At 39.3% G+C, this 144179-nt stretch overlaps 2 protein-coding genes and 1 non-coding gene across 3 annotated transcripts; 1 reads left to right on the top strand and 2 right to left on the bottom strand.

The window, feature by feature from the left end:
* Positions 1–40755: 40755 nt before the first annotated feature.
* Positions 40756–40919, bottom strand: LOC130038259 (U1 spliceosomal RNA). Its single transcript, XR_008794637.1, has one exon. It is a non-coding gene; the product is annotated as a U1 spliceosomal RNA (small nuclear RNA).
* A 6734-nt stretch (positions 40920–47653) lies between these two features.
* CHIC1 (cysteine rich hydrophobic domain 1) lies at positions 47654–111387 on the top strand. The gene is made up of 6 exons (XM_056130037.1): positions 47654–47988; positions 62556–62610; positions 75318–75473; positions 101439–101495; positions 107432–107491; positions 109102–111387. Exons 1-6 carry the CDS (start codon positions 47678–47680, stop codon positions 109150–109152), a joined length of 690 nt encoding a protein of 229 aa, XP_055986012.1. The 5' UTR covers positions 47654–47677; the 3' UTR covers positions 109153–111387.
* Positions 88764–89142, bottom strand: LOC130038111 (transcription and mRNA export factor ENY2-like). The gene has a single exon (XM_056130038.1). It carries the CDS (start codon positions 89097–89099, stop codon positions 88812–88814), a length of 288 nt encoding a protein of 95 aa, XP_055986013.1. The 5' UTR covers positions 89100–89142; the 3' UTR covers positions 88764–88811.
* Positions 111388–144179: the final 32792 nt, after the last annotated feature.

Genomic DNA, 144179 nt, shown 5'->3' with positions numbered 1-144179 from the left:
TAGTGAGACATCATGAGGTACAGTTACAGACTTACACATTTTTGTGCTTGGGTTTCAATTATACAATGATCAAATACCCATCCCTCCACCAGTGCCCATTTCCCACCACCACAGATACCAGTATCCCTCCCACCCCGCATCCCCATCCCACCCTGCCTCTGTGGCAGGGCATTCCCTTTTGTTTTCTCTCTCTTATTGGGTCTTGTGGTTTGCAAAAGAGGCAATGGGTTACAATCATGTTTGGTCTATAGTCTACTTTCAGCATGCTTCTCCCATCCTGGGAGGATCCTCCCAACACTTTATTTGATGTTCCCTTCTCTATCTGAGCTCCCTTTTCCCCTAGCATGTGTGATTGGCCTCCAAGCCATGGAGTAAAATTCCTGGTACTAATCTCGGCCATTCTTCTGTGTTAGTCTCGTATTTTGCACACTTTTAAATATATTTTTGGACATGTTATATCTATCAGTCTTCTTTGAGGAAGTGTCTGTTCAACTATCATCCCCCCTTTTTTGATGGGGTTGTGTAGGATAACTCTGGGTTTGTCCTTTCATCCTTGCCACAAAGAATTTAGGGTTATCTAATTACACCCATCCAGTGCTCCCAAGTCACTCCCATTCCTTTGTTTATCTGTAAACTCTTCTCTGTGCCCTCCTCCCCAACCAGTTAATCACATTTCCCTAATCAGATTCTATTAGCTTGTAAGATCAGATCCTTCTAAGGACACTGAACTTGTATTGTAAATTACGTCTTTTACATAGTTTACCTTAAAGCAATGTCCTATCTGTATGGACACAGGAAGACAGATAATATTATGCTTTGTAACTTAGGAGTTGATTGACTCAGAATAATATCCTAGTGCCCCAAAAGCAGGGTTCGACAAGGGACTGAATGGACTCAGGGCAAGCTGTGAGCTACCCTGCATTGAAATGGACCAGGCCAAAATGCCACAATACTCGGCTATAAGTTGAGAGCATGGTCCTGGACAAATGCTGTCATGATCCAAAACTAACAACAAGATTAGGATGCTGCTGGGGTTAGGAAAACTAACCTGGTCTGAGGACTGTAGTCTGGAATATATAGTGAGATGTCCTCAGGAAGAACCAAACTTTAAGTTTGATATATCTCTTACTGTGCTCATACACAATGCTGGCTGACTTCGACCATGAGTGTGGATAAGTCAGACTCCAGCTGAATCTCACGAAGACAATGTTTATGAGAAACGGTCTCATTCCTGACATTCCATTCACTCTCAACGGAATGACCATCTTCAAATGCAACAGTTATGTGTACCTAGATCAGAAGTCAACAGGAGGAATGACCTGGCACCTGTGTTGCGCAGGAGGAAGAAAGCGGCTTGGAACGCCTTCAAGAGCATCAATGAAATAGCTAAGAGGACAAAGAACCCCCAGCTCCGGGCACATCTCTTCGATTTCACTGTTCTTCCTGCATTAACATATGCCTCAGAGACCTGGGCCCTACGAAAACAGGATGAGAATGCTCTCCAGGTCTCCCAAAGAGGACTTGAAAGAGCTATGCTTGGAGTATCATGTTTCACTCAAATGAGAGAAAGAATCTGGAGTTCCGACCTCCGTCAATGATCAAAATTCAAGAATGCTGTCTCGTTTGCCAAGGCGTCGAAAATCAGATGGGCTGGACACATAATGAGATTTGGAGACAATCGCTGGACTAAAGCCATTACCAACTGGATTCCACAGGACGTCAAAAGACCGTGTGGCCGCCCACCTATCAGATGGTCAGACTTCTTTGTCAAGACTCTGAATGATTGGTTTGAGGCTCTTCGTGTTCCTAGAATGAACAGACGCCATTGGGCTACACTAGCACGCGACAGGGACAAATGGAGACGTTACTGGCACCCGCTCAAGCAAATTGATGATTATGGGGAAGTCAAGTGATCAAGTGTCTGTGCTCATACAGAATGGCATTGCTAGAAATATTAGTAGATTAAAGATAAAGTATATTTACTACAACTATTTCAGTGGATTATTAGCCAAGGAAAGAATAAAGCAACACACCCTGGATAGGATCCCGCCCTTAAACAGATCCCCTAGTAATCTGGAGTATTTTCCTTAGATGAGATTTTATCCTTGAGTTAATCTCCTAGAGGAGTGGTCTTACCTCTCTTTGTTGATTTGTTAATGCTCAACCCCACCTTTGTATCACCACCCTATGTGATTGTTATATAAACTAAGACTGTAAGAGTGAAGAGGAGACAGAAAAAGAGTCAGGGAGTTGTTGGAGCAAGAAGCAGACAGAGGCAGAAAAAGAGGGTGAGTCAGAATCTGGAGAGTCAGAGTCAGAGTCAGAATCCAGGGATCTGGGATCTAGGAACAAGGGGCTAGGAAGGAAGAGTATGTGAGAAGGGAGAGACGAGAGATTGAATAAATGGCAACTAATCAGCAACCAGCTTGGTCCGCGTTCTTCCTTCGCCTGCCCATCGCCAATAGCCGTCCAGACCCAGTCCATACACAGCGGCTCGAAAGCACCGAACATCATCCTTCCACGCATGTGTATTTTTACAGGATTGTTTGCTTTTTCTTGTTTGTTAAGTTTTCTGAGTGTTTTATTAATCTTGGATATTAACACTTTGTCAGATGTACAGTTAGTGATTATTTGCTCCCAAACAATGAAGTGTCTATTATAATCACTATTTCTTTCTTCCACACAGTCTAAATTACTTTTAGTTTGATATTGAATCATTCGGTTATTTTTCCCACTATATTTAAACACTGTCATTTACAAAATTGTTCATAATGATTTGTTACAGGCATTCAATATTCCAACACCAATCTCACCAACACTGTGACCTTCCCTCCATCATAGTTTCCACTTTCTCAACCACCCCTTAGGCCTGCCCCCATAGCAGACTGACAATAATGTACTTCATATTGCTTGTTACCTCTAAATGACTAATAAAATGATAAAAAAATTTTCAGTAAAAGAAACTTTGTGAAAATATTTGTATCTCACCAGGGGACATTAATTCCTTGTCTGAGGGTTTACTAGGCTGTGTTGCAAGTTAAGCCTTCTGTGTTAATGTTCTTGCTAGTCAGAATTGGTTGCCTTCTACATTCCCATGCAATCTGTTGTAATCCCAATATTAGTATTATAAAGTTTGGAGATGTTCAGAAAATCCAGAATATTTCACTGGGCAGTCCAGCTGTGGCCACGGTAGTGACTTTGGGGTGTGGGAGCAACTGCCGGAGCTGGCCCAGTCCCCCTCCTAAGGTCATCCCAGAGATCTCAGCCGGGATCAGATATGCAAGGAATTTTTGAAGCTAGTTGGTCTCTTTTGAGATTTATTTATGAGTCTCTGGAACAAGGCAGGTAGATGAGCTTACATGGTGGTGGCAGTGGGATGTGGGTGTGGCTCCATTTGGTTGTCTTTGCTTCTGTTTTCTTAGCCAGTGACATGGAGCCATTAAATGCTTCTATTATCTTCTTTTTCTGAAGATAATATCATGAAGAGTTCTACCTGTTTTCCTCAATGTATTTTATGGATTTGGGTATAATATCGAGGTCTTTAATCCATTTTGAATTAATTTTTGTGTGATATAAGAATAGAATCAGGACTTTTTTTGGTGATGCTCAGGGACTACCCATGGCTCTGTGTTCAGGGACTACCCATGGTTCTGTGTTCAGGGATTATTCATGGTATCATATGAAGTGATAGGGATTGAACCTGTGTCTGCTGAATGCAAAGCAAGCATTCTGCCTGCTGTACTCACTCCAGGTCCCTCAAGATTCATTTTTTTTCACTTAGAGCTATCCATCTTCCCCAACACCACTTGCTGAAAGGGCTTTGCTTATTCTTCCTCGTGAAATATGTTCTATTGTCAAAGATTAGCTGCCCACATACCTTTTTTAAATGTTTTTTATGTTTTTTAATGTTTTTTATTTTTTAATTTTTTTAAATTTTTTTGTGTTTGAGGAATAGATCCTAAGAAGTGCTATCACTGGTTCATATGGGACTTCTGTTACTACTTTTTTTGGAGAGAACTCCATATTACTTTCCATATAACTTGAACCAGATGACAGGAGGGAGAGGTATTTGGGTTTATGAAAGAGTAAAATGGGCTCACTAAGAGTCAGTTTGCTGTTGAAATTGTGTGCATGAGAAATGACTAATAATATTGTTGCAAACAAAATTTACTTCATACTGTTTGTTAAAATACAAAAGAGTTGGAATCCTCAAATCTTAGATCAATTAGTCAATTTGTGATAATTGCTATATTTCACAATGATGTTACTAAAGTCATGATCTGTGTATCTACTGTGCTGGTTAGTGCTAGTTGAATATATGTGTTATTGTTTAGACTCATTGAACTTGGTGTCTTCTATGCAACTTTCCGACCAGATTTGCTACAATACTACTGGGTTTTAGAGTACTATGAAAATTTGAAGTGTCCACATGCTATAGATCTGAGACAATATGATGACTTGGCAGTTTGATGAGGCTCAGTTGTACTGCTGGATCATTTCTAAGTTGGAGGGTGTCTAGTATGACTGCAGATTGCTGTGCCTTCAAGCATAAGGGGAATCTATGGTCCCATTCCAAGAATACTCCAGAGTTCTCAACCCAGACTAGTCCACCTGGAAAGATTTGGTCACATCACATTATTTTGGATATGTTCAGAATGATAAAGTTTTGGGGCTGGAGAGATAGCACAGCGAGTAGGGCATTTGCCTTGCACCCGGCCAACCCGGGTTTGATTCCCAGCATCCCATATGGTCCCCTGAGCACCGCCAGGAGTAACTCCTGAGTTAAGAGCCAGGAGTAACCCCTGTGCATCGCCAGGTGTGACCCAAAAAAGCAAAAAAAGAGAATGATAAAGTTTTAAATACCAAAAATGATTAGCTGTCAATATATCTGAGGATTTGTCTCTGGGTCAATTCTATTTGGTCAATTATATGTCAGTTTTATTAAATTGGCTTGAGAGTATATCTTTATTGCAATACCACACAATTCTGATTGCTGTAACTTTATAGTATAATTTAAAGTTTGAGCGAGAAAAGCTGTCTTTTTTTAACCTGACTTATTTTTGCTATTTAAGAAGTTTTATTACAGCATATAAATTTTAGCCCTATTTAGTCCATATTCTTTAAAAATACCATGGAGAGATGAAAGAGAGATCACTAGGATTAAGGTAGATGACTTTGACTTTATTTAGGAAAGATCCTTCAACTGCAATTTTGTTGAGTTTTTACCATAAATGAGTGCGGGATCTTGTTGAATGCTTTCTCTGCATCTATCAATATGATAATATGTTTTTTATTGTTTTCTTCTACTGATATGGTATATTATGTTGATTGACCTTGAATGTTAAATTTATCCCTGGGATGAATCCTACTTGGTCATGGTGTATGATCATTTTTTATAATTTTAAAATTTTGTTTTCATAAAGTTGTTCACTGGATTTTATAGTCTCTGAGTCTTGGCCGCTGATGGGATTACACGGAAAAAAAATCCAGATCCCGGACGAGAACAGTGCAGTCTTCTGCCCCCACGCCTGGGTGTTCCTTCCCGGAGCCCCTTGGAGCGGAGCGGGTTGAGCTTTCCTCCCCGCCCCGACCAGGGCTCCGGCAGCCAAAGACCTCCAGGACCAGCCACCACCATGTTGAGACCACTCTCCGCACACAGGAAGGTACTGGCAGAGGGACAAAGCCACGCGGGTTCCGGGGCCGAGACCTCCAAGCCTACTCGAATTGGAGTCGAGCATCTTCCACCCAGATCCTCCAAATTCCAGTAGGCGGGGGTCACACCCACCACCTGGCCCCCTGGCGCCGTGTAATCCCATCAGTGGCCAAGACTCAGAGACTATAAAATCCAGATCCCGGAACCTTATCAGGACATCTTTTTATGACATTTTATTATCTCATTCCTACTTTGGACAAACTGGCAGGCTACCGAATGTAGCCTGCCCACAGGGCAGAGTCTGGCAAACTCCCCGTGGCGTACCAAATATGCCAAATACCAGTAACAATGATGGGTCTCATTCTCCTAAATAGCCTTGAATATAATCTCAGGGCTAGGATGAAAGAGACGTTACTGGGGCCCGCTCGAGGCAATCGACGAATAACAGGATGATGAAATGAAATGAAAGTTGTTCACAATAATTTCTTACATTCAATATTTAAACATCAATCCCACTACCATTACATCTTCCCAACACCATTATTTCAAATTTTCCCACCACCACCCAAGCCTGCCCCACGGGCAGATGCTAAATAATTTATTTTGTATTGCTTACTATAAATAATTGACTAAAATGATACAAAAGGGTTTCCTTAAAGGAAAGTGTTTGAAAATTGTTGTATCTCATCTTGGAGCCATTAATCCCCTGTATATAAGAGATCATTTTATTAGATCATATATTATGTTATTAGATTTTGAGACATTTGTGTGTTAAGATAGATAGATAGATAGATAGATAGATAGATAGATAGATAGATAGATCAAGAGCGGTTGTCATCTACCTTATACTCCATCAAATGTGGTGTGATACTCTTGGTATATCAGTGGAATAAAGTATGAGATGTCACATGGCTGTTTATATGGCTGCATGTTCTTGCTTGGAATTCTAAAAATTTAAATAGGCTGCTAGTGCTAGAGTTAATTTTTTAACTGGATGATAATTTGGGGATCTGGAAGCATCTCTGTGGCATGGTGCTCTCTTCCAAGATTCATTTGTGAATCTCTGGATCATGACTGATAAAGCACTTAAATACTGCCCAGAGGCAGTTCATGGGCATTACTGCCAGGAAACCGGAAGGGTGGGGAGATGGGAGAAGGACACCATTCCTGACACTGTGCAAGCCTTGAAGTTTCAGTCACAAGTCCTATATGCCTGGGTTTTTAGAGGATTCATACTCATGGGGGAAAGGGGTTGGCAGTGGGGGAAGTGGGGCTCAGGACAAGCATGGTGGTCATTAGATTCTGGAGGTTTGTGGCTGCCAGGGTTTGTTTGTGGCAAGTGGAGGGACACACCTGCCCTCTCCCCCTACCGTTGAGGTGCCCAGATGAAATCAGCATCAGCCTGGTGCAGGGTGTGGAGACATCTCTGCAGTGTGCTGTGCTCTTTCAAGATTCATTTGCGAGTCTGGTGTATGATCTTTTTGATGAGTTGTTAGATTTTGTTTGCTAGTATTTTGGTGAGGATTTTTGCATCTGTGCTCATCAGAGATATCGGCCTATAATTTTTTTTCTGTGGTGTCTTCATCTTCTTTTGGTGTCAGGGTGATATTTGCCTCATATAAATGTTTGGGGGTGTTTATGTTTCAATTTCCTGGAAAATCTTGAAAAGGATTGACAGAAGGTCCTCCTTAAAGGTTTAGCCAGGATTGATACCCGAGTGCAGAGCCAGGAGTAAACCCTGAGCATCACTTGGTATGCCCCCAAACAAACAAAACAAACCAGCATTGGTGTGGATGCGGGGAAAATTGAATCCTCATTCACTGCTGGTGGAACGTCACCTGGTTCAACTCTTTTGGGAAGCAGTATGACTTGATCACTTGACATCCCTTTACTCATCGATTTGCTCGAGCGGGCACCAGTAACGTTTCCATTCATCTGTGTCGCGTGCTAGTGAGCCCAAATGGCGTATGCTCGTTCTAGGAACACGAAGAGCCTCAAACGGATCGTTCAGGGTCTTGACGAAGAAGTCTGACCATCTCGTAGTTGGGCGGCCACGTGGTCTTTTAACGTCCTGTGGAATCCAGTTGGTAACGGCTCTTGTCTAGCAGTCATCTCCAAATCTCACTATGTGTCCAACCCATCTGATTTTCGACGCCTTGACAAATGAGACAGCGTCCCTGAATTTTGATCATCAACGGAGGTCGGAACTCCAGGTTTTTTCTCTCATTTAAGTGAAATGTGATACTCCAAGCATAGTTCTTTCAATTCCTCTCTGGGAGACCCGAATAGCGTTCTCATCCTGTTTCTGTAGGGTCCAGGTCTCTGAGACATATGTTAATGCAGGAAGAACAGTGGAATCAAAGAGATGTGCCTGGAGCTAGAGGTTCTTTGTCCTCTTAGCTATTTCTTCGACCCTTTTGAAGGCGTTCCAAGCCATTCTCTTCCTCCTGCGCAACTCAGGTGCCAGGTAATTCCTCATGTTGACTTCTCGATCTAGGTACACATAACTGTTGCATTCGGAGATGGTCGTTCCATTGAGAGCAAATGGAACGTCAGGAATGAGACTGTTTCTCATAAATATTGTCTTCGTGAGATTCAGCTGGAGTGCGACCTTTCCACACTCACAGTCGAAGTCGGCCAGAATTTGTGCCGCTTGGCTAATGTTTGGTGTTTTTAGAACGATGTCATCAGCAAAGTGGAGGTGGTGTAGTTGCCCACCGTCTATCTTCACTCCCATTCCTTCCCATTCCAGCCGTGGCATGATGTTCTCAAGGGAGGCACTGAAGAGTTTCGGTGAAATGGTATCACCCTGCCCAACCCCTCTCTTGACATCGATGATCACTTCTTTGTAGAATGGTGAGAACCTGATAGTGAATCTGTAATACAGCTCACGAAGGATCCTGATGTATTGAGTTTGAATGTCCTGATTGGCTAGGGCTTCGATGATCGCTTCCATCTCAACAGGATCAAAGGCCTTCTTTAAATCAATGAACGTTAGACAGAGCAGCATCTTGAACTCCTGAGAAACCTCAATGAGCTTGGTTTTCGTGTGCATATGGTCGATCGTGCTGAATCCTTTGTGGAACCCAGCTTGCTCGCATGGTTGTCCTTCATCTAGTATTTGGCCAATCCTATTCAGGATGGCTAGAGTGAACAGCTTGTAGATGACAGACAACAGGCCGATCGGGCAATAGTTGCCAATGTCGTGGATGTCTCCCTTCTTGTACAGTAGTACTGTCCTGCTGGTTTTCCACTAGGATGGAACCTTGCATTCAGACAGGTAGCATGTGAAGAGCCGAGCCAGTGTACTGATGAGTACTGATGACAGGTTATTTAGGTGTTCAGGTATTACCTTGTCTGGGCCAGGTGCTGTTTGTTTCTTTACCGACAAAATGGCATGTCGGATTTCAGAAGGGAGAACACTGGGAACGACATATCCATCTTGAGGAATTTGGTATGTGAGCAGGTGGACGTGGCTATCAAAGAGATCTGAGTAGAATTCATGGATAATCTTTTCCATTGCCCTTCTGGAAGATGTAATAGATCCATCAGGACTTCGGAAGGCAGTCATCTTCGTCTTATAGTTGGCAAAGGATGGGCGGGGTTGAGAATGCTTTTCCCATCTTCTGCCGCATCTACCAGCACTGTTGCTCTTCTCTCTTTGAGGTCTTCCTTTATCGCTTCTCTGCACTGCTTTGCGAGCTTGGATGTTTGCTTGCAGTTGCCTAAGGCATGACTGGCTCAGCACCTGCATGATTGTGGGAGAAACGCCAAGAGATTGATAGACACAAAAAAAACGCCTGTCTTAGAAAACTCTTGAGCTTATTTACCAACAGTATGACACTTCTCAAAATATAGACACTTCTCAAAAAATCTTAGAATATGACCCAGCAACTCCACCTTATAGGCATCTATCCCAAGGGCCCAAAATGTCTATTCAGAAAAAAAAAACATTAGTACTCCTTTGTTTAATGTGGCACTGTTCATAGTAGCCCTAATGTGGAAATAACCCAAGTTTTCAAGAACAAATGATTGGATAAAGAAACTATGGTATATACCCCCATTAGGTTACTAATAGTTTTATCACCAAAACTCCACAGACCAGGAGAGAATGATACAACATCTTCAAAGTGATGAAATATTTTAAACTCTAGCAAAGTTTACTAACACCATGCACAAAAGTCAGATCAAAATGGATTAAAGTCCTCAACATCAGAACAGAATCCATCAGGTACACTGAAGACAAAGTTGGAAAAACCCTCCACGACATTGAAACTAAAGGTATCTTCAAAGATGACATGCTACTGACTAAGCAAGTGGAAACAGAGATAAACAAATGGGACTATCTTAAACTAAGAAGCTTCTGTGCCTCAAAAGAAACAGTGACCAGAACACCAGAACACAAAACACATTCTACAGAATGGGAAAACACATACGCACATACACTTCTAGAGAAGCGACCACGAAGTAAAGGATGCTTAGAGTGCTCACTAGGTATGGGAGATGTATGTTGAAAGTAGGTTTTAGTTCAAACATGATGGCCACTTAATACCTGTATGGCAAACCATATCACCCAAAAGGAGAGAGAGAGAGAGTATAAGGAAATGTGCCTGTCACATAGACGAGGAGGATAATGGAGTGGTGATGGGAGAGATACTGGGAACATTGATGGTGGAGAATGGGCACTGGTGCAGGGATGGGTACTCAATCATTGTATGACTGAAACATAAGCACAAAAGCCTATAAGTCTGTAACTGTACCTCACAGTGATTCATTAGAAAAAAAATAGAAAAAAAATTTTAAAAAGGAAAAATAAAATAAAAATAAAATATTTTTAAAAAGAAATGAAATAACTTTGGATCAATCTTGTTCAACCAAATTCAAGTTACTTTTTCATTGTGGTTTGTAATTTTCTATATTTCTTTACAGTTTTTCAAGCACAATATATTAAATATTAGTTTTCCACTGAATTGACTCTATAATTTGCTTAAAAGTTAACATATATTTTCAAAGTTAACATATATCTATATGTCTATGCTTTATTCAACTCTCCTGATTATAATGAATATTAAAGTTAAAGAGTAACTCTTCAGGGTGCCATAGAGATAGCACAGTGGGTAAGATGACTCCTTTGCATGTAGCTGACACAGCTTTAATTTCTATCATCGCTTGTGGTACCTGGAGCAGTGCCAAAAATCATATCTGAGTGCAGAGCCAGGAATAACCCCAGATCATTGCCAAGTGTGGCATCAAAACAAACAAAAATATCATTACAAGGAAAAAAAGAGGTCGTTCTACTATATCATACTTCCAGAATGTTTTGGCTTCAATGTCATAAATCTTAATTTCCTGATTCTTTAGATGTCTAATTATTTTTAATTAGATATTAGATATTGTAATTTTTAGTTGATTAAGTACCACAATTTTGCTTTAATTCTATTTATAGTGTCAAATTTTTTTAATTTATTTATTTATTGAATCACTGTGGGAAAGGTTACAAAGCTTTCAGGTTTAGGTCTCAGTCATGCAAATATCAAACACATTTCCCTTTACCAACACTTATTCTTTACCATGAAGAACCCCAATAAAACCCTACCTCCCACCCCTCCCAGTCCCTGTGAGGCAGATGAATTCTAGTCAACACTCTATCTGCTTTGATCAGATTCATTGTTTCAATAAAAGATTCACCATATAGTGTCAAATTTTGAATCAGAATTTTTTTTCTAAGTCAACTTGATCCTTTCAATAATTATTTTATGCTTTTCTAGATAAGTGTTAACTTTTCCCCTACTGTAATTGCTCTTAATTTTAGGCAATTAAGTATGGTAATCTCTACTGAAGTCCAAATTAAATTTCTTATCCTAACTAAAAAAAGAAAAAAATATTAAGGTCTCACATCTTACAATAATATTGATATTACTGTTTTATACTTGCAGCATTGCTACACTATGCCCATCACCAAATAGTCAAGATTATTCCAGCTTTATCCCAAGGTCCTGTCCTTTTACTTTTATCATTCTCAGTTCACAATTCTACTGTAATCCTTAAATGTACACAATGTCCATATCTCAAAAATGTAACAGGTGGAATACATGATCCAAACAGTAACAACTAAGAGCTAAAGTGAGTAATAATTTAAAATTAGAAGCCAATATTATTACTTGAGATAAAAATGTTTATTTTAGACTCAGAACATCCTGCCCCTGTACCAGGCTGTCTTCATGGGGACAACTAGGAGGGGGGTGGATTGAGCTTCCCTCCCCGCCTGGGCAGCCCAAAACCTCCAGAGCCCAACAATATAGCCATACTCAAGGCCACTCTCCACAGGTTCAGACTAACCTCATCTACGGGGGAAACTGCAGAAAAACCCAGGTATGTGGGACCCATGACTGGGATCTCCAAGCTAGCTTAGAACGGGCTGGGCCTCCTTCCCCCACCTCCTCAGTTTCCCAGTAGCTTGGCAGTCACACCCACAAACTGCCTCCGGCACCATATAATCTCATTAATGGCCAAGATCCAGAGACTGAAATAAATCTTCCAGAAGAGAGTAACATAGAATGTCATGGGGCGTCTGGCTACATTTGTGGCCATGAGACCTCTTATACTCTAGCACTCTGATATACCAAAAGTAGCACACATTTGTTTGGGTTTAACATATATATATTTGTAATCTCTTATACAAGGGCTTAAATGGCTCCAGGATAAAACAAAGCAATCTTCACACACTTTCCTCTTATGGTGGTGGGAAGGTGCATGGTGGTGGGATTGGTGTTTGAATATTATCTGTAATGAACTATTGTAAACAACTTTATAAAAATAAAATAAAATTAAAAACCATTAAAATGTTTATTTTATAATGATTAAGGATCAACCAGTTGTCGGGGGTACAGTGTCACCTAGCAGTCAACCTGTACCTACAGGGAGAGGACATCAGCAGCTTGATGGTGCCTTCAGGCTTCCTGATACCCAAAAATTGCCTCTGTGCCTCTAGCTGGATCCCAACAACTTGGGACCAAGTTTCCTGAAAAATTAAATGGCCAAAAGTTAGGTGTGTAGGAATCACACCCACGAACTACCTCCAGCTCAGTTATACAAGCTCATTTATCAGTAAACAAATCTCAAAAAGATATCAAAAGCAGGCCACTTAAGCTCATTAATGGCCATTATTCGGAGACTCACAAATGAATGTTGGAGCAGAGCAGCATGCTGCAGAGATGTCTCCCCACCCTACACCAGGCTGATTTCACCGGGGCACCTCAGAGGAGCACAGATGTGTCCCTCCACCTGCCCCAAATGAACCCTTGCAACCACAAACCTTCAGAACCCAAACATCACCACACTCACCGCCAACATTCACAGGCTTGTGCCAGCCCCCCATGCATGACAATGAATCCTCTGATTCACACAGGAACCTGGGACCAGTGACTGAAAATTCCAGGCTTCACAGAGTTGGGAATGGGTGATCTTCCCCCATCTCTTCACCCTTCCAGTTTCCTGACAGTCATGCCCAAGAACTACTTTTGGGCTCCATTTAAGTGCATTAGCAGCCATGTATCAGAGTCTCACAAATGAATCTCGGAAGAGAGCAGCATGACGCAGAGATGCCTCTGAACCCCAAATATTAAAAAATTTCAGAATTCCAGGAGTGCGCAGGCACTTTCACGGCCGTGTGACACCTCGTACTATTCATGGCAAGTAGCACTGTAGCACTGTAGCACTGTCCTCCTCTTGTTCATCGATTAGTGCGAGCAGGCACCAAAACGTCTCCATTGTGAGACTTGTTGTTACTGTTTTTGTCATATTGAATACGTCATGGGGAGCTTGCTAGACCCTGCCGTGTGAGCGGGATACTCTCGGTAGCTTGCCAGGCTCTCCGAGAGGGATGGAGGAATCGAACTCGGGTCAGCCACATGCAAGGCAAACACCCTACCCACTGTGCTATCACTCCAGCAAGTAATATAAATAAATTATTTAGCATCTGCCTAAGGAGCAGACTAGGGTCGTGGTGGGAAGATTCAAAGTAATGGTGGTAGGAATGTGCAATGGTGGTGGGATTGGTGTTAAAATATTGAATATAAACAATTATTGTGAACAACTTTATAAAAAAATTTAATTTTTTTAATTTTTTTAAAAAGTGTTAAGCGGAGTTCATGCCTGCTTCAATCAGCTTAATCAGTGGCTGAATAAATTGCAGTGATTCCTACATAAAAAAGGATCAACCAATTAGGAAAATACAGTAATTATAAACACCTAACAAAGGAGCCCCATACACTAATGAAAATAAATAAGAAATGGAAATTTCAACAATAAGAATCGGAATCTATAGTAACCCAATCTATGTAATAAACAGGAAATAAGACTAAAAATCAATAATTATACTGAAGACATGAACAATATTAAACAGTATATTTAAGTGACATTTTAATTTTTTGTTTGTTTGTTTTTGAATGGGTTTTTTTTTGGAGGGGCTTGGGGAGGCCGGAGCACTCCTGGTGGTGCTCAGGGCATATGCCTGGATCTGCAGGAATCACTCCTCGTGGGGCTCAGGGAACAACAGTGGAGTGTGGGAGATCAAACCTGGGTCAGCTACATGCAAGGCAAGTGCCTTATCTATTATACTATCTATTTGACCCTTAGCTGACATTTTAGAACAATATAATCAATAACAGAAGAATATACATACTTCTCAAATGCACATGAAACTTTCTCAAAAATAAGTGATATGGCAAGTTTGTAAATTAAAGAATTTACAAATCACACAATTTATGTTCCCAAACCACACTGGAATTAAATTAGAAGCTGATATGAAATCATATATCTTATGTTAAACAATATACTTCATAATATATGCATAATATGTACATACTGTACTATGGTATGCCTTTGTGCAGATATTTCTTTTATATCAATATGTAGCTACATTATAAATAAGGGGTCAAAGGAATACCAGGAAAATAAGAAATTTTAACATGGATACAAACAAAATTACAACAGGAAATTTATCAGATGCAGCTAACACAGTCCTTAAAACAAAACACATAGGTGGAAATGTCTATAAAGTAGATGAGACTCAAGTCCCTAACCTATGTTTCTACCTGAATAATCTAGAAAGAAAAGAGAAAACTCAGTTTAAAGCAGTCAGAAAAAAAGAATACTGAGCAAATCAGTAGAAAGGGCAACAAAGTTATAGTTAAAATAAATGAAATCAGTGGCTGGTTGTGTGAAAAGATAAAGGAGAGTGAAAACTTGACTGATCAAAAAACTATAGCAATAACTAAAAAAAATAAGAATAAAGGGTCAGAGAGGTAGTCCAGCAGTTAAGGCAATTGCCTTGCACATAGTAGACCCTAGATTTAATTCCCAGAACCGCATATTGTCACAACAAGGAGTAAGCCTTAAGCACTGACCAGTATAGCCTAATCCAACCCATAAATTAAATTTTTAAAATTAATTTTTTTTTACATTTGCTTTTTTTTTTATTTTATTTATTTTAAAGTTGTAGATTTACAATTTTTTGTGCTTTGGTTTCAATTATACAATGATCAGATACCCATCCCTCCACCAGTGCCCATTTTCCACCACCATGGATAATATCCCTCCCACCCCCATCCCCCCATCCCCCCTGTCTCTGTGGCAGGGCAATCCCCTGTGTTCTCTCTCTCCTTTTGGGTGTTGTGGTCTGCAAAAGAGGCATTGAGTGGCAAACATGTTCAGTCCATAGTCTACTTTCCACATGCATCTCCCCTCCTGGGAGGATCCTCCAAACATCCTTTATTTGGTGCTCCCTTCTCTATCTGAACAGCCCTTTCCTCTAGGATACCCGGCTGGCCTCTAAGTTATGGAGTAATCCTCCTGGTGCTGATCTCAGCTATTCTTGGGTATTAATCTCATACTTTGTTACTTTATATCCCCCAGATGAATGCAATCTTTCTATGTCTATCCCTCTCTTTCTGACTCATTTCGCTTAGCATGATACTTTCCATATTGTACCACTTGTATGTAAAGTTCATGACTTCATCTTTTCTAAGAGCTACATAGTACTCCATTGTGTAGATGTACCAAAGTTTCTTTAACCAATCATCTGTTCTTGGGCATTCAGGTTTCTTCCAGTTTCTGGCTATTGTAAAGAGTGCTGCAATGAACAAACAAGTGCAGATGTCACTTCGACTATACATTTTTGCCTCTCTGGGATATATTCCCAGGAGTGGTATTGCTGGGTCAAATGGGAGCTCAATTTCTAATTTTTTGAGCATCGTCCATACTGTTTTCCAGAAGGGCTGAACCAGTGGACATTCCCACCAACAGTGAAGGAGTGTCCCTTTCTCGCCACATCCACGCCAGCATCGGTTGCTTTTGTTCTTTTGAATGTGGGCCAGTCTCTGAGGTGTGAGATGGTATCTCATTGTGGTTTTGATCTGCATCTCCCTGATGATTAATGATGTAGAGCATTTTCTCATGTGCTTTTTTGCCATTCGAATTTCTTCTTTGAGAAAGTTTCTGTTCATTTCATTGCCCCATTTTTGGATGGGGTTGGATGTTTTCTTCTTGTGGAGTTTAACCAGTATAAAATTAATTTTAAAACACTATACAAGAAGGTAAGACACTTGCCTTGAATGCAACCAAGCCAGGTTCAATCCCTGGCACACCATAATGTCCCAGAGCCCCACTGTCCCAGATTCCCACCAGGAAAGATCCCTGAGCATGGAGCCAGAATTAAGACCTGAGAACAGCCTCATGTGGGCAAAAATTTTTAAATAATTTGATATCAAATTTATTAGAAACCTGACCCACATCCCATTGTCACTGCCATATAAACTTATTTACCAGCTTTGTTCTAACAATTCATAAATAAATCTCGAACAAGATCAAGTAGACGCAGTTTTTTTTCTGAGACTTCTGGAGCCATCTTGGGAAGGAGGTAGGTCAGCTCTCACCTCACCAAAGCCCCAGCAGCTGGACCCACCATGAACTCCAGCTGGACTCTACTGCCTCAGGACTGAGTTCCACAGAGAACCTAATCTGCAAAATATTACAGACACATGGAGTTTTATTGGTTGAAAACTCCAAGCTTTCTCAGAGTTGGGGTGGGTGACCTCATACAACCTCCCCATACTTCTGGAAGTCATGCCAAGTTAATTCTGCCCAGTTAAATAGTCTGGCTTTTCTGGAGCACTTGACAACAACACTGACATCCCAGTAACAGCGCACCAGATTGGATAGGGTGTAAAGCAGAAACCATCCTATCTCAACTAACAAAAACATAAACACAGAAAGCCAAACCTGTAACAACAGTTTAGCAAACCCTCAAACAAGGACTTAATGCCCCCATGGTGAGATAAAACAGTTTTCAAAAATTTTCTTCTATATAAATATTTTTGATCATTCTGTTATTCATTTAATGGTAACAACAAATATAAAATAAATTATTTTGGGCCTTCTGGGAGGGCAGGCTTGAGGAATGGTTGGGAAAATGGTGAAGAGAAAGTGACAATAGTGGTGGAATTTGTTTTGGGATATTGAATGCCTGCAACAAAACATCATGAACAATTTTGCAAACCATGGTGTTTAAATAAAGTGGGAAAACAATTAGAAACCTTTTCTGGGCATGTGAGATATCTTCAGGTAGCTAAGGACATATCTAGCATATGCAGGGTCCCCAGTTTAGTCCCAGGCATTGCATGACCCCTGAGCAGCTTTTGGTGCAGCCCTGGTGGCCCTCTGCCAGCATGGATTTGGCCCCTCTACCAAAAATAACTTTTTAAGTTCAAAAGACATTGAGCAGAGGGACAGTATTGCCAAACATGTAGAACCTGTTTTTATATCCTCCAAAAATCACAGCAAATCTACACAAAAATCCTTCTATTAATCTATACAAAAACGACCCAAAACACTAATTTACAAAGCTATCACAAAGGAAAAAAGAACACCCAAGTGAATTGATAAAGAGCTCATTGCTACTAAAGAAACTACAGTGGGGCAACAAACTTCAATTTGAAAGTGATTTCTAAAGTGCAGAACTTTACCCTCTGGAGTAAGGTAGGGTGTGTGTTGTGTGGTTGTGTGTATGTGCACAGAACACCAACACCTACAATCCTATGGTTTACAACACTGGGAAAGGAGGTAAGAAAATTTATATAACTAGATATAAACAGGGGTCAAAGTCAATGGCAGGCACTATCTTGGCAACCTCTTATGATGTTGCTGGTAGTAGTGGTGGATACCATGGGCTCTCAACCTCCACAGTAACCTCAAGGAGCACTCCATTTATCCTTATCAAGATAGTGAACTAGTTAGGCTGAAAAACATTTATAAAAAGTTTTTACTTCTGGTAGACAAGTAGACCTTAACCCTGCCAATCCTTATGTGACTGTTAGCAAGCTAACCACATACCTATAGACACCTTGTAGACTTTCCAGAGCATATCCAGTTAGCAATGGTGACCCCAATGCACGTGATTGTCCCACGGACAAGTAGATTAACAGCCCTGGATTGAGGTTAAAGTCTTCTTTTAAACCCACACTGGCACAAACTCCCCCAGTCACCAATTAGATTTGTGTGATAATAGCAGCCTGTTTTCTGCTGAGTCTTGCAAACTTGAAACCTTGGTTGCCATCCAGACATGTTCAATTTCAGCCCACAGGTGTCACCAGGAAAATATGACCTCAATTCTCTGGTCGCCACCCAAGCTTTCTTGAACTCTGATAACTGCTGTCCTACAGCACTTGTGCCTGTACATTCCTGGTCACTATCCAGAGTCACTTAAATTTGGCACTTAGTGTTCCCAGGGAAAATCGTTTGTCCCCCACGACAACTATAAATAAGGGTACAGAACTGGCCAGGCACTAGCAATTGTGAATCGCCTGGTTTTTATTAAGCTGACTCAATTTTGGTGCTATAGCTGGTGTCAGACACTTGTGTCAACAAATAACTTATCTGTGCCTCAACCTGGTGGAGCTCAGAGTATCAGGCATCTATGACTATGAATTCTCCAACTGCCACCCAGGTCTGTTCAAACACAGACCTCTGTTCCTTGCCCAGGCCCTTTTAGAACGCCAAACATAGTGGGGATATGGAGGAATTCATCCACATTAATAGATTAAGACAATAGCCTGGAAAGAATACGGAATGAAACACAGCGATACAAGCTACCTAAAAAAATTGGAACTTCAAAGAAATAGTTCTAGTGATGACCAATTAAATGAGGATAGTGGTAGAAAATGTCAATAAAGCAAAATATGAAAAAAGTTTGAGAAAAAATAAAAACAAACAATCATAAAGAATACAGTGCCTTGACTAAGAAATACATTATAAATACTCTATAAGCTGCTCAACAGCTAGTGGAAGAAGCTGAAAATTATATTAGTGATTGTGAAATAAAGTTATTGAAAACAAAAATGAAAACTGAAAATAATTTAATTAAAAATAATGAGTGGTCAGAGAGATAACTAAAAGGAGAGAATTACATGCCTTGCATGTTCAAGGTTCCAAGTCCATTTGCCAGCACCTCATGTGTTCCCAGCTCTCAGTACCATTGGGTGTAGACCTGTAACTTCAACAGCAAAAAATGTTAGAAATAATCAACCAATACAATCAAGTACCAGGCTACAAATCTGCACACAAAGACCAGATTCATTTTCTGTACACAAACAACTAAAAGAAAAAGAAATAAAGAAAAGTGCCATTTAAAGGTGCCCAAAATACCAAATATCTAGAAATGAGCTTAACAAAGAATGTGGAAGACTTACATGTCAAAATATGTGTAATTATTAAGGAAATAAAAGTTGACATGGAAAAATGTTTTATATTTGTAGTTTTCAAGAATTAATATTGACAAAATTACAGTGCTATCAAAGCAATATAGAGATTGCAATATAGAGATTCAACGAAATCCCCATCAAAGTTCAAATGTTTTTAATGAACCTAGAATAAACACTTTAAAAGTTTTATGGGATCAAAAAACTACCCCCTAAAATTATGATTTTAAAAATAAATATGGGAGATATTGCACCCCATAAATGCATTTATACTGTAAAGCTATAGTAACCAAAGTGGTCTGGTACTGGAATAAAGCAGACTTTCAAAACCACGCAATAGAATTGAGAGTATAGAAATAAACTCTCAGAAATATAAACAGTTAATCTATGAAAAAGAAGCTGGGTACATGTAGTAGAGCAAGACAAGCCTCTTCAACAACTAATGCAGGGGAACTTGATAGTCACATGTAAAAATCAAAAACAAAAACAAAAAAATTGGACCCCTATCTCAAATAGTACATAAAAGTTTATTCAAAGTCATTAAATATATAAAGATTATAATAGATTCCGTGAAACACATTAAAGAAAATATGGTTAGAACTCTCCAGAATATGGATCTCAGAGTATCTTTAATGATTTGAATCCATGAGAAAAATAAATAAATGGAGCTATTAAAAAGGTTTTGCAAGGTGAAAGAAACTCAGGCTAAATTTAAAAGACACTTCTTTGGAACCAGAAAGATAGTACATCAGGAAAAGGTGCTTGCCTTACAAGCTACCTACCCAAGTTTACTGCCTTCCCTGGCACCCCATATGGTTCTCCAAGCCCCACCAGGAGTGAATCCTGAGCACAAAGCCAAGAGTAAACCCTAAGCATCACTAGTTGTGGTCCAAAATAACAAGAAGACACCTTACTAAATGGGAGAAAATGTGAACACACCAAACATCAGATAAAGATTTAATACTAAAGATATGTAAACACTCACAAAACTCATTAACAACAAAACAAATAACCCCTTTAAGTAATTGGAAGAGTAGATTAACAGGAACTTTCCCCCCAAAAAGAGACATATAGATGACTAGTAGGCATTTTTAAAAGCATCCATCATCACTCATTATGAGTGAAATGTAAATCAAAACAAAAATGAGATATCTCATAGCAATAAGAATGGGATACAGCAAAAAGTCCAGAAACAACCAGTGTTGGTGGGGATGACATAAGAAAGAAACACTAATTCACTATTTGTGGTAATGGCATTTGGTTTCGTCTCTACAAAAAGTAGTATGGAGACTTCTCAAAATATTAAAAATAGAACTACCACATAACTCCATGATTCCAATCATTGTTATCTATCCAAGAACATAAAAATATTGACATGAAATGATATTCATGATATTCATTCATGGTATTCATTCATGGCTGGAGAGATAGCAAGCAGGTAGGGCATTTGCCTTGCACGCAGCCACCGTGGCTGACCCGAGTTCGATTCCTCCCCCCTCTCGGAGAGCCCGGCAAGCTACCAAGAGTATCTCGCCCACACGGCAGAGCCTGGCAAGCTACCCGTGACGTATTCGATATGCCAAACACAGTAACAATAAGTCTCACGATGGAGATGTTACTGGGCCCGCTCGAGCAAATCGATGAACAACGGGAGGACCGTGACCGTGTTTTTTTATTACAGTAATAAGTACAATAATTAAGATCAGGAAACAATTCAAATGTCCAAGACAGAGGGAGAAAGAGTTTGTGATCAATAATGCAATGGAATACTATGCTACTGTAAAAAATGAAGTCATGAAACTTGGGCGGAACTGCTGAGCATCTTGCTGAGTGAAATAATATGAAGGGAGGGCAAGCACTAGGTAATGATAATCTCACTGATCTGTGGTATAGAGGAAAGTAAGACAAGGACATAGGTAATATCAATTGGGTGGAACTGGTGGGTATCATAATGAGTGAAATAATCTGAAGCAAGAAGGACAAGAACTAGATAATCTCACTGATCTGTGGCATATAGGAAAATAAGACAAGAGTATGGATAACATTAATTGATAACACACTCTGGGTATTGTAGTTCAAACTTAGAACACTAGATTAGGGGGGAGTAAGTGAAATTGGAGGTGTCACAGGAGCATTCGAAGGGGTTCGGCACTTTGGTGATGCTGAGGTTAGGTAATTGTGTATATAAAGATTGGGAATGTTGAAACTACTGTAAATATGTTATCTAAACTATAAACACTGTCCTCCCATTGTTCATCGATTTGCTCGAGTGGGCCCAGTAATGTCTCCATTTTAAGACTTACTGTTACTGTGTTTGGCATATCGAATACGTCACGGGTAGCTTGCCAGGCTTTGCAGTGCGGGCGAGATACTCTCAGTAGCTTGCCGGGCTCTCCAAGAAGGGTGGAGGAAACAAACCCGGCTCTGCCGGGCTGGCTACACCCAAGGCAAATGCCCTACCGCTGTGCTATTGCTCCAGCCCATTGTGTTTGCAATGGTCTTGACCTTTACTATCTAAACTACAATAATAGTAAAAGTCAAGATCATTGCAAACACAAAAATAAAACCACTACACAGCTATATGAAAAATGGATTTTTGCCTTTTGCTACAATGGAGCTAGAAGGTATCTTGTTAAGCAAAATAAGTAGGAAGAAAGACAAATACCAAATGAGTCCACTCATTTGATAATCCTTGGACTTTGCCAATAGACCTGAGATTAACAAGCAGTGCAGGAAGTCATAATGTAGAGGGGGGCAGAGGAAAAGAAGAAGTGTCACAAGAACAATGGTGGAGGATCTGTGACAGTACAGTGGAGGGGAAGGTGCTGCAACTTTGCATAGTAAAACCATAAACTTTGGGGCCAGAGAGATAGTGGCAAAGGTACTTACTTTGCATTGGGCTGATGTGGGTTTGATCTAATTCTGGCACCCACATATGGTTTCTCGAGCACCACAAGGAGTGAAACCTGAGCACAGAGCCAGGAGTAAGAGCTGAACATCGCTTGGTGTGGCCCCAACACAAATATAACAATTTAAAAATGTTTAAAACATAAATGCTAGCACTATAACCATGTGAGGTAACTATGTAACCTCAAATACAATAAAAATATCTAATTTTTAAAATAATTTTTTATTTTACCAAAAATTGCTTTTCAAAATTCTAGGTTTGGTGAGGGCCAGGAGGACTAGTCCATGGTTGGAAGCGTACCACAAGTGACAGTAGGGGAGAGCAGTTAGGACAGAAAAGGGACACTATGACAATGATAGCTGAAAAAGATCACTCTGGACAAAAACTGAGTGCTAAAAGGAGGAAAAGTAATATACATGATAACCTTTCAGTACCTGTATTGGAAACCATAATGGCTAAAAGGAAAGAGAGAGAAAATGAGAGAGACAGATTGAGAAACAGACAGACAGACACAGAGAGACAGACAGAGACAGAGACAGAGACAGAGACAGAGACAGAGACAGAGACAGAGACAGAGGCAGGAATATCTGCCATAGACCAGGATTGGGGCAGAGATGTGGCGGGAAGGGAACTGGAGACATTTATGATGGGAAGTGTAGATTCATGAAGGGACAGGTGTTGGAACATTGTATGACTGAAACCCAATGATGAACAGCTTTGTAATTCTGCCTCTAATGGTGATTCAATTAAATTTTTTTCATATTTTAATTATTTATTTATTTATTTATTCTAAATTTTTATTATTGAAACACCGTGAGGTACAGTTGTAGACTTACAATTTTTTCTGCTTGGGTTTCAGTTATACAATGATCAACTACCCATCCCTCCACCAGTGCCCATTTTCCACCACCAATGATCCCAGTATCCCTCCCATCCACCCCCATTCCCCCCATCTCACCCGAACTCTGTGGCAGGGAATTCCCTTTTGTTCTCTCTCTCCTTTTGTGTGCTGTTGTTTGCAAAAGAGGCTTTAAGTGGCAATCATGTTCGGTCTAGAGTCTAATTTCAGAATGCATCTCCCATCCTGGGAGGATCCTCCCAACACCCTTTATGTGGTGCTCCCTTCTCTATCTGAGCTGCCTTTTCCCCTATCATGTGCAACTGGCCTCCAAGCCATGGAGTAAACCTCCTGGTACTTATCTTGGGTGTTCTTGGGTGTTAGTCTCCTATTTTGTTACTTTATGTTCCCCAGATGAATGCAATCTTTCTATGTCTATCCCTCTCTTTCTGAATCATTTCACTTAGCATGATACTTTCCATGTAATACCACTTGTATGTAAATTTCACGACTTCATATTTTCTTTTTTTATTTTATCTGTGTTTTACTTTTTTAAAATTTTATTGAATCACCATGAGATTGTTATAAACTTTCATGTTTGGGTTACAATCACACAATGATCAAACACCCATCCCTCCACCAGTGCACATTCCCCACCACCAATATCCCCGGTATACCCCCCCTTTGCAACCTCCCCCTGCCTCCATGGCAGACATGATTCCCCATAATCTCTCTCTACTTTGGGGCATTATGGTTTGCAATACAGACACTGAGAAGTTATCATGTTTGGTCCTTTATCCTCTTTCTGCACACATCTCCCATCACGACCTATTCTTACAGCCATCTTTTTCTTAGCGACTCCTTCTCTATTCCAGCTGTCTCCTCCCCTTTGCTCATGAGGCAGGCTTCCAGCTATGGAGCATTGTATCTGTACTGTGTATCTACTATTCTTAGGTGTCAGCCTCATGTTATGTTGCTTTATACTCCACAAATGAGTGCAATCCTTCTTTGTCTGTCCCTCTCTTTCTGACTCGTTTCACTTAGCATGTTGCTCTCCATGTCTATCCATTTATAAGCAAAGTTCATGACTTCCATGACTTCATCTCTCCTGACAGCTGCATAGTATTCCATTGTATAGATATGCCAAAGGTTCTTTAACCAGTCATCTGTTCTAGGGCACTTGGGTTGTTTCCAGATTTTGGCTATTGTGAACAGTGATGCAATGAACATGTAGGTACAGATGTCATTTCTACTGTACTTTTTTGCATCCTTTGGATATATTCCCAGAAGTTGTATTGCAGGGTCATATGGAAGCTCAATTTCTAGTTTTTGAAGGACTGTCCATATGTTTTCCAGAAAGACCAGACCTAGTGGGCATTCCCACCAACAGTGAAAGAGTATCCCTTTTTCCCCATATCCACACCAGCACTGGTTGCTTTTGTTCTTTTGAATGTGTGCTAGTATCTGTGGTGTGAGATGATATCTCATTGTTGTTTTGATATGCATCTCCCTGATGGCTAGCAATGTGGAGCATTTTTTTCATATGCCTTTTGGCCATTTGTATTTCTTTTTTGAGGAAACTTCTGTTCATTTCTTCTCCCCATTTTTTGATGAGGATGGAGGTTTTTTCTTGTACAATTCTACTAGTGTCTTGTATATCCTTGATATAAATCCCTTATCAGATGGGTAATAGGTAAATATTCTTTCCCATTCTGTGGGCTCTCTCTTTACTTTGATCACTGTTTCTTTTGAAGTGCAGAAGCTTCTTAGTTTGATGTATTCCAATTCGTTTATGTTTGTTTCCACTTGCTTGGTCAGTGAAGTTTCATCCTTAAAGATGCTTTTAGCTTCAATATCATGGAGAGTTATGCCGAAATTTTCCTCTATGTACCTTATGGATTCATGTCTGATATTGAGGTCTTTAATCCACTTTATATAACTTTTGTGCCTGGCATTAGACAGAGGTCAGCGTTCATTTTTTTTTTTTTTGCTGGTAGCTATCCAGTTTTCCCAGCACCACTTGTTGAAGAGGTTTTCCTTGTTCCACTTCACATTTCTTGCTTCTTTGTCAAAGATTTAGTGGTCATATATTTGGGGGTCTGTGACAGAATATTCAACTCTGTTCCAATGGTCTTCAGGTCTGTTTCTAGCCCAGTACCATGCTGTCTTAATTACTACTGCTTTGCAGTACAGTTTGAAGTTGGGGAGGGTGATGCCACCCATGTTATTGTTTCCAAGGATTGTTTTAGCTATTCGTGGGGGTTTATTGCTCCATATGAATTTCAGGAGTGTTTTGTTTATTTCTTTGAAAAAGGCCATGGGTATCCAGATAGGAACCGCATTGAATTTGTATAGTGCTTTGGATAGTATTGCCATTTTGATAATATCCATGAGCTGGGCATGTGTCTCCATTTCCTAGTGTCCTCTTTTATTTCTTGAAATAGTGTTTATAATTTTCCTTGTATATGTCCTTCACCTCTTTGATTAAGCTGATTCCAAGGTACTTAATTTTCTGAGGTACTATTGTGAATGGGATTTTTTTAATGTTTATTTCTTCTCTTTCGTTATTTTTAGATAAGAAAGCCATGGACTTTTGGATGTTGATTTTGTAGCCTGCCACTTTACTAAACTGACCTATTGTTTCTAGGAGCTTTTCTGTAGAATCTTTAGGGTTTTCTAAATATAGTATCATATCATCTGAAAATAGTGATAGTTTGACCTCTTCCTTTCCTATCTGTGTTCCCTTGATACCTTTCTCTTGCCTAACTGCCATGGCCAGGACCTCCAGTACTATATTGAAGAGGAGTGGCGAAAGTGGGCAACCTTGTCTTGTGCCCGATCTTAGGGGGAAGGCTTTTTTTTTAAGTTTTTCCCCATTGAGAATGATACTTGCCATAGGCTTGTGGTAGATGGTATTGACTATATTGAGAAAAGTTCCTTCAATGGCTATTTTACTGAGATTTTTCATCATAAACAGGTGCTTAGGGCTGGAGCGATAGCACAGTGGGTAGGGCGTTTGCCTTGCACGCGGCCAACCCAGGTTCGAATCCCGGAATCCCATATGGTCCCCTGAGCATCGCCAGGAGTAATTCCTGAGTGCAGAGCCAAGAATAACCCCAGAGCATCACCGGGTCTGACCCAAAAAACATAAACAGGTGCTGAATCTTGTCAAATGCTTTCTCTGCGTCTATTGATATGATCATATGGTTTTTATCTTTTCTTTTGTTGATATATGGATTATGTTGATCAATTTCCAAATGTTAAACAATCCTTGCATCCCTGGGATGAATCCTACTTGGTCATGGTGTATGATCTTTTTGATGAGTCGTTGGATTCTATTTCCTAATAGTTTGTTGAGGATATTTGTGTCTGTGTTCATCAGGGATATCGACCTGTAATTCTCTTTCTTTTGTGGTATCTCTGTCTGCTTTTGGTATCAGGGTGATATTTGCTTCATAGAAACTGTTCGGAAGTGTTTTTTGATACTCCAATTTTGTGGAAAAGCTTAAAGAGGATTGGGAGTAAGTCCTCTTTAAAGATTTGGAAGAATTCACTAGTGAATTCGTTTGGGCCAGGACTTTTGTGCTTGGGGAGATTTTTATTACCATTTCAATTTCCTTGATGGTGATAGGTCTGTTCAGGTATTCCAGGTTTTTTTGGTTCAGCCTTGGGAGGCTATAGGAATTTATCCATTTCCCCAAGGTTTTAGTGTTCCATGGCATAAAGCTTCTCAAAGTACTCCCTGAGGATCCTTTGAATTTCTGTAGTTTCTGTTGTAATTACCCCCTTTTAATTTCTGATTTGGTTTATTAGGATTTTCTCTCTTCCTTTCTTTGTGAGTTTTGCTAGAGGCTTATCAATCTTGTTTATTTTCTCGAAGAACCAGCTCTTGGTTTCATTGATCTTTTGGTTTGCTTTTTGGGTTTCCATCTCATTAATCTCTGCTCTGAGTTTTATTATTTCCTTCCTCCTCTTAGGATTGAGCTCCTTTTGTTGGTCATTCTTCAAGATCTTAGACTGTGAGATTAGGTTGCTTATGTGGGCTCGCTCCTCCTTCCTGGGGAATGCTTGTAGAGCTATAAACTTTCCTCTTAACACAGCTTTTGCTGTGTCCCATAAGTTTTGGTAACTCGTGTCCTCATTTTCGTTTGTTTCCAGGAATGTTTTGATTTCCTCTTTGATTTCCTTTCTAAGCCACTCGTTGTCCAATAGTGAGCTGTTTAATTTCCAGGTATTTGATTTAATTTTCTGTTTCTGTGTGTGATTTACTTCTAATTTTAGCGCATTATGGTCTGAGAAGATTGTTGATACAATCTCTATCTTCTTAATTTTATGAAGGTACGTTTTGTGGCTCAGCATGTGGTCTATCTTGGAGAATGTTCCATGCACAATTGAGAAGAATGTATATTCAGCTTTTTGAGGATGAAGTGTTTACCTTTACTAAGTCCCTTTCTTCAATTTTTTCCCTCAGATGAAGTATGTCCTTGCTAAGTTTGAGTCTGGTTGATCTATCAAGAGGTGATAAAGTGGTATTGAAGCAACAGTAGTATTGTGTTGCTATCGATGTCTTTCTCCAAGTTTATGAGTAGTTGTTTTAAGTACTTTGCTGGTCCCTCATTAGGTGCATATACATTTAGTATTGCAAGCTCTTCCTGTTTTACAGATCCCTTGATCAATAAGAAATGGCCTTGACTGTCTCTTGTGACCTTCTTCAGTTTGAAGTCAATGTGGTCTGATACTAGGATGGCTACTCCAGGTTTTTTATGGGAGTTGTTTGCCTGTAGGATTATTTTCCAGCCTTTGACTTTGAGCCTGTGTTTGCACTGACTATTGAGATTTGTTTCTTGCAGGCAGCAGAATGTTGGGTTCAATTTTCTAATCCATCCTGTCACTCTGTGTCTTTTGATTGGTACGTTTAGTCCATTGACGTTGAGAGAGATGGGGTTTTGTTACATTTTTCTGTTGAAATTTGGTGCATTTGAGGGGCCTGTCTTGTCTTAAAGTAGCCCATTTAGTTGTTCTTGTAACCATGGTTTTGAGTCTATGAAGTTTCTGAGTTGGTGTTTGTCTGTGGGACTGTGTGTTGTTCCTTCTATTATGAATGAGAGTCTTGCTGGGTAAAGTATATTTGGTGAGGCATTTATTTCATTGAGTTTTTTCACTATATCCCAGCACTGTTTTCGGGCCGATTTGTGTCAGACAAATCAGCTGTGAATCTAAAGGATGCTCCTTTATAGGAAATTTCTTTCTTTGATCTTGTTGCTTTCAGAATTTTGTCTCTATCTAAGGTTTTGGTCATTTTGATCAGAATGTGTCTTGGGGTATTTTTATTTGAATTTCTTCTAGCTGGTACCCTTCGGGCCTCCTGAATGTGGTCGCATGTTTTCTTCAGCTCTGGAAACATCGTAGCAATGATGTCTTTGACAGTTTCTTCTTCATCAGGGTTTTCTTCCTGTCCCTCTGGGACTCCAGTAATTCTTATGTTACTCCTCTTGGCTTCATCGCGATCTTCTCTTGCCATCTGTTCCCAGATTGTGAGTCTCTTTTCCATTTTCTGCTCTTTTCTGGAGAGTCTTTGGACTTCATCTTCGAGCTCAGTGATTCTGTCCTTAGCAGCTGTTACTCTGCTGCTAAGGCCTTCCACTGAGTTTTTCAATTCGCCCACCAGGTTTTTAAGTCTGATATTTCCGTTTGTAATTTTGTTTGCATTTTCCTCATTTCTACCTTCAAATCCTCTTGTCTTTTATTGGCATTGTTTTCTATTGTTTCTTTTAGTTCCCTAAGCATCCTTAGTAGCTCCTTTCTAAATTCCTTGTCAGAGAGGTTGTCCAGGACTTCATTACTTTTGGGGTTCTTCTGGGCTAGCCTACTCAATATGTAAGCTTGGTGGACTTCTGCATTGCTTTACCATTGTGACCGGTGTGGTTTAGACCTTCACGCTCACTGTTACTACTCTTCTTATGATGCAGAATTAATTGAGATGGGCTTAATGAATTATTAGCTAATGTATTTCTGGTTAGCATGCCAGAGTCTCTTTCGTTATCGGAATTAACCAGACAAATCGCTCCACCAACTAAGAACAGCCATGTACCACCACCCACGGAATCAAGAAAGGGCTATCAATCTGTGTCTGTGTCCCAGCCAGGTGAGGTTTCCTGTGTTGAATCAAATTAAGCCACAGGTTCCACTCCTGGTGGTGCCCTTCCATCAATTCCTTTAAGTTTCAGCTTTGCAACCACACTCCCCCCGGAACCCAAAGATTTTGGTTTCCCAGAAGCTGCCCGGAGGGTAATGGGAATAATGCCGCCGCATCACCAGTCAGCATTGTTTATGGTCTGAACTACAACGGTATCTGATTGTCTTCGAACTTCCGACTTTCGTTCTTGATTAATTAAAGCATTTTTGCAAATGCTTTCGCTCTGGTCCATCTTGTGCCGGTTCAAGAATTGCACCTCTAGCGGCGCAACACGAATGCCCCCGGCCATCCCTCTTAATCATGGCCTTAGTTCCAAAAACCAACAAAATAGAACTGCGGTCCTATTCCATTATTCCTAGCTGTGGTATCCAGGTGGCTCGGGCCTGCTTTGAACACTCTAATTTTTTGAAAGTAAACACTTCGGTGCCAGAACTGACTGAAATTGGCTACATGCAAGATACCTTATCTCCTGTACTATATATCGGGTCCAGAAGTAAGACATTGGAATAACAGAGTAGTGCACAATAAAATGAGCAAGTGAAGTCAGAGCAAAAGTATAGCGGGTAAGGCAATTACACCTTTCCCTGCCTACCTAAGTTCACCTACTCAATTTCAATCCACAGTGCTCTGCATGTCCCTGAGCCTGCCAGGAGTGACCCTTTGAGTGCAGGGCAAGACTAAATCATGAGCACTGCCAGATGTGTCCTACCTTTCTTCACCCTAAAGCAAAAGTTTTACACAGGGAACTTAGGGATTGTGAAAGGGTAACTACCTTGGACTCTTTTATTTGTTTTTAAGCCATACCTGCTGGTGCACAAGGATTACTCCTGACCCTTCACTTACTGGCCACTCCTAGTCAGCTCCCGGAACTTTATGAATGCTGGGAATTAAATATAGGTCAGCTGAGTGCAAGGGAAGGGCCTGACCTATCGTACTATCTCTCTGGACTCAAACCTTGGACTCTGAATCCTTTTATATTTTTATTAGGACATTTAGATTTCCCTATAGACTGTCCTTTTCTGAGAAGGCCCACCCTCAGTTTCTACATCTCCACCAAACTCGTGGCCACGCGATATCTTATCAGGACATCTTTTTATGACATCTTATTATCTCATTCCTACTTTGGACAAACTTGCAGGCTATCAAATGTAGCCTGCCCACAGGGCAGAGTCTGGCAAACTCCCCGTGGCGTACCAAATATGCCAAATACCGGTAACAATGATGGGTCTCATTCTCCTAAAGAGCCTTGAATATAATCTCAGGGTTAGGATGAAAGAGACGTTACTGGGGCCTGCTCGAGGCAATCGACGAATAACCAAACTCAGTATTTGCATCTCAAACGGGGTTATCCCTCATACCTTTGAGCTACTTCAGGGCTAGGCAATTTCTTCTTAGTTTTATAATTATTATTATTTTTGCTTTTGGGGTCACACCGGCAATGCTCAGGGGTTACTCCTGGCTTTGCACTCAGGAATCACTCCTGGAAGAGCTCAGGGGACCATATGGGATGCTGGGAATTGAACCTGAGTCGGCCGTGTGAAACGCCCTACCTGCTGTGCTATTGTTCCAGTTTATTTTCTAAAACACTCATTAGCAGGGTCTCCTTATCTCCCGGCAAGCTACCGAGAGTATCTCTCCCGCACGGCAGAGCCTGGCAAGCCACCCGTGATGTATTCAATATGCCAAACACAGTAACAACAAAATCTCCAATGGAGACATTACTGGGCCCGCTCGAGCAAATCGATGAACAACGGGAGGGCCTTTACCTTAATATATCCTGGAAATATTTTTCCCCCTTGCCAGTGTAGATAGCACAGTGGGTAGGGCGTTTGTCTTGCACATGGCCAATGCGGCCGACCCGAGGTCAATTCCTCTGTCACTCTCAGAGAGCTCGGCAAGCTACCGAGAGTATCTCGCCCACACGACAAAGCCTGGCAAGCTACCCGTGACATATTCGATATGTCAAACACAGTAACAAGTCTCACAATGGAGACCTTAATGGGCATGCTCGAGCAAATCGATGAACAGAGGAGAGTGCTACAGTGCTACAGTGTTTCTGGTGGTTCCTATGAGATATGTATGGGAGAATGACTCATGGCAGGTTAGCGACTGTGGCTCCAGGAAGGGGCCCTGCCACCGGGCGGGTAACTGGATGAGTTAGCAGAGGCTCCTCGGAACGGTTCAGATTTGGGTGCGTGCTGTTTGCCTCAATTCCTATCCAGGCAGACCGAGGATGTAAACTGGCAATTCTCGGGGTGGGGGGGGGGGGTCTAGTTAGATGCGTAGCGCCAGGAAGGGGCCCTGCCACCGGGCGGATACCTGGATGGACTTCATCTTTTCTAACAGCTACATAGTACTCCATTGTGTAGATGTACCAAAGTTTCTTTAACCAGTCATCTGTTCTCGGACACTCAGGGTTTTTCCAGATTCTGGCTATTGTAAAGAGTGCTGCAATGAACAAACAAGTGCAGATATCACTTCGACTATACATTTTTGCCTCTCTGAGATACATTCCCAGGAGTGGTATTGCTGGGTCAAATGGGAGCTCAATTTCTAATTTTTTGAGAATCTTCCATACTGTTTTCCAAAAGGGCTGAACCAGTTGGCATTCCCACCAGCATTGAAGGAGGGTCCCTTTCTTGCCACATCCGTGCCAACACCGGTTGCTTTTGTTCTTGTGGATGTGGACCACTCTCTGTGGTGTGAGATGATATCTCATTGTTGTTTTGATCTGCATCTCCCTGATGATTAATGATGTAAAGCATTTTCTCATATGCCTTTTTGCCATTCGGATTTCTTCTTTGAGAAAATTTCTGTTCATTTCGTCGCTCCATTTTTTTTAATGGGTTTGGATGTTTTCTTCTTGTGGAGTTCAACCAGTACTTTGTATATCCTTGATATCAACCCTTTGTCGGATGGGTATTGGGTGAATAAATTTCCCATGCTGTAGACTGTCTTTGTATTTTGGTCACTGTTTCTTTTGACGTGCAGAAGCTTCTAAGTTTAAGATAGTCCCATTTGTCTATCTCTATTTTCACTTGCTTGGTCAGTGGCATATCATCTTTGAAGATACCTTTCGCTTTAATGTTGTGGAGGGTTTTGCCAACCATGTCTTAAATGTGCCTTATGGATTCCGGTCTGATGTTGAGGTCTTTAATACATTTTGATCTTATTTTTGTACATGGTGTTAGGTAGAGATCTGAGCCCATTTTTTGCATGTAGCTTTCCAGTTTTGATAGCACAATTTGTTAAAGAGGATTTCCTTGCTCCACTTCATATTTCTTATTCCCTTATCAAAGATTAGATGATCATTTGTTTGGGAGGAGATGTCAGTATATTCAACCGTGTTCCATTGGTCTGCAGCTCTGCCTTTGTTCCAGTACCATGTTGTTTTAATTATTACTGCTTTGTAGTGGAGCTTGAGGTTAGAGAGGTTTATTCCTCACATTTTCTTTTGCCCAAGAATTGCTTTAGCTATTCATGGGTGCTTATTGTTCCATATGAATTTCAGGAGTGTTTCCTCCATTTCTTTGAAGAATGTCATGGGTATCGTTATAGGGATTACATGAATTTGTACAGTGCTTTTAGGAGTATTGTCATTTTGACTATTTTAATTCTCCCAATCCATGAGCTGGGCATATCTTTCCATTTTCTTGTATCCTCTTTTATTTCCTGAAGTAGTGTTTTGTAGTTTTCTTTGTACAGGTCTTTTATTTCCTTAGTTAAGTTAATTCCTAGGTACTTGATTTTCTGGAGCACAATTGTGAACCGGATCTTTTTTCATGTCACTTTCTTCTCTCTCATTATTTTGTATAGGAAAGTCATGGACTTTTGGGTATTGATTTTATAGCTTCCAACCTTACTATACAAGTGTATTGTTTCTAGGAGTTTCTTGGTAGAGGTTTTAGGATTCTCTAAGTATAGTATCATATCATCTGCGAATAGTGAGAGCTTCATTTCCTCTTTCCTACCTGAATGCCCTTAATATCTTCTTCTTGCCTAACTGCTATTGTGAGTACTGCCAGTAATATTTTGAAAAACAGTTGTGTGGGCATCCTTGTCTCGTCCCTGATCTTAGAGGGAAGGCTCTCAATTTTTCCCCATTGAGGATGATGCTTGCTGTAGGCTTGCGGTAGATGGCTTTAACTATATTGAGGAAAGTCCCTTCTATACCCATTTTGGCAAGGGTTTTCATCATAAACTGGTGCTGGATCTTGTCAAAAGGTTTTTCTCCTCTATTGATGTGATCATATGGTTTTTATCTTTGCTTTTGTTGATATGATGGATCATGTTGATTAATTTCCGAATGGTAAACCATCCTTGCTTCCCCAGGATGAATCCCACTTGGTCATAGTGTATGATCTTTTTGATGAGTAGTTGAATACTATTTGCTAGTATTTTGTTGAGAATCTTTGCATCCATGTTCATCAGGGATATCGGCCTGTAGTTTTCTATTCTTGTGGTGTCTTTGTTTCCTTTTGGTATTAGAGAGATATGGGCTTCATAGAAACTGGGAGAGTTTCTGTTTCTTCAATTTCCTGGAAAAGCTTGAGAAGAACTGACAATTGGTCCTCTATGAATGTTTGGAAAAATTTGCTAGTGAATATATCTGGATCTGGGCTTTTGTTTTTGGGAAGACTTTTTATTACAGTTTCAATCTCATTGATGCTAATAGCACTATTCAGGTACTCTAGATTTTTTGATTCAGCCTTGGAAGATTATAGGAATCCAGGAACTTATCCATTCGTTCTAGGTTCTCTTGTTTTGTGTCATACAGACTTTCAAAGTAGTCGCTGATGATCTTTTGAATTTCTTTGGTTTATGTTGTATATGCTGGAGCGATAGCACAGCGGGTAGGGCGTCTGCCTTGCACGCAGCCAACATGGCCGACCCGAGTTCGATTCCTCTGCCCCTCTCGGAGAGCCCGGCAAGCTACCAAGAGTATTCGATATGCCAGACACAGTAACAACAAAGTTTCCAATGGAGACGTTACTGGGCCCGCTCGAGCAAATCGATGATCAACGGGAGGGCCTTTACTTTTTTATCCCCCTTCTCATTTCTGATTCGGTTTATTAGGTTTCTCTCTTTCTCTTTCTTTGTGAGTCTTGCTAGTGGTTTATCTGTCTTGTTTATTTTCTCGAAGAACCAGCTCTTGCTTTCATTGATCTTTTGGATTTTTGTTTGTTTGTTTGTTTCCATGTCGTTGATTTCTGCTCTAAGTTTTATGATTTCTTTCCATCTGTCTGGTTTGGGCTCCTTTTATTGGTCCTTTTCTAAGATCTTGAGCTGTGAATTCAAGTTGTTTATGTGGGCACTTTCTTCCTTCCTTCCTGAGAAATGCTTGCAGAACTATAAATTTTCCCCTTAACATGGCTTTAGCTGTGTCCCACAGGTTCTAGTAGCTCCTATCTTCATTCTCATTTGTTTCCAGGTATCTTTTGATTTTGTCCTTGACTTCCTTCCTGACCCACTCATTGTTCAGCATTGAGTTGTTTAATTTCCAGGTGTTTGATTTGGTTCTCCGTGTCTATGTGTGATTCACTTCTATTCTCAGTGCATTGTGGTTAAAAAGATTCTTGGTACTATTTCTATCTTTTTTATTCTATTGAGGTATGTTTTGTGGCCTAGCACATGGTGTATTTTGGTAAATGTTCCGTGCGCAAAGGAGAAGAATGTGTATTCTTTCCTTTTGGGGTATAAAGCCCTGAATAGGTCTGTAAGCACTTTTTCTTCTATTTATCTGTCAAAGCCAATATTTCCTTGCTGAGTTTTGTTCTTGTTGATCTATCCAGAGGTGATAAGGCTATCTCTGGATACTATTGGATTGCTAGTAATTTCCTTCTTAAAATCTGTTAACAGTTGTTTTAAATATTTCACTCTTCCCTCATTAGGTGTATATACATTTAAGAGTGTGATTTCTTCCTGTTGTATGTATCCCTTGATGAATAAAAAATGGCCTTCCCTGTTCCTTCTAATCTTTTTCAGCCTGAAATTAATGTTGTCGGATACTAGTATGGCCACCCCTGTTTTATGAGGGAGCTGTTTGCTTGCAGGATTGTTTCCCATCCTTTAACTTTGAGTCTGTGTTTGCTCTGACTGTTCAATTGAGTTTCTTGTAGGCAGCACAATGTTGGATTCTGTCTCTGAATCCATTTTGCCACTCTGTGTCTTGTAATTGGTGAATTTAGACCATTGCTGTTCAGAGAGATTATTATTACGAGGTTTTGTGTCATCTTTCTGTAGGGGTCTGTTGTGCTTGTAGGGTTTTTCTTGTCTTATAGTAGCCCCTTTAGCCCTTGTTTTAGGTTTGGTTTTGAGTCTATGAAGTTCCTAAGCTGCTGTTTATCCAGAAAATAGTGTACTGTTCCTTCGATTTTGAGTGAGAGTTTAGCCGGATCAAATATTTTTGGTGAAGTGTTCATTTCAGTGAGTTTTTTCACTATATCCCACCATTGCCTTTGGGCTTGCAGAGCTTCCTCTGATAGGTCTGCTGTGAATCTAAGGGATGCTCCTTTGTATGTGATTTCCTTCTTGACCTTACTGCTTGCGGTATTGTGTCTCTATGCGCAGCATCAATGATTCTAACTATGATATGTCTTGGAGTGTTTTTGTTAGTGTCTCTTTTAGCTAGCACCCTTCGGGCTCCTTGAACCTGAATGGCTACATTGTTTTGTCCTGTGAATTTTTCAGCAATGATTTGTTTGACCATGACTTTTTCATTGGAATTGTTTCTCTGACCTTCTGGTACTCCAATGATTCTAATGTTGTTCCTCTTGGAATCATATCCTAGGACTCTGATTCGCTCTCTAGCTATTTTGAAGTCTCTTGTCATTGTTGTTGCCTATTGGCTTTGTGCAGCTGATCTTCCAGCTCACTGATTCTGTCTTCAGCTGTGGCCATTCTACTGTTGAGGGCACAGACTGAGTTTTTTATTTCATCTACAGAATCTTTTATTCATGACATTTCTGTGCGTAGCTTTCCAATTTCTGCTCTCATTTCTTCCCGTATTTTCTCAATTGTTTCTTTCATGTCCTACTTTAATTTACTGGATATCTGTCTCACTGTTTCATTGAGTTCATTAAACATCTTCATTACTTCATATCTGAATTCTTTCTCTGAGAGATCCCTTAGGTGAGTAGCACCTACTTAGGCTTCTGGACTCTTTTCGTTTTCCTCCCTTCGTGGTGGGGTTTGCGTTGTTTCTACATGTTGGTGTGAAGGTATAGAGACTGAGATCGTAGGTCACAGTCCTCCCGTTGTTCATCGATTTGCTCGAGCGGGCCCAGTAACGTCTCCATCATGAGACTTGTTGTTTGAAATTGTGTGGCTGCAGGCCCAAAATTAGGCCATGCCCACTTCTACAGAAGTCATGCCCACTTCTGAAGAGGCCACGCCCCCTGTGGGTACCTGGTGTGTGTGGGGTACAACCTGGGGGAAGAAGAAGACTGGCACATCCTTGAGGTCGAGCTGGAAGAGGCTCAGGAATCGTGAGAGTCCCATAGTCCTAGAGGACGCCTTGGGCTCGTATGCAGAAAAAGCCAAGTCCCAGGTTCAAATACTGACGGACTAACTGACCTGGGGGAGGAAGAAGACCTAAAAAAATTTTTTTTAAATCTAAGTTTGGGGTTCCTTTTACTTTTTCTTAATTTCACCTCACTTTTCCACTTCAATTATTTCTGATGGTATTCTAAGTAGTGTCAGGGGCATCTCTGTTCTGGCGCCAGTTGCCTTAGGTGTTCCTGTTTGGGCGCCATTTGTCTGCATCACTGTTTCACAACGACTGGGGACTTATGACAGTCCCATCCACCCACCCAACCCCCACGGATAGACAAAGTAACAGGTCCACAGGAGGGTAACCAGTGGCACTTTATTCAAATCAATCAACATTATCATAGAGAAATCATAAAGGGTTAGGGACAGCAATTACACATAGGTGTGGTTGACTATTAACATAAGTAAGGAACAGATGTAAAGTCCTTCCTTCAGGGGAAATTCTAGGAGATCCCAAGAACAGCATTTCATCTTGGGATTCCAACAGTCTAGATTTCTTCTAGAAGATCTGCTTAAGGGTGGAATTCCATCTAAGAGAATATTGCTTTCTCCTTTCCTTTGCTGGTAATCCATTTAAACAATCATATTAACTTTATTTTTTAATAATATTTCCAGTCATTTGTATGAACACAGTAAGAGATAGAGACTTTTATCTATATCCTAGGTTAAGCTTAAAATGGTATCTCTGAACTCATGGTAAAGGGTGGCTTTTTCTGGGGACATCTTGCTATATTTCCCAGACAATAGTCCTCAAGCCAGGTTAGTTTTTCCTAACCCCAACAGGGTCCTTATTCAGTTACTTCTTTTTGGTTCATCACTTAATCACTTAATCACTTAACTTCCCGTTAGTCGTCGATTTGCTCGAGCTGGCACCAGTAACGTCTCCATTTGTCCCTGTCGCGTGCTAGTGTAGCCCAACGGCATCTGTTCGCTCTGGGATCATGAAGAGCCTCAAACCAATCGTTCATGATCTTCACGAAGAAGTCTGACCATCTGGTAGGTGGGCGGCCACGCGGTCTTTTGACATCCCGTGGAATCCAGTCAGTAACAGCTCTAGTCCAGCGATCGTCTTTAAATCTCATTACGTGACCAGCCCATCTGATTTTTGACACCTTGGCAAATGAGACAGTGTCCCTGATTCTTGATCGTCGACGGATGTTGGAACTCTGGATTTTTTCTCTCATTTGAGTGAAACGTGATATTCCAAGCATAGCTCTTTCTATTCTTCTTTGGGAGACATGAATAGCATTCTCATCCTTTTTGCGTGGGGCCCAGGTCTCTGAGGCATATCGACACTACCTCCACTACCCAGCCGTTGCCACACTTCAGGACGCTTTCCGGACCCGCACGGCCGCGAAGCACATCATAAAACACTAAATACCCATCTTCAGGAATTGTCGTACCATATTTGATAGAGTTCAAATATGGTAACACCTACAAGGGTGATTAGAGGTCACCCCAAAAGCCTCTATCCCTCTTGGAAAGACTGGCAAGCTACCGAGAGTATTCCACCCGCATGGAAGAGCCTGGCAAGCTATCCGTTGTGTATTCGATATGCCAAAACCAGTAACTACAACTGGTCTCATTCACCTGCCCCTGAAGGCTTCACCGACATGGCAGCACTGAGAAGGATGAGAAAGGAGAGGCCGACAAAATCTCAAGGCCGAACTAGGCTGCCACAACAAAGGAAGACAAAAATGATCGTCTGTACTTTCAATGCACATATGCTAGCATCAGATGCATCCATAGAGGACCTGATGGTACAAGCGCGAACGATCAAGTACGACATCATTGGTCTGACGGAGACAAGAAGGCACGAATCTCACCATGCCGTTTTGGTTCATGTAAGAGTTTATTCCATGATCATGCTCTTAACTTATTATACTTCTTATGGTGCTTAGGCTGTCCTATATTGAAGCCAGGTGGCTTACATCTTGTCCCAGGTCCATCCAAGTACCTTAGCCTGACCCACCTTTTGGAATATAAGGAATTAAGGTCAATCTAAGGACAATTGAGGCTTAAAACAAATAGTAAATATTTCAGAATCAATGAGTTCCCATATTGCAACTGCCGCGTCCGGCGCTGCGGGGCCGAGCCAGGGGAGGGCTGTCAGGGTGAAATCAGCACTCGAGTCACACAGGGTTCCGTCATTCAGGAGATGGCATGAATGCGTGCTTGCGTGCGTTTATTCAGAGCACAGGTACAGACTTAAGTATGTTTCCACATCCCACCCAAAAGAAAGGAAAAGGGGATGGGATGTGGGGAAGTGGATGGGACGATGAATAGAGCCATGCACCGTTGGTCAGTCACAGTGAGCAGAGCCATGCACCGTTGGTCAGCCACCTGGTGACCCTTTCGACCTAATGCTACCGGTTGGAGCGGCCTGCTTTGTTACAGTTTTGACATATCCATAGAGACTGTGCTGTTCCTCATACATCATTTACAAATCATTTACGAGGGTGCATTTTCCCCAAACTAAAACCTCCTGTACTGGGAAGTTGCCCAGCTTTGAGCAGGACAAAGGGGGAATGAAAAATCAAGCATTCTTTTACTTGGTCAGTAGGCAACAGCAACAGCATAGCATTAACTGTTTTCCTGTATCTATACAAAAGACATGTTACTCTAAAATAAAAATATACAAAGGGCTTAAAGGAAAGAAAACAAAAATATACATACAAAAATCTAGAATCATCAGAAGGTTTGACTTTATAAGTTACCATGTCAGATTTGGAGATAGCTGTGACTAACAGATAAGGAAAGAATACAAGGGAGAAGTTCAAGATAAACACAGAGAATTGGGAGTGCCTAGAGGGAATTGGATGTGCCCTCAGGAACAATAGAGTAGCTGTAATTCAATTAACCAAAGCTCTCTTGAAGGAGGAGAAAGAAAAACCCAATGTTAAGCCTAAAATGCTTGGAACTATCACTTGATCACTTGATACCCCGTTACTCATCGATTTGCTCGAGCAGGCGCCAGTAACGTCTCCATTCATCCCTGTTGCGTGCTAGCGTAGCCCAATGGCTTCTGCTCGTTCTAGGAACATGAAGAGCCTCAAACCGATCATTCAGGGACTTGGCAAAGAAGTCTGACCATCTCGTAGGTGGGCGTCCACGCGATCTTTTGACGTCCCATGGAATCCAGTCCGTAATGGCTCTATTTCAGAGGTCATCTCTAAATCTCATAACATGTCCATCCCATCTGATTTTCGATGCCTTGGCAAAGGAGACAGCATTCCTGATTCTTGAGTATTGACGGAGGTCGGAACTCCAGATTCTATCTCTCATTTGAGTGAAGCGTGATACTCCAAACATAGTCTTTCGATTCCTCTTTGAGAGACCTGAATAGCATTCTCATCCTGTTTTCATAGGGCCCAGGTCTCTGATTATAGCTTGGAACTATAATCTAACAAAGTAGCTCATTTCTTTTTTTTTATGTTTTTGGGCTCTTCAAAAATGTCTTTAAGTATATACTTCATCTATTTTCCATACTGCATTATTTTATAATAAAAGCATGTTTACAAATTTGCCTGGAAATAAAGATTTCACTTTTCCTCCCAACTAATCACTCATCTGCCTGGTTCTTTTTTATGCATAAATTTCCTGGCAAGGTTAACTCTGAATTTTTTTAGAAATCTGTATTAAACTTATAAATAAATGGAGACAGTATATTCATCTTTTTATTTCAAACTTAAATGTTTTAATTAATGAATATGACAGGTATGACAACATTCTTTGTAACTTGAGGCTAGTTTTGTGGTATAAAATGTCAATATTATAAGATTTCCGTATGTGAGAAAAATGTTTATGCTCTTATTTTTATTTTATTTATTTATTTAGTTAGTTAGTTATTTTTACCAGGGGAGAGCGCTGATGCAGTCCCCCACTATAACAAATTATGCAGTCGAGTTTCCTACATCTGGGGAAATCGCAGGGGTCAGCACATTTCAAGCGCAATGAATGAGCCTCGCCCTGGGAAAACCACCTACATGATCATGGTGTCTCCCCTGCCAGGTAAGTATATGCTCTTATTTTTAATGTACAATTCAATCCATACCCCAGAGATCAAAACTAATAAATTTCTTAAACATTTGCTTATTTTGTTCCACCTTGCCAAAATTTCAATTAAAATCTTGGCTAGAATGGTAAATTAATATATTTTCCTGTTATTACATTCATTTTGGTTTTATCTAACATATAGCAATTTTAGTGCAAAAGTGTTCAAAATTTGATCATTGTACAATTGAAACCCAAGCACAAAAATTTGTAAATCTACAACTGTACCTCATGGTGTTTCACTAACAAAAATTTTTAAAAAATGTAAATGATGGAGAATGGGCACTGGCGGAGGGATGGGTACTGGATCATTGTATAACTGAAACCCAAGCACAAAAATTTGTAAGACTAAAACTGTACCTCATGGTGTTTAACTAATAAAATTTTTTTAAAAAGTGTTCAAAGTTTCTATATCTACTTATTTAGACGTTTTATTAATTTGTAATGCTCCATCTACATTATAATACTATTTTTAAACATGAATTTTCCTTTATAGCATATATGTATCTGACTATTTACTGTTTCTTTTCCCATCATACAATTTTCTTCTATTAATCTTACAGTAATACTAATCTATATGTACATATATATCCTCTAAATAGCATTTTGACTATAAATTCTGACTCTAGTAAAACGTTCTTACCATGTGGATTTAGATTTGATGGGATTGTATATTTGGTCTTCTTTATAATATTTTACATTTTTAGCTTATTTTGCCATTTTTTAAGTTTCTTTCCTCTTCCTTGAATTTTCCTAATAAATGAATAATGACTTTGTATGTCAAAATGCAAAAAATATGCATTTTCATATTATTTTTCTTTCTTGAGATCTTTAATTTGTACAATTTATTTATATTACTTTGATAAGTATATCAAAAATTATCCCAATGTTTAACTAAACTCTAAAACAAACAACATAGGAAGGTCACCATTAATACACAGAAAAATGCAAGCTACAGATTGGGAGAAAAGGACTTCTGTGTAGAATATGTAAAGGGGGGTTATAAATCAACAAGAAGAGAATAAGTATTGGTAAAGGGAAATGTGTTTGATATTTGCATGACTGAGACCTAAACCTGAAAGCTTTGTAACCTTTCCCATGGTGATTCAATAAATAAATAAATAAATAAAATTTTAAAAAAAAAAGAAGAGAATGTCCAACTTTTTCCCCACTTCTTATGCATACAGATTTTTCTAGGCACTTTTCTTAGTTCAAGACATAGCTCCTCATTTTTTTCTTTTTGGCTTTTTGGGTCACACTTGGTGATGCACAGGGGTTACTCCTGGCTTTGCACTCAGTAATTATTCCTGGCGGTGCTCAGGGTACCATATGGGATGCTGGGGATCGAATCCAGGCCAACAGCATACAAGGCAAATGCCTTATCCGCTGTATTATTATCTCTCCAGCCCCTCATTTCTTGAGGGGCTAATAAAAGGGCAGTCTATTTTTTCACCAAAGAAGATATACAAATGAACAATAAGATATCCATGAAAACATCATTTGTCACTAGGGAAATTAAAGCAAAACTACAATGTTATAGCACTTCATATTCCCAAGAATTGCTATCAAGGAGACAAAAAAGAACTTCTTGGGGAGAATGCAGAACCCACATACACTATGGGTGGAAGTGAAAATGATTGAATGAATCAGCTGGAAAAACAACTGTCAATTTCTTCAGTTCAATAAAGTTTTAATACATGGGCCACCCAATTCTACTCATAGGCATCTTCATTTGAGAAATTAAAAATATACTTGTGTGTAGATTTTCATAGATTTCCATAAAATCCAGTGAAATTATCCCAAATGTAGTGAATTAAAATAGTGAATGAAGATAGTGTGATATATCCTTACAAGGTATACTGATGACCAGTTAAAATGAATAAAAGTAGTCACTCAAGAGAAAACATAAACTAAGCTCAAAAACATTATGCTAAGCAAAACCAAAAACATAAAAGACCGTAATTTGTATGATCTAATTTATCTTGAAAGTCTAAAATAAAAATCTACATATACAGAATGTAGATTAAATGTTGCCTTGAGGAGAACCAGGGAGAGAGAGAGAGGAAAAGTGTCTGCCACAGAGGCAGGCTTGGGGGGGCCAGAGGGAAACTGAGGACATTGGTGGTGAGAAATGTACACTGTTGAAGGGATGGGTATTGGAACATTGTCTGACTGAAACCCTATCATGTAAAACTTTGTAACTGCGTATCTTACAGTGATTCAATTTTTTAAAAAATGGGGCTGGATCAATAATTCAGCGGGTAGGGTGTTTGCCTTGCACGTGGTCAACCCAGGTTCGATTCCCAGCATCCCATATGGTCCCCAGAGCACCGCCAGAAGTAATTCCTCAGTGCAAAGCTAGGACTAACCCCTGAGTATTGCCTGATGTGACCCAAAAAGCAAAAAAAAAAAAAAAATTAAAAACAACTGCAACAACAAAAGTGTTGCCTTGAGCCAGAAATAAGGAAAAGGTGGTAACCAGTTAAAATGGTACAGTGAATGATTTTGAGTGCGAATACATCTGTGTATTCAATTTGTTGTAATAGTTGCATTACTTTGTAAATTCACAAAGTTCACTTTACCAACAACTTAAATAAATAAATTGGGATGTCTTTTAAATGTGACATTCATTTAATTTCCATTGTTTCCGGTTGATCTGCAGTGGGATAAATGAGAGAATTGCACCCATTTCCTACTTAGCATATGAGATTTAGGTTGTTTAAGTTTTACTCTATCTACTTCTAGCTTTACTACTTCTTGGTGGCTGTTTTAAAAAATGAGAGATCCTTGAGTTTACTTACAAAATAGGTTTTCCTAAATTTGCCCAATTCTAAATGTTCGTACAGTTCAGCAAAACAAATTACCTTTAGAATAATATATACCTTTTTAACCCAATGGGCATGCCAGAAAACAAAGGAATAATTTGATTATTGTTTCTCAAGCATAGCTTTCCCTGAATTGCTTTGTCCTTTTGACACGGTTATAATGCCAGGAGCTTTAACATTTTAACAGAGGGATTTCCTCCTCCTTGCCTTCCATTCTCCATAGGATATCATTTCTTCACTTTCACCATAGTTCCTATTTGGACCTGTCATAATGAGTACCACTGTTCTTCTTCCTTCTCATCTATCTCTTTCTACATTAATCCTGAGTAGTGCTCACCAAAAACATCTTCCTATAAACACTGATTTAGTAGACATTTATGGATAATATAAAGCATTTGGAAAATTTTATAGTGCTTATGAATTTTAATTTTGAAGGAGAACAGGTGAAGAATAGATTTAGTTATAACTTTAAGGTATTCATTCCCACAAATGACACACTATTAGTACACAAGGAAAGTAGATACATCATTTATTGTCTAAGCAGAAACTATTGTGAAAATTTTATGGTGTTTCATTAACTATAAATTCTCACCTGTAGATAATGTTCTCTTAGAGAAGTACTCTGCTTGGGCCAGAGCAATATTACAACAGATAGGGCACTTGCTTTGCAAGTGGCTCTCCTGGGCTAAATTCCCCAACTCCAAGCCTGCCAGGAGTGGCCCCTGAATACAGAGCAGGGAGTAAGATCTGAGCACTGCCAAGTATGGCCTCATAAAACAAACAAAAGTGCGCTGCAGCTATAAAAGGCTGAAAACCACTGGGAAAAAACGTAGATTTTATTGCTTGTTGATATTTTGCTTATTGAAATTTTATTGCCCTCCCTGTAGGGTAACATTGCTTTGTCCTTCTTCCACAAGAAGCTTAGAGTTATCTGGTTACACCCATCACAGTGCTGCTGAGGCACTTCCATTGTGTTTATCTGTAAACAGTCTTCCCTACATTCTCCTTCCCACCCAGTTAATCAGCTTTCCCCTTAATCAGACTCTGTTAATTTGTAAGATCAGTTTCCCAGAAATCTATGATTTTATATGTATGAGTGAAATATTGCCTTTCTCCTCTCCTTATGCCTTATGAACAGTTTACCTTAAAGTAATATCCTTTTTGTATAGATACAGGAAGACCGTTAACATCATGCTTTGTAACTTAGGATTTGATTGGCTTTGAATATTATTCACTCCCGGGCATCTGCTTTCTCAACTTAAGCCTCAGTTGCCCTTAGCTCCTAACACCCCAAAGGCAGGGTCCGGATGAGGGACTGAATGGACCCAGGGCAAGCAGTGAGCTACCCTGGCAGCGAAATGGGCCAGTCCAAAGTGCCATGATTCTTAACTATAAGTTAAGAGTTTGATCATAGACAAATGCTGTCATGATCCAAAGGTAATGACGAGACTAGGATCCTGCTAGGGGTGGGAAAGACTATCTGGTCTGAGCACTGTAGTCTGAGATCGAGATGGCCCTAGGAGAGCAATTCTATAAGTTTAAGATATTTCTTACTGTATCCATACAAAATGATTTATGTCATATATGCTTATATGCTTGTCGGACAAGGAGAGGAGAGACACACCCACGGGATCCCGCTCTGGGGTGGGTCCTCCTGCTGAGAAAGGATCTGTCCTAGGAGCGGCCTTCCCTGAGGCTAAGATTTCTACCCCTATTGATTGTGACTGCACCTATGTGTAATTGTTCCCCCAATTCCTCTTGGAGAGAGATATAATGAGACTGTAGATGGGGCATAGGGGAGCACAGGGAAGAGTATTTACAGATAAACACAATGGAAGTGCCTCAGGAGCACTGTGATAGGTGTAACCAGATAAACCTAAGCTTCTTGTGGAAGAAGGACAAAGCAATGTTATCCTATACCTCCCCATTAGAAAAGAACCTTCAAAATTGTTTTAAAGTAGCCAAATAATCAAGATTTTAGTGCAACAATTTCCTTTTCACTTTCTTAATTTTTAAATAAGTTTTTATTGAGATATCATAGTCTACAATAGTATTGATATTGCTGCACTATGCCCACTCCCAGAGTCAAGCTTCCTCCATCTCTATCCCAAGGTCTCTCACCATCCCCTCCCTTATTAATATCACAAGGGCCTTTGTAATAATGGTACTTACTCTCTATGGCAACTTGTATTGTCCTAATTTCTCTCTCCCTCATACATTCCAAATTCTTTTTTTTTTTTGCTTTTTGTGTCACACCTGGCCCTGCACTTAAGGAATTACTCCTGGTGGTGCTCAAGGGACCCTATGGAATTCCGTGGGTGGAACCTAAGTGCCTAAGTGGGCCATATGAAAGGCAAATGTCTTACCTGCTATACTGTCGCCCCAAACTCTTTGTTTAAACTGCTATACTGTTAATGCAATGCTCATACTATATTGAAGTGCAGCTATGTCTGTTTCCCCAATCTCACCATCTAGTTGGGATGCAGCTATAATATAGAAGAAAAAGCTGAAGAGTGAAACTGATAAGAGAGTATCTGGATTACAGTGTTTGCCTTATTACTGAGCAGTTCTGTGACTTTATTGTCTGGCTGATACCTGAACTAAGAAATATGCATTTTCATGTTATTTTTCTTTCTTGAGGTCTGTAATTTGTACAATTTATTTATATTACTTTGATAAGTGTCCTGGGAACTACCAAAAAAACTAAAAGAAAAAGAAAAAATATTTAAAACAAATTTTGGATAAAAGGTCACCATTGATCTCATAAACTATGTGAACTTCCTGAGACTTAGTTTCTCCATCTATAAAATAAATATGATGTTTACCTTACAGGACTGCATAAGGTTAACTGAGATATTTAATGTAACAGCCCAGCTCTGTACCTGAAAAACGAATGATGTTAATTATTATTTTCTTAGTTTGGAGACCTCCCTCCATTGCCCTCCTCCATTAGGAAAAACCTCTAAAAATTCTAAAAATCTTCAGAAACAACACAAAGTCACCTTCTAAAAACCTTTGGTTAACAGTATTGGGGTTTTGGAATTAGAAGAAATCTCCACATAGACGAAAGTCTGCTATTTAGAAACTTCATGACCTTGAAGAAGTTACTTCTCTCTGCATCTAGGTTTCCCAACAGCAAATGAGATCATCACTGTACATCTCTCTCTGTAGGACTGTGAGATGTTAAATGACATAATGCAAATAGAAATCTTAGTTCAATCCCTGACATTGTAGAGTAAGTTCTCTACAAATATTATATACTAGTGGAAGTGGTAATATAAAGTCTCTTCATAAAACATTAATAAAAGTGCTTATACTCTCAGTGTTGTAGCATTTATGATGCTAGCATCTTTTAAACTGAGATGCTGAACAAACTGTCAGGGATTGGTATTTGCCTATATATATATATGCCATATATATATAGGTATAGAATATTTTGGACAAAGTTCTAATCTATTTTATATTTTCCTTGAAAAGGTGGGTAGGGGTAAATAATGCCCACTGCTAGTTAACAGTCAAAGAAGCTGCGGAAGCTACTAGACTTTCTGGATCCTGGATACAGGCAGAGAAGGCACAAAGCGCAGCCTTATGAAAAGCACCAATAGATCGGACCTCGATAACTCCCTGGAGCTCACCTCTAACGGCCCCCTCCCCTTGGAGCCGCGCACGCGTACAACTGATTATGCTACTCTCTCCCTAGTGCCCCCGCCTCCGACGGCCCCCCGCCCCGCTTCCAGTCACCCTTCTCCCTCTCGTCTCCCCAAGACGCAGGCGCATCTCCTCAAATCCAGTCCCTAACCCTTTCTTTTTGCTCTTCATTTCGTTCCCCCGCCTCTTCCAGCACCTCTGCGAATTCAAACTCGCAGCCGTGAGGGTGGCGACGATCGCGAGGTCACGTGATGAGCATCCTACTGCCTAACATGGCGGAGTTCGACACCATCTCGGAACTGGAGGAGGAAGAGGAGGAAGAAGAAGCGGCAACGTCGTCGTCGTCGTCCTCCTCCTCCTCTTCCTCCTCCTCTTCCTCCTCCTCCTCCGTATCGGGGCCCGAAGACGACGACGAGGAAGAGGAGGAAGAGGAAGAAGAGGAGGAGGAGGAAGAGGAGGAGGAGGAGGAGACGCCGCCCCCGCCTCGGGTAGTGAGCGAGGAGCATCTGCGGAGATATGCCCCGGACCCTGTCTTGGTGCGGGGCGCCGGCCACATCACTGTGTAAGAGTGGGGGGCGGTGAGGTTTGGAAAGACTGAGATTTGGCGACAGATGTATGAGATGGGGATCAAATACCAGTGGAGTGGGGGAGGGTTGACTGAAGCTTACCGAAAGGACACCTGGTCTAGAGAATATGTGAGGACAATGCATGTGATGCACCAGCAGCAGATAATGAATGCATGTTAAGGGGAAGTAGGGGATTAGTAGCGGGAAGGATTGCCTTAAAGTGAATTGACTTGCATCTGAGTAGGCTGTGAAGGGACTATCTTTCAACTGCAGATGTAGCAAGGATTCTTTGCTGCTAAGGTTGATGTCTAGTGGAAAACAGTCACTGCGGGGACAAGACACAGGCTTAGAATCTTTAAAGCAGAAGCATGCTTTGTTTTGTGGATAATATTATAGAGTACCCACATGCGCAGTAATTCATTCTTTCTAGCTGATCTCACATGAGTTTAATAATCTTTTTTATGTTTTGATAGCATTTCACCCTGGCATCCCTTAAATGTCTCACAATTGGAGGTTCAGGTTGAGAAGCAGCAATGAAAAGTAGAAAGCCATTGGCTCTTGAATGCTTGTGTCAGCTTTGTTACCAGCCACGTGACCTTGGTCAGGTTACTTACCATTTCTGGGCCTTGATTTCTCTGTAAAATAAGGAGTCTGGAATAGTGGTTTTAATGCTTTTCGCCTCTGGGATAGTTTAAGAGACCTCCAGATTCTATTTGCTCAAATATTAAATACACGCTTAGTATATGGTATGTGCATAAATGCAAATTAGCCCTCTAGCAGCTGAGGATTTTTTAAAAGGTGACCAGAGGAGTGACTCTTTAAAATATTGAAAGTGTGAATTATATTTGAGAAAATAAAAAGGGACAGGACTTCATAGCATAGTTGTTGCACAGCAAAAGAAAATTTTTATAGTTCTCTGAGCTGAAGAGTGGTTTCTCAGTTTTATGTGCTTGGACTGTAAATATTTAGAGATTTAAATATTGCGCTTTGTCTGTCCTCTTAAATATGCTATTTTAACTGCATTTCAAAATGGGATTATTTTTCCCTATGAAGTCATGCATGCCTCTTAATTTTTCATAATGGTTTTCCTCTTTGATTTTCCAATTCAGTTCATATTATATAAAATCATGTATAATATGGACTGCCCTCTACCTATCATGTTAACTTTTTAACCGGTTGAATTTTGGGTAATTTTTTGTGAATTCTGCGTGAAATGCACTTCTAAAAGTTTTGAAGTTTTAGAGGACTTTGGGGAGATTTCTAGATCTTTTTGATTAAGAAATTCTAACGCCCAATTTTTAAATTTTTTATTCTAGTTATGTATTTCCAGTAGTGTTAACCCTTATGGTTTTGTTGTACACTATTACCTTACCTCACCAAAGTGCCAAGACTTTCAATCCACATCTTCATAAATTTTAGCATAAATTTTATTGGTCCAAGAATTTTTAAAGCAATCTGTGATATTGGAATAAGGATGACAGTGGTATTGATAGGTACAACACTGATTTACTTACATACCTTTCATCATTAAGGACATATTCTTTCAAACAAAGGTTACTTTTATGCAGATTATTTTCACATGGCTGAACAGAATAAAGGTTTGTATTCCACTTCAAAATTTTATACTCCAGGGCCAGAAAGATAGTACAGTGAGTAAGGCGCTCATCTTGAACATGGTTTGTGTTGAACACTGCTGACCCGGTTTCAATTCCAGGCACCACATATGGTATCCTGAACCCGCCACGAGTCATCCCTGAGCATAGAGCCAGAAGTAAGCCCTGAGCACCACTGAGTGTGAGCCCAAACCCAAACAAAACAATCAGAATTTTATACTCCATTATTTTATAAAATTAATAAAACATAGAAGGAGCAAGGAAACCGAATTTAAGTTTCATGAAACTAATTTGTTGTTGTAGTTTACTTTGGGGGGCATTTGGCCACATCCAGCAGTGCTCAGGGCTTATTCCTGGCTCTGTGCTTCAGGGTTCACTCCTTGTGGGGCTCCAGGGAATCATATGTGATACCAGGAATGGAACTGGAGTTGGCAGCATACAGGCAAGCACCTTACCTGCTCTGCTATCACTCTGAGCCCTCCATTCTTCTCTTAATACTATCATGGTGAACTTATTTTCAATAAAAAGCAATATACTGATACTTGTTAGGCTCAGACCCTTGTGATACATGTAATGTCCCCCCAACATAAAAATTCTGGAATCAGGAGAATTCAGCAATTCTCTTGTGGTGGTAATTGAATCAAAGCCTGAAAAGCTGCAAACCTATATTTTGAATTGCTAACCAAGACCTCCTATTGTTCATTGATTTGCTCAGGCGGGCCCAATAACATCTCCATTGTGAGACTTGTTGTTACTGTTTTTGGCACATCAAGTATGTCACGGGTAGCTTGTCAGTGTTTGCTGTGAGGGTGGGATACTCTCGGTAGCTTGCCAGGCTCTCTTGAGAGGGGCAGAGGAATCGAACTCGGGTCGGCTGCATGCAAGGCAAACACCCTACCCACTGTGATATGGCTCCAACCCGCAATAACCAAGTAAATTGGTAAATTATTTAGTTGTAATGTACACATTCATCACAACTGTGATTGGTAAATAATTTAGTTGTAACATACACATTCATTACAACTGTGATTGGTAAATAATTTAGTTGTAATGTACAACAAATTTCCTTCATCTAGAAAATTCATTTGATGCTGAATATCTTGATGCAGTTTGAAAGAAGATTAAATTTTTAGGAATGAATTTTACTGGTTTTAAGAACTGGTGTTTCATTGGTAGTGAAGCCTTCCTTATGTCAGATAAAATAAGATACTTAGGTAATGGTTAATTTTTTAAATTGAATCACAGTGAGATACACAGTTACAAATTTTTCATGATTGGGTTTCAGTCATACAGTGTCCCAACACCTGTCCCTTCACCTGTGTACATTGCCCACCACCAGTGTCCCCAGTTTCCCTCCTGCCACCCCTCCCCTCCACTGCCTGCCTATATAGCAGGCGCTTTTCTTCTCTCTTGTGCTCACTTTCTCTCTTTCCTTTTTGGGCATTATGGTTTGCAATACAGGTACTGAAAGATAGATAGATAGATAGATAGAAAGATAGATAGATAGATAGAAAGATAGATAATCCCTTGTCTGCTTTCAGCACTCAGTTCTTGTTCAGAATGATCATTTCTGGCTATCATTGTCATAATGGTCCCTTCTCTATCCTAACTGCCTTATCCCCCACACTTTTAGCAAATCTCCAACCGTGAAACAGTCCTTCTGGTCCTTGTTTCTATTGTCCTTGGGTATTAGTCTCATATATGTTTTTATATCCTACAAATGAGTGCAATCATTCTATGTCTGTCCCTCTCCTGATTCATCTCTCTCAGCATGATATTCTCCATGTTCGTTTTAATAAGCAAATTTCATGATTCATTTTTCCTGGTAGTTGCTTAGTATTTCATTGTGCAAATGTACCATAGTTTCTTGACCCAGTCTTCTATTCCAAGTGCTTGGGTTATTTCCAGATTCAGGCTATTGTAAATAATTCTGCAATGAACATAGGAGTGCAGATTGCTTTTCTACAGTGTGTTTTGGGGCCCCCAGCATATACTCCCAGAAGTGGTATTGCTGGGTCATATGGAATCTCAATTTTTAGATTTTTTGAGGAATACTTTAATAATTACTTTAATACTGAGACATCTAAAATATCAGCTTCCATTTATTTTTTCTAGCATGAGAATATTAGAGTTATCCTATATGAATGAAATATTTCTTATTTTATGAACTTTTAAAATTTTTGCATAGTCTATAATTTAGTAAAGAGCTTTGTTTCTTTATAAAGTTTAAAATTTCAGAACAGTCACCTTTCAGTATATCTCAAACCCTATTTCCCTTCTCACATTGACAGTATATTCCAGGTGCCCCATTTCAGTCACTAATTCCATAATTCTAATCTCCTGCAATGGTATTTCAAATTCTTGAATCATTTTAAACTTCTCCGTCACCTTGAAACGTTTTATGCCATTCTGTTCCAGAATTATGTCATTATACCTTTTAAAATGTCTATTAGAATATTCATTTTTCTCCATTTCTACTGGCATTGCTCTAGTTTGGGTTGCCATTATCTATTTGCTTGAGTAGGCTGCCACTTCTCTGCATTCCAGTCCATCCTATGTACTTAAAACAGTTTAATTATTACCACTTTATTGCTGAAAAACCTGCATCAATCCTATTTAGTTATAAATTCCTGTGCCTATGTTCCTCCAATTCAGACTCAAGGAATTCTTCTACTTTCCTGAAGTTCACCATGCCTTCACCTGTGTCTTTCATAATCATCACTTCTGCTTTCTCCTAGATCTTGGTTTCATCAGGCCATGCCTGGCTCTCTTGCTTTACCTTTTTCTCCTCCTCTTCTGGCTCAGCTTGTAAACCTATTCAGAATCTCTCTATTTCTTTTTAAAAATGAAAACAAAGGGGCCAGAGAAATAGTACAAGAGGTAAAGCACACTCAGCTAGACCCAGTTTGATCCCTGGCACCATGATCTCTGAACAGAGCCAGGAGAACTCCGAGCACTACCAGGTATGCACCAAAAGCCAAAAATAATAATTAAATCCTTCATAGACCTAGATTACCTTATAGCTACGGTCTAACCTAACCTTTGGAGATTTCAAATTTCTTGAAAGTAACCATATTGACTCTGGGGTGTACTGGTAGAATACATGTTTCTCATATGCAATATTCTGGATTAGATCTCCAAGGGGGAAAAGCAGCATACTGAAACACCGTATCACTGTCACTGCCCTCCCGTTGTTCATCGATTTGCTCGAGCGGGCCCAGTAACGTCTCCATCGTGAGACTTGTTGTTACTGTGTTTGGCATATTGAATACGTCACGGGTAGCTTGCCAGGCTTTGCCGTGTGGGCGAGATACTCTTGGTAGTTTGCCGGGCTCTCTGAGAGCAGAGGAATCGAACCCAGCTCAGCCGGGCCGGCTGCATGCATGGCAAAGGCCCTATAGCTGTGCTATCGCTCCAGCCCGTATCTTTCCTTTTTACTGATTTGTGTCTGCACTCTGCCACTGTGACCACAGAAAAACTGACCTTGTTAAGGTCACCATAACCCTCTGACTGCTAAGTAAGTGGGCATCTTTCATTCACTGTCCTTGTTCCTTTCTACTGCATATGACATTTATAAAGACTCCTTCTTATGTGATTTCTGCTTAAGGGATAGCAAGCAGTTTCCAGAGGCAAGTCAGGTCTCAGAAAATGGTGTAACATGAATAATGATAAGCACCTTGTTAAAATAAATGGAAGGCATATGTTTCACATAAAGGTATTCAAATTCTGATTTTAAAAATATTTTGCCCACTAATCAAGCCAAGGGATTACTTGAGCATTTCATTCTCCTATTTTTCCTTGTACTTCTCTATTTCTTTGGCCCATTTATGTTTTCATTTCTGTTCTTGCCCCTTAATTGCCAGTGATTTCCAGGTTTATGTTCTAAGTCCATTATTCCTCCATTCCTCTCAGTCCTTCCCCTCCGTAGATTGTCTCATCTTGACTTTTATGGCTTCCACCTCCTGATGTCTACCAAATTGTGTGTGTATAATTGTGTGTGTATATTTCAGCGGGTACAGCGTCTGCCTTGCACGCAGCCAACATGGCCGACCCGAGTTCGATTCCTCCACCCCTCTCGGAGAGCCCGGCAAACTACCGAGAATATTCGATATGCCAGACACAGTAACAACAAAGTCTCCAATGGAGACGTTACTGGGCCCGCTCGAGCAAATCGATGATCAACGGGAGGGCCTTTACTTTACTTTACTTTACTTTTATATTTCTGTAACAGAACATTGGTCACATTTTTCTTTTGGTTTTTGGAACACACGTCACAGTACTCAGGGCTTATTCTTGGCTGTTTGCTCAGGGATCACTCCTGGCAGGGCTTTAGTGACCAAATGGAGTGCTGGGGATTGAACCCAGGTCAGACAGGCACCATATCTGCTGTATTATCTTTCCAGCTCTATTACTCACATTTTTATCATGGTTTCTTTACCTAATGGATCATCATCACCTTAAGGTAAAGGTAAAGGCCCTCCCGTTGTTCGTCAATTTGCTCGAGCGGGCCCAGTAACGTCTCCATTGGAGACTTTGTTGTTACTGTGTTTGGCATATCGAATACCTCACGGGGAGCTTGCCAGGCTCTGCCGTGCAGGCGAGATACTCTCGTAGCTTGCCGGGCTCTCCGAGAGGGTCGGAGAATCGAACTCGGGTCGGCCATGTTGGCTGCGTGCAAGGCAAACGCCCTACCACTGTGCTATCACTCCAGCAATCACCTTAAATTCAACATATTCAAAATAGAACTAATTTTTCCTATAACTCCTCACCCTTCCCATCCCTACCCATCAAAGAATTCTTCCTAAACTGGGTTTTCTATCTCAGTTAAACTTACCCCCGCCTTTCTCATTATTTGTTCTTGGTTATACTTTCCCAGTCACACTTCTCACAGCTTAACATCAACAAGTATTAATAATATATGGCCTAAATGTTTATTCTTTTACTTTATATGATAATGACCCTGATTCACGCCCCTTTCATCCTCTTAACCTAATTTCATCACCCTAATCTTTTCTTCATCTATGTCATCTTCACATTCATTCCTCTTTGAGAGGCTGTAGGTAGGGTGCCTGCCTTGCAGTGCTCAATCCCCTGCATGCCATTTGGTCCCCCCACCCAGCACTGCCAGGAGTAATTCCTGAGGACAGAGCCAGGAGTAATCCCTTAGCATCACTGGGTGTGACTCAAAACCAAACATATATTCCTCAACTTGCTGCTATATAGAGATTCCACTTTTCTGCATAAGAATATTCTGTTGCTTCTCCTTCAACTGCAGGGTAAAATGTAAGCTCCATAATATAGCATATAAAACTGGACCCTGTATATCATCAGTCTAATCTAAAATTTATGCTTATTGCTTTCGGTTTGGAACAATATGTTATTTTTTACTGCTTTGTTCAAGCCTTCATCTAGAAGATCTCCTGCAGATCTTCCCTGCCTGTACTAAATTGCAGGCTGTAGTGGCAGGAAAAATTCCTGGTTCCTCTAAACTCTTAGTCTTCTAGTATGTGAAGTAGATGAAGAAAGGGGGTTGAACACAAAATTATTTGTTTTAGTAACACGCAATGTGCCTACTACACTGTGTGCTATAATATAGCCCTTAGAATTAGGCTATGGAAAATACGATTTTGAGCATAGATATGTAAGGATACTGTAATATCATGCATCCCAGTGATGAGAGATACAGCATGGGCTTACCTCTGAAACCTGTTAACCATCTAATTATATTATCTTTCTAATTACTTTGATAATATATTAATATTTTAATATGCAATTAATGATAAAATATTCACGTGTTAATTTTCAGTACATAATGAGAAATGAGGGACTGAGTGTGTTAGAAAACACAATTTGATGGTTATTAACAAAGAAGTGATTGTCAAAGCTAGTTAAATGTATAGGAAGGGGCTGGAGTGATAGCACAGCTGGTAGGGTGTTTGCCTTGCATGCGGCCGACCTGGGTTCAATTCCCAGCATCCCATATGGTCCCCTGAGCACCGCCAGGAGTAATTCCTGAGTGCAGAGCCAGGAGTAACCCCTGTGCATTGCCGGGTGTGACTCAAAAAGCAATATATATATATGTATATATACATATATATATTGTTTTTTGAGTTTTATATATATAGGAATTGTTAGAGAAACAGATGACTAGAGGCTAAATTTTGGGAAAAATTAAGTGGAGAATAGGGGAGAGTGAAAGAAAAGGAAGAAAATGAGTGTTAGAAATATCATCACAAGCTACAAAGTCAAGGAAAAAAGTTCTGAGTAGAGGACATTGAATTTGGCAATAAATAAGATGAATGAAGTTGAAGTTGTCTTTCTGAATGAATTTATTGTATAAGAGATTCCTCTTAGTAAACTATAGCACCAAAAGTCAAATTTTAGGAGGGTAAGAAAGGAAATATAATTGTGGAAAGAGGCGTCTGGAGTGATAGTACAGCAGGCAAGGCATTTGCCTTGTATGCAAACAACTAGGTTCAATCCCTGGCATCCAATATGGTCCCCCAATCACTTCCAGGAATAATTCCTGAGTGCAGAACCAGGGGTAACTCCTGAGCATCGCCAGATGTGACCCAAAGAGCAAAAAAAAAAAGACTTGTGGAAAGAAAATGCCATTGTGTAGTGATAAATACAAAGAGCAACTAGCAAAGGTAAGAGGTTATTTTTTTAAGGTGACTGGGGGTGATTGTTGTGCTTGCACACTTTAGTCACAATGCTCCCTGCGGTCAACACAATTTAGTTGACTTACTTGCACGTGCACTGAGATGGCACAGTTTGTTGTGACACCAGAGATCACAAATGGCAGTGCCAGTGGATTGCAATTCGCATATTAGATGTTACATGGGATCAACTACAGCTTCATTCCTGCAAGATAGGTGCTCTGCCATTAAGCTGTTCCTGGACCTCACAAATTTTTTAAATTATAGAAATATTGCATGTATTTTAAGGATTGCATATTTCTATGTCCTTTACTCATTTGATATTTACTTAAATAACAACTAGGAAAAACTATAATGGCAACAATTTATAAGGGAAAGGAATATGCTATTTACATCAAATCTAAAGGCAGTTAGACAAGGTAAGAACTCTGCTTTAAAATTTTATCATACCTGGGGCTGGAGCAATAGTACAGCAGGTAGGGCAGCCGACCTGGGTTTGATTCCCAGCATCCCATATGTTCCCCTGAACACCACCAGGAGTAATTCCTGAGTGCAAAGCCAGGAATAAACCCTGTGCATTGCCAGGTGTGACCCAAAAAGCAAAAACAAACAACAACAACAAAAAAATTTTTATCATACCTACTTTCTGAAAATTGTCCTTATATTTGTTTCACCGTTGCATAGCACAGCGGGTAGGGCGTTTGCCTTACAAGCGGCCAACATGGCCGACCCGAGTTCAATTCCTCTGCCCCTCTCGGAGAGCCCGGCAAGCTACCAAGAGTATTCGATATGCCAGACACAGTAACAACAAGGTCTCCAATGGAGACGTTACTGGGCCCGCTCGAGCAAATCGACGATCAACTGGAGGGCCTTTACCTTTTTACTTTCTGAAAATGAAACCTTTTTCAGTCTTTCTTTTTATACACTTTTGCACAATAAGGATTTTTTTTTTGTAGGAGTACTGCTATTTATTCAGCCACTGATTAGCTGATTGAATTGTGCATGAACTCCACCTTACTTTTTTTTTCTTTTTCCATTTTTTATAATTTTATTTATTGAATCACCGTGAGAGCAGTTACAAAGCTTTTGGGTCTAAGTCTCAGTCATACAATGAAACACCCGTACCTTCACCAGTGCCCATTCTCCACCACCAAAAATCCCAGTATACCCCTATCCCACACCCTCCCCCTGCCTGTGGGGCAGATGATCTCCACATTACTCTCTCTCTACTTTGATCACATTCACTACTTCGACACCAGACCCACCATTATTTAAGATTTTACCCCAACACTTAGATCTGCTGAAAAGGCAACAATAGACAATTTGTGTTCTATTGCTGGTTATGACTAACATATGATGTCGTGTGGCTGCAGTAGGGCCATGTGGTTTTGAAATTCTGAAATTTTAACACTTAAATCTGGAGGGATTTCTGCCAAAAGCCACTGGGTTTAGAGATCTGCTCCTGAGTCTCTGGGATCATGGCCGTTGAGCAGCTTGATGAGGAGCCAAAGAGGCCATTCGGGGGCGATGACTTGGGGTCTCATTGGGGTGGGGAAGACAGGCCTGGCTCCACCTCCCCCCCCCCCATCCCGTGAGACCCAACAAGTTTCGTTACTGCGGGCCCAAGCCTGACTGTCCAATGGCCTCTGGAGGATGACAGCCACCATGTCACCAAGAGGGAGCAGGCAGAGGGACAGCACCCATTCCCCCCTGGGGTGGCCCGGTGACAGTAACCTACTGCGGGGTCCGGACACATTTCTGACAAAAGCCGCTGGGTTTCGAGATTTGTTTCTGAGTCTCTGGGATCAAGGCCGTTGAGCAGCTTGATGAGGAGCCAGAGAGGCCGTTTGTGGGCGATGACTTGGGGTCTCGTTAGGGTGGGGAGGACAGGCCCGGCTCCACCTCCCCCCCATCCCGTGAGACCCAACAAGTTTTGTCACTGCGGGCCCAAGCCTGAGTGTCCAATGGCCTCTAGAGGATGACAGCCACCAAGTCGCCAAGAGGGAGCAGGTGGAGGGACAACACCCTTTCCTCCCTGGGGTGGCCCAGCAACAGTAACGTACTGTGGAGTCCAGATGCATTTCTGCCAAACGCCACTGGGTTTTGAGATTTCTTTCTGAGTCTCTGGGATCATGGCTGTTAAGCAGCTTGATCAGGAGCCAGAGAGGCCATTCGTGGACTATGACTTGGGGTCTCGTTGGGGTGGGGAGGACAAGCCCGGCTCCACCCTCATCCCGTGAGGCCCTTTGTGTCTCATCACTGGGGGCCCAAATGTGACTATCCAGTGGCCTTAGACGGATGGCGGCCACTGGGCCGCCAGGGGGAATAGGCCAAGGCACGAAACCTATTCCCACCTGGGTTGGCCCAGCACCGGTAGCCTACTGCAGAGACCAGACGCATTTTTACCTAAAGCCACTGGGTTCTGAGATTCGTTTCTGAGTCTCTGGGATCATGTCCATTAAGCAGTTCAATCAGGAACCAAAGAGGCCTTGCCTCCAATTATATAGCTGAGCCGGAGGTGGTTTGTGGGTGTGTTTCCCACATACCTAACTTTTGGCCGTTTACTTTCTTGGTAAACTTTGCCCCCAGTTTTTGGGGTCTGGCCAAAGGCACAGCAGCAATTTTGGGGTATCTGGAAGTCTGAAGGCGCCATGAGGCTGCTGATGCACTCGCCTCACAGGTACAGATTGACCTGCTGGCGGCACCATACCCCCCACAATAAGGATTTTACTCTAACAATAAGAGTTTACTCTTTGGAATAATTAATTGCATATTACATCTTTTTGTCTAGTGATAAATACTAGTAAAATTTTGTTTAGATTAAGTATTTCTTGCTCTATTAAATGTTTGATATACTATTGTTAAGCTAGTACATAATTGTAGATATATTTAATTGCCCTAAGGGCCTGAGTGATAACACAGGAGAGATATCACTTGCCTTGAATGTGATGGGTTCTAGTTCAATCCCCAGCACTACATATGGTCTCTGAGCACAAAGCCAGGAGTAGCCCTTTAACCACCCCCAGATATGGCCCCAAATTCCCCAAAAAAATGTTCCACAAAATATGCCACCTTATTTTTAAGCTTGCTTATAATTCCAGGCCTATATCTGGGTTGTTTTGTTTTGCTTTGTGGCCATACATGGCTGTTCTTAGGGCTTATTCCTGTCTCTGCACATGGGGATCACACCTAGTGGGACTTAGGGGACTTATAGGGTATTGGGGATTGGTAACATGCAAGACAAATGCCCTTACATGGCTCTACTATAGTTCTGGCTCCCCACAGGTCTATGTATAGTAGAGTATTTTTTAAGAATATTATTTTCTCATTATGCATTGTACTGACATCTGAAGAAAAACAAAGCCTTTTTACTTTATTGTTTTGGGGCCAACCCCAGCTATGCTCAGGGCTTACTCCTCCCTCTGTGCCTAGGGATCACTCCTGAAGGTACTCAGGGATCATGTGTGGTGCCAGGAATCAATCTGTATCAGCTGTGTGCAAGGCAAACTCCTTAAACCCAGTATTTCTCTAGCTGTAAGGTATTTTTATTTAGTCACCATGAAATTACAAACTTATTCATGACTGGGTGTCAGGTGTACAATGACTCACTACTGTTCGCTTCACCGATGTCCACTTCTCTACCAAAGTCCCCTTACCCCCATTTCCCTCCCACCCACCAGTCTGCTTCTCTGAGAGGTGCTTTTTTTCTTTTTGGGTCACACCCGGTGATACACAGCGGTTACTCCTGGCTTTGAACTCAGGAATTACTCCTGGCGGTGCTTGGGGGGGACCATATGATGCTGGAAGTCGAACCCGGTCAGCCGCATGTAAGGCAAACGCCCTACCTGCTGTGTTATCATCATTCCAGCCCAGAGAGGTGCTTTTTTATTTTATAAGTTTTTGCACTGTGATTTTCAGTACTGTTGCTGATAGGGTTTCCATACATAACATTTTATCACCTTATCCCTGAAGTATTTTTTAACCATTTTTGTTTGGGGCCATACCTGGAGATGCTCAGGGGTTACTCCTGACTCTACACCCAGAAATCATTCCTTGCTGTGTTCAGGGCACCAAATGGGATGCTGGGGATCGAGCCAGGTCAGCCTGCGTGTAAGGCAAGAACCCTATTCACTGTACTGTTGCTCTCCCCCCTGAAATATTTTTAAATACAACTTTTCATAATTCCTAATTAATTTTCTCAACTATTTTATAATATAAAGTTTTTTTGAAGATATACTTTAAATGGGGGCTGGAGAGAGAGCACAGCGGGTAGGGCGTTTGCCTTGCACGCAACCGATTCAGGTTCAATTCCCATCATCCCATATGCATATGGTCTCCCAAGCTCCTCCAGGATTAATTCCTGAGTGCAAAGCCAGGAGTAACCCCAGAGCATCTCCAGGTGTGACCCAAAAAGCAAATAAATAAATATATATATATTAAATGTACATATATACACAGATTTATTCTTTGCTGATCATCTGTGGTCTGTGTTTAAGACAGGTTTGTGTCATTGAAAAGGGGCTATTGACATAAATGATAAAAAATTACATGATATTTTCACATTGAGATTTAATAGAATGTTGGGTCCTAACATGTTTTTAGGTGATCTGAGATCATACTACAAGCCCCCCCAAGATCAGAGCCAGGAATAGGCCCAACACCTCTTTGCTGTGGCCCCCAGACCAAAAAAAGTTATATAAATTATGAGTTAAATGATAGAATAACTTACTATTCAACAAACATTAAAACATCTACTAAATTAGAGTATGCTTCATAGGAGATAACAAAATAAATAAGCCATAGTTTCTTTTTTCAATACAGAAAAAGACTTAGGTATCGTCGTTTGGATTTTGATTCTTTTCTTCTTAGTTTAATTACATTGGTGGGGCTGGATGGGTAGAGTGGAGATTGGGCCATACTTCGCTGTGCTCAGGACTTAGCTCATGACTCTCCTCAGAGATCATTCCTGGAAGGGTTAGGAGGACCATGTGTGATGCCAGGGATCGAATCTTGCTTAATCACATGAAAGGCAAGTGCCTTATCTGCTGAACTGTCTCTCTGCCTTATTTAAATTATTTAAAAATTCCAAATTCTTCCTTCCTTGATGACAATACTCTTGCAGAATTATAACATTTTGAAATATTATCTTCTGCCTTGAACAGTGTTAGTCTTTTCCTTTTTATTTATAACCCTTTACTCACTAACATAATACTGCAGTCACTATAACATGATAACATTTTATGTGCTGCAAGCGATCTTCCTTATTCCTTCTGAAATTTTTTAAAAGCAGGTTAATGAAGACTTACAAGTTTAATTTTGACTTCTTAGTACTGGTTTCAATGAAGAAAGTTGTCTTTAGAAGCTGGAATCTGTTTTTGCAGAATTGGTTGAGCATATGCATAAAAGTCATTTATAACACTTTCTCTTAAGTAATAATTAAGTTATCAGACTCTTAATTCTAAGGACTATATTTCTTTTGATTAGGAAAATTTTCATATATATGCAAAATAGGAAGAATTGCATAATTCCACATATTCTCCATCAGCTGATTCTAACAGTTATCAAGTAAAATATTTAACAAATATTTCAGTCAAAAGTTCTATTTCTTAGCTGAGATCAGCACCAGGAGGATTACTCCATAGCTTAGTGGCCAGCCAGGCATTCTAGAGGAAAGGGCAGCTCAGATAGAGAAGGGAGCACCAAATAAAGGGTGTTTGGAGGATCCTCCCAGGAGGGGAGATGCATGTCGAAAGTAGACTGTGGACTGAACATGTTTGCCATCAATGCCTCTTTTGCAGACCACAACACCCAAAAGGAGAGAGAGAACACAGGGAATTGCCCTGCCACAGAGGCAGGGGGGATGGGGGGATGGGGATGGGGGGGATATTATCCATGGTGGTGGAAAATGGGCACTGGTGGAGGGATGGGTATCTGATCATTGTATAATTGAAACCCAAGCACAAAAATTGTAAATCTACAACTGTACCTCATGGTGTTTCACTAATAAAAAAAAAATTAAAAAAAAAGTTCTATTTCTATTTCTCTATCAGGTCTTCACTTTTTTTATTCCCTTTTGTGGCACTAGGTAGAATCCCACTTTAATATTTACTCCTTAAATTTTAGTGCTTTTAATTTAAGTTGATAGTCAAAGATCTATATAAATGTAAAATTATTTTTAGAACTTGCTTTTAACTTAGTATAAGATAATGCATGACTTTGTAACTTATTTTAAAGATGGAAAGATTTAAATATACTGGATAGAATATATTTTGTTCTGTCTTTGTTTTTAAGGTTTGGCTTGAGCAACAAGTTTGATACTGAATTTCCCTCAGTTCTAACAGGGAAGGTAAGTGAGAGTTTGCTTTGAACTTTTCAATTCTAAATGCACTGTTTTATAGCTCTTTTTCTCAGTGTTTTGTCAAATGTTCTGACTTGAAGTCTAATAATAAGAGGCCAGAATGTTTTAAGTACTCTATTTTTTATTTTTTAAAAACATCTTAAATTGTCTCACCATTAGATGTGATACATAGTTACAAAGTTGTTCATGATTGGGTTTCAGTCATACAATGTTCCAACACCCATCCCTTCACCTGTATACATTTCCCTTCCCCCAGCCTGCCTCTATGGCAGGAATTTTGGAATTTTTCTTTTCTCTCTCTCTCTCTCTCTCTCTCTCTCTCTCTTTCTCTCTCATTCTTCCCCCTTCTCTCATTCTCCCTCTCCCTCTCTCTCCCTGCCTCTCACTTCCCCTCTCTCCTTCTTTTCCCCTCTCCCTCTCTCCCTTCTGGGCATTATGATTTGCAATACAGGTACTGAACTTTACCTACTCTCAGCACTTAACTGTCCAGAGAGATCATTTCCAGTTATCATTGTCATAGTGGTCCCTTGTCAATTCTGACTCCCCACTCTACTTGTGGCAAGCTTCCAAGAGTGGAACCATCCTCCTGGCCCATATTTCTACTGAAGGACTATGTTTTTGAAGATCACAAAAAGTGATCGGTTTCTATGACTACTGGCTTATAAATAGGTGTTTTGTTCATTGTCCTTTAATGCCAAGTGTTACTTACTTACTGATCAATTCTTGAGTTTTGCCTTTTTTCTCAGCACAAATAGCAATAATTTTTGCCAGTTAGGTCAGTAATTTCCAATTATTTAAAGTTAGCAAACTTATTATTGTTTAACTTTGTATCTCTCTATTGTTTTTAGAGTGTCCAGGTGGTATGATTTATTTTACATTAAAAGAATCAAAAATTTTAGTTAGATATTTTTTGTCTTTTAGTTAACTTGAATTTCTAAAATTTGACTCTGCAGTAAATTATTACTTTCTGTTTCCTGATTCTCTAACATTCTATAGTATCTTCTCTCATGGAAACTTAATCTTCAAATACTTCCTAGGATTTAAAACTGTTTGGTAAATCACTTTCTAAACCTAGATGGGAAGGCTTTGACCAAGGCAAAAAAGGCATCTACATTGTTGTTACTCAAGGAAATGTAGAAGAATAAAAATAAAAGCAAAATACTACAAAATACTAAATTTCTGAGCAGTTGAAATGAAGGTTTGGGGCTAAAATAATTTCACTATTTGTTTTTTGAATCCTGTAAATTAACCTCATTATATTTAATTTTGGTACTAGGATAATGCTGTCACTGTCACTGTCCTCCCATTGTTAGTCGATTTTCTCAAGCGGGCCCAGTAACGTCTTCATTGTGAGACTTTGTTGTTACTGTGTTTGACAATATCAAATATGTCACAGGGAGCTTGCCAGACTTTGCTGTGCGGGCGAGATACTCTCGGTAGCTTGCTGGGCTCTCCAAGAGGGGCGGAAGAATCGAATTCGGGTAGGCCATGTTGGCTGCGTTCAAGGCAAATGCCCTATCTGCTGTGCTATCGCTCCAGCCCAGGATTTGTCATTATAGATTTTAGTAATATTATCAAATTTATTCTATTTTCTGTATAATTATGTTATCTTTTATTGATTCTTCTTATGTTAGTGAGAAAAGCAGTGTACCTGTATAGTATGTGCAAGAAAAGGGAGAAATAAGCAAGTTAGCAATTAGATAAATTCGGTAATGATATGCATGAAGCAAACAAAAACTTTTTGCTTTAAGAGGAGAAGGAAAGATGGAAAGCAAGGTTAAGGATGAGACTATTTTCTGAATATCTTTTAGTATTGTTCTGGTTTTTAAACCATGTGACTATATTAACTTTTCAAACCTTAATTAAATTTTTCGTCATTTTAAACTCCTTGAAAATGAGATAAAATATTTCTGCAAATGCAAATCTTAGTTTATGTGTCAAGTCATATCAATATTTGTCATAGTTCACATTTTGTCATAAGTAGATAATGTCTTGATTCATTTTCTATCTGCTAATCTCCTTACTTTGATCTATTCCCAAACTTCTCCACAGTCTCATTTAGAGGTGGAGGAAGATCTATTTGTTTTTTCAAGAGTTATTGCTGAGATCATAAGAAATTCTATATAATTTAACTAAAGAAATTTAACTCTGGAAGGTATTTTATACTTTGTTTTCTACTTGAATAATGGGAGATAGCTGAAAACAGTATGGAGTAGTTAAACAAAGACTGAAGTTCAGTTTGGTTAAATTCCAAGTTATATTACTGCCTTTGTAACCTTGATCCTCAATTCTCATATGAAAATTAGAGTTGCTGATGATACTTTAATTCTTATTGCAAAGACTGAATGGGAGAGCATGTATAAAGCTTCTAGTGTGTGATCAGATATTTACTAGCATTGGGGGCTAGAACGATAATATAGTAGGTAGGGTGTTTGCTTTGCACAGTTTGACCTGGGTTCAATCCCTTGCCACCCCATATGGTCTCTTGAGCCTAGCCAGGAGTGATCCCTGAGTGCAAATCCAGGAGTCAGCCCTGAGCACCACCGGGTGTGGCCCAAACCTCTCCCTCTCCTCCCCCAAAAAGATATTTTCTAGTATCTTAAGTTAGTTTCTGGTTGTTCTTGACTGTTCGTTAATATATTCCAATTTCACCATGACTTTATTTCCAATTTTCTTTACTCACCAGTTTCAGTCTTTTGATGCATTTACATTTTTCTGAGTAACTGTTCTCTGGTTCCACCAAAAATTTGTTCTATTGGTTGCTGTCCTTCTTCCTCTCCTGAGATTATTCCATATGATAAGAAATGATAGAGGGGGGCTGTGACTGAATTAACATTAGAAAATATGTGACCAATTGACATTTTAGAAGACAAAGAACCTTCCAGTTTACAGTTTACAATTTTGGCCTTACACATCTGAATGTGCTCTACCTTTTAGTCTTGATTATTCTGAATAATTCACCAATTAATACAGACGTAGCCTACTAAGTATTAAAAAAACATGTCAGAATTTTAAAATGCTAGGTAATAGGCAGAACTGTTTTGTTGCTCTGTTTTTCTGTACTTGTTTATGCAATGATCTTTTTACACAATAAATTATTGCAAAACAAAAATGAGATGATAAAATGGACTTTGTTTTAAAATCAGAGTATGCTTTGTTTTAAAATAATTTAAAATTAATAAATTATCTAAAATATAAAAATGCACATACCTTTTTACAAATTCAATTTTCTAGCATAATTGAATTCCAAATAAGTTCCAAAACAAAGCAAAATTATACAGAGTGAATTCTGAAAACCTAAAAAGTATTTTGACAAGCTGTGTCTCAGTATTTTTGTGCTTTATATGTTAATACTTTTAATGGAAAATTTATATTTGATATAAATAAAATAAAATATTAACAGTTTATTTTATAGTAAGAGCAACAAAATTGTTTTCCTCATTACACTATAGATAATCTTTCCTGACATGATGAGATTTATTAAATAGGTATGTACACAATGATTTTGGTCATTACAAAATGAAAGAATCATAGAACTTTAGAAAAGAAGTAAAAAGCTTCGGTCTTCATATTGAAACAATGAAAATAATATTATGGGGACAGTAGTGTACAGTTTTAGGAACCGTAAGCCTTGAAATTATTCACTATTATGATCCAATATGGGCTGGAGCGATAGCACAGCAGGTAAGGTGTTTGCCTTGCAAGCGGACAATATGGCCAACCTGAGTTCAATTCCTCCACCCCTCTCGGAGAGCCCGGCAAGCTGCCGAGAGTATCTCGCCCACACAGTGAAGCCTGGCAAGCTACCCGTGACATATTCGATAAGCCAAACACAGTAACAATTGTCACAATGGATACGTTACTGGGCCTGCTTGAGCAAATCAATGAACAACGGAAGGACAGTGACAGTGACAGTGATCCAATATAACAAATGTTTTATAAAGTTATGTTCCCTACAATTGAAGACTAGTCAGTTCTGCTGGGTTTTGTGTTTACCATCTTATATCTTCTTAGAAGATATTTTGACCCTTTTCCCCCACTCTTTTTTTTAACTGAATCACCATGAGATAGACCACCATGAAGCTATTATTGAAGGGTTTCAGTCATACAGTGTTCCGACCCCCATCTTTTCACCAGTGTACATTTCCCACCACCCATGTCTCCAATTTCCCTGCCACCCCAGCCCTACCATGCATACCCCTTCCTGCCTCTATGGAACGTACTTTCTTCTTTCTCTCTCTTTTGTGTATTAAGGTCATTGTGTTTGTTTGTGACATTCAGTATTTTTATCAGGAAGGGACAGCTAGAATAGTTTTTTTTCACTGGGTGGTGGCTTTGGGGTGTGGATGTGATTACCTGGGCTTCTGAAAGTACAGGGAGGTGGGGTGAGGTAGCCCATCCCTACCCTGAGAAAGTCTGGAGATTTCAATTACAAAACCCACATACCCGAATTTTCAGCAGATTGATATCTTGGTGAGATTCATCTCTAGACGGTGAAGTCAGGCAGGGGGTGTGATGGTGATATTGGATTGTGGGAACAAGCGGCTTCCAGGGGCTCTGATTGGGTGGGCACCAGGCTAACCCGCCCCCCTCCAACCTACCCCAATCTGTTTAACCTTGTGTGGGTCTCAAGATTAACTGCAGCTTTTGATCTCTTTTGAGATTTATTCATAGATCTCTGAAGCAAGTCCAGTAGAAGAGCTTAGTATGGTGGAGCTAGAATTGGTTCATGGGGGTGACTGCCAGTGCTTCGAGGTGTATAGGGAAGTAGGGGCAGGTAGCCTTTCCAACTTGTATGGCAGAGCTGGAGGTTGTTTGTGGTTTTGGCTCCTACCTACCTAATTTTTTTATATTTACCAATAAGTTTTATTTTATTGGTATTATTTAACTGAAGAACAGAGTCGGAAATATTTTGTATATTTTACATAGAACTTAAAAACCTTTCTGTAGAATATAAATATATTCAGAAATATATTGAAGAAGTAACAAATTTTCTAGTAACAATTTGGGTTTTTTTAAAATTTTTATTAGTAAGACACCATGAGGTACAGTTGTAGACTTACAAATTTTTGTGCTTGGGTTTCAATTATACAATGATCAAATACCCATCCCTCCACCAGTGCCCATTTCCCACCACCACTAATCCCAGTATCCCTCCCACCCCTCATCCCCCCCATCCCCCCCCCCCCCCCGTCTCTGTGGCAGGGCATTCTCTTTTGTTCTCTCTCTCCTATTGGGTGTTGTGGTTTGCAAAAGAGGTAATGGGTGGCAATCATGTCTGGTCTATAGTCTACTTTCAGCATGCTTCTCCCATCCTGGGAGGATCCTCCCAAAACCCTTTATTTGGTGCTCCCTTCTCAACCTAATTTTTGGCAGCTTAATTTCTTGGAAAACTTGGTCCTGACTTGTTGGAGTCCAGCTAGAGCCATAGTGGCGATTTGGGGGTGTCAAGGAAGGCTGAGGGACCATCAGGTTGCTGATGCCTTTGCTCTCCACCCATGTCCAGATTGACCTATTGATGACGCTGTGCCCCCTGGCCTCCAGGAGCAGTGACAGCAGTGGCCTTGTCAGGGAGCAGGACTGGTGCAGCACTGCTGCTATTTGTGGCCTGGGCACTCTGTGGGTTGCAGCCACCAGTCCAGCATAGCCTGACCAGGGGTCACATGTCCCCATCCTGGGTCTCCAGACAGTTGGCACACAGGGAGGTTTTCCTCCATAATATGCTGCAGGTGGCACCAGCTTGTCCAGGGAAGATATGCCAGTGGGGCTGCCCCACCAGTGGCAAATCACCGGGTCCCTATAGTGGGAACCTGAGATGCCTCCTAAACCCCAGAACCCACACTCCATAGTGGTGCTGGGTTTGACCCAAAGAGCCCTATTGAGCCCCCCCGCCCCCCATAAAACTATGCTGCTGCCTATGGCACCAAGAGCTGCAGTAGCTCCGCCTGCTAGCAGCTGCGCGACCACTATCCTCACAAGTCCCACTGTGGGCTGCTGCTCCTCCCCCAGCGACTGGCCAGTTTCATTTAGTGACACTCTCCCTGGGACAGAACATCCAAGGGGCACACACAATTATTCACACAGAAATTTTGTAGTCCCATCAATTGTTCAGAGCATTGAGAGCTTCCATACTCTGCCATCTTGACCCCATCCCCTCCCACACTCTTTTGATGCACTTTTCTTTCTTCTATCTAAGAAAGTCGAAAGGAGTTCAGTGTGTTTTTTTCCAACCTGCTCTTTGCCTAGAAAGTATTCCATCTAAACTTCATTACTAGAAATAATTATATGACAGTAAAATGAGTCAAATATTACTAACTTTAATTCCACCATTAACTAGACATTTCTTTCATTCTATTTAAAATCTGGAGTTAAATTAGCCTCATTCCCTATGTTCTTATCTCTGTTTTATGGTTTTAAGTTTTCAAGTAAAAAAATTCAAAAGACAGTACAGAATTCAATTAGTTATTTTGTGAAATTATAGTAAGAGTTTGTTAATATATTTATCTTTTTATGGTTTAGGTGCTAACCCCTGCAGCAGTTAAGGCTCACTCCTGGCTCTGTAGTCAGGGATCACTTCTGGCAGGGTTTGAGGACCATAAATGAGTGCCAGGGATTGAACCTTGATGGCTGCATGAAGGCAGGCACTCTACCCAATCTACTGTCTCTCTGGCCCCTTAACATATCTTGACTTCAGAAGTTTTTTAATTGGTCATTGGGGAAGGAAGGTGGGTACACTGGTGATGGTATGGTGTTGGAATTACGTGCATGAGAAACCACCACTAACAGTATTGTAAATCACAGAACAATTTTCCAAAATAGAATCATCATGGTCCTCCCGTTGTTCATCGATTTGCTTGAGTGGGCCCAGTAACATCTCCATTGTGAGACTTGTTGTTATCCAAAATAGAATAATTGAGTGAATTTTTTTAGTTTTTATATCCTAATTTACATGAATAATTTTCACAAGTGCAAATTTATAAACGTGGAAAAAGTTTTAATTCTCAGTTTTAGTAACTTGAATATTATCATTTTTAATTTGTCCACAGTAAGAGTACAAACAGACTATTATTGTGCTAAAACTAGTAAGTACTAACACATTTTAGGACAGTTTTTGATAATTCATTTTTAAAAGAAGGTAATAAAAGACATGTTATGACTAATTTTAGGGCTGGAGCGATAGCACAGTGGTAGGGCGTTTGCCTTGCACGCAGCCAACATGGCCAACCCTAGTTCGATTCCTTCACACCCCTCTCGGAGAGCCCGGCAAGCTACCGAGAGTATCTCGCCCGTACGGCAGAGCCTGGCAAGCTACCCGTGATGTATTCAATATGCCAAACACGGTAACAACAAAGTCTCCAATGAAGATGTTACTGGGCCCGCTCGAGCAAATCGATGAATGGGAGGACAGTGACAGTGATGACTAATTTTATATAACAAATATATACATATGATATATAGCATAGTTTATTTCACTCATAATGTTTTTAACAACAAAGTAATCAAGTCTTTTCCTGTTTCTTTTTATTTTTTACTCTTAGTCTCCCCAAGACTTTCTAACACTTATTCATACCTAGTGGAAGTAAGCTTTCATTTCTACAGTTCCTAATTAACATTACTTTTAATTTTTCCTCTTACTTTTTCTCCCATGCTGACATAATTTTAAGTAGAAATTCTTAGTTAAGATGTTTATTTTTCTAAGTTAAAAATTTTAATTTTAGCAAATACATTTATTAAGGGCATTTGCCTTACAAGCGGCCAACATGGTCGACCCGAGTTCAATTCCTCTGCCCCTCTCAGAGAGCCCGGCAAGCTACCGAGAGTATCTCGCCCGCACGGCAGAGCCTGGCAAGCTACCCGTGACGTAATCGATATGCCAAACACAGTAACAACAAGTCTCATGAAGGAGACGTTACTGGGCCTGCTTGAGCAAATCGATGAACAACGGGAGGACCGTGACCGTGACTGTGACCGAATAAAATTAATAAAAATAATTTAAAGTATAATTAGATTAATTTAAATGATAGCTGAGATTTTTAAATTAAAAATTAAATTTAGAAAATGAATAAATTTATTCAGTAAACCTAACAAATTTTGCAAGTAAATTTATTTGAAATAATATCACTATCACTATCACCCCATTGTTCGTCAATGTGCTCTAGCGGACACCAGTAACGTCTCCATTTGTCCCTGTCACGTGTTAGTGTAGCCCGATGGCATATTGGGGGCTCTTTCAGGGTTAGGAGAATGAGACTATCATTGAAATAAAATAAACTTATTAAGATAAATAACAAACATTAACAAATAAATTTATATTAGCTAATAAGTGGCAAATAAAGTTATAAATTGGCATTTAATAATTTTATGCTTCATATGCACTTATAAAAAATTTACTGTTTTAGAGGCCAGACGGATAGGGTAGTAGATAAGGTGCTTGTCTTGCACACAGCTGACCCAAGTTCTATCCTTGGTATCTCGTTTGGTCCCCTGAACCCACTAGGAGTGATCCCTCATCACAGAGCCAGGAGTGAACCCTGAGCACTGCCAAGTGTGGCTCTACCCCCCAAAAAAGGCTGTTTTAAAAATAGTTTAGTGTTGGGACTGGAGCATAGCACAGAGAGTAGGGTGCATACCTTGCACACAGCCAACCCTGTTCAATTACCGGCATCCCATATGGTCCTTTGAGCCTGTCAGTTGTGATTGCTGAGTGCAGAGCTATGAGTAACCCCTGAGCTATGAGTAACGCATGTTATGAGTAACCCCAGAGCTATGAGTAACCCATGTGTGATCCAAAACCAAAAATGTTTTAATGTTTTGTAATGTAATAAATTAGGGGTAACACTGTAGCACTGTCCTCCAGTTGTTCATGGATTTGCTCAAGCGGGCACCAGTAACTTCTCTTTTTTTTTTCTTTTTGGGTCACACCCGGCGTTCCACAGGGGTTACTCCTGGCTCTGCACTCAGGAATCACTCCTGGCGGTGCTCAGGGGACTATGTGGGATGCTGGGAATTGAACCCGGGTCGGCCATGTGCAAGGCAAACGCCCTACCCACTGTGCTATCGCTCCAGCCCCTGGCACCAGTAACTTCTCACAAAAAAAATAGTGAGACTTGTTGTTACTGGTTTTGGCATATTAAATACATCATGGGTAGCTTGCCAGGCTTGGCCGTGCGGGCGGGATACTCTTGGTAGCTTGCCAGTCTCTCCAAGAGGGGTGGAGGAATCGAACCTGGGTCGGCCGCATGCAAGGTAAACACTCTACCCGCCATGCTATTGCTCCAGCCCAAATTAGAGGTAAATATATAAATATATTTTTTTCCTAATTTTAACTTCTGTTTGACTGTTGGGTCAAACAGAAGGAAAAGTTAATTGAATATCATTGAGAGAGAAATCTTAAGAGAGCAATGTATAGTACTTTGTTCATTAGAGCAATGTATAGTACTTTGTTAGTACAGATATATGTAGCACTGCACTGTAGCACTGTCCTCCCGTTGTTCATCGATTTGCTTGAGTGGGCACCAGTAATGTCTCAAAACAAATTGTGAGACTTGTTACTGTTTTTGGCATATCAAATACATCACAGGTAGCTTGCCAAGCTCTGCCATGCAGGCTAGATAGTCTTGGTAGCTTTTCGGGCTCTCCGAGAGGGGCGGAGGAATAGAACCCAGATCGGCCATGTGCAAGGCAAATGCCGTAACTGCAGTGCTATTGCTCCACCCTACAGATATATGTATGTCTATATATTTTATCCAATGAATTGAGGATGTACAGCACTGAATTTGCATTTAAACTGTAGTAAAGTTGGGGTTGGAGCTATAGTACAGCAGGTAGGGCATTTGCCTTGCATGTGGCAGACCCGGGTTCCATCCCATGCATACTATCAGGAGTAACCCCTGAGCACTGCCAGGTGTGACCCCAAAAGCAAAAAAGAAACACCTGTAGTAAAGTTTTCCTTTGTTTAGAGTGTGTGGCAGGCAAAGCTGCTGAGTATTAATAATTACTTGATCAAACCCTTTCCTTTTAGGTGAGACTTCATGCAAGACTTCTTTTCTTTCTCCAAACCTAGTCAGAGATATGACCTTGGAAATATTTTAGAAATAATCTTCTGACAGGAATTCTTTGAAAAATGAAGGCACTGAATTATACTTCTGACTAGATATGGAAAAAGAAAAGAAGACTTGCATGACATATCACCTGAAAGGGAAGGATTTAATCAGGTTATAATTAATATTAATATTCCGCAGCTTTACCACACATTCCAAGCTAGATTATTCTCATTTTATAGAATGGAATCTAAAATCTATACAAATTAAATGAATTTGCATATCATTTTTCTTAGTTAATCAAGTTAGAATTCATAACATGATTTATTTTCTAATGTGCTAGCTTCACTCTATAGTGTTTTATATTTTCAATCACAAACTATGCTTTTCTGATTCTATTTTCACTTTTAACCCAGAAATTTTATAATTTAATTGGAATTCTTTCTATTGAGTGATTATCTTCATGTCATTAAAGGTAAAGGCCCTCCCGTTGATCGTCGATTTGCTCGAGCAGGCCCAGTAACGTCTCCATTGGAGACTTTGTTGTTACTGTGTCTGGCATATCGAATACTCTCGGTAGCTTGCCGGGCTCTCCGAGAGGGGGGAGGAATTGAACTCGGGTCGGCCATGTTGGCCGCTTGTAAGGCGAACGCCCTACCCGCTGTGCTATTGCTCCAGCCCTTCATGTCATATTGCTGACAATATAAATGGAGAGTAAATAAATTTACTGCTCTCATGCAAATACAATTTAGGCCTTACAGTTTTTCACTTTTTCAAATTAGTTGTTGATTAACAAATATATTGCTAAGAAAATCAAACTTATGGATTAAGCAATTAGCTTTTTGGGGTGTAATAATCAATTTTCAAATTGTCAACATAATTAATGTTTTAATCATGATATTGCTTAACATCTGCCATTACTATACAGTTTAGCCGTATTGATTATACGCTGTGTTTTAAAGGGCAAAAGTATAACAAATCGATTCCTCATATCATTTGTAAGAGTTGTAAAACTTTATATTTCTGATACTAAACATGCTGATAAGGGTTTTACTTTACAGCTGCTTGTTTTCTTATCAATTTCATAATTTTGTTTGCATAGTCAGGTGCTGGAAGATTTTTTTCCCGTATATTTTACAGTCTGACAGCTTTCTAAATGAAAGTGAATCATTTTTGTGACCCTGAACTGTGATTTCACTAAAAACAAAGTATCTTAGTATATTCTTTAATTGATTGTATTACTTTGTAAATCTAACCAAGATCCAGAAAAAAGAAAAAAAAAACAACCACCGTGCTCTGAGAAGTGGGAAAATGCGTGGACCCAGCAGAACTCCTGCTCCAAACGTTGGGCCCTGAACAAAGGCGAGAGCTCCATTTTATAGATTATCTGATGGGAGAGAGAGCATTTGCAGGCAGCCGACAGGAGAGTACAGAAGCAGAAAATCCCAAGCATGCAATTTTGCAAAGCAGTGTTTGGACCACCTCAAGGCCATAAGCATATATGGAGCACATTCCCAGATTAACAAAGTTACAAAGTGATACTGTGACCATCTCACGGACATCCCAAATGCATTCCTTGTTTACGCCATGCCTCCGAGGTTCAGCTACTCCTTGACAGCGTTAGTTAACCTGTTTGAAGTTATCTTGATTGCAACGTGGGCAGGAGTCTATTTTCCTTATCGGTATAATCTTCAGACAAAAGCTTTGCTATAACTCTGACTGTTGTGCTCTTATATTTGAACTGGCTTTAACATTGGTTACAAAGAAGCACAATTTAATGAACAATTGTTTAAAATACTCTATTTCTTTAGTTAAGTACCTTTCAACTTTCGAATTTTATAGCAGTCATAAATCCATTCTGTGCTATTAATATTTTAATTTAATTACTCCTCACTGTCTCTAGTTCATAGAGCTTTCCCTACAAACAATACCAAATTTTATTTTATTTTTAATAGCAATTTAAAGTTGCTTTGTTCCAAATTTTTTCCTTTACCAAGGAAAAATGTCTTGAGAGTTTTTCTTTTGTTTATTTTGTGAGGTGAGGGTGGTACACCTGACTGTGTTCAGGACTTACTCCTGGCTCTATGCCCAGGAATCTCTCCTGGCAGTGCTGAGTGGCTAGACGGTGATACTGTTTGGCTGCATGCAAGGCAAGTGCCTTAGCTGCTCTACTACTGCTCTACTAGCTAGCTCTCCAGCCTGAGACTTTACTTTTTAGAAATAATCTGGGAATATTGACAAATACATCTTCTATAGTAGTTATAATATTTATAAATATAGTATTTAGGTTTTATTGTTATGCTTGTAGTCATACTCAGCTTTTAGTCAGTCACTTTAAACTATAAATAAAACTGCTTTGGCAATAAGAAAACTGTTTGGTATCTTACCATAAATTTTGTTTTTATTATTTTATCCTTGATACTTTCAGAATATCATTTGCAAACATCAGAATAAGTTCTATAAACATGAAATTATATCCATATGCTTTCTGATATCATCCAGGGATATATAATACATATATGTTGGAGAAACTAGGGAAGAAATATTTTTGGGCATTTGTAATTCCCTGAAGTATTTGATAAGACATAATTTTCTAATGTTTGGAGATAGTGCAAAACTGCCCACAAAATATTAAAAATTGTGCCCTTCTTACAGGTGGCTCCAGAAGAATTTAAGACCAGCATTGGCCGTGTAAATGCATGTTTGAAAAATGCTCTACCCGTCAATGTGAAATGGCTGCTGTGTGGTTGTCTGTGCTGCTGTTGCACACTTGGTTGCAGCCTGTGGCCTGTTATTTGTCTCAACAAAAGAGTGAGTAACTGTTTCGTTGTGTAACAAGTATGAGCTAACATTTCTTGAACATTAGTATAGCTGGAGTGCTTTAACATGTTTTATTTAATTCTCATAGTATTGCTATCCTCGTTCTAGGTAAAGAAAGTCTGGACCAGAGATTAAGGCATTTTTCAGTGCTTATCCCTTTGTTTTCTGATAATTTTAAAGAAATCAGTGTAACTGGACTACTTAAGTAAATGTAACTGGGCCACTTAGTCTTTTAAAGTATTTCCAAGTTCCAGGTATATGAGGCTTGGTGTTGAGTTGGAGGGGTAGGGAGAAAACCGCTTAGTTTTGAACATGTTAAAGCAATGCTCCAATATGACATTACTAATTTTGGATTTAAAGCAATTTTATTTCCATAAAAGTTGTATTTCAGTCTTTTGAATGTTTTACCAAGTGTGAAGGAAGATATATTTAAATTTTTCCATTGAAGCCAAAGAGGGAAATTATTTCATTTTATAGTTATTTTTTCTAAACTACATTGATGACATCATTTAAACTTGTAAATAATTCTTATACTTAACCATGTTTAAAAATCACAACATCTTGTGATTAAATAATTAAATTAAATAATTAATGATGTAGTTGTTTCATAAAGGCCAAAGACATTCCCAAAAATTACTCATTTTTTCTCTTTGAATTTTGTCTTGCCCTTACTGTCTACTTCAAAAAATGAGTTTTTAAATGGAAAACTTGTAAGGTGAAGATTAAGCTCTTCGGAAACTACCAGTAGGTCAAAGTTTTAATTTAAATGGAGCTTAGTTTATTTTTTGTCAGAGCATGAACAATATATGCAAACAGCTTCCTTTAAATTTTAAAAATGGCAGATGAATTTATTTTCCTGTCAGATATTTTAGTAATTGCAAATAAATTACTTCTGTCTCCTTTACTTTTAGAAACTGTGAATTGTGATTGTGACTTTTCATCAGTCAATTACAGATTCAGTTACTTAACAAATTTTTATAACTATTATGTATAAATTATAAATTGTATGTAAATTATATATCCTAAATATTTTCCTTTTAGTCTCTTGGGGTCTCTGTTGAGACACCCAGTAATAAAGAATAAACAAATAGGAAAAAACAAACAAGTTTATTTGTTTTGTTTTGTTTTGGGCAAATAAACAGGAAAAAACAAACAGGTTTATTTGTTTTGGAGCCACACCCAGCAATGCTCATGGGTTACTCCTGACTGTACTCAGGAATCACTCGTGGCTGTGCTTGTGGGACCATATAGTATGCCAGGGATCGAACCCAGGTTGACTCTGTGCAAGGCACGCATCTTATCCACTATACTATCTTTCCAGCCCCCCACAAACAAAGGTTTAATAAGATATGTGTCTCCTGATTACATGGAAAAGACTGGAAAATTGACTAATTCCACAGATGATTCAAGTCATCTCTTAAAATAACATCTTTGACAAAAAGTTGTTTTAGGAAGGAAAGGATAGTAATGCAAAGCTACCAGGAAAGGTACTGTATACAAGAGTATGGTTGGTAAGCAGGCTTAAGTTGTTGTTTTCTCCATAATATCAGATATAGAGATTTGGTCATTCCCTTCTTCCTGGTATAGGGAGGGAAACACCCTTACAAGTGAAAATTTCTTTCACCATTGTAAATGTCTCTTATAAATGGGTAACTTCTATTCATGTTTTAGAGGTTTTCCTTTGTTGTTTCTGAAAAGTAACAAGCCAAAAATAATCTTTATGCCAAAGAGGCATATTTTATGGCACAATAGTCTGCTACCCGTCTAAATCTAGAGTCTCTTTGGAAAAAAAATCTTGCAATATAGGGCGCCCCTGCCAACCTGTTATTTATTGGTCCTAATTGAGTGGTGGCTGCTCCCTTTACTTGAGAAATGTAGTCTCTGATTCAACATAGAAAGACCCAGCATTGGGGCTAGAGGAATAGCGCAGCGGGTAAGGCATTTGCCTTGTACGCGGCTGACCCGGGTTCGATTCCCAGCATCCCATATGGTCCCCTGAGCACCGCCAGGAGTAACTCCTGAGTGCAGTGCCAGGAGTAACCCCTGTGCATCGCCAGGTGTGACCCAAAAAGCAAAAAAAAAAAAGACTCAGCCTGAACATGATGTGCCTTTCTACACTTTATAGTTATGATCCCTGATTATTTTGGTTTATTTATTTATTTATCACCAATTTTTTTTTTTGCTTTTTGGGTCACACCTGGCGATGCACAGGGGTTACTCCTGGCTCTTGCACTCAAGAGTTACTCCTGGAGGTGCTCAGGGGACCATAAGGGATGCTGGGTATCAAATCAATTTGGTGATATGGGACTGGAGAGATAGCACAGTGGATAGGGTGTTTGCCATGCATGCGGCTGACCTGGATTCAATCCCCAGCACCCCATATGGTCTCCCCAGTACTGCCAGGAGTAATTCCTGAGTGCAGAGCCAGGTGTAACCCCTGATCATTGTTGGATGTGACCAAAAAAGAAAAAAATTGACTTATCATTAAAGTGCGATGCACTTTGAATAATGGGTTAGATTTTCACAAATAATTATATATATATGTGTGCAATGGAAAGCTGTTGTTTCAGATGAAAGAACAACATGGGGCAAAGTAAGACCCTTGCTTTTGTTATTTTTATTTTTATTTTTTTTCTTTTTGGGGGACCCTTGCTTTTGTATGTTGTGTTGTCAGCATTCTAGATTGTGAGACACTAAGTACATGGTGATAACTTGGTACAAGTCATTGTCTTTTAGAGCCTCCATTATATCATCTATAAAATTAGGATAATATTACTTACTTTAATGGTGGTTGTGATGATGAAGAGATCTAGAGTATTTTTATGCTTTTTCTGTTCACGTGTAAGAATAAAAATAGAGTACAACAATTAAGATTTTTATGTCTTACTACTGCTTCCTAATCTGTAAATTAAGTTGTATAGACTATAAAACAATACAATATAAAAAATATATAACAATTGGAAAGATGATTAGCATTCATGTAGTCCAAATCCCTTATTTTTGCAGGTGTGAAAACAGATCCAGAGAGGTGAAGTGACTTTCCCAGATTCACACAGTAAATGGTACAATCAGAAAAAATAATACTTTTGGGTTTTAGGGGTGTTTTTTTATCAGGGAGTCTATATCCTGGATGTTTTTCCCCTAGAAAATTATGTAAAAAGCAAAGAAATTCAGGTTAGGGTGTCCTTGTTTCTCGTAGGATTCTATATCCCTTGATAAATGAAAAGAGAGATCTTTTGACCTATTATTACATTTACTACTAAAATCACTGTGAAATTATAATCAGTTTTCAGACCGTGATCATGCCACTATCTTAGAGTTTGAAATTGCCTTTGGTCTTTGCCCCCCTTGTTTTGCTAAATTGAGAGGGATGTTAAGTGAGAACTATTCTCTCTTATCCTTGTAACATGAATATGATGCTGTTTCCTTCTGTTGTTAGCTCTAGTTTTATTGTGTTGTAGAGAAGACACTATTGTTTTTGTTATCTTCTATAATTTATAAAGATTATATTCGATGCTTATATGTTTCATCCTGGAGAATACTTTGTGTACATTTGATAAGAATTTCAATTATGTTGTTGTGCAGTAGAGTGTTTATATATTTTCTATTAGATGTCCTAGTTTATAGTTTTCATAGCCTGTTTTCTCTTCAGATTGCATAAATCTTTTGCCTTTTACTGGTTAGTAGTGTTCAATCTCTATATTTTTATTCTTTATTGATCTCTATTATTTTAGAACTCTCCATTTCTTCCTTTAGTTAGCTGTATATTACGTATTTGTGTGTATATGCATATATATTGGTTTGGGATCGTCTTAAAGGTTCTCAGGGTAATTCCCAGCTTAGTGCTTGGGTAGGTCGCTCCTGGTGTTGGTTTGGGGATACTCTAGCATGCAGAGTGTGCACTCCAAACCTCCTAACTCTTTCCCTGGTCCTATTTTTTATAATGGCCATTTTATAGTTTTTCAAGCCTTTTCCCATTGTTTTTCTCTTTCAAATGTTTGATTAGTTTCTCAGTGTGGATCTCTTTGGGTTTATCCTCCTAGAATTAATTGAGTTTTTTAGAATTTTCCTTTTCTTTTGCATGCACTCAAATTAATGTCTTCTGTCATTTGTTTTAAACCTAAAGAACTATCCATGATACTTCTTGTAAAGTAGGTCTGACAGCAGTAGGTGTTGCCATTTTTACCTAAAATTATATTCATTGAAGCTTTACAAATATAGTATTCTAATAAATGGGCCATTTTGGACCAATTTTAGGTTTACAGAAAAAAAATTAAGAAAACACAAAGCATTCCTGTATATCCCACTTAGTACCCAGTTTTCTGTTACTATAATTTTGTTCTATGCAATAGAATTTCAACAACTTATGAGCCCCTGATAGCTCATTATTATAAATTAAAGTTTGTGGTTTACATCAGAGTTCACTCTTTGAGTTATAATTTGGTTTGGTTTTGTGGCCACACCCAGAGCTGCTCAAAGGTTACTCCTAGTTCTGCACTCAGGAATTACTCCTGATGTTGCTTGGGGGACTATATGCAGTGCTGGGGATCAAACCTGGGTCGGCCGCATGCAAGACAAGCTCTCTCCTTGCTGTATTATTGGTCTGGACCCATTTGTATTGCACTTCTAATGACTTTGGCCAAATGTAGATGACACATATCCATCATTATAATATAGATAATATAATAGTTTTACTTTTCAAAATATCCACTATATCTAATTCGTACCTTCCTTTTCTACCCCCTCAAATGTTAAGCAACCACTAAATTTATTTTAAATTTTTTATTAGTGAATCACTGTGAGGTACAGTTACAGACTTACAAACTTTCGTGCTTGCATTTCAGTCATACAATGATCAAGTACCCATCCCTCCACTGGTGCCCATTTGCTACCACTAATGGTCCCAGCATCCCTCCCACCACCCCCATTCTTTCCCCTCCACCCCACCCCGCCTCTGTGACAGGGCATTCCCTTTTGCTCTCTCTCCTTATGGGCGTTGTGGTTTGCAATAGAGGTATTAAGTGGCCATCATATTTGGTCTATAGTCTACTTTGAGCTTGCATCTCCCATCCCAAGCGGTCCCTCCTAGCAGCCTTTACTTGGTTGTCCCTTCTCTATCTGAGCTGTCTTTGTATTCCACAAATCAGTGCAATATTTCTTTGTCTGTCCCTCTCTTTCTGACTCATTTCTCTTAACATGATACTTTCCATGTTGATCCACCTATACGCAAATTTCATAACTTCATCTTTTCTAACAGCTGCATAGTATTCCATTGTATAGATGTACCAAAATTTCTTTAACTAGTCATTCGTGCTGCATAGTATTCCATTGTATAGATGTACCAAAATTTCTTTAACTAGTCATTCGTTCTCGGGCACTCAAGTTTTTTCCAGATTCTGGCTATTGTAAACAGAACCACTGAATTTTTAAGTACTAATTTTTCATTTTTCAGATGTGTGTGAGAAAATAAAGGGTATAGAATTTTTCAGATTGACTTCTTTCACTTCCATGTGCATTTAAAATTTGATAACCCTCTCTTTGAGTAATATTTCTTTATTTTTAAAAATATACTATAGCTTATTTACCTATTCTGCTACTTAAGGATATTTTGGCTCTTTTCGTGGTTTAGTAGTAATGAATAAGGCTTCATTCATACTTATAAATAAGACTTTATATTTTTTTTTGTTTGGGAAACCATACCCAGCAGTGCCTGCCCAGGGCTTACTTCTATATGCAGTGCCAGGGACTATATGTAATGCCAGGGATCCAACCCGAGTCAACTGCATGCAAAGAAGTCAAGCACCTTACCTGCTTGACTTTCTCTCTGGCTCCCATGTTGGCATAATTTTCAAGTCACTTTGTGATCCTTAGGAATTCTTATTAATCCTTATTAATCTAAATAACGAGGTATTTGCAATATATCATGCTTAGCAAAATAAATCAGAAGGAGAAATACTAGTACTGACTGATTGCTTGTTTGTCTGTGGTGTATATATAGTGAAACAAAGGGAAGATAGTATCTGATAAAAACAAACATTTAGACTCTGATCACAGGACTAAGTTACCCAGTGGGGGAGGGAATGAACTGAAAGTATGCAGAGTCCAGCAGTAGAGACAAATTGATACTTGGGTTTTGGTTGTGGTATGAAAGGATTGTACCCCTAAAAATATAAATTTTGATAGTTTTTTCATTTTGATTGAGGTGGTTGTTGGAGGATAGCTCTAAACTTTTTAGGTTTAACATTGGTATGTCCATTCTCCTCTGCCACACGGAGTTTAGGTTTATCAGGTAATACCCATCACAATGCTCTTGAAGCACCTCCATTCCTCTGTGTTTGTTGTAATATAGTTCTAAACATTTCAGGATAAAGTAGGTATGACCTATTTCCTTTGCCAGAGGGAGCTTAGGTTTATCACAGTGTTCCTGAGGAACTTCCTTTCCTCTGTGTTTATCTGTAAACTCTTCTCTGCTCTCTTCCCCAAACCACCTTATAAGTTAACAGGGTCTGATTAGGGAAAAATCAGACTAATTTTTCCCCTAATCAGACACTGTTAACGTATAAGGTCAGATTCCTTAGAAATCTATGATTTTATATTTCTGAATGAAATGTTGCTTTTCTCCTTCTCTTATGTCCTTTGCAGAGTTTACTTTAAAGCAATGTTCTTTTTGTATAGACACAGGAAGATAGTTAATATTATGCTTTTGTAACTTTGGAGTTAATTGACTCCGAATAATATTCACTCCTGGGCAATCTGCTTTCTCGGCTTAACCCTCAGTTGGCCTTAGTTCCTAGCACCCCAAAAGCAGGATCCCGGCAAGGGACTGAATTGACCCAGGGAAAGCTGTGAGCTACTCTGGCATCAAAATGGACCAGGCCAAAACACTACAGTACTTAACTAAAAGTTAATAGCATGATCATGGACAAATTCTGTCATGATACAAAAAGTAAATGACAAGACTAGGACCCTGCTAGGTTTAGGAAAGACTAATATGGCCTGAGCACTGTAGTCTGAGATCTAAAGGGAGATGCCTCCAGGAGAGCCATCCTATAAGCGTAATGTCTCTCTTACTGTGTCCATGCAAAATGACTGTTTATAAGTTTGTTGGACTAAGGAGAGGAGAAACACACCCATATTTTGCCCTTAGGCAAAGTCATCTTGCTGGATGAAAATTGTCCTAGAAGTTTTGCCTGAGGGAAGGACCTTACTTCCGTTGATTGTATGATGACATCTATGTGTAATTGTTACCCCAACCCCTCATTCTTTTGGGATTTAACTACGGCTATAAGAGTGGGCTGGGGGAAGCAGAAGCAGAAGGAGAATCAGAGGAGAATGGATATGAGATTGGAATAAACTGCAGTTGATACCAACCAACCTGGCCCTCATTCCTTCCATCATCCATCCACCCATCGCCATTGGCCGACCTGGGATGGGGGAAGCCACACGAGACCTCTGAATGCAGGTGGTGAGAGAGAGCTGCCTGCATATTTATTTTTGAATACACCATATTGTGGTTTACAATACTGTTAATGTTAATTTCATGCATACATTGTTCCAACACCACACCCACCATCAGAATAATCGCTTCCCTCCACCAGTGTCCCAAGGACCTGTCTCAGATGCCCTTACCCCCCAGGTCAGCTCAGTTTGGTGGACTAAATCTGGTTCTACTGCATTGGGATCTTTGTTCCTACCTTACTATATTATTTTATGCCACATAGGAGAGATATCATTCTGTATCTGAAACTCTCCTTCTGACTGACTTCACTCAGTATATCCTCTAATTCTATGTAGTGGCAAATTACATGATTTTAACTTTTCTTAAATTGTGTATATATACCATAATTTATTCAGTCATGTGTTCTTGTGTACTTGATTGGTTTCTATATTTGGGCTATTGTGAATAGTATTGCAGTGCACATCACTTGATCACTTGATCACTTGACATCCCTTTGCTCATTGATTTGCTTGGGTGGGCACCAGTAACGTCTCCGTTTGTCCCTGTCCTGTGCTAGTGTAGCCCAATGGCGGCTGCTCGTTCTAAGAATATGAAGAGCCTCAAACCGATCGTTTAGGTTCTTGACGAAGAAGTCTGACCATCTCATATGTGGGCGGCAATGCAATCTTTTGATGTCCTGTGGAATCCAGTTGGTAACGGCTCTAGTCCAGCGGTGGTCTCCAAACCTCATTATATGTCCAGCCCATCCGATTTTCGACACCTTGGCAAACGAGACAGCATCCCTGATTCTTGACCATTGACGGAGGTCAGAACTCCGGATTCTTTCTCTCATTTGAGTGAAGTGGGTTACTCCAAGCATAGCTCTTTCGATTCCTCTTTGGGAGACCCGAATAGACCCGAAATCATCCTGTTTTCGTAGGGCCCAGCTCTCTGAGGCGTATGTTAATGAAAGAAGAACAGTGGAATCGAAGAGATGTGCCTGGAGGCAGAGGTTCTTTGTCCTCTTAGCTATATCTTTAGTGCTCTTGAAGGCATTCCAAGCCACTCTCTTCCTCCTGCACAACTCAAGTGCCAGGTCATTCGTCATGTTGACTTCTCGACCTAGGTAAACATAACTGTTGCATTTGGAGATGTTCATTCCATTGAGAGCAAATGGAACATCAGGAACGAGACTGTTTCTCATAAAAATTGTCTTCGTGAGATTCAGCTGTAGTCCGACCTTTCCACACGCACAGTTGAAGTCAGCCAGCATTTGTGCTGCTTGGCTAATGTTTGGTGTTATTAGAACGATGTCATCATCAAAGAGGAGGTGGTGTAGTTGCCAACCGTCTATCTTCACTCCCATTTCTTCCCATTCCAGTCGTCGCATGACGTTCTCCATGGTGGAACTGTAGAGTTTCGGTGAAATAGTATCGCCCTGCTGAAACCCCTCTCTTGACATTGATGATCACTTCTTTATAGAATGGCGAGATTCTGGTAGTAAATCCGTAATACAGCTCACAGAGGATACTGATGTATTGAGTTTGAATGCCCTGATTGACTAGGGCTTCAGTGACCGCTTCCATCTTAACAGAAACAAAGGCCTTCTTTAAATCAATGAACATTAGACAAAGCAGCATCTTGAACTCTCAAGAAACCTCAATGAGCTTGGTTATCATGTGGATATGGTAAGTCATGCTGAATCCTTTGCGGAACCCAGCTTGCTCACATGGTTGTCCTTCATCTAGTATTCTGCCAATCTTATTCAGGATGACTCGAGTGAACAGCTTATAGATGACGGACAGTAGGCAGATTGGGCGATAGTTGCCAATGTAATGGATGTCTCCCTTCTTGTACAGTAGTACAGTCCTACTCGTTTTCCACTGGGACAGAACCTTCCATTCAGAAAGGTAGCGCGTGAATATCCAAGCCACTGTAGTGATGAGTATGGAGGGCAGGTTCTTCAGGTGTTAAGGTCTGACCTTGTCTGGGCCAGGTGCTGTTCGTTTTTTTACTGACGAAATGGCATGTCGGATTTCGGAAGGGAGAACATTGGGAATGACATATCCATCATGCAGAATTTGATATGTGGGCAGGTGGAGGTGGGTATCAAAAAGATCTGAGTAGAAGTCATCGATAATCTTCTACATTGACCTTCTGGAAGATGTGATAGATCCATCAGGACATCGGAGGACAGTCATCTTGGTCTTCTAGTTGGCGAAGGACAGTGGATGTTGCAAATGCTTTACCCGGCTTCTGCCGCATCTGCCAGCACTGCTGCTCTTCTCTCTTTGAGATCTTCCTTTATCGCATCTCCACTGCTTTTTGAGCTTGGACATTCGCTTGTGGTTGCCTGAGGCATGTGCCAAGCCACGTTGGCGAATAAGCTCAAAAGTTTTCGAAGGCAGGCTTTTTTTTGTGGCTATCTCTCTCTTGGCTTTCTTCGCCCAATCATGGAAGTAATGAACCAGTCAATCGTATTCCTCTTCAATGCTGTCAACTACAGCATCTTCCCATGTTGCAGCAATAGTGCCAAAGAGCTCCCAGTTGGTGGTCGTTCTGGGAGTTCTCTTCTTAAACTTTGCAGTCCTTTCTCCCTGCTCTGTGAAGTAGAATTTTGCAAGAAGGAGACGGTGGTCAGATTCCGTTTGGAATTTTGGGACAACAGCGACATTGGTCAGGCAAAACCGTTGATTGAATATGATGTGGTCAATTTTGATGTGGAACCATCCCCCGGGAGACTCCCATGTCCAACGTTTAGATTCTGCCTTCTGGAACTGTGAGTTACCATGGATGGTCTTGGTCGACATGATGAACTCAGACAGTGCTTCACCCTGTTCGTTCCATTCTAGGCCATGGGTCCCAATGTGGAGATCTTTGGCTGATCTTCTCGGTCCTATCTTGGCATTGAAATCACCAACAATGATCTTGTAAAAGGTGTGGTCTTCTTTATAGAACTTCTCCAGCACCTTGTAGAACTTCTCAATTTCTCCTTTATCATAATTGGATGTTGGTGCGTAGACAACAAAGATAGAAATCTGGCAGTGAGCCACATCTGTTGAAGTGTCATCGTCTGATTCGGGTTGTTAGACATTCGAATGAATCAATGCTCATGGCCAAGTTCGTGTTGACAAGGACACCGACACCACTGACGCTTCTTTTGTCACATGTTCTGAGGAACAGTTCCTCTCCAGTGTCGAAAACGGTGTGATGGGATTCATGCTTTCTTGTCTCAGTCATACCAGTGATGTCATTCTTGATCTTTTGTGCTTGTACCATCAGGTCCTTGATAGATGCATCTGATGCCAGCATACGTGCATTGAATATACAATCATTTTTGTCTTTCTTCGTTTTGGCATCCTAGTTCGGCCTTGAGATTTTATCAGCCTCTCCTTCCACATCCTTCTCAACGCTGCCGTATTGGTGACTCCTTCAGGGTCAGGAGAATGAGACCCATTGTATTTACTGGTTTTGGCATATCAAATATGCACCGGATAGCTTACCAGGCTCTGCCAGGTGGGTGGGATACTCTCCATAGCTTGCCAGGCTCTCTGAGAGGGATAGAGTCTTTTGGGGCAGACTTTAATCGCCCTTGTAGGTGTACCTATGGTTCAAACTATATTCGAACCTTATCAAATATGGTGTGGCAATCCTGGAAGATGGGTATTAAGTGTCTTATGATGTGTTGCGTGGCTGCTTTGCGGCTGCGCGGTTCAGAAAATGTCCTGGAGTATGGCGACGGCTGGGTAGTGGAGGTAGTGGAGGTCTGCTGGTGAGGTATTTATCTGGTACTGGTAGTGTGGGTTTTCTGTGCATAATCCAATCCCTGGTTCTCTCTGGCGGTTGATGGAAGCAGACAGGGAAGGGTAGGATAGGGCTTCTGGTTGTAATCCCTTCGTCACCTGTGGTTGGTGGGAGCAGGCAGAGGATCTCTGTCCCTGTGTCCGTTGAGCCTGTAGTCCAAGGTCTCAGAGTTCAGCTTATCTTGTTCAGTGGGGCTTCACTTGTGCGTGAGTCTTGGCCGGAGTGTCTGGAAAGCATCCTGGAGCGTAGCGGCATCTGGGTAGTGGAGGTAGTGGCCGAGACTCACACACAAGTGAAGCCCCACAGAACAAGATAAGCGGAACTCTGAGACCTTGGGCTGCAGGCTCAACGGACCCGGGGACAGAGATCCTCTGCCTGCTCCCACTAACCACAGGTGAATAAAACCAGGAGCCCCACCCTAGCCTGCCCTGTCTGCTTCCACCAACGGCCAGAGAGACCCAGGTATTGGATTATGCACAGAAGACCCACCCTACCAGTACTAGATAAATACCTCACCAGCAGACCTCCACTACCTCAACTACCCAGCCGCCACCATGCTCCAGGACGCTTTCCAGTTTTACTCATACATAGAATATAAATATAACAAACCATCAGAAAGCAACAATACTAATACCTAGACCCAGTGAAAATAATGGTAGTTACTTGAAGGAAATGGGGAAGGTGAAAAGAATAGATAGAGTGGTGTTTTTGGTGATAGAATGGCACTGAAACTTTGGTAGTGAACATAATAAATTTAATATACATATACAGGGGCTGGAGCAATAGCACAACGGGTAGGGCATTTGTCTTGCACGCCGCCGACCCGGGTTCAATTCCCAGCATCTCATATGGTCTCCTGAGCACATCCAGGAGTAATTCCTGAGTGCATGAACCAGGAGCAACTCCTGTGCATCGCTGGGTGTGACCCCAAAAGAAAAAACATACAGGTACAAAGCTAAACCCCTGAAATTTTGCAATACTGTTAACTCAGAGAAATCAGTAAAACAGTGGGATTTTACAGGGGGTTTTTCTGGCTATATTTTTACTATATTTACTCTTTTTATTGCTCAAGTATTGGAAGCTAAACTTTCCTCCCATGACCTTGCATTTTTCTGATTTGTTTTCTTTGTATTTTCCTAGAGATTTTAGGTTTCGTCTGCCTTGCGCAGTTCTTTCAACTGTATCCCATATTATAAAATAGAAACTCTTTGATGTTGTGGTAAGTTGTTATGGGACTAGAAGTGATCTATAGTTCTATGTAAGATAGTTTTAGTAAGCAAGTACTCCTGGGCTGTCTTTCACACAGGCTTTTTAGTTTTGATATGTTTTTCCTCTTTACCTGAATAGGAAGGCTACGGTGTGATAGAATTGTATATTTTCCTTCCCAAGACTGAATAGGCTCTAGTTTAAACTCTAATAGATTTGGCTTTGGTTTCTCTTGAGAGCAGACAACTTTCCTGGTAATAGAATGTTCTAGGCTTGTCTAAATGTGACTGTTTCCCTTTCCACGACAAAAGGATAAGCAAATTCTTCTCTTATCACTGTGAAAGATAGAGTTCTGATAGAGTTCTAGTAGTAACTAGCGTGGGAGTCATCCCCCAAGATTTAGCCTCCTTGGAACTTTTTTAATTTGTCCTCACTGACTTACAACCCTTTAGGTTCTGCAACCTTAGGCATGGCTTCCACAGGTTTTTTTTTCTTCTCCACAGTTTCTACACTGGTAAGCTGCACAGCTATGTATCCACCTATTTTTTTGTCTATATTTTCAGTTTAGGGGGCACTGTTATTTTAGTATAGACTTGTACTGCTGTATCTCACTTCTCTGATGACTCTAAGTGGAGTTCATGCTTTTCAGTTTGTTCTGAGTTTTTTCTTGGTGCAAAGTTAACTTCCAAACTCATTACATGCCTTAAGATATTTACCTTCAATTATTAAAGACTATTATGAAGCATGTAAAATTCTTTACTGGCAGTTCTTTTTTTGACCATCATACAATAAAGGATTTTATTATGGAAAACTGTTTTCTAATTTATGGCAAGTTTTACTTTCAGAAATAAAACCACAAAACAACGCAATCTAATTCAATCTTAAAGGCTGGCATGCTGAGCAAGGAATGTTCTTATTCTTTGTAGGAGCTCCTTTATGCTATCAGGTACCAGGGCTCTGCCTTTTGGTGTGATTTCAGCCACCAAGTCATCAACAGTAACGTGTTCTATTTCTTTTTCTTTAATTAACTCTTTACAGTGTGCCTTCAATTGATCCTTCCAGCTACATTCAATTAATTTAGCTCGAAGCATCTCTTTGAGGCATTCTCTTTCTCCAGTTTCTATCGACTTTTGGTTAATCGATGCTCTCATATATGCATCTTTGTTCATGTTGCTAATCACACTCTTCGGCTGCCCAGACTTAGACCCTCAGTAGCTCCACTGGCAGTTCTTTTTTATCTATCATTTTCTATGTATTCCATTGTTTTATTAATTTTTAAATGTTTAATTAATTTTGTTACTGAATGTTTTTTATTTTAGCTCTTGTCTCTTTCTGGTACTCCCAGTATATGTATGATGGTACACTTAATGATGTACTTAACATATCTTTGAAGCTGAAGCTGTGTTTATTTTATCTTTGTTTTCTCAAGTTTGTTTTTTTTTTGAATGGGTGGGCTGGGCACACTTGGCTGTGCTCAACACTTACTCTTGCTTCTGTGCTCAGGGATAACTCCTGATGGTGCACAGAGAACTGTTAGTAGTAATGGGGATTGAATTTATGTCAGGGATGTGCGAGACAAGTTCATTTCCCGCTAAATTATCACTTGGTCACCTTTTTCTCAGTGTTTCTACTTGGGGGGGGGGATATTGTGTTGAGTAAATACAGTATCCCCACATCCCCCACCCTGACTCACAACAGGTGAGCCATTGTTTAAGTTGACAGAGAATTTAAGGACAGTGAGAATATCAAATTTCAATAGGCACATGAAAGAGCAGAGGCTGTGGTAGTTCAAGTAACAGCCACGATTAAAGTATTAAAGTGACAATTTCCTATTCTATGTTTTGTCTGTTTCCTTCTACATCTAAAAGACCCTAAACTGCTTTAATTTATTCTTTCCTGGGTGCATTTTTACTTCCAGTTTTATATTGTAAAAGATCCAAACTGCTTTGCCCAGGGGATCAGCCCAATCTTGGTATTATAGTTAGGGGTACAATTTCCTATGATTTCTTTCATTTAAGAGTAGAGTCATCTATCTTTCTTGCAGAAATTCCTTATATATTTGGTCCACTGTTGATATCATTTTTTGGTTTCTACTCTGGTCACTGGATTTCTCTTGGAAATTTTTTTATTGGTTTAAAATACACATAACCATGATCAGCAGTCAGGAGCCCGTGCCTGGCATGTGCCAGAACCTAAATTTGAACTCGACACTTCCTGACACTCTTAAACACCACATGGCCCCTCAAGCACTACCAGGTACCACCAAGTGTGACCCTAGTGACCCCAGTACTACCAGGCCATAGCAGCACCATATTGTAAGTCCAAGCACTGAACTGTCCTGCCCTATTAGTCAAGAAATAATTACAGGGGTCCCTGAGTTTCCAGAGCACTACTTGGGAGGACTTTTAACAATATGCATGACATGAAAGTAGACTATGGACTGAACATGTTTGCCACTCAATGCCTCTTTTGCAGACCACAACACCCAAACGGAGAGAGAGAACACAGGGGATTGCCCTGCCACAGAGGCAGGGGGGGATGGGGGGATGGGGGTGGGAGGGATATTATCCATGGTGGTGAAAAACGGGCACTGGTGGAGGGATGGGTATCTGATCATTGTATAATTGAAACCCAAGCACAAAAAAAATTGTAAATCTACAACTGTAAAAAAATAAATAAAAAAAAACAATATGCATGACATTAAATTTATTATTTTAACCATTTAAGAATACAATTAATTGATATTAATTGTACTTACAATGTTGTGTAACCTTTCCCACTATTTTCAAATACTTTCTATTATCCTGAAAGAATATTTGTAGTAATGTAGTCATGAAATAATAACTCTTTAGTAACCCTTCTTTCAAACCCTGGTAACCCCTGTCAGCTCTTTAAATCTGCAGATTTGTCTATCGTAGGTACTTTATAAGTAGAGTAATTTCATGTTTGACATCATTTAACTTAGTTTATTTTTGTTGAGCATAATTTCTTCAAGATTTATCTATGTCATAGAATGTTTCAGGACTTCATTCTTTTTATGGCTAAAAGAATGCAAAGATTTTTTTAGAATTTTGTTTGGGACATACCCAGTGGTATTCAGGAACTTTTCCTAGTTCAGTACTCAGTACTCAGTATTTGCTCCCAGATGTGCTTGAAGACCTTATGGTATCAGAGATCGAATCCAGGGCTTCTGCATGTCTAGTGTGCACACTAGTCCTTTTGAAGTCAGTTGGCCCCAGGAGTGGCTTATGTGAGGCGGAGAAAAGAGAAAGTCGCGTTCTCCCAATCCATTTCTGCTACCTCACGACAGCTGGGAAGGCTAGGATTGATAAAGTATGAGGATGAGCCTCTGCACAGCATGGGCTGTCAAGCCACACCTGAGGTCCACTTGGTCTTTTTGGCACAGGAGTTGATCCCCACCACCCAATTTCTTGGGGAGCTGAGGACTTGGACTGGAGCAAGGAATTGTTCTTTGCAGAAAAGGAAAGTCAGTCCTAGGCCTTACGCAGGGTTTCTGGGTCCTTGTCTTTCTCACAGAAAAGAATTTCAGGAGTAGATGAGCAGTGAAGTAAAATCAGATTTTATTTGGAGATTTTCAGGAAGAGGAGGGAGGAAGAGAAAAATAGGAGAAACACGCTGAAGAGAGAATACAGTACACATCTCAAGAGGGGAGGTTGAGGCAACACATGTGCTTAGGCACCGCATATGCTCGGCCATGTGGGCACAAGCAGCACATGGGCTCAGGCAGCATGCCCTTCCTTTGTTCAAGGTGGCTTTTATTGGGTTTCTCCGATCTGCTCCCATGTGGGACTTCTACCTAGGTAAAATTCAATTGCCTTTGACCCTAGATTTTTATTTTGAAAGCCACTTTGATTACTGCTTCTATTTTTTTGTTTGTGGTTGACCTTTTCAGGTTTTCTGATTCTAGTAGTTTATCGACTTCTCTTAAGTCTCCAGTGTAGCATCATAAATATTGTTCATGGTGGTTACTTATGAACCCTTTGGCCTATCTCCCTGCTCTCTGAGAATTTTTATATCCATGTTGTTAGGAATATTGGTCTATAACTTTTTTGCACGGTTTTTGTTTGCTTTTGGTGGAAGACTAATGTTGGCCTGAGAGAAACTGAAAGAAATAATACAGGGAGGTTAGTAGAGGTTAGTTTGTCCAAATTCTCCAGTTTAGTGGCACAAAAGTTGTGCATGGTCATCTCTTATGATCCTTTGTATTTCTGTGGTATCTATATTTCTTCCTCCCCTTTCATTTCTGAACATATTTAGAGGCCTTTTTCTTTTTTTTCTTAATGAGTCTAGCTGAAGGTTTATAAATCTTGGGGGGTTTTTTTTTGGTTGTTGTTTGGAAATTTTTTCTAATGAACCAACTTTTAGTTTCATTTATATTTTGTACTGTCTTTTATTCCTATTTTTATTTCTCCTTTAGTTTTATTATTTCCTTCCTTCTTTTGATGGATTTGGGTTTTATTTTTTGCTCTATTTCTTGTTCATTAAGGTGTGACATTATATTGTTTATTTTAGCCTTTCCTTATCTAAGTTATACTGCTATTAATCTCCCTCTTAACACTACTTTGACTGTGTTCCATATTTTCTAGTAACTCATACCTTTTCATTGTCAGGTGTATCAAGGAATTCTTTCTTGTTTTCCTGTGGTTGACCTTTTCAGGTTTTCTGATTCTAGTAGTTTATCAACTTCTCTTAAGTCTCCAGTGTAGCATCATAAATATTGCTCTTGGTGGTCTCTTATGAACCCTTTGGCCTATCTCCTATCCAGTAGTTTTCTATAACAGGTTATTTTGTCTTCAGAAATTTGAGGTTTTCCCAGATTTCCTTCCAAGGCTAATTCCTAAGTTTATAGTCTTAAAATTTTTTAAAAGGATGCATGTCTGCTTTCAATCTTTATGACTTTAAGTGAGTTTTTATGTTCCAGCATGTGATACTTCCAGGAGAATGTTCTAAGTGCACTAGAGAAGAATGAGTATTTGGCTTCTGAGAAATTGAAAAATAGTGGGCCCTGTACGTATATTTTAGGCTCATCTCTTTCAACTCATCATTAAAGTGTTTTTCCTTATTGATTTTCTGAATGGTTGAACTAGCCGGTGGTGATTCTGGAGTGTTAAAAGCCTGCAACAACTATTGTGTTACTATCAATCTCTCTCGTAAGGCCTGTTGTTACTCACTGCATATGTTCATTTGATGTGTGTACATTAAGATTATAAGTCTGCTTCATGTATTGACTCCTTAATCATTATATAATGTTTGTCTCTATCTCCTATGACCTTTCTTGGTTTGTAGTCTATTTTGTTGGATCTAAATGTGCCCATCCCTGCCTGTTTAGGCTACCATTTGCCTGTAGGATTGTTGTCTAACCATTTACTTTAGCTTGTTTTTATCATTGAAGTTCAAATGTGTCTCCTGTAAGGCAGCAGAAAGTTAAGTGTTTTTTCTCTGATCCATCTGTTCACACTATGCTTTCTGATGGGTTTTGGATACGCATAAATACATAGTGTTGTAAATCAATGCTAAAAGAACAAAAATAAAAGTGTTAAAATGAATAATTACAAGCATTGACATTTAAATTATTGTTATAAAGAAATTTATTGCCATTATATGTATAGTCTCTGTTTTTGCAGTTTGTCTTTGTTTCTTTGACCTCTTGTATTTTTCCCATGTGATTGGGGGAAATTGCCTGTTGTGTGGACATTTTAGGTTCCATTTGTCTCTTCCCATTTCTATTTCTTTCTTCTATTTAATGCTTAATATGACCATGAAGTTTACACGGAGTTCTAAGCTTATATCCCTTTTAATTTTGTTTTGTTTTTAACTTTATTTAATTAGACATGTTAAACTGGATACTGGACTCCTGGTACAGTGCTCTTATTAATGGGAAGTTAAGGTTTTCAACATGGGATTGAATGAATTAAATATTATGTTAAATTGTATTTTTCCTTGCACGCGGCTGACCTGGGTTCAATTCCTCTGCCCCTTTCGGAGAGCCTGGCAAGCTACCGAGAGTATTCCGCCAGCACGGCATAGCCTGGCAAGATACCCATGATGTACTCAATATGCCAAAAACAGTAACAACAAGTCTCACAATGGAGACATTACTGGTACCCGCTCGATAAAAATCGATGAACAATGGGAGGACAGTGCTACAGTGCTAACTTTATTTAAGCACCATGGTTTACAAAGTTTTTTTTAATAACATAGCTGTTTGGGTTATTCAGTGTTTCAACACCTATCTCACCACCAGTGTGACATTCCCTCAACCAAGTTGTTCATAATACAATTGTTTTGAGCATTCAATATTCCAACACCAGTCCCACCATCAGTGTGACGTTCCTTCCACCATTGTCCCCAGTTTTCCGCCTGCCTCCTTGGAAAGCACAAAATAAATCATTTTATTTTGCTTGTTACAAAAATCTGGCAAAGAGAATTATCAAAAAATAGTTCAGTAAAGTTTGTGAAAGTTGTTAATATCTCACTATGAGCTGTTTGTTGCTAGTTTAGCATTCTGTGTTATTGTTTATTGAGCTTAGTTAGCTTCTATACTACTTCCCAGTCTAATTTGCTGTGCTTCTACTGGGCTGTCAGTATTATGAAATTTGAAGGTGCTCCACAGAACTCCAGGATCTGTAGAACTAGGATGATTCTCAGCCTGCCCACCACTCCTGAGGGTGCCCCAGAGACTTCAACCCAAAGACTAGGGTGCTAGTGAGTTGCATCGGCTTGGCATCTCTTCTTGATTAGTCATGAAGTGGGGTCATCACATGGTGGCAGCTGTGGGATGTGGGTGTGGCTGCTGGGGCTTCCAGCAGTACGGGGAGTCAGGGCAGGCTGCCTTTCCCACTCTGAGAAGATCCCAAAATTTTCTACCTGAAAACCCGTGTACCTGTGAGATTTGTCAGCTTGGCATCTCTTCAGAGATTAGTTGTGAAACAGCAAAGTTGGCCCTTTATATGGCTGTGGCTCCTGCGGCTTTTGTAGGGAGAGTCTTGACCCACCCACCTCCTGAATGCCCCGGTGTTTTCAGCCCAAAGACTGCTGTACCAGTGAATTGCATTGACTTAGCATGTTTATTGAGATTCTCCCTTTTAATTTATTTAAGCACTTAAACTTCACTCAGTTCACAGTAGAATGTCATAGACTTTTGAGGTAAAGCATACGTATTCAACAGAAAGTCAAGTTTTCAACTATAGTCTCTTGACAAAGAGCTATTGTTTTTAAATATTGGTGTTTGTAAGCAGTTTTATTTTGAGGCATAATGTGGGGCAGGGAGATTTCAGTTTCTTTTATAAGGCAATGCTGATATACGTTTTAAACCTTTTTTTAAAAAAATTTATTAAGGCACTGTGAGTTAGAAAGCTATTCGTAGTTGAGTTGCAGGAATAAAATGTTCTAACACCAATCCCCACCACCAGTGTCAACTTTACTTCCTCCACCAATGCCCCTAGGTTCCTTCCTGTGCTCCAGTATGCCTCTTTGACAGGCACATATGTAAGACTGGTGTTACAGTTTGGATCTCATGCTTTTGGTGTTCTTGTTCTGTGGTTTAAATAAACACATAAAGCATACCTCCACATACCTCTGCTGATGTGTTTGAGGCCACTGCTCCCTTCCCCAGTTTTCTCCTATCAGTTAAGTCTTGTGTTCCTCCTAAGAAAACCATTATTACTCTTCTTTCCCACATTTCCCTTCCTCCTCTTACCCTTCATTGTTACTGTTTTTGCCATGACTGGGAATTGCACAAACACACACAGACATTCACTCACAGTCAAATACACACACCTAGCTGTGGCACTAACACATTTATTATGGTGATTACTGGATATTACGCAACAGAACTTGCACACTTACTATAATGATCACCGAGTGTCTAATTCTTTGGATTGGTGCCTGTGCACATTCTGTTTGTAGTGCTCACCAAGGATCTCTGTGGTGTTCACACATGTGCTTCTTTTTTTTTTTCCTTTTTTTTTTTTTTGAGTCACACCCGACGATGAACACTTCTGGCTCTGCACTCAGTAATTACTCCTGGCAGTGCTGGGGGACCATATGGGATGCTGGGAATCAAACCTGGATCAGCCGCATGCAAGGCAAATGCCCTACCCACTGTGCTATTGCTCCAGAGCCCCAACACATGTGCTTTTTGATGTTCTTCCTAGCCTTCATGTCCACGTACCTTTTAGTAGCAGTGCTTACCATGGGTTTATACCCATTTAATTGAAATGTTTATACCAACCTATCTTCAATATGGGTGGAAATTGCTTGCTGTACCACAGACGACAGACAGCACAGCTGACAAGATCTCAGTCATCAGTATAACTGAGTATTGAACTCACACACAGCCTTATGCTTTCATTGTAGGCGCTAACTCACTGAGCTACGTCCCCCTTTTTCTCAGATTCTCAGATTTTTTGTGTGTCTTTTAAGTATCTTATTAGCACAGCAGGTAGGGCACTTGCCTTGCACGTGGCCAACCTGTGTTTGATTCCTCTGTCCCTCTCAGACAACCTGGCAAGCTACCGAGAGTATCCTGCCTGCACGGCAGAGCCTGGCAAGCTTCCCGTGGTGTATTCGATATGCCAAAAACAGTAGCAACAAGTCTCACAATGGAGATATTACTGGTGCCCACTCAAGCAAATGGATGAATAACTGGAGGACAGTGCTACAGTGCAGTGCTACAGTGCTATTAATGCCAGATGAGATTTCTTTATTATAGGAAACCAATTTGTATTTCTCCCAGGAGAATTTTATAGGCCATGAATTTCTTTCTCATTTGTTTGTTTGGGGACCCCACCTGGCAGTACCCAGGATATTCCTGGCTCTGCACTCCAGAATCACTTCTGGCAGGCTTGGGAAACCATGTGGGATGCCAGGGATTGAACCCAGGTTGGCCACAAGCAAGGCCAATGCCCTTCCCAATGTATCATCTCTTCGGCCCCTCTTTATCCTTTCTCTGAAGTTTGTATCTTTTATTCCTTTGGATTTAAATGATAACTTAGCTAAACAGAACATTTTTGGTTGGTGGTCTTTTTAATTCAGTATTTTGCAGACATCACATATTTTCTTCTGGCCTAAAAAGTTTCCGTTGAGAAATTTGCTGTGAATCTAATGAAGGTCCCAAAACGAAAGTTTTCTTTTATCTCTGCTCTCAGGAGTTCTGTTTCTATATGTGGCTTTGCCTTTTTCCATGTGTCTTGATGTTAGGCCACTTAGATTTGTTTCTTTTGGAACTCTTAGCTTCCTGGGTCTGGATATATCTCTCCTACCTCAGATTAATTAATCAACTATTATTTCTTTAATAAAGATTCTTCCCCTTACTCTCTGTCCGTTCCTTCTAGAACCTGTGTAATGCAAATATTATTTCTTTTATACTGTCCCAAATATCTCTTATGTTTCTCAATTTTTTTAATTTCTCCCTTTTTATATTTTTATTTAATTAAAGAACTGTGATTTGGGGCTGGAGTGATAGCACAGCAGGTAGGGCGTTTGCCTTCTACACAGCCAACCCGGGTTCGATTTCCAGCATGGTCTTCTTAGCACTCCAGGAGTAATTCCTGAGTGCATGAGCCAGGAGTAACTCCTGTGCAACACCAGATGTGACCCAAAAAGCAAAAAAAAGAACTGTGATTTACAAGGTTATTGGTAGTTGAGTTTTAGGCATATAATACTTCAACACCAATCCCATCACCAGTTATAGCTTAGATCTCATGTTTTTAGTGTTCTTGAGCCTGTGCTTGGATTTATGACTACACCACAGATCCAAACCACCTGAATAACAGAAATCCTGACACCTGTTCTCTACTTGACCCTTTGATTTGTTTTCTTCTCTGTCCCTCTACTCTCAAAACACTGGGGTCAAGAGTGACATAGGTATCCCCCTTTACTGTAATACATTTCCTCATCCAATATTCTGTAAACTACAAATAAATGAGATCATTCTGTGTTTGTCTATCTTATTGTCTGACTTACTTCACACCTGGATAGTTTCAACCAGGTTGCAACAAATTGCATAATTTCATCGATCCTTGCAGCTGCATAGTCCAGTGACAGATGAATGGATTTTTTCTCTTTTAATATACCCCCTTGCTTATACTCAAGCTCATTGATTTGATCCTCAACTTCTGACATTATGCTGTTGAGCCCCTCTGTGTTTTTTAGTTTGATTACTATTGTATTCTTTAATCCAGTGATTTGTTTGGATTTTTCTAATACTTTCTCTCCTTGTTGAATTTACCCTCTATTTATTTCATGTTGGGATTGTTTATTTTCAGGGGGTTTAAAAGTCTCTGATGTGCTCAGGACCTTCTTGGACTTTTTTTTAGATTGAATCGCCTTGAGACACACAGTTACAAAGTTGTTCCTGCTTCGGTTTCAGTCATACAGTGTGCCAACACTATTCTCTTCGACAGTGTACACTTCCCACTACCAACGTTCCTAGTTTCCCTCCTGTCCCCCAGCCTACCTCTATGCTCTATGGCAGTCACTTTTCTTCTTTCTCTTCTCTCTCTCCCTATCTCTCTCTCCCCTTTTGTGCATTATGGTTTGCAATACAGGTACTGAAACATTATCATGTTGTTACTTTACCTACTTTCAGCAAAGCTTACCTTCTTGGACTTATAAAATCTTTATCCTTCAATGGGAATGAATTCCTTCATCTCTTCTTTGTTCTTGATGCATGTGAGGAGGTTGGTAAGGGTGAGGGTTGTATTTGTAAAGACTGTTTAGGATTTATGCTCTCTAATTCCAGACTGACCATAGCTCTGAGTTTGTGTATCTGTGAATTTGTAATAACAAGGGTCCCACAGCAGCTACTGCACTGAGGTCTAGCAGATCAATACTATGATCCTATGTTCACAGATGATGCTGGTGCTTGATATTTGGCAATGATATTGAAATTTAGCGAGCCCGAACAGTGACTGGGGCCGTAAGGTCACAAGTGCTTAATAACAACTATGGCTGCTAGCAGGCTTACATAGCAAACGTGGGATTTTCATTTTCAGTACCCGGCAAAACCTGTATTGCCAGCATCAGGCAGACCTGGTAAGTACCCTGTGATACGGCACTGCAGTATCAGTGCAAGATCTTTGACACCAATTTTGAACAGACCTGAGCTGCAGCAAAAGTTCTAAATCATGTGTATGCACCAGGTCATCAGTGCCTGGCAGCCTCCAGACTTCTCTGATTTGGTTACACAGGTCTGGTAATCTCTGGGGAGTTAAGCTTCGGTTTCAGAAGAAGCTATAATCTCAGTTACAGAGCATGTCCTCTAGGACTGAAAGAGGGTATAATATATAGTATGGGAAGGGACTGCCTTGCTAATTGACTATGCTTTGAGAAGTTTATGGGTGATTTCTTATTCTAGGTATTCATTCAGGCTGCCTGCTCTCAGTCTGATATGGACTGTAAGGAACTAAGTTTCTTTGGCCTGTTATAAGCAAATGTTACTTAACCTTTTGTTGCTCCAACCTTAACTTCAAAGGGGTGTAGCTTTCCCCATGAATTTGATTAAATGCCAGTCTTATGGACATAACCTTAAAAGGTTTGGTTTTTGTTTTGTCTTGCTTGATTTTCTCATTGCTTTTAGACTTTTTCTTATCTTTGGTTTTTGCTATTTACTGGTCTTTTTGTATTGTTGTTGCCTACTTTATCTTCAAGTACATTATTTGAATTTTTGTTTTCTTCCGTTATGCTGTTGATCCCCACTCTTGTTTCATCTTTATTTAAATTTCTGTGTTCCTTAGTCTGTAATTTCTGCTTCATATTTTCTCATCTTTGCTGAATTTCTCTTCCATTCATTTCTTCATTTCATGCATGGGAGCTGTTGTTTTTGAGCACTTCCTCAAGCAGCTTGCATAGTTCTGCTGTACTCTTTCCAGGCTGTTGTCTTCATGCATTGGTATAGGAGAGTCCTCCTTCTCCCTTTATAGAACTCCAGTAAGGCCTATCTGGAGGCTAGAGAAATCTTTTTCAAGTGGCTAATATGGACAGTGTCTAATGTTTCAGTTGTGTCTGTGTCAATCAGAATGTTCCCAAGACTTAGTCATGGGTACTGTGGTAGCACTAGTTTCAAGCAGCAGTAATGTTGACAGGAGATTTCAGAGTTCCTAGTTCCTAATGCTAGCTGTGGCACCAGGTTCAAGGATGCATGGTAGTGACTGAGTAATTCAGGGTCACCTGTACCTACCAATTACTGAGATAATAACTGTACTGCAAAGGGTGAAAAAGCTTTCTGTTTTAAGTATCTAGCTACCTCAGTAGCTGTTATGGATCCCTGAAAAGGTAGGCCTCAGCCCTAGCTCTTTAGCAGCACAGTCATTCAGGAACTGACTGGTGGCACAGTCTTTCTGGGTGTGTAGCAACAATCTACCAAAAATCAGCATTGCTATAACAGTTGCTCAGCAGCACCTATGTTCCAGCCTACAACAGACCTATGCAGCAACCAGGGATGTGTCTTTTGACTGCTAATTGGGCTGTATGCTGACCAGCACTTTTTAGGTTGCTGATGTTCTATATCTACCTAACTGTAGGACAGAGAACTGGATAGAGCTGGAGATTCTATGCAGGGGCAAGTTAATGAGAAGCCTGGGACTTCAGCCCCATCTAGTTACAAAGCTCATGCTCCAGCATTGGTTAAATGCAGAGACTGGCTGTGTGCAGGGTGGCCCCTCAGACAGTAGAATTCCATGTGAGATTGGCAGAGTGCTTTCTGTCTATGAGTGTGCAACTTGCTTGCTAGCAGTCAAATGTGGGCTGGCAGGGTTAAATACATTTGTCAGAAGCAAGCAGGCAATTTCAGTATGTTTCAGGAATTTGTCCTCAAGGCTGTTGCTATAGTGATGAAAACTGAAACAGTATCCAATAGTTTGCTGTCATCTAAATTGTGAGAGATTTTCAGGATGGTCCCCACCCAGGGCTCTGATGCCATTTTTATGCCCTTTATTTTCTTGCCTCTAGAGCCCATGCTGATGTGTAGGATCATGCCAAACATTTAGTGCAACCCCTGTCCTATAAACTAGAGTAAGATTTCATACCTTAGAAATTTCCTTTAGATGATAGTTTGTTATTACAGAAACCTCTCTCACCTTCCTCATCCATCCATCTTTCTTTCTCATCATTCTTTGGTGCTGTTCCTTCCATCCTTACTGCAAATCATTGTTCTTTTAGGTTGTTCTGTGCAGATTCATCCAGGTTTTAAAGTATTTTTGTTGATATCAAAAAAGGAAGCAAACATATGTTCTCCCCATTTTCTCTTTCATTTTGAAAAGATTTCTTGTGTGTGTGTGGATAGAGAGGTCTTATAACAGTATAATACACATTCCTTATCTTTTAGTAGCTAACATGAGTTGTGGTATTTTTTCTTTTTTCTGATTTCCAGTAGAAAACCAATAGGAAGAAATAATATGAACAGAAAATAACAGAAAATAAATATACACATAGTTCACAAAGTTCTTTAGCATATATTGTAACAAAATCTTGATTCTTTCTTTTAGACCAGAAGATCAATTCAGAAGTTGCTGGAATGGGAAAATAACAGATTATATCATAAGGTAAAAACATTTAAAAATATGTGTCCATTTATATATATGCATTATTAAACTAAAGAAGTGGAATTTTCTCAGGCCACCAAAGAATAGATTACACTCAGGGCTGGAAAGATAGTACAGTGGGGAGGACTCTAGCCTTGCATGTGGCCAACCTGGGTTCCGTCCCCTGAACCCTGCCGGGAGTGATCCCTCAGAACAGAGGAATGAGCCCTGAGCACTACTGGGTGTGCTCCCCACCCCCCAAAAAATAATAGATCATACTCTGCTTTTTAGTATATACTCTTTACAACACGAAAAGATTTTCTGTGCTATCTTTTTTAAACAGCAAACATGAAGTTCAGGACACAAAGTAAAATTATTTGCATTTTGAAAAAAAAGTAAGTGATCCAAGATCATGATTTTTACCTATTACTGGCTGAGGGACCTTCTCCTTCCATGCCATTCCCTACTTCCAAACCTTAAATCATTTTTTTCATATTTAACCTCTATGATTAGGCTCGCACTCAGATACTCTGAGGACCAGAACAGCTTATAAATACAATCACTTTCACCTACCTTTCAAAAGTAATAGTGATACGCATATGCTGGGGGAGAAGGCAGCTCAGATAGAGAAGGGAGTACCAAATAAAAGGTGTTGGGAGGATCCTCCCAGGATGAGAGATTCATCCTGAAAATAGACTATAGACCAAACATGATTGCCACTCACTACACCCAAAAGGAGAGAGAGAACAAGCTGCCACAGCGGTGAGGTGGGAGCGGGGAGGGAATGGGAGGGGTTCTGGGAGCATTGGAGATGGGGACTAGGCACTGGTGGACGGGTGGGTACTCAGTCACTGTATAACTGAAACCCAAGCACAAAAATCTGTAAGTCTACAACTGTAACTCATAGTGTTTCACTAATAAAAATATATATAAGTAATAGTGATAGTACAGTGGGTAGAGCATTTGCCATGAACACAGTCATCCTGGTTCGATCCCTGATATCCCATATGGTCCCCCAAATCCCACCAGGGATTAGTGGTGGTGGAGAATGGGCACTGGTGGAGGGATGGGTACTCGAACATTATATAACTAAAACCCAAGCACAAAAATTTGTAAGTCTAAAACTGTACCTCATGGTGTTTCACTAATAAGAATTTAAAAAAATATATGATAAGCTATTCTCAAAAAAATTTTTTTTCTTTAGTCACAAAAAAACCTTAAAATATTAAAGCTTGGAGCTGAAGTGATAGCACAGCGGGTAGGGCGTTTGCCTTGCACGCAGCCAACATGGCCGACACAGGTTCGATTCCCAGCACCCCATATGGTCCTCTGAGCAGCACCAGGAGCAATTCATGAGTGCATGAGCCAGGAGTAACCCCTGAGCATCGCTGGGGCTGACCCAAAAAAAGCAAAAAAAAAAAAATATATATATATATATATATTAAAGCTTTTTGTCTCCAAAGTCAATTGTTTTCATGTCTTGACACCTGTGCCATAAAAGTGATAAAAATAGTAAATTCTTTTAGAGCAAATGATGAGGGTTTTTTAATATATTATTACCTGTGAAATTGATAATCATAATTTTATTGAAGTAACATTGCATTATAACACCATGAAACTTTCAAGTACACGTCAGTTAAAAATCAGCATTATGTATTAAGTTCAACACTAAAAGTCCAATCTATACTATACATGCATGTGCTTTGTTCTTATTTACTTCTCCCTTCTCCTTTGTCTTTTGCTAACTACTAATTGGCTTTATAGTCCAAATCTTATGTTCATTCTATTTATATCTCATCTGTTTCTTTTCTCTTCATATGCCTTATGTGAGTGAAGTCATATATTTGTTTTTGTGCATCTGATTTATTTCATGAAGCATAATACCCTCTATATACTTGAATACTGTTGCAAATAACAAGATTGTCTGCTGAAAATTTGGGTATGCGAGTTTTGCAACTGAAATCTCCAGACTTTCTCAGAGTTGAGATGGGCTACCTCCCCCCACTTCCTAATACTTCTGGAATTACTACTGGCCATCACCCCAATAAACCAACTCCAGTGCCACCATGTAAGCTCTACTACCGGCCTTGCTTCAGAGACCCATAAATAAATCTCAAAAGAGATCAAAAGTCGCAGTTAATTTCGGACCCATGCATGGCTGAACAGACTGAGGTAAATCGGAGAGGAGTGGGTTCGTCTGGGGCCAGCCCAAACAGCCCCCAGCAGCTGCTTGCTCCCACAATCCAAAATCACTGCCATACCCCTGGCCTGACTCCACCATCTCAGGACAGATCTCAGTGAAACATAATCTGCTGAAAATTCTGGTATGAAGATTTTGTGACTGAAATCTCTAAGCTTTATTGGGGTCAAGGTAGGCTACCTCCCCCACCTCCCTGTACTTCCAAAAGCCTCAGTAGTCATATCCACACCCCAAAGCATCCACCCAATTGAAAAGCTACTCTAGCCTTATCGTCCCAATAAAAATACTGAATGCCCTGAGCAAAAACGATGACCTCTTTGCACCTGTATTGCAAACCCTAATGCACAAAAGGAAAAGGAGAGAGCAAACAAGAAAGAAAGTGCCTCCCATGAGGGAGGCTAGGGGTGGGGGTGGGTATTGGGGGGTGGTGGGAGGGAAACGGGACATTGGTGGTGGGAAATGTACACTGATGGAGGGATGGGTGCTAGATTATTGTATGACTGAAACCCAATTATGAATAGCTTTGTAATGGTCTATCTCACAGATATTCAATTAAAAAATTTTTAAGTAAAATAAAAGTAAGGTGAAGTTCATGCCCAATTCAATCAATGGCTGAATAAATAGCAGTACTGCTACATTTTAAAAAAAATAACAGAATTGGTTTTTTTAATAACTGAATAATATTCCATTGTGTCCGACACCCTCCTTACCATTCATTAGTCATTGAGAATTTAAGTATTTTTCCAGTTCTTGTTTTTTGTAAATAATGTTGCAATAAAAGTTTTTGTGTTTTTCAGATAAACAAATAGGGCAAATTAATTTTATATAGGATTTCTACTTTTAATTTTTTTAAGGAATCTCTATCCTATATTCATAATGGCTACACTAATTTATATTACCAGCAATAGTATATAGGGTTCCCTTCTCTCCCCTCTTGTTTCTTGTATTTGGGATTATACCCATTCACACAGGTGTGAGGTAATATATCATTGTTTTTTTCCATTTCATTTCCCTAATGATAAGAGATGATGTATGATTTTTTTATGTGCCTATTGTCCATCTGTATGTTTTCTTTGGAAAAATGTTCAGAGCTTCTCCCCAAGTTTTAGTCAGATTGTTTTTCACTTACTAAGTTTTATAAGTTCTTTGTATAGTTTATATGACTTTGTCAGCCATGTGATATGTGTATATTTTCTTCCATTCAATAAGATGTTTCTTTGATGCGGCTGTCACTCTGCAGGTGCTTTTTACTTTCCTGTGCTCTCATTTCTCTTACCTTTGGAATCAAGTCCCCAAACACATTTCTAAGGCTGATATCAAGGACCCATAATTTCTATGTTTCTCCTGTGTATTTTATGGTTTAGGTTTTACTTTCAAGTCTTAATCTATGTTGATTTAGTTTTTGTCTATGGTATTAGATCATAGTCTAATTTTATTCTTTTGCATGTAGCTATCCACTTTCCCATCACTGTTTATTGAAGAAACTTCTTGCTTCATCATAGGCTTTTGACTACTTCAGTGTGAATTAGTCATCCATATATGTGTGGTTGTTTTTCTGGACATTGACTTGATTGTTATATTAAATAACATCACCATTTTAATGATGTAAATTCTTCCAGTCTATGAGGATGAAATCTCTTTTCTTTTTTGGTTGCTTCTTTTTTGTTCGGTGAAAAAAAGAGATTAATAATTAATTAAAAGTTTTTCTGTGGTCACTGTCACTGTCACTGTCACTGTCCTCCCATTGTTCATTGATTTTCTCGAGTGGGCCCAGTAATGTCTCCATTGTGAGACTTTGTTGTTACTGTGTTTGGCATATCAAATACGTCATGGGTAGCTTGCCAGGTTTTGCTGTGCAGGCGAGATACTCTCAGTAGCTTGCCGGGCTCTCTGAGAGGGGCGGAGCTATTTTTTTTAAATAGCAGACATGAATTTTTCTTTATGTTTTTAAAGCACAGCCGTAGCTGTGCATGCCAAGGTCTTTCACTTCTTTGGTTAAATTTACTCTAAGATACTTTATTATTCTTAATGTAAATCAGATTGCTGTACCAATTTTTATTTGTTTGTTCGTTATTCACATATAGAAATGCAACTGATTTTTTTTATTAAATCACCATGAGATACACAGGTACAAAGCTGTCCGTGATTGGTTTTCAGTCATATATATAGTGTTCCAACACCTAACTCTTCTCTCTCTCGCTCGCTCTCGCTCTCTCTCTCCCTTCTCCACTTTCAAACACTGGTTTGCAGTACTGTTATTGAAAGGTTAAAATGTATATTACTTTTCCTCCATTTAGCACTCAGTTCTTGTCCAGAGTGATCAGTTATCATTGTCATAGTGGTCCCTTCTCTGTCCTAAGTGCATTCACCCACAAGTTGTAGCAAGCTTTTTACCATGAACTTATCTTCCTGGTCTTCATTTCTTCTCTCTTTGTGTATTATTCTCATACTATATTTTTACATCATGCAAATGAGTAAGATTGTTTATTCTCTTTCCCTGTGACTCATTTCATTTAAGCATGATACTCTCCATGTTTATCCATGTATAAGCAAATTCATTTTTTTTCCTACTGGCTGTGTAATATTCCATTGTGTAGATGTACCATAGTTTCTTTATCCAGTTATCTGTTCTTAAACACTTGGTTGTTTCCAGATTCTGAATGTTGTGAATATTGCTATGGTGAACATAGAAGCTCAGGTGGCTTTTCTGCATTGTGCTTTGGGGCCCCTAGGGTATAGTATTAAAAGCTCTGTTGCTGAGTCATATCTGTAGGTCTCAATTTCTAGTTTTTGAAGAGTGTCCATATCATTTTCCACAAAGGCCAGACCAGTTGGCATTCCCACCAGCAATGAATAAGAGTCCCTTTCTCCCTGCTTCTGTGCCAGCACAGGTTGTTCTTGTTCTTTTTAATGTGTACCAATCTCTGTGACATGAGATGATTTCTCATTGTTTTGATTTGCATCTCCCTGATAATTAGTGATGACAATAGATTTTTAAATATTGATTTGTAGCCTGCCACTTTTCTTATGTTTCTTGTTTCTAGTAACTTTTTTGTTGGAATCTTTGAGATTTTCTATGTATATTGTCATGTCATCATCAAATAGTTTTACTTCCTCTTTTACAAGTTGGATTATTTTGTATTCTTTTCTTATATAATTGTTCTTGTGGGAGCTTCCAAAACTATATTGAGTAGAATTGGTGAGAATGAGAACATATCCTTTGATTTGTTTTGATCTTAAAGAAAATATTTTCAGGTTCTCACCATTGATTATAATGTTAGCTATGGACTTTCTGATATATAGTAACCTTTACTATCTTAAGGTGCGTTCATTCTGTACCCATTATGTTGAGAGTTTTTATCATAAATTAATATTAAATCTATAAAAAATAAATGTACTATGTAAATTCCATATTAAGTTCTGTAATTTACAATATTGATAATGGAAGGATTTCATGCATCAGATATTCCATCACCATACCCTTCACCAGAGTGTAAGTTTCCATCTACCATTGTTGTCAAGATATGTTTCACTTATTTATTTGTTTTTTGAGTTTTGGGGGCCACACCTGGTTGTGCTCAGGGCTCAGGGTAAAGCAAGCACCTTACCTACTATACTATATCTCTTGATCCCAAAATTTTGAAATGCTGTTTTCACTTCTTGTTTATTTACTTGCTCCTGTATTATTTCATTGATTTACTCAAATGTATAGGTAATCATTATAAATTGATAACAAATTTTAATACACTTTCTTTAGCTTGCTTTGCACTGGAAGCTGACTAAAAGGAAATGTGAAACTAGCAATATGATGGAGTATGTAAGTATGCAGTGGTTTTTAATTTAAATTTTTTATACTTTTCTAAATGTTACATTGTACTTTGTTTATCCTTTGTTACACCTTCTTAGTTTTTTTTTTTTTACAGCCTAAAAGTTTTCAGTTTTAACAGTGAGGAGATTTTTTTCACCTTCTTTATATTTACAGCCAAAATAAAAATATCTTGAAAGGTAGCAATTACTCAGATACAGAAAAATCTTAGCTAATATGCTCAGATGAAGACATTGCACAGTTTTTATCTTCTTTTAGTATAGATATATGCTATCACATATTGTGATGGGCATAGCTTCTGTTGAACAAAATATTTCTAATAATATAATCTTATGAGACACTAGCAGAAAATGGAATTAACTTAATTTATAGATACATATGTCTATCTGGCTTTTCTTAGCTGATATTTAACCTTTCTTGGTTTGGTTTGGTTTGATTTAGTTTTTGGTTTGCAAGCCACATCCAGCTCAAGGCTTGCTCAGAGAACATTCCTGGTGGGGCTCAGAGAACCATTTGCCAGAGATCAAACCCAGGTTGGTTGCATGTAAGGCAAGCACCCTACCTGCTATATTATCTCCCCAGTCCCTGATATTTAACTTTTCTGAAGAACTATATGTGCTTTTTTTACTGGAAGCTATGCGATCTTTATTATAAATGTTCATATGCCCAGTATGATAAGTTCAGCATCTTCAGCATTCAAAAGATACAAAATTTATCCAAACTGAAGTTGCTAACATACAGTATACATTTTATCACAAATGTTCTATTTCAGTTTCATGAATGAGGATTATTTGATAATTCTTTTCACTTTTAATAATTTTGTTTGGTAAGCCACATCTGTCAGTGCTCAGGAGTTATCCCTGGCTCTGAGCTCAGAGATCATTCCTTTCGGGCTTGAGGGAATTTATGGGGTTCCCAGGAAAGAACATGTATCAGTTGCATGCGAGGCAAACCTCTAGCCGCTGTGCTAGCACTCTGGCCCATCACTTTGAATACTTTTGGGGGAAATGTTCAAATGACTACAAATCTAAAACACTGTAACTAGAGAACCTCACATAATCTATTACAAATTTATATATTAATTTTATATCAATGTCTATAAGTTTATAAGTAGGTTATTATTGTATTTACAAACCTGTCTTTATAAAAATGTCAAAATCCACTTAAGTACTATTATTCATAAAAACCTATAAAAGATGGTAATAAGCAACCAATATAAACTACTTTAATTGAAAAATATATATGATAAGTATTCTTTCTAGTCTATATAATACAACTTTAATCACTTCTGTTCTTTTAAAATAAAAAGGGAAGGGAAGTGGAGAAGAACATGATAATCGGGTTAACTTTTCTGCACCTAAAAAGTACTGTGAATCAGATAAAAAAAAATCTTTTAGCTACTCTAAGACATTACGTTTGCCAATTTAACTTGATTGCCAAGCTAATGATAACTTTTTGTAACTTAAAATATATTTCACTCATTTTATATACAAGATCAAAATATGATCCTGTGAAAATTATTATAGACTTTCTATTTTATATATGTTGTTTTAAATGAGAATTACTTTGTCAATATATTATTGTTTGTTTTTATTTTATAGGTCATACTAATAGAATTCTTACCAAAATATCCCATATTCCGACCTGACTGAGGAGTTTTATTCAGTCACTTCTGTGTTACTTGTCATTTCCTACCCTTAGTGCCTTGTAGATGATTTTGGAATGAAGATGGTCTCCTTTGCTGTGTTCAACTTTCTCTTTATAATGGTAGAATATTCTCTTCACTTTTTATTTGAGTTGGTTTAATAAGAAATTTTGCACATCGTTTTTGGCTTTGTTTTTGTTAAATGATGCTTGTGTTTTGCACTCTCAATTTTTAAATGATTTCACAGAAACACCTATGTATATATAGAGAGATGCTACTAAAGATAAAACATCAGTGCTGGAGTTTAAAAAACAAAAATTTGTCCTGAGCATGCTGCCTTATAATACTTTTCATACTCACTGTTTCTAAATATGCATCACTTTTCTAGGCAACTAAATGCTCCCTATCTCTTACTGAACACACATAAATAAGCTTTTGTTAGCTTTTAGAAATGGTTCTACTTTTAGCTGCTTATAAAGGACATGCAATTAATAGCACTGGGTTTGTCCTGCACTTTGCTAAAATATCACTTGTTAGTGGATAAAATATTTAAACTCTTAAAGTCTTGTAAATATTGTCTCTTTGCATAATGCAAAATGTGATGTGCCATGGTTTACATAATGTAATATTATTCTTACTGTATTGCCAAAATTCTGCATAGATTTTAATATGAATGAAGTTTGTAAGCATCCTTTTGAATGTATAAATTGTTAACATGCTGTTTTATGGCAAAACCATAATAAGTATGTTAAAATTTTCAGGTGTAAGCATAGGGTTGCCCTTTGACAAGTGGATTAAAATTGAAGTTGTCTGAGATATTCTGCATTGCATCTGAAATCTAAGAACCTTATTTTTTTAATTTACTTCACTAGTTTCCATTTTCCTCTCCATTTCTACTTGGATAAGATTTTGACATCTTTCACAATGCCACTATTCTCACTTCCCTTTCTGTATCACTCATTTGAAAATATGCACAATTGTGACCTTTCAATCCTGGGGGGTATTTAAACTTCCCTGTCCCCCTGAAAGCCACTGTTAATCTCCTTGTGGATTTTCTGACATTCTACTTTGGAAAACAGAGAGGTAATTGAGAAATTGTACCTGAAGAATAAGAGAGTGGCTGATTTATATTTGTTTAATGTTCTTTATCCTCTCTTTTAGGATTTTTAAGACATGGATATAATAAGGAAAAACAAATAGACAAAAGTATTTTGCTTATAAATTCAACATACATGTAGCTTTTAATTAGTATTTGCATATTTCCCCATTTCTGTTCATAATTAAGATGAGTGAGAGCAGAACACTCATTCTTCTAGATTTTAAAATTTCAACATAATAGAAATTTATATTGTTAATTCAGCAGCAAATGTATGCTTGAGGCATTCTATGCCATTCATACTGCTAAAAATAACATTTAAATATTTAGTACAAGTTAGTTTTTATTTCTCAACATACTTATTATTTTTAGTTAACTTTTTAAAGTAAACTTCCAGCCCAGTGAAAAGAACAATCATTTCCTTAAACAAGATCAGGTTTTGTAAAGCCTCTTTTAAAATGTGTGGCTACTTATAAATTTACAGTCTCAGATTAGCAAAAGAGGATAAAAGGAATACTATTTTATATATGACAGTACGTACTTGCACAAACACTTTTCCACATCTTGTAGAACTCCATTACTCCCCTGCCACCCAACCCAAAATCTCTAACATTGAAATGTTGTGTGTGCCTACAAATATCATTTTGCTGCTCTGCTGCAAAATTGAAGGTGTATTTTTATAGACAAGGTGAAAACTGAAATACCAAATGTCTTGTTTTATAGCTATGGTCAGGGAAAAATTGTATTTCTGATATGTTTCAGCTAATTATCAGGATTTTATGCTTTAAATGGGCAGTTTAATACCAAAATTGGTTTCTAGCATAATATAAAATTTCAAATTGTCACTGATGAAAAATTATTACTTTTAAATGTCAACTGTGAATTCTCTTTTTTGCTGTAAACTCAAAATTTGACTATCCAGTAACCTTTTTCTGCAATGTGTGAATCATGCTTCATTTTTCTCAAAAACAACAAAAAATATTAAATTATTTCCATGAAACATACTAAGACAGGAATAGAATATATCTGGAGGTGTCAGTATATTTCAAGTTATAATGACATCTGTCATTTAAAAAAAACACTTGCCAATATCTGCAGACCTTATTTTTAAAACTACTTGAATTGCTCTTAAATTTCTTTTTTCATTACCCTATAATCCATCTTATTTTATTGAACTACTCAGAAAATATCCACATTCTTTCTCTTTTTCTTTTCCTTTCTTTTTTATTTTTGTTAACCTTTCTAATATTACTGCTTTTCAAACTGTTTTCCTTTGAACAGAGCTAATTAGCACCGGGCATTCTGGAATGCTCTTTGTAGTTTGTTTTCAAAGAAATTGGCAGCAGTGAATGTTGAAATGTCACAGTACACTGTTCTCATTAACTCCTCCCCAGTTGATCAAAACCCTTTTCTTTTATCCTCAAGATAGAACATACGTGGAGATTTCCATTTAGTTAAAAAGAATATTTGTGGAAGTTGGTTTTTAGGTTGAAGAAGATAATTTTTCATTTTCCCATTACATAATACTCCTTTGTGAAGCATGCTGTGTTAGTTTACACAGAAATAATGTTAAGCCAAAGTGTATATATATACATATATATATACATATATATATCTTACAAAGCTTTGAGATTACAAGTTGAAAACTGTTCTTTCTTTAACATTTCCTTATGTTTCTCCACTACCATTGCCCTTTAAACACCTAAGTCATGGATAAAATGAGATCATTTCTAACCTTTTCCTTTTATTTTTCCCCTTCTTTCCCTGTGTTAATTTAGGAAAGAGACAATTTAATAAAACATTAGAAGTAGGTGAAGAAGTGCCTTGTATTTTGAATCAAGATTACATTTTATGTTGAAGGAAACAGAAAAGATGAGCTAGTAGATCATTAGATGCAGACCATCCTTTTCAAATTTTACTACTGTACTTTATTTCTTCTGTTATTTAAAACCTGTTTCTTTGTTTTCCTTCAATCATGTGATATATTGATGACAAAATATTATAGAAAAGAACTGTCACACAAGCAAAACTAGTTTAATTCTAATGCTGGTAAATGTGTAATTTGACATAATTTAAAACTATAGTGGTCATTGATTAAATCTGCCCCAAACCCATGTAAATGTTTAATACACATATCCTTTGACCTAGAAAATTAATATCTGAACAATTAGTCTGTTAATATTTAACACAATATCATTTTAAATTAAGCATTTTTGTTTTGTTTAATTAATAATTTAATTAAACTTGCAGAACTTTTGTAAACCTTCGAACAAGTAAGGTTTTTAAAATTTAAAAAAGCTTTAAAATCATTAGCATTTTGTTTACAAATGATTGAAAATCATTACCATTTTATTTTGTTGACAAATAAACCTCCACATAAAAAAAATCAAACCTCCATACTTTAACAAAACCTAAACAATTTTTTTCATAATTGACTACATTGGTCTAGGCAGGTGTATAAATTATTATACCTGATTAAGTACAGTAACTTTACAAGTTGGAAATACTTTTTGTTAATTTGCTTATAATGTGCTCAAATTCATAGAAAGTAGGTCCTCTTATGCCTATAATATTTTTCTTTTAAAAGATCCTTTTTGCAACAGTTGTCAAATTGTTCAATTTTATTTATATGGTGAATTGTTGGGAAATTTTTTATAGAAAAGGAATAGGTTTTATTAATAATATCTATTCGTGTTTAATATGTGGGTATGTAATATGTACCCCAAATTTCCCATTCCTGATTCTGAGCCAGCTTTTTAATTTTAATGACGGCAACCTGAGAGTGTGTTCCATTCTGTGGACTTTTTCATATCTATAATATATGAGGATATGATCTAATACTGTAGGCTTCAGGCAAGATACATGTCAGTCCCTTCATCTTTAAAATTATGGGGTTGAATGTAAAGCTGGGAGAAAAGGTTAGAGGTCACCTAACATTCTGTGATTCTCAGAAACCTTAAAATCTTTTTTTACTCTACGGAATCTCAGAATCATTTTCCTTGATGGAAACTCTCACAGTGCCTTGCACAGGGTTTAAGTTTGATATGCCAACTGGCACCTACCTGGTATGTTTGTATCCCACAGGCTCAAAATATTGATTCTTACTAGATCTCAGCCCATTCATAGTGATAAAAATGAATGTAGTTTCCCTAGGAACTAAGGGCTGAGGCTGCTTTGCCTGTGTAGAATCTGTCTCTGCAGTTGGTATCAGGAAAGAATTATAAGTGTAAAAGCAAAGGATAGTATGGGAGGATCCATTTTGACATTGAGGTGAAAATAATATCATATCCTAATCAACATCAGCTTCAGCATCTAATCATATTTCATACCCTCAAAAAGGTCTGTTGGATCAAACTGAAATGGAAATGAAAGGGGTATGAAATTTAAACCCAAGTCGCTTCTAATTTAATTATTAGTTCTGCTGCTTAATTCCTCTGTACCTCATGTCTTCATTGTGGAAGTGGGGACAATAATCTGGACCTACCTCACAGGGGAATTGAGGATTTTTTCATATATTAATGTGCATTCAAAGTTGACTGAAAGATACAATGGATATCATAATTTTGTAATTCCTAGATAGATTCCTTCAAATCTATATAGTTATGTTTTCTATCGCAGAATAAGAAATTTCTTTTAAGAGTGAGTGTTTTTTCCCTTTTTTCAGTATAAATTTTGTTATTAATCCCCTGTGTGTTAAGCATGTATAATTGTGTTGTATTAATATTTGCATTAGGGAGGAAAAGCAGGTGGATGTAAACCAGTGGTTCCTAACTTGGGGCAGATCATGATAACAGTGAGGAAATCCATGAACCTTTTTCAGCATTTCAAAAAGTACCAGAAATCATACATTTAACCACAATATGCTGCCCAAGCCAATTAAGAATTTCTATGTATTTTACTTATATACACTTTTAATTCTGTTAACATCTTTATTACACATTGATCAGAAACTGTGATTGGTAATTATATACTTGATTTTAAAAGAGAGGAAATTGTATTATTATGTTCAGCTTATTAAGTCAAATACTTGAAAAAGTGTGAAGATACTAAGAAGGATCCTTATGATGAAACTGTTGGGAGTCACTTTTATAAAAGAACTAAGGCTTTATCCACAGCTTGCTTACCTGTTTCCTAAATAATGAAATACTGGAGAGATTGTGCGTATATCTGTGTCTCTGTATCTGTGTTTTAGCTGTATTGGGCTATAACTTAGGTTAGAATTTGCCTTCAATTTTCTTTTCTGTTTCAGAATAATATAACTAAGCTAATTATTTGTGTGTATATGTAAATTCATATGTGCACATAGAGTATTGGAAATGTAGAAAGTGGTATGTCATGTTCTAACATTGAAATAAATATCAATTTCTGAGTCTCAATGTAGTTCTGTGTGTAAACTCACCATAATGATTCAAGCAATCATTTTGCAGATGTTCATTTTATTTTATTTTATTTTATTTTATTGCTGTGCTGGGAATTGAGCACAGGTCTCAGAAGTGCAAGGCAGGCACTTTACCACTAAGCCACATCCCTTGCCCTCAGATGTTTTTTATTCTTGCTTTTCTTACTTGCTTTTATCTTGACTTGATTTCTTCACATTCTACTTTCAGGTAAGCAAATCATTTTTTGTTGCCTGGACATTAAAACAAGTTATGAAAGTTATAAATTATATAATCTACAAGCCAGTTTGCCATACTAAAACTAATCATGTACAAATTTGAGTTTTGGCTACAGAAATAGGAAATTTGTGGATCTAGAAAGTGATCCTTGATTAAAACATCACATTGAAAAGTTAAGAATTACTACTTTCTGTCAGAAAATTCCTGCTGGGATAGTTTTACCAGAAAAGAAAAGTTGGTGTGTCCATTCAAAATAAGAACTTTCAAGCATCTTATATTCTTACATAGTGTGTGGAATGAATTTATTTTTCTCCCTTGAATTAGAGAGTGACTCCCTTGGAAGAACTTAATCTATATGCAGCTGTGCCAACACGAAGGATACCTGCCTCTGTGAAACTTTCTCTGTTGCTTCTGTCATTGTTCACTTGTCAGAACTAAAAATTTCTCATCTCAGGATGCAAAATTCAATAAAGTGCAAATCTATGTTAATTCATTGTGTGTTCTTTGATGCATCACATTGTCGTTCTTTCCCTTTAATGTTTCTTCATCATTGTTAAGTAATTACTTAAGACATCCTTTCAAATAGTGTATTTTACATATTTCACTTCCCATACTTGTTAATGTTATGTCTGACCCTGGAAATAATTCATCTCACATATTAGCTTTAAGTCCTTTATTCTGCCCAATGTTTGGTATTTGACTAATTAGAAATTTGTTTCTAAACAATTTTGCATTTTCCCCGCATGCATACCTCTGGACTATAAATTAAAATGCAAAGGGATTACACTTTACTAAGCATACATTTTTATTCAAAAAATGTGAAATGTGAGTTTACTTGGCAAAATTTTTGATTCTTCACTCCTTGGTTGGCTGGTTTGGGGGCACACTCTGTGAAACTAAGAGGCAATTCCGCAAAGGGAACTCCAGCTCTGTGCTCAGGTGTTACACCTGGCTGTACTCAGGGGACCATGTGGTACCAGAGTTTGAAATAACTTGAGGCACTTATCAGTAAACTGCATGAGAAATTTGAGTGTAAGCCTCATCTATTTGACTTAGTACTCAAGCTTATTAACAAGAAATATTATTAAACCTTTAAATAACTTATTGCAGAACTTGTGAAAATTTAGCAAAGCAGCATAATGTACACTTAAAATTATTTAGTATCTTTGGTAATTATACTGAACATTTCAAAAGGAATTTAATCTTCAAAATGTTAAGCAGAGATTACAAACCTACAAAGAAGTTTCGTGTTTCTCTTTAAATTCTGATTTGAAAATATTTGCTCTGAAAAATCTATACTTTTCATTAACAAAGCCTTGCATATGCTGTCTGGGAAATAATTTGAAGTTACATTTTATGTTACTGAGGGTAGTAATATTGAACATTTCACAGGATACTTCTTTTAGTTAAATGTTGAAAATTTCCTGGTGAATACAAATATTTCCTTTCGTAAATCAGGGGATTTGGGAGGGACTGAGAAGGAGTACAGTAAAGTGCTTGCCTTGCACAAGCCAACCTAGGTTTGATCCTGGCATCCCATATGGTTCTCCAAGCAGTATACCCAAAGTGATCCCTGCGCTCAGCCAGGAGTAATTCCTGTGTGTCTCTGGGTGTGACCCAATAACCAAAAAATTGTGGATTGCAGCACCAGGTGGAGGAGTTGTGTAACAATTCCAGGGGAGGGGATGCATGAAAAAAATTTAACTTGTTTAATTAAAGTAACGAGGCAAATCCCAACAGTATATACAAAAAAAAAAATTAAAGTAAATGATTTCTTTTATCTACCCAGTATTACATGAAATTTTTAGGCATACAGGAATCATGAGGAGAAAGCTCAAGTTGTCCTAATCTTGACTACACTACCTTTGAGAATGATACCTTCAAATGTGTTGACGTTGAAAAGATGATCAAGGGCCAGAACAATAGTACAGTGATTAGGGTGCTTACCTTACATGCCCCCAATTCAAGTTCAATCCCCAGCACCCTAGACGACTCCGCAACCCTTGCCAGGAGTGATCCTAGAGTGCAGAGCTAGGAGTAAACCCCAAACACTGCTAGTTGTGACACCCACTCCACCCCTCAAAAAAGAAAAGATGATCAAATCTCAGATCAAACCCCAGGCAATATTAACAGGTGCCACAAACATGAACCAATTTGTTCCAAACTTGTTCTCAGCAGCTGTATTCCTCCACATGCCTCCTACACACTGCTTCCAAAAACTACAAATCTTAATACCGAAGGAAGATAGCAGAGACCAAATAGAGATCAAAGGAACACCTCCACTTGCTAGAACGTAAAAGTACTTGAGCTTTTGAGCTCTAAGTTACTAATGATTATAACACACAGCAACTTGAAACCTCAAGGGAATATATCACAAGTAGGGGTACATCTCCAGAATTCAACATCCAACATATGTGGAACGTTACAAATCAGATAATAATAATTGTCACGATAAAATCAAAGGAGTGGAAGAAAGCAAAGGCAAGTCAGAGTGGTACAAGGAATTCAGAAATCCTAATATATAAAATAAAATGGGGATAAAAGAGCTCTGGAATAAATTGACATAGGTAGAAACTGAAGCTTCAAGAAAGTAACAAATTTGGGATGTGAGGAGTTAAATAAATGAGATATAAGAATGCTAGATAAGTCTATAGAAACAATAGACCAAAATGAAGAATCAAAGTAGTAAGCCTAAAAAGTAACTCACAGATAGGCTGGAGAGATAGCACAGTGGGTAGGGCACTTGCTTTGCACATGACCACCCTGAGTTGGATCCCTGTCATCCCATATGGTCCCCTGAGCCCACCAGGAGTAAGTACTGAGTGCATTACTAGGAATAACTCCTAAGTATCCGCGGGTTTGGCCCCCAAACAAAATAATAACTCTCAGATGATTATAGGTGAAATAAGGGGAAAAATAAGTTACGAGGCTGGCACATATAAAAAATAATAGGAACAATTTGTGTTGACAAGAATGTAATTTAAAAAAGCAACTGTCATCCACTGCTGGTGAGAATATTTTCTGGTACAACCCATGGGGAAAACAGTAATAACTTAGAATTGAACCTCCATATGACCCAGCAATTCCACTTTTGGTCATCATTCAAAAGGATGTATGTACACCATTATTCATTGATGCACTTTAGTACAATAGCTATGATATGGAATCAAAGTAGGTGTCCAGTGGCAAGTGAATAGATTATGAAGATATATATATATATATATATATATATATATATATATACACAACTTCAAGGAATGATGAAATCATGCAATTTGCTGTAACCTCATTGGAACTGGAAGATGTGAAGTAAGCCAGAAGAAGAAAGATAAACTCAGGAAAATCTCACTTATCTGAATAACTGGAAGAGGAAATATAATAAAGGGGGAATGCCTAGATCACCCTTGACCACAGAATTTAGAGAGGAGAAGGATAGAGGGGAAAAAAAAGAAATCACGGGGGAGAGGAAGAAGTGAAGAAAGGGAAAGTAATTGGGTGAACAGGGATCAGGGTTTCATTTATACTGGTGATGTGGGAAAATGGTATAGTTATATATCCAAAACAGAGTCAGCAACATTGAAAACATGAGAATTAAGGTGTAACCACCAGAACTTTGTAATGTGCAGGCAGGGTGGTAGATGTGTGGGTGGGTGTAGGGATCGAATATAGGAAAACGTAGAGGGAAGTTGACACTGGTGATGGGATTGGTTTTGAAATATTTTATTCCTAAAACTCAACTATCAATAACTTTGTAAATCACAGTTCTCTAATTTAAAAGTTATTTTAAAATTAGTTGTAAAAATATGAAATTATGGGGCTGGAGCAATAGCACAGCGGGTAGGGCGTTTGCCTTGCACGCAGACAACATGGCCAACACAGGTTCGATTCCCAGCGTCCCATATGGTCCCCCGAGCGCCGCCAGGAGCAATTCCTGAGTGCATGAGCCAGGAGTGACCCCTGAGCATCGCTGGGTGTGGCCCAAAAAGCAAAAAAAAAATATATAAAATTATGAGAACTATGCAGGGCTGGAGCCATAGCACAGCGGGTAGGGCATTTGCATTGCACACAGCCAACATGGCCGACCCGAGTTCGATTCCTCCGCCCCTCTCAGAGAGCCCGGCAAGCTACCGAGAGTATCTCACCCCCAGGGCAAAACCTGGCAAGCTCCCCATGACGTATTCTATATGCCAAACGCAGTAACAAGTGTCACTACGGAGACGTTACTGGGCCTGCTCAAGCAAATCGATGAACATCGGGAGGACAGTGGACAGTGACAGTGAGAACTATGCAACATATGGGTCATGAGGAGACACTGACAAAAAATAAGAGTGGAAACTTTAGTCACCTACTTAGAGCAAGAGAGGAATCATCTGGACAGAAAATCAGAAAACAAAGGTTTTAAATGAAAAATTAGACGAGATGGACTTAATAGCTATATATTACATTCCACCCCACCAAACATGAGAATGCAAATTCTTTAAAAGTGCTCATAGAACATTCTCAAGGATAGTCCATATGTTTGGACACAAAAGAGACCTCAATAAATCTATGAAGGTTAAGTAATATCAGGTTTATAATAAAAGTATAAAACTAGAAATCAGGAAAGGAGGAAACCACAAATGTATGGGGAATAAATAACCTACTACTAAACATTTATTAAGTCAATAAGGAACTCAAAAGTGAAATAATAAATTACTTGGAAATAAATGAAAATGAAGATATGACTTAAAATCTTTGGGATTCAGTAAAAACAAAACCAAGTGGAAGGTTTAGAGCAATAAAGGCTTATCTCAGAAAACAGTATGACTCACAAATAAGAAATCTAAATTTCACACTTAAAAAGAATAAGGGAAAGCAAAAGACAACACTAAAATTCAGTAAGCAGATAGGGGAAAACTTAGGAAGAAAACAATAGAGAAATCAAAAAGGCAATCTAAGAGATGAACAAAATAAAAGTTACAACAGATGCTACAGAAATTTAAGGGGTCATAAGAGATTACAATCATATGCATTAACTTGGAAAGACTAGAAGAAATTGACAAATTCCTAGAAACATGCAACATTCCCAGACTAAATTAGTGAGAAATACGAATCATGAGCAGACCAAAAATAAGTAATGAAGTTGAAACCGTAATCATAAGAATCCAAAAATAAATGGACCGGATTGATAGTACAGCAGGTTAGGTGCTTTCCTTGCAAGCAGCCAACCCAGGTTTGATCCCTGGAATCCCATATGGTCTCCCAAGCCTACCAGAAGTGATCGCTGAGTGCAAACTCAGGAGTAAACCTGAGCACCTCTGGGTGTGACTTAGAAAACAAGCCAAAAAAACTCAAAAACAAGGATCAATACAAGGTGGTATCATTATAATGTTTCAAATTTAAAAAATTAATAGCAATTTATTTTTAGTTACTTTAACTTTTTAATTGAGAGTCAATGGTTTACAATGCTTAAGGGGCTGAATAAATAGTACAGCGGGTAAGTGCTTGCCTTGCTAACAGTCCCAACGGGTTCAACCTCCAGCATCTCATATTTCTGAGCCCGACAAGAAATAATTCCCACATGTAGGGCCACATGTAAATTCTGAGCATCCCCAAGTGTGGCAAAATAAAAAAAAAGTAATTCATGTAGGCCTACTTAAAGATAGCCCAGAGATATATTACCTCCCCACCCATGATTTTATCATTAGGCAAGAACATACACCACTCAAAGTTGGTGCCACAAGTCTTGCCAAACACATCACACCACAGGTCTAGTGAAGTTCAGCACTACAATTGCTGCTAGGTACTGGCAAACACAAATCCTCCAGTAGCTACAAAGGACCGCCAGCTTGCTAATTAGCTATTTTCAGTACTTTTGACCATGATTCAATTGCTGTTCAGACTGATTCGACTTTGGCACCAGAACTTCTGCCTGACACTAGCAATTGTAAACTCTGGGTCATAGTACAGACCAGGTAGCACTGTAGCATTGTCCTCCCGTTGTTCATCAATTTGCCCAAGTGGGCACCAGTAATGTCTCCAATGTGAGACTTGTTGTTACTGTTATTGGTATATCGAATATGTCACGGGTAGCTTGCCAGGCTTTGCTGTGCAGGTGGAATACTCTCAGTAGCTTGCCGGGCTCTCCGAGAGGGGTAGAGGAATCTAACCCAGGTCAGCTGCTTGCAAGGCAAATGCCCTTCCCGCTATGCTATCACTCTGGCCCAGTACAGACCAGGTAGACACTTAAATTATAGATGCTATAGAGTAGTTATGACATCAATTTTACAGTGGTTGCAAAGATCCACACAAAGTCAGAGACACTGTCATTATCATAAGTTCATAATTATTAGCCCCCAAACACTGCCAAGGCAGTGGACCTTTACCACTATACCTCATGTAGCACTAGACATAATGAAATTTTCTGTGAAAATTGTTATATTTGTTAAAATTGTTAAAATTGTTAAAATTGTTAAAATTGTTATATTGTTATATAGTGGACCTTTACCACTATACCTCATGTAGCACTAGACATAATGAAATTTTGTTATATTGTTATATAGTGGACCTTTACCACTATACCTCATGTAGCACTAGACATAATGAAATTTTCTGTGAAAATTGTTATATCTGATAATGGAGCTGTTAAATTCTTGTCTACAAACTTATTAAGCTGTTTGTTGCTACTTGAGCTTTTTTTGTTTGCTGAGTTTGGTGGTTTCATTGTTACTTTCCCATCTAATTTGGTGTGCTTCTACTGGAATTTCAATATTGAGGATTTAGAAGGTATCTGCATGGCCCAGAGATGTCAGGATCTATGGTCTGGGACAATGAGTTGAAATAGCAGTGGCTATGGGAGGTGGGCATTGATGCTGGAGCTTCTAGAAGTACAGTGCCATCCACTGAGGTTGCTCACCCCAACTTGGAAGAACACCAGAGTACTCAGCCTGGGCACCAGAGTAGCTGAAATTATTCGCAGTTTGACAGAGAATACAGAGAATATTCGTGAAGGAGTGGAGTTCAGCCCTTGGCTTGGCTGTGGCAGTAGGGTGTGAGTGTGGCCACCAGGGCTGTGTCAGGGTGGGACTTGGCCAGCCCACCTCCCAAGGGCACACCAGAATTTTCAACCCTAACCAACATTCTTAATGATGTTCACTAAATGAAATCCAGGACAATAAATTTTTAAATAACAAAGTATGAAAGAAAATATGAGAAAAATATAAACAAATCATTGAGCTAAAGAGCAAAACAGTGAAACTAAAAACACAATTACAGAGAGAGCAACATAGAAAGACACACTGCAGAGACACCTCCAGACACTGCGCCGGGCTGTTTTCACCAGAACAACTCGGAGGGGGGCAGGAGAGTTTCCCTCCCCACAACAGAGTCCCAGCAGCTGAAAACTTCCAGAACTCAATCACTGCTATGCTACTGCAGCCCTCCACATGCTTGGAAGAGCCTCATTCATGAGTGAATCTATTCCTGGACATCTCATACTTTACACCACTAATACAACAAGAGTAGTACACCACATTTGATGGGGTTTAAAGTAGAAGACAACCAATCCTAGGAGGAAGTATATTTATACAGATATATATATATATATATATATATATATGCACACAAGGCTCAACTTTTAACAACATGTTACTAATCTCTTATAAAATGACTTAATGGCTCCTGTGTGAAATACAACAATCTTCACACACTTTCCTCTAAGAAACCTTTCTTGGATCATTTTTTAGCAGATTATTCACAATAAACAATACTAAATAAATTACCTTGGTTCTGCTTTGGGGGCAGGGTTTGGAGTTTGGATGGAAACATTCGAAATGTGGTGGGAAGGTGTAATGGTGGTAGTATTGGTGTTCAAATATTAAATGTAATCAAATATTAGGGCCGGAGCGATAGAACAGCAGGTAAGACGTTTGCCTTGCGCAATGCGGCCGACCCGGGCTCAATCCCCAGCATCCCATATGGTCCCCCAAGCACCGCCAGAAGTAATTCCTGAGCACAGAGCCACGAGTAACCCCTGAGCATTGCTGGGTGTGACCCAAAAAGAAAACACAAAAAATGTAATCAATATCGTGAGCAACTTTATAGAGTAAAATAAAATAAAAATCAAAAACAACCGCAGAATATGTAATGCTGAAGGTCAAATCTGTGAGCTTAAGGTTAAGGTAATAGAAATCATCACAAAAAAAGAAAATAGAAAAAGAATTATAAAAAAATAGTAAATTATAATATACTTAAGAGAGAATCAAGAAAACAACATTTGGATCATAGGGGTTCTAGAAGGAGAGGGATAAGAAGAAGATAGTTTCTTGGTTGAAGGTATACTAGCCAAGAATTCACTCAGTCTGAGAAGGGAGACATAACAAGATCTAGGAAGCTCAAAAGTCACACACACCAAGACACATTGTAGTTAAAATGGCAAATCCAAAGATGGAGATAAGTGTAGCAAGAGGAAATCGATCATCTATAATGAAACCTTCATGTGATAGATTTCTCAACTGAAGTTTTATAGGCCTGAAGGAAAGTATATGAAATAGCCAAAGTGTTGAAGGAAAAAGACCAAGAATCCTCTATCCAGTTAGGCATAAAGGTTTAACTAAAAGCTTTTTGGAAAAAACAACAGCTAAAGAAATATATTGACACTAGGCCAGCTCTGTGAAAAATACTAAATGGACTTCTATGAAAAGAAAAGAATCCATAGGTATAGGCCCTCCCGTTGATCGTCGATTTGCTCGAGCGGGCCCAGTAACGTCTCCATTGGAGACTTTGTTGTTACTGTGTTTGGCATATGGAATACTCTCAGTAGCTTGCCGGGCTCTCTGAGAGGGGCGGAGGAATCGAACTCGGGTCGGCCTTGTTGGCCGCTTGTAAGGCAAACGCCCTACCGCTGTGCTATCTCTCCAGCGATATTCCAGTTTATTCTCAGTGGGTCACTGAGAATAAACTCAACACATACTTGCTTAAAGTTTTTTGGAAAAAAAATTGGTGGTGGAGGTGGGGGGTGGTGTTGGGGTGATTCAAACGCCCAGTGGTGCTCAGTGATCACTTCTTGAGGGCTTGTGGGATCAAACCCAGTTCAGCGCCATTGCACTATCACTCCAGCACATTACTTGGTAAATTTAAAGTTGCATGTATGCTTAAAACTCTAGGTGTAGAAATACATTGCAACCTTAAAAGAAAATACTAAGAAGAAACAAACATGAAGGGGTAATGGACACTGAAAATTTTAGAAAAATGCAGAAATACAAAAAAATCCATATAATAAAAAAAGGAGATAAATTCCTTCATATCACCAGTTTTTCTAAAACAAGAGGTTGACTTCACCAATGAAAAAGTATGCATTGGTCATATAGATCAGGATTCAAACTCATCCTTTTGCTTAATATAGCAGACGCACCTAAACTTCAAGAATAAATATAGGCTTAAAAGTCAATGCTTGGAAAACAATCATAGACTCAACTAAAAATGTGGAGATGGCCATAGTTTATATCAGAAAAATAGAGCTCAAACTAAAAAAGTTAAAAAAACACAGTGATGGCTTTACATATTTATTAAAGCATAAATACATCAAGAAAACTTAAATCATTAATAAATATTGCACAATATTAAAGTATCAGCATTAATAATACATAGTCTAATAGACCTGAGGAGAAACAGCAGGAATAACACAACGGTTGTGGAGACTTTAATAATCATTCTCACCATGGGATAGATCAACCAGAGAAATAATCAATAATGGAAAAGTAGCCTTTAAAGAGGAGTTAAGAGTGTCATTCTAAGTCTTTCATCATTTGAAAGCTGAATATACTTTCTTCTCCAGTATAGATAGAACTTTATCCAGGTTACACCACATGCTGGGGAAAAAAAAAACACACACACAGTGCCAAAAAGGTCATAAAGATTGAAGTCATAGCAAGTAACTTTTTAGATCACAATGCTATAAGGAAGAAATTGAACATAAAAATATATCTGAGAGAAATGCAAACGTTTTATAACTAAACAAAATTATACTTAACAACCTTGGGGCTCAGAAAGAAACCAAACACAAGACAAAAATATTTCTGGAAGCAAATGAGAATGAAAACATGAGTTATTAAAACATATGGGATACAGCAAAAGTGTACTAAGAGGGAAGCTCGCAGCAATACAAACCTAAATAAGGACACCAACTCAAATAAGTATATAAGTATAAGTATATATATATGGATATAAGTATAACCCCATATTTTAAGGAAAAGAAAAAGAAACAAAAATTAGTAGAAGGAATAAAAATAATTTAAATGGAAATAAAATAGAAATTTAAAACATCAATAAAACCAAGAGCTGGCTCTTTCAAAGAATAAACAAGATTTGCACCTCTTAGGTTAAAAAATAAATCTAGCTAAGTAGTTAGAAGTAAATTTTAAATATCAGAGATTTGCACTGCTGAGTCCTCACAGGTAGGCCCAGTGTCCAGGCTGGAACTTCCTCAAGTTGGAGGTGGGCCGAGTCCCCACCCTACCAGAAGGTCCAGCACTCCACCCACAAGCCGTTCCTTTTGCATACAAACAGCCCAGCTCCAGGACTAGTCTCTGACAGACGCCAATCTCCTGAAGTGCAAGGCCCATGTGTGGCTGTGCAATAGCTGCAAATTTCACAATACTGACGGCCTTGTAAGAGCACAGCAAGTTAGATGGGAGAATTGCATAGAAGACCACTCAGTCAGTGAAAACAATAATACAGAAAGCTTAACACCTAACAGCTCAGTAAATCCTAAGGCAATGACTTTAGTAACACCATTGTGAGATATATATTATAACAGCAATATAAATTAAATTATTTTGTGCCTGCTAAAGAGCTGCTTGGCAGTGGATGGGAAACTGGGGACATTGGTGGAGGGAAGGCCACACCTGTAGTGGGATTGGTGTTGTACATTGAATACCTGAAACAATTAGATTATGAACAACTTTGTAAATTATGGTGTTGAACTAAAGTTTCAAACATTAAAAAGAACATCAGACTTGTATTAATGGAGAAACAGACTATTTCTAACTGGAAACACAAAGTATGATAAAGACATCATTTAATTAAAATTAATTTGTTGGTTTAATAATGCCATGTAAAGAAAATAACCCCTTTCCATTAAATGAGTGAAATGGGAGTTGTTACAACAGACATCACAGAAATATTAAATAATATGAAGCATTTTAGGTCACAAAATCAAACAATCTAGAAAAAATGGTTTTTTTAAGAATCATATAACCTCCATGGGGCTGGAGCGATAGCACAGCAGGTAGGGCGTTTGCCTTGCATGGGGCCCACTCGAGTTCGATTCCCAGCATCCCATATAGTCCCCCAGCACCACCAAGACTAATTCCTGAGGGCAGAGACAGGAGTAACCCCTGTGCATTGCCAGGTGTGACCCAAAAAACAAAAGTAAAGTAAAAGTAAAGTAAAGGCCCTCCCGTTGATCATCGATTTGCTCGAGCGGGCCCAGTAACGTCTCCATTGGAGACTTTGTTGTTACTGTGTCTGGCATATCAAATACTCTCGGTAGCTTGCCGGGCTCTCCGAGAGGGGCAGAGGAATCGAACTCGGGTCGGCCATGTTGGCCGCTTGTAAGGCAGACGCCCTACCCGCTGTGCTATCATATAATCTCCAAAGAATGAATCAGGTAGAAATAGAAAATCTGAAGAGGTCAAATCAAGCACTTTTCCTTGATCTTATATTATAGAAATTAGAAGTATAGGGAAAGGAAAAAACAAGAAAGTAAGTAATATGAGGTGGAGAAGAGGATAAGAGGCAATAGGGGCAGTGGCAAGAACCCCGAACGCATTGGGGGTCTAGGGGTGGTGTATATGTATATCTCTAAACCACAGAAACAACAACATTTTAATCATGAGACCCAAACTATAATAACCAAACTTTTAAAAATGTGCCTGGTAAGGAAACAGGTTGGTGGGTTGGAGGAAACCGGGGAACATTGATGGAGGGAAGTTGTTGACACTGTTTGTAGGATTGCTGTTGGAACATTGTATGCCTGAAATCCAGTTACAAATAAGTTTGTAATTCCTGGTGACTTACATTTTTTTAATTAAAGAATTGTCTTTTGACATCCCAACACCACTGCCATATAAGGTCATCTACTGGCCTTGTTATAGAGATTCATAAACAAATCTCAAAAGAGATCAACTAGCTGCAAACATTTCTCAGATCCTCATTCCTGGCTGAGACTTCCAGGGTGATCTCAGAGGGGGGATGTGCCTGTTCCCACCCCCACAAAACCCTAACAACTGCTCCCACACCCCAAAGCTGCTGCCATGCCTCTGGCCAGACTGCCCAGTTAAATATTCTGGATTTTTGGAGCATGTGGCCAAACTCTACAAAACTGATATCCCAATAGCAGCACACCAGATTGGGTGTGATGCAACACAGACGCCAACTAATATTGACTAACAAAAACACTAACACAGAAGTCTTAACTTGCAACAACAGCTTAGCAAACTCTCAGACAAGGACTTAATGTCCCCAGGGTGAGATACAACAATTTTCACAAATTTTCTTCTACAGAGATTTTTATTGTTTCATTAGCCATTTAGTAGTAACAATCAATAATAAAATAAATTACTGTGAGCCTGCTGTGAGGGCATGCTTGAGGAGTGCTTGGAAAAATGGAGACAATGGTGGAAGGAAGGAGACAGTGGTGGTGGGATTAGTGTTGAAATATTAAATGCCTGTAACAAATCATCATAAACAACTTTGTAAACCATGGTGTTTAAGTAAAGTGTAGGGGTAAGGGTGAGGATGGTTGAAGTAAGGAGGTACTCAGAGATTCAGATCCCAAGACTGCTAACTTCTACTTTATGCAGACAATCTTCACTTTACAGGTCAAGCCAACTGAACACAATTGCAGTTATGATTTTACAATGTGGAGCCCCATTACTATACAAGCAATCAATTCACCTAGCTATAAAGGATGGACAGCAGGGTATGAATCACTTAAGATGGAGGCTCTGGAGATAAACTGTCTGACAAACAAAAGTGGGGCAACAGAGAGTTCCTTCCCAGCTGTCAGTTCACGTGGAGCTAGGAGCCTCTTCTGTTGTACAAAGGTTACTAGTAGTCCTGAAGAAAGTAAGCTTCAATACCATGAGTGAAGTTAGTAGATGTCTCAAAACTGGCTCAATTTGAGGACTAAAATTTCAGAGGTGTGTTTCCAGGATCAGCTGTCAACTGTAATTTAAGTGGGCCCACTCACAGAGCCATTTTTTAAAATCGATTCTTGCCTTTTCCCTGCCTATTGCACTGATAGTGTAAATTACTCTCTATTGCCTCTGCCCTCGTGTGAGCAGGAGGCCCCCTCCACCTGAATGACCTTTTCATCAGCCATTGTCATTACAGTGTCAGTGCACATAACAGCTAACTCTGTCATTATCATTACAGTCAGTTCAGATAGTAAAAAATTCAGGGTGATGAGCTTAAAATTCTACCTATCAATATATTTATGCAGGCCCTTCCTTCCTGGTGAATAGTTGCATAGCTATGAACTTATTCTTATAACACCATTTTTGCTGTGTCCCACAAGTTCTGGTAGTTCATGTTGTAATTTTGTTTCCAGGAATCTTTTGATTTCCTCTCTGACTCGCTGGTTGTTAGGTAGTGAGCTTTATAATTTCCAGGTGCTTGAATTATTTCTCCATTTCTGTTTGTGATTAATTTCTATATTCAGTACATCATTAGAATCTTTGTCAATAAAAAAAGTTTTAAAATTTTTTTTAAAATTGAGCTTTTCTGCTTATGTAAGCTTGGGAACGATTCAAAACTGTACCAATTTAGAAGTAGTGGATCTTTTCTCAATTTCTTTCACTGAGACACACTTCAGGATCTCTGGCATTCTTTGTACATATATCATGTGCCTGACCCCTGATATGTGAAATTAGCATATGATCCTTACATGTGATCTTACATACTGGAAGTTAAGTGCTCAGGTGACATAGTTTCTTAACTTGTCCTTTTATTTATTCTATCAGCATTTAATGTGCACTAAATATGCCAAGTGCAAAGCTTTATGTAACTTCTACATAGTTTTGTTTCTTCAAAGCCTATTTTCTTTTCCTAAGATTAATAGATTAAGACTCCATGGTTTGCAATACAACTATTAATAATGGATTCTCATGCACATATGCCAAACACAGTAACAACAAGTCTCACAATGGAGACGTTACTGGGCCTGCTCCAGCAAATTGATGAACAACGAAAATGAATTTTTTAGTAAGCAGTGGAGGACATCAGTAAAACCAATCAAAAAGCAGAACTTTTTGGGGGGTTTTGGGTTACACCCAGGGATGCTCAGGACTTACTCCTGGCTCTTTGCTAGGGATCACTCCTGGTGGTGGTGGACCATATGAAATGCCAGCAATAAAACCCAGGTCAGCTGAGTGCAAGACTAGTGTCCCCCATTACTCTGACAAGAGCCCCCCAAAAAACCAAAATTCCAAGATAATTGGTGGTCTATTTTCTGAAATACTTAGCTTGACAGGAGGTTTCATAAATAAAAATAGAAAATAATAAATAATAAATAGGAAGTATTTTAGATATTTAATGTGGAACATAAAGATCAGATAGAAGGTAAAGGTTCCTAAGGAAAACTTTTCATGCTCTTAAACAAGAAATCTCACATGACTAGTGAGTTTTCATACATTACGGAGGTCTAACAGCAAAAGCGATGAGTTACAGAGTTTGGTATGTTTGAACACTGATGAAATTTCAGGAACTTTTCTTCTGGCCAATTATTTACAGTAACTAGACACAGGGAAATTAAAATAGAGAAAATTTACCTGAATACTCTTAAACTTTCAATATTTAAAGGAAACTCCATCTTTATTCTAAGTCACATTTTTGTAACATTGTTTAATGTCAGTCTGATACTAGATGAGCTAAGTGAGTAATAAATTAAAATGGTGAATTTAAAAGGTTTTCTTATAATTTTTATTATGCTAAACTTTTCAGTATCAATTTTGGGTTTGTTCATCTCTGTAGAAATATTTTGTTGCTCAAATTTTGGAAGAAAAAACTTTGAAAACCTGTGCTTCAAATGAGAATCAAAGTTTTACTGGACACCACACTGAGTGGTGTCATGACAGTGTTGGCTTTGTTTTTAAGACTGAAAACCTTTGGAAACCCACTATAAACATACAAAGGCATCCTAACTGTAGGCAACTAATCACAAAAGAGAAAACTCCAGACAACAAAAGTCACAACAGTAAAGCAATGTATAACTCCACCAGACTTAGTGAGTGAAGATACTAGCCCACAAGACTCAGCCAGTAATAACAAGCTATATAAACTCTCTGATAAGAAAATTAGAGAGGAATTGTTGAGGAGCTCAAGAAACAGTGGAACTAACCACCAATAAAACCCAAGAAGATATGAGAGCACAAATGAGAAAACTACAAACAGAAATGACAGAACTGGAAAACTTGGTATGTGAAATGAAAACTCACTAGAAGGCCGAACTAGAAGAGTAACAGCTGCTGAGGATAGAATTAGTGAGCTTCAATATGACAATATGAGGTACAACTGCCCTCCCCCAGACAATAGAAAGATATGAAAAAAAAGCCTCAAAATAAACCAACAGATGACAAGAGAACGTTTGGATGAACTGAAGAACAGCATAAGAATCATTGGGTTCCCAGAGGGGCAGGAAGACAAACATGATGAAGAAGCTACAATCAAAGCCATCATTGCTGAGAAGTTCCCAGAGCTGAAAAGTGCATGAACCCAGATCCAGGAGGCCCAAAAGGTACCAACTAAAAGAAATCCAAATAAAAATCTTCGAAGACACATACTAATCAGAATGACAAAAACCATAGAGATAGAATACTGAAACAGCAAGATTAGAGAAGGAAATTATATGCAAAAGAGCATCCTAAGATTTACAACAGATTTATCAGACAAAATCCTTTGGGTCTGAAGACAGCGGTGCGATATAGTGGGGAAAGACTCAATGAAATGAACACCTCATCAAGAATATTTTACCCAGCAAGACTCTTGTTCAGATTTGAAGGAATAATACACAATCTCACAGATTAAAAAAACTCAGGAACTTCCTATACTCAAAACCATCTTTACTCAAAAACAAGAACTAAAGGTCTTCTTTAAGACAAGACAAACCCCACAAGCACACCAAACTCCTTGAACAAGATGGCATAAAACTACATAATAATAATCTCTCCCAATGTCATGAGCTAAATAAACCATTTAAGAGATACAGAGTGGTAGGATCAATTAGAAAATTGAACCCATCACTCTGTTGTTTGCAATAAATTTAAACAGTCAGGAAACAGGACTCAAAGTCAAAGGTTGGAAGATGATTCTTCAAGCAAACAACAATGTCCTCAAAAAGGGTGGGGTGGCCATGGTACTATCAGACAACATAGACTTCAAGCTGAGAAAAGTTGTAAGAGACAGTGAAGGTCATTTCTTAATTATTAAGGGCAGAAAGAACTCCTAGACATATATGCACCTAATGAAGAACCATCAAAATATTTAAAACAACTGGTAATAGACTTTAAGAAAGATATTGAAAACAACACAATAGTAATTGGAGATTTCAACAGCGTTTTGTCAACTCAATAGGTCAAATAGACTAATAGCAAGGACATTTGTGGGAAGAAATGGAAGAAAGAGGGTTAGAGCATATATATATGTGTGTGTATGTGTGTATACATATATATTACACATTCTTCTCAAATGCACACGAGACATGGTCCAAGATAGACCACATAATGGGACACAAAAATACCATCACAAAGTAAAGAGCAGAGAAATCTTATCAACTATATTCTCAGACAATTATGCACTGAAAGTAGAAGTTAGTCACCAACAGCAATAGAGAAACAACTCAAACACCTGGGAATTAAATAGCTAATTATTGAACAATCAGTGGGTCCTAGAGGAAGTCAAAGAGGGAATTAATATTCATGAAAAAAATGAAAATTAACACACTACCTACCAGAACTTTTGGGATACAGAAAAAGTGATGCTAAGAGGAAAGTTCATTGCTATAAAAGCATTCATCAGGAAGGAAGAAAGAGCCCATTTAAATAACTTGGCTATAAATCTTTTTAATTGAATCACTGTGAGATATAGTTACAAGCTTTCATGTTTGAGTTTTCAATCATACAGTGATCAGACACACATCCCTCCACCAGTGCACATTCTCCACCACCAATGTCCCCAGTATACCCTCCCCTTTCCAACCTTCCCCCTGCCTCCATGGAAGACACTTTCCCCCCACACTCTCTATATTTTTGGCCATTGGTTTTCAATACAGATATTGAAAGGTTATCATGTGTTGGATAACACTGGATTGTCTTTGCTGCTCCCACGGGGAGCTTAGGGTTTATCGAGCTACTCCTACAACAGTGCAACTCAGGCACAACAAACAGTCCTATATTGCTTTGCTCTTTCTTTGTATCATTTGTATGGTTTATTTAGCAGTGTCCTTTCTCTGTAGACACATGAAGACAATTGATGCTATACTAAGTAACATGGGAGTTAATTGACTCCAAAATAATATTTAGTCCTGGGCATCCATATTTACTTGACTTAGCCTAAGTTGCCCTTAGATCCTAGCAATCCAAGAGCAGGGTCCCGACGAAGGGCTGATGGACTCAGGGCAAGCTGTGAGCTACCCTGGCACCGAAATGGGTCAGGCCAAGCTCCATGATACTTAACTATAAGTTAAGATCATGGTCAAGGCAAACTCTGTCATGACCCCCAAAAAGAAGTAACTGATTAAGAACCCTGCTGTTGTTAGGAAGACTAACCTGGCCTGAGGACTGTGGTCTGGAGTATACAGTGAGATGTCCCCAGGAAGAACCAAACTTTAGGCTTAATATATCTCTTATTGTGCTCATATGAAATGACATTGCTAGAAATATTATAAGAAGTAAATTTACTATGCCTGTTTAAGTGGATTATTAGCTGAGGAGAAAGCAATACACCCTGGATGAAATCCCTCCCTTGGATGGATCTCCTAATAAACTTGAGTAATCTCCTTAGATAAGATTTTATCCTTGGTAGGGAGTGGCCTTTACCTCTCTTTGTTGATTTGTTAATGTTCAACCCCACCTTTTTATCCTCACCCTACACAATTCCTATGTAACTGTGCTGTAGGGATTATAGGGAGAGACTGAAGATGAGAGTTGCAGAGAAAGACAGAGACTGAAGACCAGAGGAGTCTGAAGGCGATGGAGTACAACAGAAGATTGAGGAGAGACGAAACACTGGGATGAAGAAGACAAGTGCAGAGAAAGACAGAATAGAGAAAGAGACTGAAGACTGGAGACTATGGAGAGACACTAAAAACTGAGATAACAGGAAGACAACAGCAGGGGAATTGCAGAGGGAGACAGAGACTGAAGACTGGAGATGACTCAGCAAGCTTGAGAGAAGGAGAAAACAACAGAGGAAGATAGAGGCAAGAGACTAAAAGACGACAGATATAAGGAAGGCAAAAGCAGCAGGATACAGACCAGGAGACAGAGAGAGACAGAGACTGGGGAAGATAGAGACAGGAGACTGAAGGGGAAGACAAAGACTTGGGGATAGAGGAGACACCGAGAGAAGACTTAGAGTGAAGATTAGATGCTGAAAACTAAATGTTGGATGAGAAGGTCAACAGCAAGACGCTTAAGATGTGGAGAAGAACTGAGACTTTGGAGACTTTGAGGTCTGCGAGGAGACTTGGATGATGGAATTCTGGGACTACGTTGCCATAACGACGACTGGGACTGCACTGTAAAGGGAAACATCAGACAACGTCAGAGAGTCCGCCCGTCGCCCGTCCTTTGGCCTTCGGTCGTTGTCCGGTAGAGCCTGGGGAGGCAGCTCCCAGCCACTGAACGCCACCACCATGTCCTACCAGCACACAAGCCCCCACTGAAAACCTTCCTTTCCACCCGTTTATCTTTCATCTTCTTTGTATCTTGTGTTGTGTGAAAACTCACAATCATGTTTGGTCCTTTATGTACTTTCAGCACACATCTCCCATCCTGAACAATTTTTCCAACAATCATTATCTTAGTGATCCTTTCTCTATTCCAGCTGCTTTCTCCCCCACCTCATGAGACAGGCTTCCAACTATGGGGCAATATTCCTGGCCCTTGTGTCTACTGTGCTTAAGTGTTAGTTTTGTATTATGATGTTTTATATTTCACAGATGAGTGCAGTCCTTCTATGTCTGACCCTCTCTGACTCATTTCACTTAGCATGATACTCTCCATATCGATCCACTTATAAGCAAATTTCATGACTTCATCTCTCCTAACAGCTGCATAGTATTCCATCGTATAGATGTACCGAAGTTTCTTTAACCAATCATCTTTTCTTGGGCACTCGGGTTGTTTCCAGATTCTGGCTATTGTGAAAAGTGCTGCAGTGAAAATACAGGTGCAGATGTCATTTCTACTGTGCTCTTTTGCGCCCTCGGGTTAGATTCCCAGAAGTGGTGTTGCAGGGTCATATGGAAGCTCAATTTCTAGTTTTTGAAGGAATGTCTATATTGTTTTCCAGAAAGGCTGGACCAGTCGGCATTCCCACGAACAGTGAAAGAGCATCCATTTTTCCCCACATCCATGCCAGCACTGGTTGCTTTTGTTCTTTTGAATGTGTTTGGCTACACGACTTAATAAACTGGAAAATGATCAATAAAAGAAGCCTAAAATCAGGCAGGAGGAAGGAAATAATAAAACTTATATTGGAAATTAATGAACTAGAATACCAAAAGATGATCCAAAAGATCAAAGAAACAAAGAGTTGGTTCTTTGAAAAATAAAAACAATCCATAAACCACTGGCAAGACTCACAAAGAGAGAGAGAGAAAAAACCCTAATAAACCAAATCAGAAATGAAAGCAGGGCTGGAACTATAGAAAAGAAGGTAGGGCATTTGCCTTGCACGCGGCAGACCCGGGTTCGATTCCCAGCATTCCATATGGTCCCCTGAGTACCACCAGGAGTAATTCCTGAGTGCAAAGCCAGGAGTAAGCTCTGTGTATCGCCAGGTGTGACCCAACGTGAAAAAAAAATGAAATGAAAGAGGGGAGATCAGAATAGACACCACAGAAATTTAGAGTATCATCAGAGATTACTTTGAGAATTTCTATGCCATGTAATGAGAGAATCTGAAAGAAATGTATAAATCCCTCAACTCCCAAGGCTGAATCAAGATTATTTGAAATACCTGAACAGATCTATCACAATCTGGAAATTGAAATAGTAATAAAATATTTTCCAAAAACAAGAGAAATCCTAGACCCAGATGGATTCACTAGTGAATTCTTCCAAACCTTTAAAGGACCTTTTGCCAATCATTTTCAGGCTCCTCTAGGAATTTGAAGAAACAAAAACACTCTCAAACAGATTCAATGAAGCAAGCATAACCTAATACCAAAAGCATACAGAAATATCACAAAAAATGAGAATTACAGGCCAATATCAATATTCATCAATACTTGATTAATCCTTCATCAATATGCCCATGAACTGCCTTGACTGTGTGACATCTCAAACTCTGCACCACTGATACATCTAGGAGTAGCACAGCACATTAGGTGGGATGTAAAGTAGAAGGTAACGAATCTCAATTAAGAAAACATTAACACACATGGCTTAACCTGTAACGATATGTTACTAATCTCTTATACAGGGGTTTAATGGTTCCAGGGTAAGATACAACAGTCTTCACACACTTTCGTCTAAGAAAATCTTCTTTGATCATTTTAAGTGAATTATTCATTAGAAGTAATATAAAATAAATTATTTAGGGCCTGCTGTTGGGGCAGGCTTGGGTGATGGTTGGAAAAATCGGAAATAATGGTGGTGTGAAGGTGCTCTGGTGGTGAGATTGGGGTTGGCATATTGAATGTAACAAATCCCATGAACAACTTAAAAAAAAAGAAACTGGTACATCTACACGATGGAACACTGTGCAGCTGCTAGTGAAACTGAAGTCATGCAATTTGCTTATACATGGATCCACATAGTAAGTATCATGCTGAGTGAAATGAGTCAGGAGGATAGGGACAGACAGGATGAGCATACTCATTTGCAGGATTAAGAAAGATTTAGTATGAGAATGATAACCAAAGAGTGCAGAAACAAGGGCAGGAGGAAGCTCTCCACCAATGGGTAAGGGGAGTACACTTAGGATAGAGAAGGGAACACTAAGACAATGATAGTTAGAAAATATCACTCTGGACAAAAACTAAGTGCTGAAAGGAAATAAGGAGATATGCATGATACCCTTCAGTAACAGCATTGCAGATCACAGTGCCTGAAAGAAAAAAGAGAGAGAGAGAGAGAGAGAGAGAGAGAGAATGAGAAGGAAAGTATCCGCCATAGAGGCAGGCTGTAGGGTGTGGGAGGACAGAGGGGAGGAAAACAGGGGACATTGATGACAGGAAATGTTCACTGGAAAAGGGGTAGTTGTTGGAACACTGTATGACTAAAACACAATAGGGAACAACTTTATAACTATATCTATAGTGATTCAATTAAAAACATTTTAAAAGAGTTTTGGAATGTCACAGGTACTAAGACATAATTTCGTATCAAATGGGAAAAATGAATACTTGCCTAAAGGGATTAAAATACCATGTCACAATATTGAGGGAAATGGTTTGGTCACTTACACTAGGCATAAAATTCCTGCAAGGAACTACAGCAATAGGACAACAAGTAGAGCGTTTACCTTGCAAATGGCCAACCCAGGTTCTATCCTTAGTATCCCTTATGATCCTCCAAGTACTGCCAGGAGTGTTCACTGAGGCAGAGCCAGAAGTAAGCCCTCAGCACAGCCTAGTACGACTCCAAAACAAAAACCAAACTAAAACAAAAAGACTCTAGATGTTTTAATGAAGACAGATGGCATTAATACCTACTATAAAGAATATACTTGAGGGGCTGTAGCGATAGTACAGCAGGTAGGGCGTTTGCCTTGCATGCGGCCGACCTGGGTTCGATTCCCAGCATCCCATATGGTCCCCCAAGCACAACCAGGAGTAATTCCTGAGTGCAACGCCAGGAGTAACCCCTGAGCATCTCCAGGTGTTACCCAAAAAGCATATATATATATATATATATATATATATATAGCCTATATATATAGCCTATCTATAGATATATAGTTGATATGGCAACAATATTACAAACTATGAGAAAGAATGGGAAAACATTCACAACTTTCATTTTTTAAAAAATTTCATCCAGTCCCGGCAGACGCCTGGAGAAACGCAGCTGTGAGCGTCTGCCGTCCCCTCTTCACTCCTCACGCGGCGCTCATCTCATCTCAAACCCAGGTCAGCTCAGCCCCTGGTGTGTGGCCCCGGGACTTCCATCTCTCCCTTCAGGACCTCAGGCATCCCGGCAGATGCCTGGAGAAACGCAGCTGTGAGCCTCTGCCGTCCCCTCTTCACTCCTCACGCAGCGCCCATCTCATCTCAAACCCAGTTTTCCATAGAGGTGTGGCCTCTTCAGAAGTGGGCGTGGCTTCAGAGTGGGCGTGGCCTATTTCCGGCCGGTGGCCTCTGGTTGTTTACCCATTCTAAGGAACCTAGTTCCCAAGGAATTTAGTTCCCAACCTACTCAGCAATATGAAGAAACAAAGAAAATCCCCACCACAAGTGGAGGACAACGAAAACAATCCAGAACATTCTGTCGATACAGCTCACCTAAGGGACCTCTCTGACACAGAATTCAGATATGAAGTCATCAAGATGTTCAATCAACTCAATGAAACGGTCAGACAGTCAGCCAGTAACACCACAGAAAAAAATCAACAAATTACGCGAAGAAATGAGAGCAGAAATGTCACGATTAAAAGACTCCGTAGATGAAATGAGAAACTCAGTATCTTCTCTTAAAAATAGAATGACCGCAGCTGAAGAGAGAATCAGTGAGCTGGAAGATCAGGCCAACACGGAACAACAAACAGTGTCAAGGGACCTCAAAATAGCTTTTCAGAGAATCAGAGTCCTAGCAGATGATTCCAAGAGGAACAACATTAGAATCATGGGACAATATGAAGCTCAGGGAAACAATCCCAACGAAAAAAACACTGTCAAACAAATCATTGCTGAAAAATTCCCAGAGCTCCGCAATGCAGCCATTCAGGTTCAAGAAGCCCAAAGGGTGCCAGCTAAAAGAGACCCCAACAAAAACACTCCAAGGCATATCATAGTTAGAATGATTGATGCTGCCGATAGAGACACAATACTGCAAGCAGCAAGGGCAAAGAAGGAAATCACATACAAAGGAGCACCCCTTAGATTCACAGCAGACCTATCAGAGGAAACCCTGCAAGCCTGAAGGCAGTGGCAAGATATAGTCAAAAAACTCACTGAAATGAATGCTTCACCAAGAATACTCTATCCGGCTAAACTCTCCCTCAAAATCGAAGGAACAGTACACTATTTTCTAGATAAACAGCAGCTCAGGAACTTCATAGACTCAAAACCAAACCTAAAGCAAGGCCTAAAGGGGCTACTATAAGACAAGACAAACCCTACAACCACAACACACCCTACAGAAAATGACACAAAATCCCATAACCATACTCTCTCTCAATGTCAATGGTCTAAATTCACCATTTAAGAGACACAGAGTGGCAAAATGGATACAGAGACAGAACCCAACATTCTGCTGCCTACAAGAAACTCATCTCAACAGCCAGAACAAATACAGACTCAAAGTCAAAGGATGGAAAACAATCCTGCAAGCAAACAGCTCCTTCAAAAAAGCTGGGGTGGCCATACTAGTATCCGAAAACATTAATTTCACATTGAAAAAGATTAGAAGGGACAGTGAAGGCTATTTTCTCTTCGTCAAGGGATACATAGAGCAGGAAGAAATCACACTCTTAAATGTATACGCACCTAATGAGGGAACAGCTAAATATCTAAAACAACTGCTAACAGATTTTAAGGAGGACATCGCTACCAACACAATAGTACTTGGAGACTTCAACATCGCCTTATCAACTCTGGATAGATCAACAAGAACAAAACCCAGCAAGGAATTATTGGCTTTGAAAGAAGAAATAGAAGAGAAAGGGCTTATAGACCTATACAGGGCTTTACACCCCCAAAAGAAAGAATACACATTCTTCTCCAGTGCGCACGGAACATTTTCCAAAATAGACCATGTCCTAGGACACAAAACATACCTCAACAGAATCAGGAAGATAGAAATAGTATCAGCCATCTTTTCAGACCATGATGCACTGAGGATAGAAGTGAATCACACACTGACACGGAGAACCAAATCAAACACCTGGAAATTAAACAACTCGATGCTGAACAATGAGTGGGTCAAGAACGAAGTCAAGGACGAAATCAAAAGATACCTGGAAACAAATGAGAATGAAGACACAAACTACCAGAACTTATGGGATGCAGCGAAAGCTGTATTAAGGGGAAAATTTATAGCTCTGCAAGCATATCTTAGGACTGTAGAAACGATGCACATAAACAACTTGACCTCACAGCTCAAGACCTTAGAAAAGGATCAACAGAAAGAGCCTAAATCAGGCAGAAGGAAAGAGATCATAAAACTTAGAGCAGAAATCAACGACATGGAAAACAAAGAAACAATCCGAAAGATCAATAAAACCAAGAGCTGGTTCTTCGAGAAAATAAATAAGATAGATAAACCACTAGCAACACTCACAAAGAAACAGAGAGAGAGAGCCTTAATAAATCGAATCAGAAATAAGAATAGGGATATCACAACAGAAACTAAAGAAATTCAAGAGATCATCAGAGACTACTTTGAAAGTCTGCATGCCACGAAACAAGAGAACCTAGAAGAAATGGATAAATTCCTGGATTCCTATCATCTCCCAAAGCTGAAGCAAGAAGATATAGAGTACCTGAATAGACCTATTCACATCAAGGAAATTGAAACTGTAATCAAAAGTCTTCCCAAAAACAAAAGCCCAGGTCCAGATGGATTTACTAGCGACTTTTTCCAAAAATTTAAAGAGGACCTATTGCCAGTTCTTCTCAAGCTTTTCCAGGAAATTGAAAAACGGAAACTCTCCCAAACAGTTTCTATGAAGCCCATATCTCTCTAATAGCAAAAGGAAACAAAGACACCACAAGAAAAGAAAACTACAGGCCGATATCCCTGATGAACACGGATGCAAAGATTCTCAACAAAATACTAGCCAATAGAATTCAACAACTCATCAAAAAGATCATAAATCATGACCAAGTAGGATTCATCCCAGGGATGCAAGGATGGTTCAACATTCGGAAATCAATCAACATAATCCATCATATCAACAAAAGAAAAGATAAAAATCATATGATCATATCAATAGACGCAGAGAAAGCATTTGACAAGATCCAGCACCCATTCATGATGAAAACCCTTGCCAAAATAGGGATAGAGGGGACTTTCCTCAATATAGTTAAAGCCATCTACCACAAACCTACAGCAAACATCATCCTCAATGGTGAAAAACTGAGACCCTTCCCCCTAAGGTCAGGGACGAGACAAGGATGCCCACTCTCTCCACTGCTGTTCAATATAGTACTGGAAGTACTTGCAATAGCGATCAGGCAAGAAAAAGATATTAAGGGCTTCCAGGTAGGAAAGGAAGAAATCAAGCTCTCACTATTCGCAGATGATATGATACTATACTTAGAGAACCCTAAAACCTCTACCAAGAAACTCCTAGAAATAACAGGCTTGCAGAGTAAAGTGGCAGGCTATAAAATCAATACCCAAAAATCCATGGTTTTCCTATATGCAAATAGTGAAAGAGAAGAAAGTGACATGAAGAAAACAATTCCATTCAAAATTGTGCCCCAGAAAATCAAGTACCTAGGAATCGCCTTAACTAAGGAAGTAAAGGATCTGTACAAAGAAAACTACAAAACGCTACTTCGGGAAATAAAAGAGGACACGAGGAAATGGAAAAATATCCCCTGTTCATGGATGGGGAGAATCAACATTGTCAAAATGGCAATACTTCCCAAGGCACTGTAGAAATTCAATGCAATCCCTATAAGGATACCCACGACATTCTTCAAAGAAATGGAGCAAACACTCCTGAAATTTATATGGAACAATAAGCCCCCACGAATAGCTAAAGCAATTCTTGGGAAAAAGAAAATGGGAGGAATCAACCTACCTAACTTCAAGCTCTACTACAAAGCAGTAATAATCAAAACAGCATGGTACTGGAACAAAGGCTGAGTTGCAGACCAATGGAACAGAGTTGAATATACTGACATCTCCTCCCAAACATATAATCATCTAATCTTCGATAAGGGGGCAAGAAAAGTGAAATGGAGCAGGGAAAGCCTCTTCAACAAACTGTGCTGGCAAAACTGGACGGCTACATGCAAAAAAGTGGGCTCAGATCTCTGCCTAACGCCATGCACAAAAGTAAGATCGAAATGGATTTATGACCTCAACATCAGACCGGAATCCATAATGTTTATTGAAGACAAAGTTGGCAAAACTCTCCACGATATTGAAGTTAGTGGTATCTTCAAAGATGTCATGCCACTGGCCAAGCAAGTGAAAACAGAGATAGACAAATGGGACTATCTTAAACTAAGAAGCTTCTGCACCTCAAAAGAAACAGTGACCAAAATACAAAGACAGCCTACAGAATGGGAAAGAATATTCACCAAATACACATCCGACAAGGGGTTGATATCAAGGATATACAAGGTACTGGTTAAACTACACAAGAAGAAATCACCCAACCCCATCAAAAAATGGGGTGAGGAAATGAACAAAAACTTTCACAAAAAAGAAATCTGAATGGCAAAAAGGCACATGAGAAAATCCTCTACATCACTAATCATCAGAGAGATGCAGATCAAAACAACAATGAGATATCATTTCACACCACAGAGACTGGCCCACATCCACAAGAACAAAAGCAACAGGTGCTGGCGCGGATGTGGCGAGAAAGGGACCCTCCTTCACTGCTGGTGGGAATGCAGGCTGGTCCAACCCTTTTGGAAAACAGTATGGACGATTCTCAAAAAATTAGAATTTGATCTCCCATTTGACCCAGCTATAGCACTCCTGGGAATATATCCCAGAGAGGCAAAAAGGGATAGTCAAAGTGACATCTGCAATTGTTTGTTCATTGCAGCACTCTTTACAATAGCCAGAATCTGGAAAAAACCTGAGTGCCCGAGAACAGATGACTGGTTAAAGAAACTTTGGTACATTTACACAATGGAGTACTATGTAGCTGTTAGAAAAGATGAAGTTATGAAATTTACATACAAGTGGTACTACATGGAAAGTATCATGTTAAGCAAAATGAGTCAGAAAGAGCGGGATAGACACAGAAAGATTGCATTCATCTGGGGAACATAAAGCAACAAAACGGGAGACTAACACCCAGGAAGGGCTCAGATTAGTACCAGGAATTTTGCTCCATGACCTGAAGGCCAGCCACATGTGCTAGGTGAAAAGGAAGCTCAGATAGAGAAGAGAGCACCAAATAAAGGGTGTTGTGAAGACCCTCCCAGGGTGGGAGAGACATGCTAAAAGTAGTCTATAGACCAAACATGATTGCCACTCAATGCCTCTCTGGCAAAACACAGTACCCAAAAGAAGAGAGAGAGAACAAGGGGAAATGCCCTGCCACAGCGGCAGGGTGGGACGGGGGGTGGGGGGGATGGAGGGTGGGAGGGATGCTAGGACCCGTGGTGGGGGAGGATGGGCACTGGTGGAGGGATGGGTACTTGATCATTCTATAACTGAAACCCAAGCACAAAAATTTATAAGTCTATAAATGTACCTCATGGTGTTTCACTAATAAAAAAATGATTAAAAAAATAATAAAAATAAACCCTTCACATACAAAAAAATAAATAAATAAAAGATAAAAAAAATTCATCCAATATATTTAGGTGTGTCAAGGGGGGCAGATCTCATCCTGTCCTGTGACTTCTATGCCATCTGCAACCCCTTCCTAGGTCCCCTGGACCCACAAAGCCCCTCCCACAGTCCTCTCTGACCCAAAATCACCTGGACACGTTGGCTTAGACACCATCACCCCCTCATAGCCACCAACTTCAAGAAATCTTGTATCTTATACATTTCCTCCAAGATGTCTATTTTAACCTTCTATACAAAAGGATATATTAACTTATTTTACTTTTATAAAGTTGTTCACAATGATTCAATAATCCAACACCAATTCTACCACCATAACACTTTACCACCACCATTATTTCCAATTTTCTCAACCACCACCCAAGTCTGTCCCAAAAGTAGGCCCTAAATAATTTACTTTATATTATGTTTTATGAATTATTTGCAAAAAATTATCAAAGAAAATTTTCTTAGAAGAAAAAATGTGAAGCGAGTGCATCAGCAGCCTGATGGCACTGTCAGGCCTTCAGATATCCCAAAATTGCTGCTGTGCCTTTGGCCAGACACAAAAACTTGGGGCAAAGTTTACCAAGAAAGTAAATGGCCAAAAGTTAGGTATGTGGGAGACACACCCACAAACCACCTCCGGCTCAGCTATGTAATTGGAGGCATGGCCTCTCTGGTTCTTGATTGAATTGCTTAATAGCCATGATCCCAGAGGCTCAGAAACAAATCTCGGAACCTAAAAGCTTTTGGCAGAAATGCGTCCTGTTCCTGCAGTAGGTTACAGGGGCTGGGCCACTCCAGGTGGGAACAGGTTTCGTGCCTTGGTCTGTTCCCCTTGGCGGCCTGGAGACCGTCATCCTCCAGAGGCCAAAAGACAGTCAGGTTTGGGCCTGCAGTGACGAGACACGTGGGGCCTCACCAGATGGGGGTGTAACCGGCCCTTTCCTCCACATCCCAGCAAGACCTCGAGTTGCCGCCCACAAACGGCCTCTCTGGCTCCTGATCAACCTGATTAATGGCCACGATCCCAGAGACTCAGAAACAAATCTCGAAACCCAGCAGCTTTTGGCAGAAGTGCATCTGGATCGCATACACAGCCATGGCTCCAGAGGCAAAGGACTTAATCCAGAGCCCAACAGCTTGCAGCAGAAAAGTGAATGGACCATGTGTTAAACTACGCCACCATGCCTCCCCGGGAGGGAGAGGGTGTTGCTCCCTTCCACCTTTTATCCCCCCGGCAGCAAGGTGGCCACCACCTCAGAGTTTATAGGAAAGCCAGGTATGAGCCGGCAGTGACGGGTCAACTGTAGTCTCATGGGAAGGGGCTTGGTACCGGCTCATCCTTCATGCCCTACCGAGGTCACAAGTTGCCCTCCACAAGCGGCTCTCAGGCATGACCATGGCTACAGAGGCAAAATGACTTAGT

This window comes from Sorex fumeus, unplaced genomic scaffold (assembly GCF_029834395.1).
Source record: "Sorex fumeus unplaced genomic scaffold, SorFum_2.1 ptg000073l, whole genome shotgun sequence".
NCBI lineage: Eukaryota > Metazoa > Chordata > Mammalia > Eulipotyphla > Soricidae > Sorex > Sorex fumeus.
Note: the sequence above shows the minus strand (reverse complement) of the source record. Positions and strands in the feature narration are given on the sequence as shown.

Bases quoted from the DNA above. Each gene is read 5' to 3' on its own strand.
- LOC130038111 (XM_056130038.1), bottom strand. From the start codon at position 89,099: ATGAACAAAGATGCATATATGAGAGCATCGATTAACCAAAAGTCGATA.
- CHIC1 (XM_056130037.1), top strand. From the start codon at position 47,678: ATGAGCATCCTACTGCCTAACATGGCGGAGTTCGACACCATCTCGGAA. The intron at 47,989-62,555 runs GTAAGAGTGGGG...TTTGTTTTTAAG, and splicing joins GGCGCCGGCCACATCACTGT to GTTTGGCTTGAGCAACAAGT. The intron at 75,474-101,438 runs GTGAGTAACTGT...TCTTTCTTTTAG, and splicing joins TTATTTGTCTCAACAAAAGA to ACCAGAAGATCAATTCAGAA.